The sequence below is a fragment of the Ischnura elegans genome, chromosome 12 (genome assembly GCF_921293095.1).
Source record: "Ischnura elegans chromosome 12, ioIscEleg1.1, whole genome shotgun sequence".
Lineage (NCBI taxonomy): Eukaryota > Metazoa > Arthropoda > Insecta > Odonata > Coenagrionidae > Ischnura > Ischnura elegans.
Window position 1 is genome coordinate 75,930,580 of NC_060257.1, and position 144,179 is coordinate 76,074,758.

General features: G+C 36.9%; 14 protein-coding genes across 14 annotated transcripts; all 14 read right to left on the bottom strand.

Annotated features, from left to right (window-relative positions):
- Positions 1-10,842: 10,842 nt before the first annotated feature.
- On the bottom strand, positions 10,843-16,336 carry LOC124169280 (cuticle protein 1-like). The gene is made up of 2 exons (XM_046547846.1): positions 16,261-16,336; positions 10,843-11,595 (listed from the first exon to the last, which is right to left on the bottom strand). The coding sequence occupies exons 1-2, from the start codon at positions 16,273-16,275 to the stop codon at positions 11,143-11,145; spliced, it is 468 nt and encodes a 155-aa protein (XP_046403802.1). The 5' UTR covers positions 16,276-16,336; the 3' UTR covers positions 10,843-11,142.
- An 8,508-nt stretch (positions 16,337-24,844) lies between these two features.
- On the bottom strand, positions 24,845-27,581 carry LOC124169767 (cuticle protein 1-like). Its single transcript, XM_046548488.1, has 2 exons — positions 27,508-27,581; positions 24,845-26,067 (listed from the first exon to the last, which is right to left on the bottom strand). The coding sequence occupies exons 1-2, from the start codon at positions 27,520-27,522 to the stop codon at positions 25,603-25,605; spliced, it is 480 nt and encodes a 159-aa protein (XP_046404444.1). The 5' UTR covers positions 27,523-27,581; the 3' UTR covers positions 24,845-25,602.
- Positions 27,582-32,253: 4,672 nt separating this feature from the next.
- Positions 32,254-33,835, bottom strand: LOC124169818 (cuticle protein 1-like). The gene is made up of 2 exons (XM_046548596.1): positions 33,763-33,835; positions 32,254-32,957 (listed from the first exon to the last, which is right to left on the bottom strand). The coding sequence occupies exons 1-2, from the start codon at positions 33,775-33,777 to the stop codon at positions 32,508-32,510; spliced, it is 465 nt and encodes a 154-aa protein (XP_046404552.1). The 5' UTR covers positions 33,778-33,835; the 3' UTR covers positions 32,254-32,507.
- Positions 33,836-38,391: 4,556 nt separating this feature from the next.
- LOC124168721 (cuticle protein 1-like) lies at positions 38,392-39,590 on the bottom strand. The gene is made up of 2 exons (XM_046546986.1): positions 39,576-39,590; positions 38,392-38,841 (listed from the first exon to the last, which is right to left on the bottom strand). Exons 1-2 carry the CDS (start codon positions 39,588-39,590, stop codon positions 38,392-38,394), a joined length of 465 nt encoding a protein of 154 aa, XP_046402942.1.
- A 6,194-nt stretch (positions 39,591-45,784) lies between these two features.
- Positions 45,785-47,180, bottom strand: LOC124168722 (cuticle protein 1-like). The gene is made up of 2 exons (XM_046546987.1): positions 47,166-47,180; positions 45,785-46,234 (listed from the first exon to the last, which is right to left on the bottom strand). The coding sequence occupies exons 1-2, from the start codon at positions 47,178-47,180 to the stop codon at positions 45,785-45,787; spliced, it is 465 nt and encodes a 154-aa protein (XP_046402943.1).
- Positions 47,181-56,305: 9,125 nt separating this feature from the next.
- On the bottom strand, positions 56,306-57,374 carry LOC124168645 (cuticle protein 1-like). Its single transcript, XM_046546907.1, has 2 exons — positions 57,321-57,374; positions 56,306-56,893 (listed from the first exon to the last, which is right to left on the bottom strand). Exons 1-2 carry the CDS (start codon positions 57,333-57,335, stop codon positions 56,444-56,446), a joined length of 465 nt encoding a protein of 154 aa, XP_046402863.1. The 5' UTR covers positions 57,336-57,374; the 3' UTR covers positions 56,306-56,443.
- Positions 57,375-64,106: 6,732 nt separating this feature from the next.
- Positions 64,107-68,599, bottom strand: LOC124168723. Its single transcript, XM_046546989.1, has 3 exons — positions 68,571-68,599; positions 67,308-68,410; positions 64,107-64,534 (listed from the first exon to the last, which is right to left on the bottom strand). The coding sequence occupies exons 1-3, from the start codon at positions 68,597-68,599 to the stop codon at positions 64,107-64,109; spliced, it is 1,560 nt and encodes a 519-aa protein (XP_046402945.1).
- A 6,251-nt stretch (positions 68,600-74,850) lies between these two features.
- Positions 74,851-76,194, bottom strand: LOC124168724 (cuticle protein 1-like). The gene is made up of 2 exons (XM_046546990.1): positions 76,180-76,194; positions 74,851-75,300 (listed from the first exon to the last, which is right to left on the bottom strand). Exons 1-2 carry the CDS (start codon positions 76,192-76,194, stop codon positions 74,851-74,853), a joined length of 465 nt encoding a protein of 154 aa, XP_046402946.1.
- Positions 76,195-80,549: 4,355 nt separating this feature from the next.
- LOC124168650 (cuticle protein 1-like) lies at positions 80,550-82,252 on the bottom strand. The gene is made up of 2 exons (XM_046546913.1): positions 82,186-82,252; positions 80,550-81,033 (listed from the first exon to the last, which is right to left on the bottom strand). Exons 1-2 carry the CDS (start codon positions 82,198-82,200, stop codon positions 80,584-80,586), a joined length of 465 nt encoding a protein of 154 aa, XP_046402869.1. The 5' UTR covers positions 82,201-82,252; the 3' UTR covers positions 80,550-80,583.
- A 4,774-nt stretch (positions 82,253-87,026) lies between these two features.
- On the bottom strand, positions 87,027-88,998 carry LOC124169149. Its single transcript, XM_046547656.1, has 2 exons — positions 88,921-88,998; positions 87,027-88,231 (listed from the first exon to the last, which is right to left on the bottom strand). The coding sequence occupies exons 1-2, from the start codon at positions 88,933-88,935 to the stop codon at positions 87,719-87,721; spliced, it is 528 nt and encodes a 175-aa protein (XP_046403612.1). The 5' UTR covers positions 88,936-88,998; the 3' UTR covers positions 87,027-87,718.
- Positions 88,999-92,656: 3,658 nt separating this feature from the next.
- LOC124168725 (cuticle protein 1-like) lies at positions 92,657-93,885 on the bottom strand. The gene is made up of 2 exons (XM_046546991.1): positions 93,871-93,885; positions 92,657-93,319 (listed from the first exon to the last, which is right to left on the bottom strand). Exons 1-2 carry the CDS (start codon positions 93,883-93,885, stop codon positions 92,870-92,872), a joined length of 465 nt encoding a protein of 154 aa, XP_046402947.1. The 3' UTR covers positions 92,657-92,869.
- A 3,862-nt stretch (positions 93,886-97,747) lies between these two features.
- On the bottom strand, positions 97,748-99,719 carry LOC124169484. Its single transcript, XM_046548109.1, has 2 exons — positions 99,644-99,719; positions 97,748-98,955 (listed from the first exon to the last, which is right to left on the bottom strand). The coding sequence occupies exons 1-2, from the start codon at positions 99,656-99,658 to the stop codon at positions 98,443-98,445; spliced, it is 528 nt and encodes a 175-aa protein (XP_046404065.1). The 5' UTR covers positions 99,659-99,719; the 3' UTR covers positions 97,748-98,442.
- Positions 99,720-102,744: 3,025 nt separating this feature from the next.
- On the bottom strand, positions 102,745-103,931 carry LOC124169485 (cuticle protein 1-like). Its single transcript, XM_046548110.1, has 2 exons — positions 103,853-103,931; positions 102,745-103,397 (listed from the first exon to the last, which is right to left on the bottom strand). The coding sequence occupies exons 1-2, from the start codon at positions 103,865-103,867 to the stop codon at positions 102,948-102,950; spliced, it is 465 nt and encodes a 154-aa protein (XP_046404066.1). The 5' UTR covers positions 103,868-103,931; the 3' UTR covers positions 102,745-102,947.
- A 3,601-nt stretch (positions 103,932-107,532) lies between these two features.
- On the bottom strand, positions 107,533-109,391 carry LOC124169483. Its single transcript, XM_046548108.1, has 2 exons — positions 109,284-109,391; positions 107,533-108,735 (listed from the first exon to the last, which is right to left on the bottom strand). Exons 1-2 carry the CDS (start codon positions 109,296-109,298, stop codon positions 108,223-108,225), a joined length of 528 nt encoding a protein of 175 aa, XP_046404064.1. The 5' UTR covers positions 109,299-109,391; the 3' UTR covers positions 107,533-108,222.
- Positions 109,392-144,179: the final 34,788 nt, after the last annotated feature.

Below are 144,179 nucleotides of genomic sequence, written 5' to 3' on the forward strand. Positions count from 1 at the left end.
TTTTTCCACTAATTTTCCTAAATTTAGCCAAGTACATTGCCCACATAATTTCTTCAGAGATACAGCTGTGATCATAGCTTTTAATTGTATTAATAATAATGAAAGGCTTTCTTCAATTTCAAGCGCCGTTTAATTCCTAAATATAATTATTTTTCATTTTACCTTTAAAGTCACAAATATGCTATTTATGAAATGTTATTAAAAACTTTAGCCAAAATCACGATATTCAATGTTTAAAGAGCTGAAATACTGAACTCCCTGTTGAAACACTTGCTCAGTTCTTGGGCATGAAACTTTACTCTAAATTAAATACATTCTAGGTTAAATGTCGGTGTTACATGCTTATTATGAAATTTAAACCCACGTTTGCCAAATCATGGAAAAGGTACTGAGGCGAGCGGAATTGTTACAGTTCAGATAAATTAGCTCGGAACCTTACCAATGAAGCATTCATCTTCCGTCTGTAGGCTCCCTCGAAGAGCTTTGTTTAGAGCACGGGTTGCTATTGATTCCTCCCTTTAAATGCATGCCTATATATACAGAAGCAATTTTACTCAAATTGTAACCTTTCTCAATACTCTCCCTTCTCTATCATGCCTCATCGGCTCCTTAATTAGTTATTTTAATCTTGAACCAGGAAATCATTCATCATTACCATCACATCCTCACAGTTTTTTGAGGTTCAATTTCATAACGGTCCTTTCTCCCAGATTATACGTCACCTGTGACTCAAGAAAAATTATGGCATGCTTACTTTTCTTTCTTATAGACTTTAACTTTGCCATTCGTAATTAAGAACGCATCATTTAATTACTCGGCATAATATTTGCTAATATATTCGGCACACTCGGTAAAAATTATTTTTGTGGTCAGCAAAATAAAATCAATAAAATGGATTGTTAAATTAACCAACGCATTTCACTACTTTAGGCGGACAGAGCTTCAGTTGATAGAGCTAAATAAATGAACACCGTGAATAACATTAAACTATGTGATAGATTATACTTCCGCCAAAAAGCTGCAGTGTTAGAAGATTGTTAGGGGAGATTGTCTTTCAGTATCCTTTCGACTTAGATATTATTTTTGCGTAACTCTTTAGAGACGGATTAAGGCATCAGGGTTGGCGTTCAGGCATCATTTTAGGTAGTAACTCTTTTTTAAATACTAAGCAAGCTATTCTTATTCGTCAAGGTATCACTTATGCACCGTGCTGTCAATCGGTAGTAGATAAAAGGAGGGTTTTTTGAAGCATTACCTAATTCCCTTCCCATTTGCCTATCAGCCTATTAAGTAAATACTTCAAATTTCTACATCAGCCCACGGTGTGTCTATGTCACTGTGTTTAGAATCTCTTCTTTCTCCACTTGAGGCTCCATCCACTTCATTTCCTCTAAAAGTTTTCCTTTTTCTCCCACCATATCTAGAACTTCCTAGTTACTATTTCTCTTTCTTTGTATCCTCCTGTGTATTTGCTACAGGAGGACCGTAAGGTCCCAACGATGACTTGACAGGCATAAAAATCAATAATGGTTTATATATCTTTTATCGCTCACCATTTTAAGTAAAGGAGTTAATAATTATTTGTTGGTACGCTTTATTTTTTAACTTGAAGAGTCCTTATATCTTATTCATGTTCGTGTTTAGCTATCATAAAAAATGTCTAAACAATTATTCAGTGAAATCCATCATATTCATAATAATTGAATTATTTAATTTATAAATGGCGAATGATTAGGTTGTTAGCTGCTTTTAACGCTTGGTAATGCCAATTTAAAGAGTCGGCCTCGGCGGTGGCGAGGAATTCCTTGCCTACCACACCGAAGGTCGCGGGTTCGAGTTCCTCCTGGATAGGTCTTCCAGGACATGGGTGTGAGTGATCGTCTGCTGTTGTTTTTTAAAAACTCCCGATGTAAATACCTCATTGTGCTGTTTTCGGGGGTAGTGGAAAGAAATAAATGAAAAAAATTAAATGCTATAAAAATAATCCAGGATTATAGTTGTAGTAACATCGAACAAACTTCCAATGTAAATCGGTCGCCTACAATGGGACGAGCTGAGGGATGAATTGCCATGTAAATAATTTCATCACAATCTAGTGTGTGACATAAGTTTTTTTTAAGTTAAGCATGGCAGTTTTACGCTGCATTAGGGATTAGTAATCTCATCATTGGAGCCTAATTACCGTCGCTCATCTGTGTTGGACCTCGTTGCGACTACTAAGTAGGGTAAAATGAACTGATTTTCGCGTACTTATTGTTAGTGGAACGATGAGATGTTCATGGTGAAACCAAAACCAAGTACTGTTCCACACACTTTTACTTGCTATCGACTAGTTTCGACGGCTATAGCGTCATTATCAAGACAAACAGTAAACCTAGTTAGGGGAGATTGTCTTTCAGTATCCTTTCAACTTAGAGATTATTTTTGCGTAACTCTGTAGTGAAGGATTAAGGCATCAAGTTTGGCGTTCAGGCATCACGATTATAGCGTTTGGCTTATTTAACGGCGTCTATAAATTTTGTGGAATAGTACTGGGTTTTTGTTCCACCATGAATACTAGGCAGGGTCCTGGATTAAGTGAACTGTTCTCTTCAGCAACTTGGGGGTATAATTTGCCTATTATCTTAAAAGGTTGATATATTTTATCTCTTCCAAATGTAATTCACGTTGGTGAAAAAAATAGTTTTCTCAATACTTGAATCGGAAACAATTTATTCTACTTCTGTGAGAAAATTCTATAAGCAAAAGGAAGTTGCAGATTCTCCTAAAATATAAATAAATCGAGAATTTTTATCTAACATGTAGCCAATCGAGTTAAATATAAATAATTAAAAGAATGCCATCAATATTGAAATATTTTTTTATTATTTGGAGGCCATGTTTTCCTCCTTTTTATAAGAAAACAATCTCACCCTTCGTTATCATGCGCTCAAATGATTCTCCGTTCATATGTTCGTTTTCTTCTCGTATGGATAACTTCAATTTCCAGTTGACTTTCTGATAAATTAGGACAGTTTTATGAATCTGGAGTCACTTGAGAATCTGGCATAAGGCTGAAACGAAATCTCACTCCATCAGAATTCCTAAACATCACAGTGGTCTTCCTTGCCGCTACCATTTCTATGAGTTGATAAATTTCCTTAGAACATCGTATGCCTGAAATAAAGAAAATAAAAAATCGAATGCCAAAAAGGAGTCTCATCATCTCGTGTTATTGGGACCATTGCTATATTTATTTATTATTTTTTGGAATTAAAATTTCTCATTTTTCAAGCTATCTTTAATTTTCCCAATTCAGCAGCACAGGTGCGCAATTGGCTTTTCAACCTGAGTAGCCTGCAAGCGCCACAATAAATAGGCTTAACTAAGCAGATGAAGTGGAATATGGATGCAACATCTTGGGTCGCTATGGAAAAATGTATTATATTCGCTAAATCCAATCTGGTAAATCGCATTACGGCAGTAGAGATAGCCGGGATGGGAATAATAGTCGACTGCAGCTGGTCACCATGATGGGATACCGAGAAATGTAGAATATTATTAAATATAAATAAATTTATTGTGAAAATTATACAATGTACAAACTGATCGAACCTTCGTTTCTGCTTTTATTAATAACCAAATAATTAGATTTTCAGAGTTTTAAAAATGATTTTAGTTTAACTTATCACATAGTTTTAGAGTTGAAAGGCGATATTCCTAGGCTATCATTTATTTTATTTTTTTATTCATTTCCATGCCACAAGATACAGTGGACACGAAACCCTAGGGCGGGATCGCGGGGTTACTCTCCTCGGCCGAAGTCTGAAGCAATAAGCTTATCACCTCTGCATCGCTGAAGGGGGAGGACAAGACAGGAAAAAGGAAGGAGGCGCCGCCGCGTTAGGAGCCCGACGACGCCTCCTGGGACAGGATAGGGAAGGAAAGAGGAATCCCGCACCGTCACAGAGGCGGGCGGATCCTACCACTAGCGAAACCATGATAAAAAGAAAGGTTTTTACATGAGGAAGGAATATCCTACGATTTTTCGTAGATGCCACAAGATACAGCAAATATTAGTCATTTTACATCGGGGTGTTTAACAAATTGAACAATTAAACGTACACGAACAGCCATGCCTTGGGTAGGGGCAGCCTATCCAGGCGGGACTCGAACACGTGGTCTGGTGCCTAGTATGGCCGGCGAGGGTCTCAACCTGCCGCCAACGAGGTCGTCAAAATATGCTCGGATTTTTTTGGCTATTTATTTGGCTACAATTTTTCGGCCATAAACAAAGCCCCTGAATCAATCATTAGGTATAAGGCTCATATGCAAATACAATTTTCTGAAAGGTAAAAAAAGGGTGTAGAGGCCAAGGGTTTCCTTTCAGGGGTGGCAATAGGGATAGTTGGGACATGAGTGTGTAAACCAAAAGGGTCGCGGGCACCAGTAGGTACCTGACATGAAGCTCCACATTGGTGCGAAGTATAGTGCGCCATAAAATCCAAAACACTGTGTGTCACTCTGATCCATCTGTACGCACCAGCATAATCTGGCTTGGTTATGCATAAAAGGTTTGATTTATTTGCGAAATATTTTCCTGGCATATATAATTCCACAATTATATCCTATTCCAAATGGTAGTGTAAATTTGGGGTAAAAAAGGAAAATATGATTCTTTTAATTTTATAGGCATCATTTATTATAAAAACACTTTACATATGCACAGGATCTTCCTAAGAAGCGCTGTTTGCATTCAAAAGGTATAGAAATCAATGTCATATATAGCGCTTCGTACAGCAATGCATCGACGTTTCCTTATGTATGCACAAATCAACACCCAATTTCATAACTGTAGAAAGGATTCCAGGCTAGGATTGATTATTTTCAAATTTGAATGATTGAAGTGATATATCACTATATCTAATTCAATGGTGGCAGTAGGGGTAGTTAGGGCAGGAATTTGGATCTACAGCAGCAGGGTAGCGGGTACCAGCACCTTGGTGGGTGGCTGAGACACCATGTCCCCGGATTGGTGCTGCGTATGCACCAGAAAATCCATGCCTGACCACTCCGTGTTGAACTCCGCCCACGACGTAAGGACTGGTGATTCGGTTAGAAGGAGTTGGTCCGCAGTAGGGATAATTGGGGCAGGTATGTGGGCTAACTCCAGCAGGGTACTTGGCACCAGCGCCGTGGGCAATAGCAGCTTAGTGCCCATAGATTGAGTAGACGGGTGCGGCGTATGGCGCTACTGCACCATGGTATCCCACAGCCAGGGCCGTGTTGTCGCAGTAGGGATAGTTGGGACATGCAAGGGGATCGACTCCTGCTGGGTACTTGGCGGCCGGTAATCCGGTTCCCACGGCGGCTGCCACGCAGGCTAAAAAGATTATCTGGAAAAAATCAGTAAAAAAAATTCCTGTATAGGTATATGGCTCGTGGAAATCGAGAATCAATATCATGATAAAGTCAAGACAGTTTCAACAGATTTATTTCTTAACCGACATTACACACTGTTATTATCAAGGTAATGGCAGTGTATATGTCGAAACCTAGGTCTGTTAGGAAGTAAAATCCATAGAAATAAGCCAACTGTTTTATCTCTATCGAATTCACCGCTGTTGAACTCTGTACCGTGTTTTTTTATTCTATATCCGAATAAAGAGACGTTAAAAATGCATTTTACTCCTTGATCAGCTAAATGTAGCTTTTAGCGGTAAATAATTTTTAGAAGAAGTATATGATCACATAACGAACGAAATATCAAAGTGAACAGAGGCAAAAACAACTTACCTCACTTCAAATGAAAAGAAAAATATAAAGTTGCAACAAAGAAATAGATTATGTACAAGCTTACGAAGGAACCACTTGAAGTACCGTATCAATATAACGAATTACTTGTATCCCCTGAGTATACGAGTAATTCTCATGGTTACATTCTTGCCCAGTTACGTGTGTAAGGAAAAAAATAGTGATTAAAATCATTTTCCCTTCAATTTTATTTGAATACCGAGTTATACAACTATCTGTATCTTCATGATTCAAGAACTAATTTACAACGTCATTCCCATATTCGCTGATGATAATTTGAGTCACTCACAATTGATGGAGACATACTGCTTGTATGACTTTTAACAGTGGGATATAAGCTGGCTTGATGTGCCTTCCTTGAAAACTCGTGTAGGTTCTGAATATTTTTATAATTCGCCCACTATTTATACCAAAAGTTTCCCCCACTAGTGTAAGTCTCAAATAATTTCACCCTTCCTTCCCATACAGTGCCACGTCATCGTTGATATTGATCACTTTTAAGTTTACCCTTCTCCCGCAGTGTTTCACATATACTAACGTAATGGTGTCTCTCAACCGCCAAATTCCGTTTCACCAATGACACAACAGTAATTAATTTTTACATTAAATATTTCTTTCTCAAGAAAATGGAACGACCATACTATCTACATGTTGTCTCCCTACTCTCATTCATCATCAATTAAAATAATTAAGATTTTGTGCCCAATATTTTTAATATTTTCCACAATTCATACTTCTCTCATCCGCATCTATTCACCCCTGGCCAGTACGTATTTGTTTATCCCATTGTATTTTCATTTGTTTGCGCTTACTTTATTTCTACTTTTCCCTAGCACTATGGCCGAATCAGTTAACATTGCCATTTGTGATTCTGATACCATTCTGATTCCATAGCATTTAGATCAAGTTTCCATTAGTACGGCGGAGAAATGTTTACGAGAAAAAGCGAAATATCATAGCTAATCTGGGTGAATAAGAAAAAGAAAGATCTATAAATAAATTAGAAATTTTTATAGGTTCAGTGTAATTCATGGGTACAAATCTTTTTTCGTGAGTAGTAGACTATTTGTTTTTTATTTACGATGGTTAAAAGCGTATGACGCATGATGTCCATAAGGAAAAAAGCTGTTTTTAAATCATACCCATTAATTCCCTGTAATTGCAAGAATCATCTTCATAGAGCGTGCAAGGTAAAAATCCGGGCCTAAAAATCTCATTCTGCGAAGAGATTTTCATTTTTAAATGCACGCAATTTTCTTAAATTTTCAGGGTATAAAGTGCAGACCCTTGTAAATATTTGAATGCATCATGAGGTTATATATTTGGCCTCATTACCGTCTCAGTTATACAAATTTTATTTATATGACGCAGGAAATATTAGCTGACTTCTTCTCCATATTATCTGAAAATTGCAAGTTGATAACATTAGTTTTAAATGAGAAACTCGTCGCGAAAAAAGATAAAAATACGTCCGGTCCAAATTGTGTGGATCGTCCTCATAATCAATTTCAGCATTTCTAATGCAAGGGGATCACATGAAAACCGTTAGCCTCTCCTATTTATCCATTTAAAAGATTCGAGCTTATTTGTATGGAGTGGCATATTCCGGCTTCATTCTTTTCGTGGTAGAGATGAGCATAGTTCTTTTGCGGATTCCAAGTTTAGCTAGTTTTAATAAGCGTGGGGATTTTCCTGCATGTTTCGAGAGAGACCTTATTTAAATTAAACGGAGAACTCACTCAAGTGAAGATATGTATAGCCTTTGAATTTAAATGTCTCCTTGCATTTGGTGCCTCAAATGTTTACCTAAGAATTTTGACATCATTATAATTACGTAGTCAAGCATACCTTTTTTTTTTTTTTTTTTTAATAATAATAATATTTATTGCAAAGATTAGAAATTTTACAAAAACTTATAACATTAATCAAAGATGAAATGTCATTTACAAGAAAATACAATGTGAAAAAAAAGTCTAGGTCCCGCTAAGCCTTTCAAGGCTTGTCAGCAGGTGCCTATTAGTTTTTTAAACCTATTTTATATTATCACTAGCAGGCCATCTAGTATTGCTCGGGAAAGATAGTTGTCAGAGAAGTGGGAAACTTGTAACTTGGAATTCATGGTCACATGGAATTTTAGGTAAAAGATGAGTAAACAATGGTAAAATCAATTTCCGTAGGTATAACGCGCGCGGGATCAGCTTTTACCCCACTCCAAAACATTGATCACTATAAGTGTAGACCAAAACATCTTGTGAACTTATACCCCAGCAAAGAGGTTTGGACCGAGAGCATTAATAGATAAGTGTAGCATTATTTGAGTAATATTTTCCTGTGGAGTGAGTAAAGAGGTGTGCCTACCTGGCAGGATGTCCAACCACAGAAGATGCATGACGAGACGTAACAAATGGTTATGAGAAAACGACACAATTGACGCGTCGGACGCAACCAAAAGTATCACTTCGGGGTTTGGGAGTATATAATGCACCTATGAACTAACTTTGGTTACAATCCGTGAAGCCATATGGAGACGCATAGCGGACAGACAAACAGGCATCCTCTCTTTATTATAAGTATAGATTTCCGAATCACAAAAAAGTCGAATCAAAACCACATCAAATCAAGACCCTTAATATATTAAATTAGGTAATGTAGCGAAATAAGTATTTATCTAACTTCACCACCCCGAAAACACCGCATTTAAGACTTTAAATGCGGGGGAATCTAACAAACAACAACATAGGATGATCACAGAAGCACATACCTTCGATAGGAGCAAACTATCCAGGCGGGACTCGAACCCACCACCTACGACTTAGCAATGGAGGACTTTACCCCGCCGTCTCTAAGGCCAGCAAAATTTATACCAGCAATGTAAGCATCGAGGCCGGGTTAGTATGTTTCATTCACAAATTTACGTTCATTATATCTGCTAAAATTTCGTCTTTTAATTTCATTAATGTGACAGATGTTAAAACTTAAAATTATGGAGTCTATAAGGAAATTTTAGAGAATAGTCAAATAATGTTTGCTATATACACAAATAATGTTGATAACGATATGTAATAATTCTACTGATCAATTACAAAAGGTACCTGCTGATTAGGTAAGAGTGATTTAGCAGGACCGTAATGTAAAATAGATTAAATAGTGTGCATATATTGTTAAAATACCAAATCATAAAAAATTTTGTTAGACTATAAAAAAATATTTTCAATGTTAAATACTCTGTGTTTGATTTCTGTATTAACTTTCTGCATTTTTGCATAAAAAATAATTATTATTTTAAAAATCTATAATTAAGCTTATTCCCTCTCAGTAGAAAACGTTTTTGTTCATTTGGGTATTTATGTTAGCATTTCTTGTTATTATCAGTTTTCAACAGTTTTATTTGTCTTTTTATATCCCTATCCTAAATTTTTCCCCCGGAGTTCACGATTTCTCTTTCAATATGGGGTGGAATGTTGCCAGATGTCTCGTTTTGCCGCTCCGGCTAAGATGCAATTATCAATCATCCACGTTACGGTTTGAGAGGCAGAAAAACGAAATCACCGGTTCTCTTCCGTCATACAGCTCTATTATGTTATTTAACACACCCATCTCTTCGTTCCAGATCTAACAATCACTCTATCAAGATTAAGCAATATCCTAAGAAATTGAAGTTCTATAGGAAATTTTCCTTTTATTATTCTCCACAGCACTGTTCTCGTGCAAACCACTTGCATTTATTGGGAATCGTGCAAAACCAGAAGAGGATCATCATTCAGTTTTAGAAGGTTCCGTCTTGAGGAGAAAAAAACCATTCCCTTCAGAAATACTTATTCCCCTGGATAACTGCACCCAAACTTGGTATATATCTGAGGAAACAATATTGAACACTGTAAATATATTTTTAATGCATTGCAAAACTATGAAAAGAAGACTTTATGCATTTATATTTAGTGTGGTTTATCATACACCCATATCAGCTATTGACATCAAACTGCGCTTATGAACCGCTAAATATATTAGTTCATATTTAAAAAATGGCACACTTAAATTTAATGGGAATCTAAAATATAAATTGTTTGTAAACAGTTCTTTTGAAAAATTGCTTTTCTTTTTGAATGATTAAATTCGATCTCTATAACATAATAGACTATTTATGTATTCCGAAAGCATTTCTGCCAGCAATCTTTCAGTCGGAGACAATAATCAAGAAGACTTTTTCATCGTTCGGTATAATTTTATAACTTAATTTAATACCGTAAAGCATTTGGTACTAATGCTTCAGGTAAATATTTTTCTTTTGCTTCTACACCAAAAGCTAGAGGAAACATTACTCTCCATATTCGGTCGAAATGGAGGGTATAGTTCGCGAAATCTAAAAAAAAATGTAGTAATGCCGAAATTTGAAGTTCACTAAATGAAGGATATTCATGAAGATTTTGAAGTATATCGAAGGAATGAAAGTTCAGTTTGAATCACAATAAAATTTTGTAAAAGGGTAAGAAATGATTTGAATGAATTTGAATTTATGGACAACATGAACGGGAGCATTAGATAATAAGTAAGTTTTTATTCTTTTGGCCGATTGAAGCAACCATATGTAGGTAAGTGGCACTTTGAATTCGGATGTCCTTTGGAATTAGAATGGTTTTCTTTCTAATAATGTTACTGCTTTGACAGCTAAACAGTTAAGGAACTGAAGTTTTCAAGGAACACTGACTGTTAAAGATTACCGTAATTAAATGAAATTCCATTTTAAAAGATGTCCTTAATCATTGCTCCTGTAAGAAGGTCAAGATCGGAATACGGGATATAATTGGTCACAACATGAATATTGAAAGTCTACTTACAATGAGTAAAATCATTGATGGGCAAGTAGATAGGATGAACGACCTCGTATCTGCTCGTGCTTTCATCAAGATATTAGGAATGTGCAGCATAAAAGCATGAACAAAAAACAGATAAGATTATAGAGTTGAGATCAACTTTTAAAAAATCCTAGGAATGTCAACCAATATTTATGAAACATTTCAAACTAGGTTATTTTTAAATAACATCACAATATTTTCAGGCGTAACATTTCATTTATTACGGTATGTACAAAAATATATTAGTCCGCTGTTGCGATACATCGTTCAGAACTATGGCAGGAGTTATTACATAAGAACACCAACAGAAAAATGGATAATTAAGGTGGATACACGACTACTGTGGATATCCATTTGCCCCTATAGTCTTTCCAGTCATGTCTAGCCATAGATGAGACCGAGATTGGTCAAAACCACAACTCGGTAACTATGGATGATGGAAGACGTTGTCATGGCCTGTAAGTTTCTTGATAAGTGATCTTCCACGGTGCCCTTCTTAGTGGCAGTATGGGTAGTTGGGGCAGGAATGTGGGTCAACACCCGCTGGGTAGCGGGCACCAGCACCATGATCTCCGTAGACACCATAGGCACCGTAGACCGGTGCAGCGTAGGCACCAGCGTATCCGTGAGCTCCACCGTATCCGTATCCAGCATAGCCGAAGCCACCGTGAGCAGGGGTAGGTCCGCAGTAGGGGTAGTTGGGGCAGGTATGGGGGCTAACTCCAGCGGGGTACTTGGCACCAGCTCCGACGCCAGCAGGTCCGTAGAGGCCATAAGCGCCGTAGGCGGGTGCGGCGGCGTAGGGGGCTATGGCACCATGGTGCACGGCCAGGGCACCGTTGTCGCAGTAGGGATAGTTGGGGCAAGTGTGAGGGTCGACTCCAGCGGGGTACCTAGCCCCCGGGGCACCTCCACCAATGACTGCGGCGACGCAGAGTGCGAGGACCATCTGCAAAAGAGGTGGACAACAGTAAGAATCAACATTAGCCATTAACACCAGCAGTAGCTTTAATTTAGATTAAATTGACAGCTTGCTGGCCTCGGTGGTGGCGGGGCTAAGTCCTTGCCAGCCAAACAAGAGGTCGTGGGTTCAAGTCCCGCCTGGGTAGGTTGCGCCCATCCAGGGTATGCATGTTCATGCACGTTTAATTTTCAAGGTAAAAACCCCGATTCAACCCTTTCAGTGCCAACCGATTTTCTAGGTACTATGCCTAAAGTGCCGAGACATTTTTGCTGATTTTGCAGTAGGTTAGGAAAAAATTAGGTTTCATAAACAAGTAAAGTTATGTGTTTAAAAACTTTAGGAAATCTATATTATATGTGGTTTCACCTTTTTATTATATTATTTGACGAATTTTGGTAATATGAGTTAATTTTTATCATTTGAAGAAAATAGTTAATGTTAAAATAAAATTAATATTGACAATTTTATGATTAGTTAATTATCAACATCTAAGAGTGACATTGCATGGCACTTTTCGCGAGAGATAGGAGGAGTGCGTTAGCGCTCCCCGGCACTCTAAGGGGTAAAAGGCCAATTATACTTTTTTCGGTGGTATGCGGATGTATTAAATAAAATGAATTATTAGCAGAAAGTTGAAGTAGAAATATAATTGTCTGATCTTCAAGATATTTTGTGAGAGCCTATTAATTATGGTAGAAGCGAAAACATGGATATGATAAGGGAAATAAACTGCAGAATCGACAGATTTAAGGTGCCGTTTTCCGCGTACAGTTAGGGACCATAACACTTGCGATTGTTTAGCTTTAGGATAGCTTAACATGGAATAGGTAAAATTGGGTCTGCATTAGTAGTTATTAATAAATAATTATACTTGTGAATACTAACTATCTGCATGGAATTATTGGCATGCTATAACTCATGCATGAAATCGCTTACCACGCTAACTTTTCGTTTTTCTATTGTCACCTAGAAATTTTATTTGCATGGTAGCATGCTTGTGTATATAGCACTATCCTAGTTTCTGGTCTGACCGCGTGTTGTTGTCCTGTGTGCTTGCCCTGAGTCCGGCGAATGAGCGCATTTATAATGAATGCTAGGATTAGTTCGAAATGCCTGGTGTAGAATTAGCCACACACCCTGATGGTGACTTACACGGTACCTCGCAGATGGATATGTAGATGACACTTTCCACAATGTGGCTCATGTTCGTACCCCCATCCAATCTTAGAGCCGGTAATAATATTTTAATATGTAAAGTAAGGTACCCTAACATGCTGATTCATTCACCAATCAAATCACAGCTGAAACTACTGATGACACAGCCTAAAATTTTAAGGACATATTCCTTGTATCATGCTATTGCATTGAATTTATCTATCTTTCATGAAAGTAAGTTTTTTATGATTAAGCATTTAACGTGGTGATTTTATCCCATGGTTACTAACTTTTTGACCATATCGAAATCCATTGGGTTCCCTAGAGACCCTTCTCCGTTTCCATTAATAAGTTTCTTGCACTGAAGATATTGGTTGAGAATTTGTATCAGTGCGAAGAGAAAATATTATTAATTCTATTAATGGATTTTTCAATACTCTTTGTTTCTTTGGCTATTGTTTTTTAGGTGTAAATTTATCTACTTTCTTTCTTCGCGCGTTGAAATTCAAGGGGGACCTTTCGCTAGAAGGTAGTAATACTGTTGTTTAACGAACCGTTGAAAGTATATAACATGGACCTGCCAGTAAATGAGGTTTTATGACCATGATTGCAGTAAGAAAATATCCAGACGGCGAGTACTAAAAAACGACAACGTAACGGTCGCAGTAGGTAGTTGTGAACCCCATCCCGAGCGCCGTTTGTGTATCGTGAGGGAAGTGTGAAAATAGAGAAAGTAGTCGATTCATTGGTAGCTATGCTCTTTTCGACAACGGATCTCTTTAATGGTCAAAGGGCATGTTCGGTTTAGAAAGTCGATAGCCAGCTATTGTCGGTAATCGAGGGTATTGATCTCCCTGTGATTGACTTTCCACTCCTTACTCCTATAAACAGTTGGTTCCTTGCTAAGGCATGATATTAGTCCCAGCATCAAGAATCGTTTTGTTTGGCTATGGGATTTATTTACTTCCGTGATGAAGTGTGAAAGTATAAATATGCTTTTTGTTTCTGTATTCATGGTATGCATTTAAAATATGAGTATAGCTGGATAACATTTCGAGCAAATTAAAAGATTATCCATTGCACAGGCACATTATCTCTGCAATATTCCTATTTTAGTTTTTGTCACTCTATTCTCCGCGTATTGGCCATTTAAAAATAAAATCTGTTTAATTGTATCCATCAATCTTTCATTAAAAACGGCGTTATAATGAGTCAAAAAACAAAATTTATCTACCGCGCACAAAAGTGAGCCTTAAGTAACAGAAAGATTTTCCTTTACAAAAGAGTCTAATACATTAAATAAAGATTTCAGCAAAAAAAATATGACACCCCTTACGTTGTTACACAAGTTGTCATTGCATGTATCGCAAGTGAAATTGCAATCACCAATTTCAATGACTCAATAATTCTAACAGTTTTACTGCAATATTCTAGTTGTCAGATGGTCTACAGAGTGAAAAATCTTTCAAGAATTAATTTTAACTGTTATTTTACTCATTTATGCCCATGATAGGAATGCAGATATGAATCAGGATAGATATAGTATGTACTGGTGTTGGGGGTAGAACATGGAGACCGTAAGTCGAATTCAACTGAGACCTATGGACATTGCAATGTGAAAATCTTCACTAAGCAAGAAGCCCAGAGAAAGGAGCTGGTCCTTCTATGAGAATCTTGCAAAAGTCACACCCGTAGGTCTTCGAGTGCTGTCAGCTCCTCCCTAATTGAGCGTCGAATTGAAGCTTTGGTGAATCATGGCGTTAGAACGACTTTAAAATCATACCACCGAAAGTATAGGGAGCATATCCTTTCTCATTGCAAAAATTCACTCTTTATGTTAATAGTATATTATATTATACGTCAATTAGTGGATGTGGTTTATCTTATATTCATGACATTATTTTAAACTCACCGCGTAAAAATTATTCAATTTATCAATTAAGCAGATGGACTTTAACCTTATATGAGTGGCGCGTAATATGAGAATGTGTAATCACGCAGCGATAAGGTTATCTGAATGAATATTTTTTTACTATCTATATTGATCACCCCAAAAAAGCAATGTTTGCCCTTTACATCGGAAGGCTACAACTAATACCAATGTGCGACAACAAACGACCATGTCCTGGTTAGGGCGAACCTACCCAGCCGTGACTCGAACCCGCAACCTTCAGACTGGCAGATGAGGACGGTACTCTGACGCCACCTCGGCCGACAAAGAAGTCAGAAAAGGTGATTTTTTATAAATAGGATACCAATTATAACGGATCGATTTTCGAAAAATGTTATCGAAGAGTCTTATTCGAATTATAACGCATGTCGTTGGGGAAACTTAGACGCTGAGGAAAGAGGATGAGAAAAGATTACGAGAAGAGGGTTGAAGACGCTCAAGTGATGGAGGAGAATGGAGGTGTAATAGACGATGGTATGGTATTTGGATGAAGCGATTGACAGCTGAGGCCATTTGCGCCAGTACAGAAGGGTATGAAAGGAAGGGTGGAAAGAACCCTGCTCGGTATTAGCCTGCCGAATGGCGCCTAGGGGACCACGCCTTAACGTCCCATCCGGCGGACGGAGTGTTGCTCTGAAAAATGTCCCCACAAAATTCAAGTAGGAATAGCGCAGTTTTTGAAAAATCTCTGCCTTCGCCGGTATTTGAACCAACATTCTAGTCACTACATAAACCCAATCCCAACTATCGCCGGAGAACAGATGGGAGGGAAGAAAAGCTAGGAATGATTCTGAAGAGGATTACATAGGACAGGTTAAGTATAAAAGATATTAAAGAGAAATAATATGTCGCTACGAAAAGGCTAGTGAATGGGAGAGTGGAACAGAGAGATGCGTAAAACCAATTCTAAGATACGTTGTGGAATGCAACACTCTCGCCTCCACAACAACCCGAACACCGCGTAGTAGACGAAGATGAAAGGAAACGAGGAAGTGATAGGCATGGTAGGCAAAGTGAGCAAGCCTTTAGAGGAGATACGGAGGGGTCATAGTGTTTTAATGGAAGGCGTAATTAGTGGGTGGCTGTTAAAACCCACGTTTAAGAGAAGAATTTCCAATAAATGGGGAAAGAGGAGGGAGAACATAGAATTTATCTCTATTTAAATGAAAATAAATAGACTTTACCATGAATTGAAGGGGGAATGTTTACTATTGATAGGGAATTAGACCGGGCTGATCCGTATGATGCACCGTATAATAATATAAGTAAATAATTTACTCCCAAAATTTTGATTATACAAATGGGTAATAGCAGAGGAGGGGGAGCTTTTGGTGGTTTCCATAGCCAGGAGAACAGAATTAAGCCACCAGCAAATAGCAAAAATATATCCTACAAAAATAAACGCAGTAAACATTGCAAAAGTAATACTACAATGAAATAACATCGAAATAAATGCCCAATGGTATAACGCGTTTCACCCCCGTGCTATTGATAAATACGCGAAGCCCAAAATCGTCAATCGTTGGTGGAACAAATTTACTCACCAAACGAGCTGCCATTTTTCCTGGTCGTGTAGATCCTGCTAAGGGTAGTCAAGCTGCTGTGGAGACCACTTGTTGTTTGTTGCCTATGCCTCGGACCGGAGCCGTCTTATATACCCCCCTAACAGCTTCCCCCATATGCGAACCATTTCCAAAACATCTGCCCCACCCCCCTAGTCCCACGCCTCTATTACTCACTGGCTTATTACCTCACTTTCAGCCACGCACCCTGCAAGGGACTTTCCCTCCCCGACACTGCGATCGCAACCTTCACCGTTGGTCACCATTGGTCGACCCCCTTTTGTCCGAATTCCTTGTGACCACTGACTCTAACGATTCGCCACGATGAATTCCAACCTATTGCGAGGACGAGAAATATATGTGTGAGACTATTAAGAAGCTAGGATTCGTGAAGCGTGGTGTTGGATGGTTTTCTGATGAACAGTGAATTTTGTCGAAAAGTTCACCCTCTTGGTGCCCCAAGCCGATGCATCGAATTATGCTTCTCAGCCTAAAGTGCCGCGAGCCAAAATATCGGTTTTGAGGGAGTTAGTTGTTCAAATTAATAATATTGAAGCAACAAAAAACCTGAATAAAAAATCAGGATTAATTATACAATTGAAAGTCAAGACAAAAAGAGTGATCGTAAAAAAAGACCATTTGATATTGCAAAAAATGACAAAACAATTTTTTTTTCTCGAAGATAGACCTCAATGTGGGTTATTTAGGTGCCTGAGTTTAGTTCAGCTTAACAAAATTATATATAATACATCTATTAAAAAGGTAGATTTTGCAGGGGAAAGTGGATTCCTATAACTTTCCCTACGGTAAGCTATCTAAATTATCGAACGAATTAACGAATATTCAAATAAAATACTTTTGGCATTTCTCCCAAGTACCGCTCCAAATTGGTGGCACGAGGAGGTTAATTGTTGCACCTAGAATACACGGCAAGCATATGGCATTAGGCGCTGAAAGATTCAACCCATTAGCTAAATAAAATCCGAAGGGAAGTAACGCGGTTCATCAAAATATGCTGCGAGAGAACAGGTAGTGTAACACAGATATCGTATGTTGAACAGGGAGCCGCTGGAGACCCAGAGGCTACGTACGAGAGATGGGTTGCTTGAGCAATTAATAACAGATATCTTTCAGAGCGACACGCAGGAAATCATCTTAGAACCTAACCACATTTCTAAGTCCGACAGCAACGACACATCACATATACTTTAGATAATTTATGAAACGGATAGTGATAGGAATCCGTTTTCCTCCTAACAATCTAACACGTTAAAAGATAGTTAATAATTTTGCTTAGTCTAACTAAACTCAGGCACTAAAATCACCCACGTTGAGCTCCTATTTTTTACACGCTTTTTCTTAGCTTGCTTCTTTTGTTGGTATTGTCTCATCGATTTATTCTTGAGATTGATTATTATCTAACTACCCACTGCCTGATAGGCTCAAAAATTTTCACATTTACTTGCTTCTGATGACAATGAAATATTCAATAGCCAGGCGTTTGAAATTTTGTTCTATTGTGTTCTAATTAACTAATTTTCCATATTGATAAAACTTTAAATACTCTCGTAGAAATTTATTTGACAGCTCTGCTTTAATCGATTACATGATACACAACGAAAAATAAAAATAAAATAAAAACTATTTAAAATAATGCATTTTTGCCAAAAATAGTATAAAATGTACAAAGTAAGACTTTCGTCACTCGGAGAATAAACCGTGGGTGCTGATTATATTCAGATAATAATATTTTGTGCCAATACTTATTCCCTACCCGATATCTACACTCATTTTCAATGATCCCAAACAGCATCCACGCTTCTTCGAGAGCTGCAAATTTAAAAAAATATTTTAGAGCATTTTAGAAAAGGTATTTTTCATCTGTTTACTGCTATTTCATCTATTTTCTTCTTTTTATTGTGCTCTCACATAGGTAAATGGGTGGTGACCTAATACCTACCACCAAGCGCCTATTTAGGTGGCTTAAAGAGAGGTCTGCTGACGTAACAAATTCTCCACGCTACAAAAAAGACATTCTCCGAAGCCATAACGTTCTTCGCCACCCATCTGGACACGATTTTGGCTCGGTTACTCACTTGCCCGTGAGTCGTAGGGACCGGTGCACACGATGCCGTATCACGGCCATAAAACCCATCGCTCGTCCGTGAATAATCGTTCATTGAAACGCTCAGGTGCACATTATTAAGAGGAAATCGTTTATTTTCTGTATTCGCCGCGTATCTAGAGGAAATATTGGCTGCGAGTGATCTTATCTAATACTTTTCATTTTCTTCCAAAGCCTGAATTATACGATGACTTTTCATGCAAGTAAACATCCTCATGTTATCATGTTAGCCGAGGATGCATCACACCAGTATATTTTTATATAAGTTTTGTATTCTTTTGATAAAAAATTGCCTGATTTTAACTTATGCAATCATCACGAGTTTTTCAGGGTGTGTATTAAAGATCCTATTAAATATTTTCTGTGTATAAAACATGAAAAATTTACTCCTTAGAAAGTAATAAGGTAGAACTTTAGAATTTGAGGCTCGGGAAAATATTGACGAGGGCCTAGTATATATTCCTAGAATCGCTCATGACAATAGCTGAAGTTTTAAACAAGTAATACGCCACAAACAAAAACTGGCCGAGGGATCGAAACATGCTTTTAATAGATTTTTAACGGGGGTGTAAGGATACAAGCTGCTGAGATTGCGTGATTTAGGAGAATTTTGAGAAAGTTTTGGACTGAATGACTGTCTATTGTATCTTTGCTTTATGTCCATGGATTGGCAATTCCATAACTCGGTGGATTTGATCAGATAGGGGTGATATCAAGTATTTGGTGGTTTCACGGCTGGGGCAATATTAGTCAGTGCAATAAATATAATCATGCTATTTTTAAGCTTTTTTAATGTAGTAATACGTTTAGGTTAGTACAAAAAATATAATTATGTGATTCGTTCATTTTTACGCACCAATAATGAAATACCAGCAACAATAACAATTGCTAAGCAGCAAAATTATCCAAAATATGCAATTAATTAATCATATTATTGTGTTTAGGACTAATTTTAATGAATTGATAACAAATTGAATACATTTGGATGAAAATTCTTACATAATTCAAAATGCGCCGAACACCTAATATGTTCAAAAAATGGATAATTGAGCTAACAGGCTCACAAAAATGGCATTTATACGTATTTGATATTTATATGATTTCGGTTATAAAAATTCGCAAGGGAACGATAGGTACCTTACGTGCAGAAAAATTATTTTTTATTACTAGATGTCGATTTACATGCAGTACCCAGTTGCGAAACATCATTCGAAAAAAAATCCAATATGCGATTATTGATAGGTGTACTTTTCATTACGAGCATTTCATCGATTATAATTATTCACTCCTTGCCAGAGATTCAGCTTAAAATGATTTCACCCGTGACTAAGCTGCAAGTGTGCAAGTTCCTCATACTCAATATTTATATCTGAATACCGTAGAGGACAAGTAGTTTTTACCGTAGACAAAGTCTCTTTTTTTGCGTTTGGTCACCAAGCTGCTCCATTAGTATATGTGCCAACCTTTTCAGCTGAAACATGAAGCTCATAGAAATTCCCCTAGATTCCCCCTAATGTAGACAGATTATCATAATAATAAAAATAATCAATATTAATAAATAAAATAATAATAGAGTAAAAAATACTCATCTGTCTACATTAGTTCTACTCACTGTTTTATCACCCCAAAACTAACTATTTTTAATGGTAACCTCCATGAACAAATTACAAAACTGGACATAAATATATTTCAATAAATATATATTCAGTGAAACGAGTTTTATTTTTTTAAATTAGCATTTGGTCAATACATTTTCATGTTAAGAATTTTATTATTTCCTTAAAAGGCTTGATTGAAGCTTCCACAGCGCATGGTGCACCACGGTAATTAATAACGGATGTTGTTAGTAGCCCTCATACATAAATATTTTTTTTAAACTTCTTTGCAACTGACTTGAAATTGTGGTTTTATATCTGGACATTGGCTACTGTTGCGTTGAATTCATTTTTTTATAATCAAGTGACTGACTTAATTTTTTTCAATATATTAATAATAAATCTTTTTATATCTTCCATATAATACATTTTCCACTAGTGACTTATATATTTGATTTATAACATTTATTTAGTTTCAGTGTCTTGGAGCTACAATAAATCCCTTTTACTAACTTGAAAAGCATATTTTATATCTATTAACTCTAATTGTAATTAAGAACTAACAAAGCCTATGTTCGAATCATGTTTTAATTTCAAGTATATTTGCAGTAAAGCTTCATTACTGCTTCGGTTCTGTTACAAGATGTGTATATATAAAGTAAATAACATAGATGTGTGTAAAATACACTAGAGAAGTTCATAATATATGTTTTATGGCAGTAAAAACCTGTAGGGGTATTTCGCACATCTAATTATTCCAGGTTATTGCAGTACTATCGTCCTTGAAGGTCAAGATGGAAAATTAACAGGAGAATACTTTTCGAAATCGAAATGAAAGAGAAATTACTTGCATTCTGCAAAGAGCACAGGCTATTGGTTGCTAACGCATTTTTCAAAAATTCGATACGGAGAACATATATGCAAGTGTAAAATGCTAGGATGCCCAACAATATTCTAAATCGATTGGATTCTATTAAAACAAAGAATCATGAACTAGGTGAAGGAGTGCAAAAGCTACCCCGGGGCAAATATACAAATTACAACTCATCCATGTAATCAATGAAGGATTATCACCGTGACCGGGGGTACCAGAGAAAATTATTAATGAAAACAGCCTACCTTTTTCTATTTTTTCACTGTAACTATCAGTGAAATGAATGATAATTAAACTACTATTCATTTCACGCATTTTTGGATACTCTGTCATGAGTGGCATACCGCGAAGTACTTGAAAAGAAAACCCATAATCTGATAGTTACATTGAGAAGTACACAAATACAATGTTATTTACTCCTAGAAAATTATTATTTGGGAATTTAATAATTCTCCATAAGGCTAAGGATCGTGTAAAATATTTAGGCAAGGAAGGATTTATGAAGTAGGTGAGTCTTCTAAGGATATCCACCGGTTTAAATCGTCGGATATCAACAAATTTTAAACGGACGACTCGTCCATTGTCGTCAGGGTGAATGAATAATTTTGGCTGAACAAACTGAGATGTAACTTAATGACCTAAAAGGATATGTTGATACTTTTGTGATATTCAATGAATTTCATTGTTGTTATCCTCTTCAGTTCCAGCGTAACACATATGATAAATCTATTTGTTTTTACTCATTTTCTGATATATGACTGTGTCTAAGTGTGATCGCCTCTTGTATTCTTTGCACGCTGCGCTTGAACATACTCAGCTGTTTTCCATCTCTCTCTTCAATCTGGCGTGGAAAAGGCGTGGTTAATGAGGAAAGGTTATAGGTTTGGTGTTATTCTACAATAAGTGGCATTAAGAAAGGTGAAAACCATTTAATGATAGCTATTTTAATTGATTCCAATGATATGACCTTAGATAGCATCAGTACTATGCATGTATGCATTTGTTTTATTTTTGCATAAATCCTTTTTGTTATGAATGTTGCATTTTTACGTAAAATAGTTGATATGAAAATCATACCAATTAATTTTTCTGAAAAGAATTAGCAATTTTTTGGCGGATTAATATTTTTCATTCTATTTCTGTAGAGGCCAACGAAAATTGTCTGTGTAAAATACACTCTCTGGTCTGAAGAAATTAATGAAGTACCTAATTTTTCGACCTTTCGATTGCTTATCTAATCATTAGGACTAATGAGTATTTTGACATACGTAGCATTTAAATCGCTACGTAAGCAGTTTAAAATTACCTTCTCTTTTCTAGCATCATAAATTCGTGCCCCTCCGAAAGTTTTGTAATTCTTGAAAATTCTCCTACGCTTCTTTGTTGCGTGAACATTTCCTGCGACCACTAAAGTTCCCGCAAGGATACTCAAGCGTAACCCCATCATCGCGCCAGCCAAGTCTTCTTTTTTTTTCGTTAAAGCTTATGAAGGCGGGGTTTGTGGGAATGGAGCCAGTGGACCCATGGGGGCACTCAGACGAGAATTAGTCTCGCTAGCCTCACAGCAAACGCCTGTGGGTGAAAGTGATGTTGGCGCCTCCGGAATTAAGTCACTTGAAGTCGTTGCCTGCATAATATGGAATTAAATGGATGCATATCCAGAAAATTTTAGTTATTGATATGATCCGATTGCTTACCAAGTTGACATTAAAAAGTAACCTTTCAGGATTGTGTGCGATGGAATCAGCAGAAATCGAGGAAAAATAAAACTTAAATACTCAAAAGGAACGCCCAATGTAGCTCAAATTCTATGAGGAGTGCAAAAATTCTAGTATTGGCAAAATATTAGCAAGAACCTCTAACCCAAATTATAATTACTCTATTATATTTATAAATTATTATAAGAATATGTATGCTTCAAGTTGGGTTTGCATTTTAGGATATAACAATAACTTATGACTTAAACTATAAACAATTAATGGTGTGAAAATGATTTATTTAGATTTTTTAATGCACGATTTTCATCCTTGAGGATTTTGTCTGCGACGAGAAGTAGATGAATAGAGTAGTTTTTATATGTGAGAGTTAATGCCAAGTCTCAAAAGAAGTCAAAATATATAGATATTTCCGACACTCATGAAAATTCTGGAAAAAGAAGCTAAAATAATAGTTTAAATGAGTCATAACATTGGCGACAATGCAAACCTCAATTGGAAATATATATGGTAGCATTACAGTAGTCAGAATAGTTAATAAGCTCTTATAAAAATTTTTTTTTTTTTAACCAGCCTTTATATTTAGATTACAGGGGATGAGCAACGTTTATATATGACACAAAGCAAAAAAACTCAGTGACCCCGAAAAACCAAAAGTGACGTATTAAAAAGGTCACTATATTTATTAAATTTTCAGTGAATGGTAAGCCCCCTATGTTTCAAAATGCCACCCCTATGCTTTTAAATGCCTACTATGTGGATATGCCTAAAGTGGATAACTTTTACTGTGGTCGCAAAACACGAAAATCGACCATTTGGAACTTCTCAGATCAAAAACATGTTTTGGGGGGCTATAGGTTGACTGGGGGGTGGTTAAAGGGGGGTTGGAGAGAAAAAGTTATATTTTCATGTATTGTCATCGGAAATGAAGAAGTGTGCAAAATTTCAGCGTTTTTGCTTCACAGGAAGTGAGTCAAATTTGAGTTACAAGATTTGTACCAGACAAACAGACAAACAAACAGACAGGTTGGTGAGTTGATATAAAGGCTGGAAAAAGAGAAAAAGATTAACCGCAACACACACTGAGCTAATCAACGATATCAATCACTGTGATATGAAATGCGGCACGAACAAATGAACTTGCAGAATTAAATTTAAAAGTTATCAATCGATAAAATAAGGGGAATATTCAGATTCGAGCAATCTAAAATCATAAAGCATAAAGCCTTGATGATCAATAAAATAGGGTACCTTTTAAATAAGTCAGGATGAAATGTTTTCATCATTAGTTATATAAAACATTGCAACATTCCCACTGAATTTATTCGCGCGACTCTTTTTTTCAACGGCATAAAATTTTAACATTTCCATCGGTAACCAGTAAACTAGTTTCAACATTTTCGTTTTTGTGACACCATAAAGCAAAAAGCGTCATGTGGAAATAAATTCAGAGTTAAAATTAACATTTATTATTTGAATATATTAATAACTTCAACCGCATCGTGCCATATATCGCAAAATTTTAATAGTTTCAAGTTGAATGGTTGGTCCGCAAAATCTGTCCAAGGAAAGGAATGTTAAAATCGTATCATGCATTATATATGAGGGGGTGAGAAGCCAAGGGGTGCAAGTGATTTTTTTCTGAACAGAGTTAGGTGCAGAAATTGATAAAAGAAATGTAAGTACATCAATTTGGTGGCCGAGGGATGAGAGTGAATCTCTGCACTGCGCTGTTATCGAGTGGAAAATCAAATACACTTCTAAGTATTGAGGTCTTCTCGTTTTTTTTTCTTTGCCTAATTTCTGTACCTAACTGTGTTTAGTAAAGAAAATCAACTGTACCCCTTGGCTTCGAACCCGCTTCATTTAATATAAAGACTATTTGGCACGTGCATATTATGGCTAAACGCCAACCAAAGTTACAACATGAGTATGCGTTAGTGAAACCGATAGCGCGGTAGTAAAATAAATCCAGGGTGAACACTAACTCAGGGTTATTGCACAAGACTCATCTGGAAATAATTCCAATACCAAGGGAATCATTCTCTATTGATTAAAAAAAGTAATATCTTACATTTTCTTGCTATAAAATACACTAGCAACATATTTATTAATTTGGAGAAGGAATTTGAAGATCTGAATGGTAGACTCTCAATTTCAGCAATAATATATTTATTCATCATTGGTACAGAAAAGAACAACACAGTAAGTCTATTTACAGTCAAGCGTTTTTTCATAAATATAACATAGCGGATAGTAGCATTACATACATTATGTATTGGTAAAATATGAAGCATAAAATGCTAAAAAAACAATGGCGAATTTAAATTAAGGCCTTGGAATGAAAATAATACCGTTTTCAAGCAATTTTTACTTGGTTTCCTATTATTTGGAGGAAATTAAAATGGCATAAGTTCTGGCATCAGTAAATATTAGGTGGCTATAAATAAATATATTACAAGAGCAATCAGGATGAAATTACAAATGGAGTTATAGAAGGTAGAGCGATTTCCATCTTCTTCGCATGTATACATAATTCTTTTCCACGTGAGTTCTGGCAAACAGTTTAGCAGTTTAATTATCTTCATAGCATAACAGGATATTTAATAATGATGCACTTCCAAGGGCTTACTATAGCAAAATATTTGCAATAATCATCAAAATTTTAATTTTTCTTCCACAACTATTATCTTACCAATAGCAAATAACTCTTACTTCCTCTGAGTTATTCTTGCTCTGCTTTTCATTGCCTCTCCCGAAACAAAATACTACTGCGAAAACTGACACAGGAAAAAGTACTGGCCCACAAAATTTGAGATATTCACACGCTATTTGCCAAGTGTGAGGTGATCTCTATCTCCGCCTATATTTATCAACCGTTCGGTTTCAGTTCTGGGTGAGAAAATGTTGAAATAAATAAGGGTAAATTGTTCCAATGCCATGATATGCATTTTCTCGCTCTGCCAATAGCTCTATGAAATGGTAGGATGGATTAATTCCTGAGTTCTACTTTACTCAGTGACAGTAGGGGTAGTTGGGACAAGCATGAGGGCTGACACCAGCGGGATATCGAGCCGGAGCTGGTCCCTGCTGACCACCATAAGCACCAGCGTGACCCCAGACGGGTGCGGCATGGCTGCCGGCCCAACCATGTCCACCACCGTAGGCGGGAGCGGCTCCTGACCACTTCTTTGCCGGCGTTGGTCCACAGTAGGGGTAGTTGGGACAGGTGTGTGGGGTAACACCGGCTGGGTACGCGGCTGCGGCTCCGTGGACCCCGGCACCGTGGTGTCCGTACGCGGCGTAGGCGGGTGCAGCGTAGGGTGCAACAGCGCCGTGGTGTCCGCTTGCGTATGCGGCGAGGGCAGCGTTGTTGCAGTAGGGGTAGTTGGGGCAGGCGTGGGGGTTGACGCCAGCCGGGTATCTGGCGCCGGGAGCACCTCCTCCCATTGCTACGGCCACACAGAGGGCAAGGACGATCTGTAGGAGTAACCATAAAGAATGCTTAAAAATCATCGTGAAATTTTAACAGAATTCCACTGGAGTATCGAAAGTAACATGGAAACAGGCGAGTGTATCGCTATTCAGCCTTTTTTGTACTGTTTTTTACATTTACATAATTATAAAAATATTTTCTAGGAAGTTTTTAATATTTATAGGATATATAGAGAAAATTATATTTATCTTATACTTATTTCAGTCATTTTCATATACATTACCCATAGAATTAATAACTATTGGATCCTTGATTCTCCGAGTTATTGGTAAAAAAGCAGTGTAGAACATTTTGTGCAAACATTGTGTATAGAAAATATTGGTAAGGACATTATTTAACATAAAAGCAGCTAACACTTAATTGAAATCCAAGTATTTGTTCTATCTAAAACAAATCAGGTAAATAGGCGCAAAACCTAAACCATTTGAAAGAGTGTACACTATATTATTACATTTTGCAGTGAGCATGACTTGTTCCAGGTAAAAACCAGCTTTATTAACCTGTGGTTCAGTTTATATTTGCATACACGTAAATATAAACTTAATCATACCGTTTTACCCTTCAATTATACGGTTCAGTGAACAATAATTGCATTAATTAAAATTAAATACTTTGAAATTGCGATAAATAAATCATTTTAATCTGAGAAAGAAATGCGCAAAGAGGCGTGGCTACAAACTCTTAAATGGTTATTGTATTCCATTAGTTTAATTCATTAACTGGTAGAAATTTATTTCTGATTGTATATCCCTAGGACTCTTGTGTTGCAATTTGGTTTTGTTTGTTATGAAGAGCTGGTAGTAAATTAATTTTAAGTTATGAATGTCAATTAGAGACTAAAAAAATATATTGAGCATTATTTGCAAGAAAATCAGAATATTTTTGTGCGAGTGGTTTCAATTCCACCCTAGTTAAGTAGACACACAGTATGTCAGCATGGTAGATGATAAATATTACCAAATAAGGGAGCCGTGGAGCTAAATATAACTTGGTTTTGCAGTGATTTTTTGTGATAGGTTAAATAGCGAATTTTCGAACCCGTGGACTCGGATATCAAACATTGGTGGTGCAAAAATTTTACTTTAAACTTTTTAAATTATTTTAATTTTTCGAACCTGTGGACTCGGATATCAAACTTTGGTGGTGCAAAAATTTTACAGAGGAATTTAAACCACTATTCCAGTGCTTTAGAGGGATAGGGAAAGTTAAGTTCATATTCCGCCATTCTCTTTGGATCCTATAGTCAGTGTTCAAGTTACATATTCCGCCATTGTCCCTTTATATCCTAAAGTTAGTATTACTCTAACCGGGTTTCTCTACACCCTTTTTACTGTTCCCACTTAGGCACAAATGACCTTACCTCTCATTCATCTCCTCCAGGTAACCAGCTATTCCAAAGGGACTAGAAGTGATATTACTCTTACCAGTTTAACGGCCATTTTCTTGGTTTCCTTGAAGCTTTGGGGGTCCAGTGAGATAGTTGTGCTTCTGTAGAGACCTCGAGGTGATCCTGACAGCTCTGTGGCCTGCACGATGTTATATACCTCAAAGTTTGCGTCAGTGATACTCCTCAAGACCCTCCCCTTAAAATTTTCCCTGTGCCCAATCATCCATGTCAATCTGTCTCAGGCTCAGTGCCTTTTGGGTAGCATTCTCCCTACCAAATATTTTAATTTCGTCTTCAAATCTTCACAGTTCATCACCAAACGTTATAAACTCTTCTCAAGGACGCTTTTCTAATAGTTTTATAAAATTCAGTTAATGATCAATGTTTATATATTGTTTTTTATGGCATTGGAACAATGTGAGTTTTTAAGATCATTTTACCCCTTAAAAATGTTCGGGGATCACCGGGTAGGTGTCCCAATAGTCGATAGCGGTCTGTCGATTCCTTTTCTTCACCACTTTCACCATCGTTACCAAACAGGGCGTCGCTCAGCGATGAAACGTCTCTGTCGCCATGAAACCACGCAATTTTTTGGAGCGTATTGCAATATTTTGCAGCACTCATAACCGAATGGTATAGGTTTATTTTGCTTCCGTAAATGTTGTCACACGCTGTGTGCATTACCTAAACTTAAAAAAATCCACGCGTAACTATCTCAATATCTTTTTCCTTTTCCAGGCCTCTATATTTAATACGTTGGAGTGTCTTTACAAGATATACATTCCAAGATTCAAATTTAATATCTCAAAATTATAATGAATAATACCCATTAATAATTATCAAGAGTGTGCTGGAGAAATATTATAATTTGAGGGTAAATAGTACAGATAAACGTTATCACTTACATAATTTACCAGCAAGGCGCCTATTTTAAAGCAAATTTATATCCCATGGCAATTTCAATAATACTGTCGTAAGTTCAAGTTTCCTCATTTCCGGGTTATCTGGTTTCCAGCGCAAGCAAACAAAATACTGTTGCACTTACTTCTAAGAATATTTGATGAAAAATATCTCAATTTATCCATTTCACATACTATGTTCATTCAATTTTCTGTTCTCTTTCAATATTTTAAATGTCATAATTTCGTTTCCTAAATGGCATGCGAGCTTTCTAAAACCTCTAATAAATTCAGTGACATTCTAAACGATGATATTGTATTTAATTAAAAGTGAATACGTACTTAGCCTTTTTCCATCGGTGTGTCTTAATGTATTATTTATTACCTCTGTTTAATAAGACATTGAGATAACTCGCCGTAGAGGAGTATTTTTGTACAAGTATTTTTTCAAACAACTTTTGTGAAGGGTCTTCAACGCCTATAACTTGTTTCGATATTTTAACTGTGGTATACCACGTATCTAAGTTAGGATTCGTTAAAAGATTTTACTAACACATGATTATAAACTTTGTGCTTACGTTTACGATGGTTTTAAAACATTTATTCATGCAAGTGATATGCTTAATAGCACACCTGGACATTATGCATGGGCTTCGAACGGTAGGTGTTTGGATCTTATCCATTACGAGAGAAACGCATTCCAAAAATACAATAGGAGAAAGAAAGGGTGATGTGTGAAGATTGTGGCAGCGAATAATTTCTCCTTGGATATGTTCTTGGCTAGGCAGACTAAATTCTTGGACCTTTCACTTTTTGAATTTATCCAAGTAAATTTCTCGATGGAGCAATTTGTTGCCCGACGTGTCAAAACGAATTTACTGCACCCATTCTTACAGTGATATTAGCATTACGTATTCTAATTTGAAGTTTCAAAATTTCTTGGGCGTAGCGTTTGAGGAAATGGTATTCTCCTCTACTTTCTCTAGTGCTGTTCAAATTCATTTGCGGCGAATGAGAAATGCTTAAAACATGATCAACGCAGCCCTTAATGACAGGAGTACCCTTTCAGATTGATTAGATGAATGTCTCTATTATGAATCATACGAGTATTCTTGTTATATTAATCCTTCACTGTAGAAGAATACACGTCATATGGATTCTCGGAGTATGATTCCGTTTGCCACATTGAATTTTTTTCTTTGACCTTAGTTTTTAACGTTGATTAGTTTCTTGGAGTCTAGGTCTCTATGAATTAAATGCATTTTTTGACAAAGTTTTAGTATATTTTCATACCTTCATCAGAGCCTTTTTTGCAATAACATAAACAAATCATATGCAAAAAAACACTGTTAGAGGTATAAAAATGTACCAAAACGTTGGCAAAAAATTTGCATTATATTCCTAAAAATCTACACTCCAAGACAGAGTTCAACATGAAATATACAGGAAAAAATTACTTAATTGTTAAATTTGGTGATGATCTCCTATAAATATTATCGATATTATATTTAGAAACAGTTTTTTTCTCATATGAATTTAATGCAATAACTTAATCATAATTTAATTGCAATAATCATGCAATTTAATAATAATAATGATAATTTAATCTCATAATATCTCGTATGAACATTTTTTCCAACATAACATTGTGATAATATGAAACATTGAGTTTCTCATTGAACCTAAATACCCACATCGTATTACTGATCATGTATTAGTTCTTGTAGTGTAAGTATTTGTGCAGTAATCTTCCGTTGGACCTAATTCTATATCAGCTGCCTACTCGAATGTTTACAAGAGTAACACTTTTCCCGGATCTTACTTGGACCTAATTAAAATATCCGCCAGAGGTTGCTAACCAATCGCTTCTGTGATTTTTTTCAAAAATTTTTGACTCCGTTTTTCCGCTTCCTCTCTAAAATTTTGAAATTTCGGAAATAAAAACTTATTCATATCCCTTATTCCGTTGAAGTTAAACTCGAACAAAAGAGAGGGATAACATTTATTGATGAAATGGAAATTTTCACACAAATTGTATTTTACATCCATTTTTCATCAAGTAGATGGCCTTATGCGTCGTTTCTTTGCTATCGCTCACCTTGCGAGATGGTGCTTAGAGTGACGCATGACACGAAATGTGTCGCAGTTTCCTCTTTTGCTGAATTTGCTCACGGTTGTCGCTTTTTGCGGCAAATAATGAAAATTTCTCAAAGAGAGCATTTATGCAGTCGGTACTAAAATAATTATTTCAAAAAGTGTGAAGTCAGCGAAATAAGATGGTTTCTTTCTAATATCTGGACATATGGAACTCAGCACATGCTATGCTATAACTTAGTAGCTTCTTCATCACTTTGTTTTTACAGCTTTAATTAAGACTTTTATGGTATAGTATGGATTTAATTGCCTTTATTGGGCCATTTACTGCAGAAATGACAAAAAGCAAACATTTGGTGCGGGTTGCCTATTGCATACAAGTTTAGCATCATTATTGAAACACCACCAGTGTAATCCAAAAAGAGGGGGTAGGATTCCTTACACTTCCCGTTTCATTGTCACCATTACAACATATTAAATCCCCAAAGATATATAATATAGTTATCTTTATCGTCATAAATTAAGGTATTTATTTATTGTTGTTTATTTATTTTACTTAACACAGTTAGCTCATACGTTCAAAGAAAGAACGTCCATTCCCTTGTAGCTCTTCCGTATGATTTGTGGCTAAAATAATGCACTAATCACACGAATATTCGTGTTTATGTGTGACCGCTGTGGAGGTGGGGATTTTTTTGGATCTGCAGCATCAGGTATCTGGGGTATCACGCACCAACATTCTAGAGCGCGTCTCGCAGTCCTTTCGTCAAAAAATTCCGGAGGGGACATATATGTAGAATTCCTTAACACTGATTGCGTTTGATTAATTTTATGTATGCGATGAACAATGCTCTTGATAAGATGACGTTCGTGCATACTGAGGTTGTAAATTTTAACAATTTACTACTGCGAACTGTTAAATACTGCGAACCCTTCAACTGCGATTCTTTTTCGAATGAATTTTTTCAACTGTAATTCCAGATGCAACCATGGTGATACTTTATGCGATGGAGAAATGTTTTTTAGTCAGGAGTGGTGAAGGCTCTTGAGGGATTAACACTGACGACCCGATAGACCGTTTCTTGCATATATCCGTGTAATAGTGGCGGTATGGGTAGCTGGGGCAGGAGTGCGGAGTAGCGGGCACGAACTAGAACGAATGGGAATAAATGCTGAAGTAGTAAGGTAAATTAGATGAGGAAATGCACGAAGTAATTAACTATAATTGATTAGACTAGGGTTTATTTCGCAAAACTCCTATCTAATTTTAGACAGAGAGAAATGCTGGCTATGTCTACTGTCCTCGCTCTCATAATTCCAAGATTAATGTTACAGTTTTTAACAAATTAAACGATGCAATTGCGCGACGCGTCCTCTTAACAATTCATGACAAATATCCATTACGAGAATTTAAACTGAAATATTAGATTCAATAACATAACAATTTATCTGAAATATTAAAATCGGAATGATTTTAATAAAGCTTATTGGCAAATATATTTCACAATGGATAAAAACTTTATAACACTTGATGGCTCAGTTTTTTCCCTGACGAAGCAACAGAAACCGCGATTGGTGGAAAATTTGATCGCAAGAAATTTATTATATCCCTACATTAATCCTCAAGCGCAGCGTTTCTTCAGGTTATGAAAAAGCGTTCAATGAATGCAGTTAATGTATCCGTCTGAGAGAAATGTTTTTTTTTTAGTTAGATCTTCTCCATATCCTTGTTCAATGCTGAGGTCTTAAAGTAAATAAGGTAAGGATATGTGTGGAACATAAAAATGAGATTGATTTCAATAAATTTTATTGGCAAAAATATTTCGTAATGGATAAAAACGTGATAAAAGTCGACGAGATATTTTCTTATCAGTAGCCACAGTTGCAGGAAAAACTGATGATAAGAAATCGATAAAATTCGTATATGAATCACAGCGTTCCTTTAGGATATGAAAGAGCTTTCAATGAACACAGATGATGTATCCTTCCCAAGAATAAACGCGTTTTTCTTCCATGGTAGATCTTCTCCGGAAAATGTCCTGATTCAGTGGTGGCAGTAGGGGTAGTTGGGGCAGGAATGGGGGTCAACACCAGCGGGGTAGCGGGCACCAGCTCCATGGTGAATTCCATAAACTCCGTATCCGTAACCGTGTGCAGCGAATGGGTATCCATGGCCAGCAAAGCCGTGACCAATTCCGTGAACACCACGGGCGTCTAAGGCCGCAGTATCACAGTACGGATAGTGGGGACAGAGGTGTGGGTCCACAGCGGCCGGGTACTTGGCACCAGCACCATGGGAGACGGCACCATGGTGTCCATAAGTGGCGTAGGAGTGGGCAGCGTAAGGTGCAATAGCACCATGGCGTCTTGCAGCCAATGCGACATTGTCGCAGTAGGGGTAGTGAGGGCAGTCGTGTGGATCGATACCAGCGGGGTACCTGGCGGCAGGTATACCAGTTCCCACCACTGCAGATATGCAAATGGCCAGGACAATCTGTAGAAAAATAGCCATAATGAGTTAATTTGTGTAAAAATAAGCATAAAAAAGGACGAAATGAGCTGGAGGCTGGGAAAATGCTAACGAAGCTTGTAGAAACGTGACCTCCATATGATTTCTAATTAATTAATTTGCAAACCTCATTCTTCGTTTCAATCGCCTTCATCGATTAAACCACGTATTTTTTTGTGATTGAAGCAGCCTTTCATTAAATGGTGAGTCGGTGTTGCTGCTTGTTCATTAGTGTCAGTGAACAATGTAAACTTTCTACTGTTGAATACGCTTCCTATTACGTGCGATAAAAGTCAGAATGGTAGTGTGACATTATAAGGCAAAATATTGCTGAAATAATGATTCACTTTGAGTGCAAGCGTTTAAAAGAGGCGACAAATTAGGCCTTTTTTTCAACATTAGAAATGTAAGAATAGTGTACTCGCTAAGAAAGTATTTTAGCTCGTTTCCAATTCATTTATTAAAGGATTAATGGAAAAAATGCATTTTATCTACCTTTCAAATATTATCTGCAGCGTAACATATAGTTTTAAGTTAGACACATAATTGATTGCACATATTCGGTTAAATTTACTGTATTCCTAATGGGGAAATCGTTCATCAAACTTACTGGAAGACGGTAGGTCAGTTTTTCATTCAAGAGCACCTAAATTTAGATATTTTTAGGAATAACTCTAGATTTTAAAAGCTGGTGTGCACAGTATCATTCATAGTAGATGACCTCGCAGTTATATAAATTTTGGTTTTAAAGCAAGGAGCGCAATTAAATAAAAATTTAGTAGAAACTCACCAGATTACGAGCCATATTTCCTTGGTTTCCTTACACGGAGTTGAGAGCTGGAATTGTTTCTGCTGCTTCTTCGAATTGTTTTCTGAGAACAAAAACAGCGGTGCTTCATTATATACACACATTCCTCCCCTCAACGTACCCTTCCCCTTTGTGCTGGACATTAACACGCTTCCCCCACCCCTTAAACCTCCAAGATGGGCTCTCTCCTCTATAAGGAACTCTTTTTCACGCATTCTTCCCTCCGCGATGTTCCATTCACCACTTTCCAAATCCTTTGCCAAACGCCACTTGACCGAGGAAACAGTCGACGCTTCCTCCTAGGGTCTATATTCCCTTCATTAATGAACTGTTCATCTCCAGTATTTTTTTAACACGATGTCACATCAGTGTAAAGTTATCTCCTGCTTATCAGAACGTTGCGAGTACTAGTCCCTCGTGGAAAATATTTTCATGTTCGTTTTTGCATGAATGCTTGTAGTTGTCGTTGTTCATATATTTTCCGGCTTCAGTGGGTAAATTCAGAGAGCTTATATTACAACAAAATATTTATGGATAAAACCCTCTTCTGCTAATCTGAGTATTGCGGGTTCGAATTCCGCCTGAGTGAGTTACCTCTACTAATGGCATAGGTGTTCGTGCTTGTAAAGTTGTTAATTTTTAGAGCCCTCGATGTAAATTTCATTTTGAGATGTTTTCGACCCATGTGGAAATACATATATGTTGACTCATTTATTTTTTTTCGAAGATTTCGAATTATTCTTTGCCTTCAATATATACTTTGTCACTTGTGGGTAAACTATCTCAATGTCAGAGAATGGAGAATGCAATTTCAGGGTTTACGGATTGTATTTAAAGTACCTGCATGCCCAATGATAACAAAAACATTACCTGTTGTGTAATCTGCAGAATATTTTATTTTTAACTATTGATTTTAAAGTTTCGTCGGATGATAAGTGTAAAAATTGAAATTTTTTATCATATATATTTGATGAGATATAATGTCATTAAGCATTGAAGTCATCCATAGGCAACTCTCATCTACAATATTTCTTGCAATGGCTACCCAATTCTTACTCACAGTACTTTCCTGAGCTTAATACTATCGTTTTCAAGACCATTCAGGATATTATATAGCGTGAAAAAGATCTTCTTCTAAATTAATGATAAAGTCATCATTAAGGTGAAATACTTCCTCTAGGCAAAGCGATTAATATAAATTGACTCATCAGGTAGGAAGTCATAAGACTTAAGCTCTACTGGAGTATATCTTATTAAAAGAATTGTGAGGAAATTAAAAGCCTCTATTTCGTGTCTTCGAAATGATTGAGTCTGTAGGAGGCTGTGTAATCCCAACTTAACGAGGACGAGTTAAGAGGCACTTGAGTCCATTTATCACTTATCTTTGCTGAAGTCTGTCTCTCTCCTGAATATCTCCATCTATTTTAATTTAAGTTTTAAATTCTATTTATCCTATTTTGTACATATACTTATATTTGGCGAAATGTTTTGTACCTCGCTATTTCGGAACTATGATTATTTTCAAGTTTTATGAAAAATTTGAGTCATTTTCATCAACAACAAGTTCACTTGGAAAACGTTCCATTTTCTCTATCACGTAATGTCAAAAATATTACGATATTTTTTCGTGCAGATGTTTTTCCTTCAATTTACTTCGCTAATTAAATAAACCAGCATATTTATAAAAAAAAACTAATACAATAACACTCACCCCGTGTTTTTGGCGAAGTGTAATTCATATTTGCGAATATGTAAAATAACAACAACAATAAAGAAAATTATTATTATATTAATTTAACATCGCATGGCGAAACTTCGAGGAATTCAGTGGTTAATCATACAAATTAATATTTAAAACGACGTAAATATTCTTTATTTTTGTCATGGGCAACAATAATTCCTCTAAGCTACCTTATTGGTTTTCCATGGTGTTCCTCATACATAGTAAAAAATAGTAAAAGGCTAGTGAAAATTTAATTATACTCAAGCACATTTCTAGGGAATTCGAGGCAACGTAAGCTAATAGGTCACATTTACTCATACTCATACTCGCACAGATGATACTCTGAGCATATAAATATATAAATTTTCTTCAATTGCGTTATTTGTAATTTCAGTTTAACTGGGAATGAATATATCCAATCTTTTTGATCTATTTTTGAAGAATGGATTATGCTGATATTTATAATCGCAACATCGTAATACCACAAGTCCGTGAAATACAAAGCAATCGTAATTAGGCACGCGTTTGGAGAGATGATGTGCAGCGATTTTGAAATTCATGAGGGTGAAAATGAGGTTTACTCTCATAACGAGCGGCCATTCTCCCTTTCTATCCTCCATTGGAATACTCGTTTAATACGCGGTGATGATTATGATAAAAGTGCGAGCTCGTCATTTTATAATTCGATTTAGTATTTGTTGTAATTATTTATCTTTAATCTATTGTCCTCCGCGGCGGGATAGAGTTCTCACCTGCCAAACCGAAGGTCGCGGGTCCGAGTCCCGTCTGGCTAGGTAGCCTTTATTCAAGATATGGATATGCGTGATTATTCAGTGCTGATTTTTGCATATTTACCGCCGTAATAGGTCAAATTTGTGCTATTTTCGGGGCGAATGGATAGTAAAAATAAAATAAAAATTGCGCGTTCATCACACTCTTATCGATTACATACTTTCAATAAAATGTATTCCTCGCTGTTAATGCCAGCCATAAAACGTAGGTTCCTAAATAATTTATTTAGTATGAAGGCATGCATTTAAAGTTTTTATTTTTTTAAGTGCTGCATATCACATCAATTGATTCCATCTATTGACTAAGGGTTCTAAGCGATTGATGCTGATTTTTAGGATAGAGTACGCACCTGATATGTACCTAGTGAGTGTCCTGAAAATATTAATCCTAAAAGCATTAGCTAGCATTTTTTATTATTGCTAACCATTTTCTTGTATATTATCATAATTATGATATTTATTAATTATCCATATTGTTCTAGCGTGATCTATATGATTATTTATAGTCATTTACGCACACTTTATGGTAAGAAGACAGCTCCCTTGGCCAGAGTGTCTTTGTATTTTTAAAGTCTACATTGATGAAGGTCCAATTCTATGCGATTAATAGTATCATCACTATGTTAATTAGGGATACGCTACCTTAATACACCTGTGGGATTTATGTTAAAATTGTTATGACTGAATCGGGTGTAAAATAGTAATCATTTATCTGCAGGTAAGTAATTCAGACTGCTCATTCTACTTTTTTATTCCTGCCTAGAGGAATAAAACAGTAGAATTACCTACATGAAATTATTTTTTTAGATCTTCCCCGAAAATATTAAAATATATAAGATCAAGTGTTCATCAATCCTTGGTTGATGTCATTTTGGTTCATGAGGAAGTATTAGAAATTGGGTTATTTGGTTCAAATTTCAATTTTTAGCAATATGTTATTAGCATTAGTCTATTCAGTATCCTAAAGGTGTATGTTACATTACTTTGCCATTCTCCTATGTAAGCTTTTTATATATAGTTTTTTTTTAATTGCAATATTACCACCGGGTGATAGCCTATTTAAATCCATAATTATTAATCAAATAAACGCATTAATGCTAAAAGTACCCAGTCTAAAAAACCACACTCATAATTTGATGTAGTAAAATATTAAGAAAGTAATTGTTGTGACAACAGATGGAATAATTTCGAGGGGACCTTGCAGTCTTTCGGCAGCTAAATTACAGGTCCTTTCAGAGCTATAATTTCCAAAAGAACGTACCTAGTATATAGAAAAATATGTGGTAAAAAAGGAATTTTAATTTATGCATTGGGGAGAAAGAAGCGAATTATATTATATGAAAATAACTTTATTCTCTTCAGTGGAAAATATTTTATCAAAGTTAATGATTAACAATCATTCTAAATCTATCAGTATCAGAGCAAGTTTCTCAAATATTTTAAGTGTGTTTCTCGTATATCTCCATTTAGAGTGGTTCATATTTCTGAGGTCGTCCTCGTTCCGAATTGTAACATTGTACATATAGGTAAGGAAGCACATTATACGACTTTGTTCCGATGCATCCTTCCGAATTTACAAAGATTTCTGCACTAATAGTGGCAGTTTGGATAGTTCAGGTTGAGATTTAATAGATGCTGAAGTATTAAATTAAATAAGATTAGTAGTTTCATGAAATATTAAAATAAGTATGCTTTTAAATAATGTTTATTTACAAAAATATTTAGTAAATGATAAAAACGAAATAACCCTTATTGAGTTAGGTATTTTTCCTAACGAGACAACAGGAACCACAGTTGCTGAAATTGTGGTGGTGAAAAGGTGATATTCGTGTATCGATGCGCAAGCACAAAGTTTCTCTAGTTTCAATGATTACAGATGTTGCATTATTTCCAAGAATAAACGCCCTTTCAATGATTCAGTGGTGGCAGTAAGGATAGTTAGGACAGGATAACTTGATAACAAGAAATCAGTGATATTCCTATATCGCTGTTCAAGTGTTTCCTTGTGCTATGGAAAACCCTCCAATAAAGGATATCTTATACAAGGATAAACGCGTTTTTCTCCCGTGGCTGATCTTCTCCGGAAACTGTCCTGATTCAGTGGTGGCAGTAGGGGTAGTTGGGGCAGGAGTGCGGGTCAACACCAGCGGGGTAGCGGGCACCAGCTCCATGGTGAATTCCATACACTCCGTACCCGTAACTGTGAGCAGCGTATGGGTATCCATGTCCATCAAAGCCATATCCAATGCCGTGGACACCGCGAGCGTCTAAGGCCGCAGTATCACAGTAAGGATAGTGGGGACAGAGGTGTGGGTCCACAGCGGCCGGATACTTTGCACCAGCACCATGGGAGACGGCACCATGGTTTCCATAAGCGGCGAAGGAGTGGGCAGCGTACGGTGCTATGGCACTATGGTGTCTTGCAGCCAATGCGACATTGTCACAGTAGGGGTAGTGAGGGCAGTCGTGTGGATCGACACCAGCGGGGTACCTGGCGGCTGGTATACCAGTTCCCACCACTGCAGCTATGCAGATGGCAAGGATTATCTGTAGCAATGAAAACAGGGGAAAAATAAATCGCAGTCTCCACAACATTTATATTTTACCAAAGCAATTGAATATTATCCAAATGAAATGAAAAGGTGTAGTAAATATCGTGCGATGGTTAAAGTGGGCAATTTTCGCAAGTGATGGTTAATACACACTTAAATCCATAAAAATGCCATGCAAGCTTTGTCTATTGGAGTTCAGGCTATTTATTTTCGGTGACACCGTCAAATAATTTGACAATTAACCATAGTGTATATACCCCAATGAGTCAGAACGCTTGTGAAGCCTTTGACTGCCGATCGGTCTCCAAAAATTGAATTAACTCTATTCACTTTTTTATTAAGAATATTATTTATATATCCTGGATGTAATTAATTATCCATTTTATGGCAATCAATTCGGACAAATACATAAACCTTTGCTTTCTTATCTATGGTTGACACTGCGTTCTCCATGGGGAAAGTAGTTTTAGGTGTATGCACTGGAAAAAATTAATCCTTTTTAGTGCCATTGATGCTGCTACATAACATTAGTTATAGATGATAGTTTGACGAAACATAGGCAAATAAATTGGTTTATTTAAAAGAAAATATCAAGAATTTAAGTATTTTTAAAGCGTCATTCCTTGGATTTTAAAATGACGTGTTAAGTGGTATGGGAAGTGTAAATGAAAATTTGACCGACATATTTTATAAAATCGTGATAATCGCTGATATGAGTCCAACACTTACCAGTTTACCGGCCATTTTCCCTCGCTTCTCTCAGATGGCAAGGAGCTCTTCTAGTGAATCGGTGGAGTTTCTTGTGAATCCCGGAGTTGATCTGATACCATCTCGTAGCAATGCACGGTTTTATAGTCTTAGATTTCCCCTCAAGTGACCCTCCCTCCCTCTTCATTGAAACATTTTCTTTCCGTAATGAACCCACGAAACTCTCTCCCCTTGTCGATTCGATCCTTCGAAATATCTACGTCTTTTATCTTCCATGTTTCCGTTTTTACCTTTCTAAATACCTCATTGCTAACTACCTAAGTTTTAATTGCCTCGCAATGCAAACAGGTAATACTTAAGCATTACTTATCTTCATGAATGTGTTTCGAGCAGGTTTTTTAGTTGTTGAAATTGTAAAACCGAACGTGAAGAGCCAAAATAAATATTTTATCCAGGCCGCAGTTGTATGCGGTTGACTCAAGGAATATATTGATTTTTTTAAATTCTACAAATAATAATGATGAAAATATTAAAAAAAATTTAATTCACAGTCTTCCATCTAGACGTTTTGAATTATATATCCATTAAAATTATAATCATAATTCTTTCTCGAAGAATGTCTTTTTAATCTCCCAAAATGACGACCTATTATCGATATTTTTAATGGATTTATTACTATTTACTAACTCATGTTACCTATTCATCATACACAATATTAGTTTAAAGTCATTATCATTAATCCATAATCCGAAGATTGGTTTTACGAAGCTCTCCACTCCGTTCTCCTATATACCTACTACCCTTTTCACGTATTTATTTTACGTATTTCTTCTACGTAACATCCTTAATAACTTTTCGTATGTAATCCATATAGAGGCCGTCCATTGCCATTCTTCCCTTCAAATCATCAATCTTCCCTTATCCTCTCTAACCATAATAAAAAAACTTCAAATATGCTATTTCAACTAGTGTCAACGCAACCCCTTTTCCCCAATCCCCTCTTTTTTCACGCTCCCCTATATTTTTATGCATTTTACACCAGTTTCTTCTGAATCGCTAATAGAATTGACTAACCGGTAAAAATAAAGATATGTATTTTTTTAGCAGGGGCTTCAGCTAGTATGGTTGCTTAGGTAGGTCATCGAAGAGTCCTTAGAATTGAGAATCCTTGAGAACTTTACAAGGAGTGTCATTTCAATCTACATTAGGCTATTCATTCTAGTTATCCATACTTATAGTGTTACTGGAATCATGAAGCCGCATTTTGTTGAAAGTACATGTGCATCGATACGTCTGCCACCTTCAGTCTTTCCCTGATGATATCGCCGCTACAAGATTGCCATGCATGGGAAATACTAAAAATGTTACCAGGAAAAAATATATCACAACTGAATTTCTAGTCCCTAGGACTTTCCGTCAGCCTCGACATGGCTAATTAATTTTCTCGGCATGGATAGATACATTCGTAAAATTAGATACATTAAGACAGGTAAGTTTAATTAGAAATTGATATAACATTAGTGAGACTATCTTCACCGTCGGTTGATTATAAAGTATTTCGGGAAATATATTCGGGTTTTCCACCCAAATTGGGCAACTTTAGGGTTTTCGTTTTCAAATAAGGTAAAGTTGTTTTGACAAACTTGATCGAAATTAGTAACCAAAATGCGAATTAGAGTAGAATTACACATGCATAAATATTACGTTTTTTCAGCAAGCAATTAATACACTTTAGTTTTTTTAATCCATTATTCTTATGATAGTTAGGTTTCTGAAAGAAAGAAATATTTAAAATTTTATGCGTTTCGGAATCCAGAAATGTCAACTGCAAACAGACTCTTCATTTCTACTGATGTTGCGGCATACCTAAACTTACGTCCACGGAAGTGCCTCTCTTAGCTTCCCCTTTCATTTTTTCTTCACTAATCAATAGCCATTGAGACGTTATTTCTCGTGATGAAACTGTGGATGAATCTTTGTTGAATGCCATGCCTGGAGGCTCTTGATATCCCCAACAAGAACAGGAAATTAAACGCTGAGTCGCAGGGCGAAAGTGCTAAATACAGTTCAAATTTAAATTCTTCTGTTTACAAGTGATTTGCCAGCCTCGGCGGCGGTGGGGTAAAGTCCTCACATGCCAAACCGAAGGTCGCGGGTTTGAGACCCACCTGGGTAGGTTGTCCCTACCCAGGGAATGGCGGTGTGTGATTGTTGTTGTTACACATTATTTCCCCAAATTTGAAATACCTTAAATATTCAGTTTTCGGGGCGGGGAAGATAAGTAAAATGATAAAAAAGTAAATTTAAATGATGCGAATTCAGGGAAAGCGAGGTAGTGTCCATTAACACACGGATGGAAACCCGAGAAAACTTATATTTAGCTCCTACTATCAGCGCAAAAAAGGGATAATGCTGAACTTTAGGCGTTTGTATGAAATTCTGCCGAAACTCTACATGGTCGGGTCATATATCGTTCTATTTGCTGTTTATGCGGCTACAACAATAAATCATTAAACATCGTTTAAACGTAAACGTTTAGCTTCTACTGTCGAAAGAGTGAAGAATAACATGCAAAAACTATGAGAACGGCGAAACGGTAGTCTTCTTCATCTTCTTACGAGCAAAATCTTTGATTGGTGCATTTTATTGTATTATATTATAGATTGGACAACATCTTCGCATAATAAAGAGCTTTTAAAAATTGAATTTTACTCATTCCTTGATTTTTAAAATGGCCGAAAGGTAGATTTCAATTTCTGAGGTGTGGACGAGTAAATGAATATCGAAGTTACGTGTGCTATATGTAAAAAATATGTATAAACTTTTCATGCAAGGAAATGTTTATTTTGTTCCTCTTACTGGCGTTGAGGCGCAGGGGAAAAGTGTTAAATCCAGTTCAAATATTAATTCTTCTGTTTACACGTGATTTGCGGAAATGCTCGCTATAAAAATGGCGATTTTCGTCTTTGTGGGTTATTTAAAGGAATAGAACTGATACCAACATCTCCTTACATGAAAAGATTGGAAATATTTTTTTCATAAAGCATACGTAACTTCGATATTCATTAACTCTTCTACACCTCGTAAATTGAAATCTCCCTTTCGGCCATTTAAAAATCAAGGAATCGATAAATTTCATTTTTATAAAGCTCTTTACTATCCGAAGATGTTGTTCTCTCTATTAAAAAATACAATGAAATGCACCAATAAAATATTTTACCCGTGACAAGATGAAGATGGCGACAGTTTCACCGTTTTCATTGTTATTCGCGTGTTCTTCTTCACTATTTCGACCGTAGAAGATAAGCGTTTACGTTTAAGATTTTTTAAATGATTCATCATTGTAGTGGAATAAATAGCTAAACCCTGATGATGATGTTGAAGTTTAGCCCTGATGTTGGAACCCGACTCGTGTTCCGAAACGTCGGCAGAATGGAGGGAGACCACCCGAATGGAAGCCCGAATAGCCTTTTTCGTACGAGTGGTTAACGTTCAGCGTTCTAACTTTTTTGCAGCATTAGCAGAGTGTTTTAGTCAACATTTGCGCCAGTTTTGTTTGGGGTAAATGTGCATAATAGGCAAGATGCAGCATTTTTAGTTCCATAATTTGTCTTCATTTACTTCCCCATTTCAAATATTACTTTTTTATCACAGCCTCTTCCCCAAGTTCCTGGTTCATGAATATACATTCAGAAGCTGCATACTTAAGGATTTCATTTCGCTTTCAATGGAATTAAAAAAGGGCGGAATTTATCGGAAATGAAGTGAAAAAGCTTTTGGAGGAGGATAAACTCTCTTGAGTCAATTGGTAGGGTACGGAAGTGAATTATTTATTTCAGCCCTGTGCCCACCCCAAACGACTCCTGTTAGCTATAGTGTTTACTTTAAAAGTTTTTTTACGGTAAATACCTGAAAATCATTGCATTTAAAATGTGATATTACCTGGTTGACACGATTTGCCGGCCTCGGTGGCGGTGGGGTAAAGTCCTCGCCTGCCAAACCGTAGGTCACGGGTTCGAATCCCGCCTGGGTAGGTGATCCCTATCCAGGGCATGGATGTTTGAGTCGTGCTTTGTTAATTCCTCGGTTGTAAAGGCCTCTATGCGCTGTTTACGGGGAAGTTGGAAATAAATAAATAGATTTTTCGCCGATCGATAAATAAACTCATCTGGTGAAAACCTAGAAGCCCACTTGCTGCAGGATGTTTCCCACTCCAAATAGCATTTATTCATTATCAGCCTATTTAATTAATGCATGCACCATATTATTCCAGAAGTTCTTAAATTATCCTTTCATTTGGTTTAGCACTCGCGTGTACTGCGTTTTATAGTAGGGATCATTTCCATGAGGAAAAGTAAGATACTATGGTGTTTGTAGGAGGCGACCGACTGCTGAGGTCATTTGCGCCATGAGGGAAGGGTAGGTAAGGAAGGCTGGCGTCGGCATTAGCCTGCTCTTAGCGAAAGGCACCGAGGGGACCACGGCTAAACGTCCCATCCGACGGACGGAGTGTTGCGCTTGCAATGTCCTCCACACAACACTCAAGTAGGGATTGGGCAGTCTCTGAAAATTCTCTGCCGCTACCGGGATTTGAACCCGGGCCCACCGGGTGGGAAGCCAGCACTCTAGCCACCACACCAACCCGATCCCCAAAAGTAAGACATTTTCAATACCTTAAGTAAAAGATAATATATTGATTCTCTTCACTTAAATTTGTTAGATAGTCACTTGAGAACAACATATATATGAGCGAATGTAAAATAATTTTAATTCCATATCCTTGGTACACGACGCACTTGGTTTTTCCATCTGTTTTTGCGAATTCCAGGCTAGATCCGTGTACTGGATGGGTGGCGTCAGGGGTCACAATGTCACAATCACAGATTTATTGTGAACAGAGATGTGTATCAGTTTCAGCAGCATAAAGTAAATACGTGAGTAGTCTAGAGGATTCATCAGACCTACTCAAATGGTCGTACATACTTCCTCAGTCGCGCGTAACTACCCAGGAGAAGAAGATCATCTGGATGAGGACTCAATCCGGACGACCACAACGCGAAAGGAGACTGTGAAGGCGTGCGTGGTACCTTCACCCATCCTGGAACCTTTCTTTCCTCCCCCCCCCCCCACCCTGCTCCTCTTCCGAGACCCTATAAACGACCCTTCTCCCTCACAGGCTTCCAAATCCTCACTTCTCGTCACCCAAACCCCATTCTCCACCTTCAAGCACCAAGACATATATAAGGAGGAACTCTTTACGACTTGTCACACTTGATAATGTTGTTTGTAACGACGTAACGCGTTGTGTAATAATAATACTCAGTGGAAATATTGCAATGTCTTATTTTAACTTCCTTGGTAGGAGATGAAATACACTTACTCTAATATCTAGCTTCTCCATGTAGCGACTACATTCAGCTTTTATCTTCCTGATACTATTATTTTTGTCTCCACCTTACTTATGGCCTCGTTGCACTCCTGGAGATCATTATGCATTGCGTTCAGTGACTTTTGAAGATCATCCTACTTGCCTGCTACAGCAGCAATATCATCCGCGCTGCGGAGCGTGTTTCCTTCCTCATTGATTTTAATTCCACCAAATCCAATTTATTGCATTTCTCGGATTACCCTTTATAAGAATGTGTTGAACACACCCGCTCAACTATACTTATTTTGAGTTTTTCTGGTGGCTTCTTCCATGAATACAACTTAGGCTATCGTTTTTAAATTATTAAGGGTGGATAGAACAGATCTATTTCAAGATTCCCTTATGTCTGAAACATAAATGTTTTACATCTGAAAAATACTGATTCAAATGTTTCTAATTTGAGATAGAGAAATAAATCTGGAAATGAACACACTACTTATTCTCCTGATGTCAAGAAAACAAATTTGTTGTTAAAAGTGGAAGATGATATGTCGCGTGATAGCAAATCGTCATCTTCACGATTCCCGACAACGATTCATCGCAAGAATAAATGCTCAAGTATGTAAGTAAATAAGATAAAGAGCATAAAATATTCAAATAGGAATGAATTTTATTTACAAAAATATTCCACAATGGAGAAAAACGCGATAACATTAAATGAATTATTTTATCTCTACCAGTTTTTATGGTCAGCGTCTCCTTAGGTCATGGCTAAACGTTCAATGAATACAGATAATGTATTTTATGCAAGAATAAACGCGGTATTCTTCCATGGTAGATCTTCTTCGGAAAACGTCCTGATTCAGTGGTGGCAGTATGGGTAGTTGGGGCAGGAGTGCGGGTCAACACCAGCGGGGTAGCGGGCACCAGCACCATGGTGAATGCCATACACTCCGTATCCGTAACCGTGACCGGCGTGTGGGTACCCATTTTCAGCAAAGCCATATCCAATGCCGTGGACACCACGGGCGTCTAAGGCCGCAGTATCACAGTAAGGATAGTGGGGACAGAGGTTTGGGTCCACTGCGGCCGGATACTTGGCACCAGCACCATGGGAGACGGCACCATGATGTCCATAAGCGGCGTAGGAGTGGGCAGCGTACGGTGCTATGGCAGCATGGTGCCTCGCAGCCAGTGCCACATTGTCACAGTAGGGGTAGTGAGGGCAGTCGTGTGGATCGACACCAGCTGGGTATCTTGCGGCTGGTATACCAGTTCCTACCACTGCTGCTATGCAGATTGCGAACACAACCTATCAAAGACCGAATTAAAAGTAAAAATTAATATAGTCGTGTGTGTAATTATTTGTGCATGAATTTTCTTTAAAGCATGACTTAAGCCATGATACAATATGAAATTTTGACCATAACTAATTTCAAAATTACATACTGAAATTTACTAAATTACCTCAAAGAAGTACTGAATTAATTGTAACTCATAGAAAATGTATATCAGAGAACCGAAAGAAATAATTGATGTAAAAATATTAGCTGATAGGAGAATTGAGTGGATAGCTATGTCAAATCAATCTTAAAATTGTTGACCTGTATTGATGATAATGAATATATTTAGACCGTTCCGTAGTTCAATTTTTTAAGACATTGATATTCACAGTAATGGCTACTCTTATTTTCAAATGTTGATAATATTTCTCCATGCACAACTTCTCCTCCATTGGAATTTGAAAGAATCACCATTGCCTGTCTGAGCAACTCTCCATTATCTTCGTTAACTTTAATTCGGTTAATCTACTCGGTTAATTTTACAGAGAATTTACTCAGATTGATATTTTTAGTGGTCCTTGAAGTAATTAAGCAGGTTTGAGAATTAGGGGCAATCGAGTCTCATGAAATGTAATCAATTTGGTAAATATATTTTTCATTGTGGGCAGTCAAATTATAGGTTCAAATTAAAATAATTGTGCATTTGACCTTTTTTTGGGCCTTAATTATTTTTATGATGATATTCACATGAAGTAGATGTGATAGTCTAATACCGGCATTTTAAAATAAAGTACATTTCTCTTGGTTCCCTTTTTTAATGAGTGAGTTCTGATCGATACGATAATTCTTAGAGGTAACGCATTACCTTCAAGTAATTTTTAAATACGTTATTGGCAGAATTTCGTATGATATCGCAATTTATGTTGTGATAGAATATTTACACAACAAAACCAAACTTACCAAATTAGTGTTCATTGTTCCTAGTTTTTTTTCCGGACGGTGTCACTATTTGCGATGCAGGATCTTCTTCTGAAGCCTTCTAGTGATGATTTGATACCATCGTGCTGTTCGCCAGAGTTTTATACATGAAGATTCCCCTTCTCAATAACTTCCTCCCCTGTTGCCCGCCCCTCTTAACTTTCTCTCTTATACAATTAAAACATTTGCACACGTTCTGCATCAATGGCACTCTGTTAGGAACGGAGGTGCATGCTTTCCAAATATTAAGTAAATCATCAGTTAACTCGGTAGCCTTACCCTGTCTTCAGTAACATTCATCTTTTTACTTTTCATTCTTCATCAATTTGCTATTGGAATTCCTTTCCATATTTCTTCATTCTATCACCTTTTTCGCTCGCATTAAATTGATGAAAATTTTTGCCGTCTATAAAATCACTATCAACAGCAGGCATAGAGACTCAAAATATAAAATAGGAGAAGTGGACTATGGAAATAAATTTAAGAGTGGACATTTTTTCCTTCAAAGGAAAGTAAGCTGATGAAAACTTGAATATTTTCTCGGGGTTTTCCCTCTAGCATTCCTTTACTTATATTCTTCACGAATTCATTGCGCCGCAGGGTGTGACCAATCAATCTGATTCTCCTAATATTCTGTAAGGATATTTCTCCATCAACTCTTCTGTATACTTCTTCGTTTCTTATTTTATCCGTCAATTCTATATTCAACATCGTCCTTCAGCATTGAAATTTTTCCACAGGATTTATTGTAACACAAAGTGTTTCGTTGTTACAACATGGGCTTTGATAATATTGCAGCAACAATTTAACGCACCGTGCTAAAATAAATTCTGTGGAAATATTGTAATGTGTCATTTAACTAATAATATAAAATAAATCTAGATCAATAACCTTGTTTTCAGAAGCACTTGCTTGTGCGATATGCTCTTTTACCCATGCTAATTATGATATTTGTTTGGAATCTTCGGGTTAAAAATCTGCGGTATCTTTTAAATATATTTCCTCACAATTTTACCACTATTTTGTCTCTGTGACGCATGATATATGAGAGAAAATATTTTATTGTAATGGCATCAATTTGTCTGAAGTAGCTTGAAAAATAATGTAGGATAATTTGGCTTAAATGTATTGTTGGTTTAATGGGAATCAAAAAGGAAATTGACAACATTCTTATGTTTTATTCATGCGCACTCCATTTATAATAAAAATTAAATCCAATACATGGTTAGATAATGAAATGTTTCGTCACCTACAGGTTACGTATTTCGCAATTGGTGGTTAGCTTAAAACAAAAAATTAATCTCCTTAGAAGTATAGGGTACATACATCTAGCAGACTGTTGGGTATACAAATAAATTGATCGTAAAGTGTCTCTTTTACATGATATACGGGTGGTCTCTCAAAATTGAAGCTGATATTAATAATAGCTAAAGTAGGCGAGCTGAATATAGCAATAGGAATCTGAGATGCGGTCAAAATCGTAGTAAATATATTTACAACCTAATATTATGTAATATATGGTATTATTGTTTGGGTGTTAAAAATTTGATTTATTTTTCTCTTTAATACAGCGTGTGCCATACGACAAATTTTGTGACGTGCCATTATTCTCGTCACTTTAACATTTAAGGATTAGGCACCGACAATAATAACATGCGGTATTGAATTGGGAAAGATAACATATCCATACATGCCTGTATATATTTACAGGCAATTGTTATAGACATATTTATAGCGTTTTACTTACGCTGTGCATTTATGGACAACTCCGATTAGTGCCTTGGGCTTATTAAAAAAATTCAATCAAAACTATTTTATACTATACTAGACCCAAGCACCGTGTTTCTTCGGGCAATAAAAAGTCATCAATCACGAAAAATGTCGTAATACTTCCAAGGATTATGACATGTTCGGAGGCAGGACTTATAGAGAGTATGAATCCATTCAATGGTGAAAGTAGGGGTAGTGAGCGTCTCCCGCATAGGGGTATCCTATATTTCGGTATAATCCATCTTTCAAGGCAAGCGCAGCGAATACCAGGGCAAAGAGCAACCAGATTCGGGCATTGGATGGGTCACGCCAAGGGTCGCAGTGTGACTGTAGAGATATACTGTGGACAAGGGTGTGAATTATAGGTTTGCCTGCATAATCAATACTTGAGTATTTTAGAGGATTCATTACACCCGCTCAAATATTCGTTCATACTTCTTCAGTCATAAGTGATAGTACTGCCTCGTTAGGCGAATTAATTCCCTAGCTCTAATTTCATGTCTCTCGATTTGACTACTGCATTCAACATTCCTCTTCCACATAATAGTATTTTCATCTTCGACTTATTTATCATTATGTCATACTCTTGAAAAACATAATTCATAGCGTTCAGTGACCTTTGAAGATCATACCGGATTCCTACCGCGACAGCGATGCCGCTCGCGAGACGGAAGATATTAATTCCTCACCTATTGATTTAAATTCCATCCAGTCAAGTTTCTTGCGCTTCTCTTATTGCCTCTACCATGTATATGCTGAAAAAATTCATTCATATATTCCTATTTTTAATTATTTCTCACTTGAATATAACTAATGCAATGGTATTTAAAATTTTAGGTTTGATAGAATAGACTTTTGTCAATATTCTATTTTGTCTCAAAATAATGATTTGCATTGAAAAATACTACTTTAAATGCTTAAAGTATTAGATACAAAAAAAATTTGGCTATGTCTGCTCTACTTACTCTTATAATTTCAAGATAAAGGCTAAGATTTAAAGTGATGCGTCGTGCGATAGCGACTCTTCCTTTTCACGATTCGTGACAAGGATTTCATACGGAAATTATTAATGAAGTATCCCCGTAAATAAGATAGGAAGTGGTATAATATATTCAAATAGGAATTTTTTTTTAATTTATTAACAAAAACATTCCGCAATGGAGAAAAACGTGATAACGTTAGATGAATTAAGTTTTCCACAATGTTAATCAAGAGTTAGTGAATTCTATTAGATGAATTATTTTATCTTTACTTTTTTTTACAGCATTCAAAGCTGCAGGAAAGGTTGATAACAAGAAATCCGGTGATATTCATACATCAATGCCCCAGAACAGCGTTTCCATAAGTTATGGATGAACGTTCAATGAATACAGATTATGCATCTTATACAAGAATAAACGCGTTTTTCTCCGTTGCAAATCAAAGCTGGAAAAAGTCCTGATTCATTGGTGGCAGTACGGTTAGTTAAGTATGTCTTTTTTCCCACGATCTAAATTCCATCAAGTCCAATTTCTTGCAATTCACTGAATATCTATTCCATGTGAGTGTTGAACACACCCGCTCGCCTATCCTCAATTCGGCTTTTTCGGTGACGTCTCACTTTAATGCAACATAGGCTATCGTTATGAATTTTTAAGGGAGGATACAATAGGCCTATTTCAAGATATCCTTTTGTCTGAAACATAAATGTTTTGTACCTGAAAAATACTCATTCAAATGTTTTGAAATGCAGAAAAATTCTGGGAATGTAAAATCTACCTCCTCTCGTGATTACAAGATGAAAGCCTTCGTTTTAAAAAAGTGATACTATGCGCGATAGCCTTGCGTCTTATTCATGGTTCTTAACTAGGATCCAATACGGGAGTATGTCCTGAAGTATTCGAGTTAATAGGATAGGGAGTAAGACGTATTAATATGGGTATCATTTGGTAAAGTTTATTTACAAATATTTCCTGCGATGAATATAAACATGATAAAGTAAGATAAATGAGTTATTTTCCTTTATAGTTTTTACAGTAACCACAGATACTGAGATAGCTGATCACTATAAATCGGCGATATTCGTGCATCAATTCTCAAACACAGCGTCATCTTAGGTATGGAAAGGCGGTCATGAATACAGAAGATGTATCAGTCCCAAGATTAACCGTATGATTTTTCATGGAAGATTTTCTCTGGAAACTGTCCTGATTCAGTGTTGGCAGTAGGGGTAGTTGGGGCAGGAGTGCGGGTCAACACCAGCGGGGTAGCGGGCACCAGCACCATGGTGAATTCCATACACTCCGTATCCGTAACCATGTGCAGCGAATGGATATCCATGGCCAGCAAAGCCGTGGCCTATTCCGTGAACACCGCGAGCGTCTAAGGCCGCAGTATCACAGTACGGATAGTGGGGACAAAGGTGTGGGTCCACTGCGGCCGGATACTTGGCACCAGCACCATGGGAGACGGCACCATGGTGTCCATAAGCGGCGTAGGAGTGGGCAGCGTAAGGTGCAATAGCACCATGGTGTCTTGCAGCCAATGCGACATTGTCGCAGTAGGGGTAGTGAGGGCAATCGTGTGGATCGACACCAGCGGGGTACCTGGCGGCTGGTATAACAGTTCCCACCACTGCAGCTATGCAGACGGCTAACACTACCTATAGGAAACATAATTAAAAGTTAAATTCAATATATTAGTACGTGTAATAATTTGTGCATGAATGTCCAATAAACTATACCTTAAACCATGATGTAGCATGATATTTTGCCCATGACTAATTAAAAATTACTTAAAGTTACTGAATTACCTCCAGGAAGTACTGGGAAATTGGAACTCGCTCTTTATATCGGGGAAATAAAAAAATAATTGGAGTGAAAAGATAAGCTGAACAGAGAATTGAGTAGAGACCTGCATTAAATCAATCTTAAAATTGTTGATCAGAATTAATGATGATAAATACCTAAATGCCCTTCAATAGTTGAAATTTTTAAGACATTGATATCTACAGCTAGCTCTACTCTTTTTGTTGAATTTTGGTAATTTTTCTATTAGCAAAACTTCACTTCCACCGGATTTTGAATCAACCACCGTTGGCTATCAGAGCAACGGCTTATTATAAATTTCGTCAACTCTCTTTCAAATTTTTAGGTAAGGTTAACATAGGTAGATCGGTTTTTGATCCTTCTTTGAATTAATTTATGCTGGTTTTGATTATCTAAGATCAATCGAGTCTAATAAAATGTAATCAATTTAGTTTACATTCTTCGTTGTGGCCAGTCAAATCAAATTTTCGCATTAAAACCATCTCCCATGCCACATATTCCTTTCGGCTTTGACTGTTTTCATGTGGATATTAACATGAGGTAGAAATGATTTTTCGTCATTTAAAAAAAATATATGTATTTTGGTTCAGTGATTTCAGCTGTGAGATGTATTTGTTCCAGTAATTCTTGGAGGTGATTCAGTTCTGTTAATTTTCAAATTGGCTTTGGGTAGAATTTCATGTGATATCACGGTCAAAGTAGCGTTAGAAAATTCACAAAAAGGAGCCAAACTTACCAACTTAGCGGTCATTTTTCTTGATTATCTTCCGAACGGTGTCACTTTTTGCAATGGAGGATCTTCTTCTGAAGCCTTCTAGTGATAATTTGATACCATTGTACTGTTCGGCAGAGTTTTATACTTGATGCACCCCTTCTCGATAACTCCTTCCCCTGGTGCCCGCCCCTCATAACTCTCTCTCGTTCAGTTACAAATTTTCACACGTTCTGCATCTATGGTTCTTAGTCATGTAGTAGGCACATGCTTCCAGATCTTAAGCAAATCATCAATGAACGCGGTGGCCTTGCCCTGCCTTCAGCGACGTTGCTACACTTTCATCAGTTTACGTAGGATCCCTTTCCATATTTCTTCATTCTATTACTTTTCTCTTGCGTTAAAAAATAAGTAAAACTTTTGGCACCCATAAAATCACAGCAACAGAATGAGAGTTCCAAAGAATAAATAGCGGAAGTATAACTAATAGAAATAAATTTAGAGTACGTCTTTTTTCCTTGTTGTTGTTGAAAGTTGAAATTATAGAAAGCCTAGTATTTCTATTTATATAGGTTATACACTCACTCACTGATTCAACCTGAAGGTTGGAATGCTTAGGCTAGGGTAGGCTCTACCCCAGACTAGATCACAGGCGTGTGAACTTCACACATTCAGTATAGGGGGGCCAGTTCTTTTCAGAGACTCAAAAAATAGTATGGTAGAAGGACGAACAGTGTTAATAAAATATAGAGCGCATTGGGTCCTTTTGCTTTTGCAAAGTAAGAACTTTAAGCAAAATACCCCTAGAGTTAGGGGATACAACTATCTAAAAGGGGCATGGTATCCTACTGGTTAGAGAGCTAGGCTGCTGATCGAAGGGTCCAGGATTCAAATATAAGGTCTTAGGATACCCCAAATCAAAAAATAAAAATATAAAACTAATCATCGAACTTCGCGCACCTCTGCCTTATCCTAAAGGTGAGCTCTTCCCATCCCTAAACCAACTAGCACTCAGGTCGAATCACTGAATGATTTAATCATCCAAAGAGATATTAAGCAATAAATAAAACTCACGTGAAAACATTTGTTCTCCTTCTAATTTTTGTACCTCACAGTCTGTTCATTTTTGTAAATCATATGGCCCATTCATTCCAATTTTTTCTGACCATAGACGTAAATAGCTCCTGAATCCTTTCACTATCCCTCTTAGAAGCTTCATCTGATTTGGAACGATTTAAAAAACACATTTAAAGTGCATGAGAAATGAATTCATTTTAAATGAGGTTACACCAACGATCCATTCATTCTTACATTGGTCATGCAGTCCTGTGATCGATCGGCTGCAGCCCTCTATCACGCCGCTCCGAATGCATACATCTTCGTATTTGTTCCTTTGTACTTCTTTTCTTATCTGTCCCTGGAACTTCATCTTGGTGATTTTCTTTCTAGTTTCCCTTATATATATTCATCACAAATCCATTGTGCCTCATGGCGAGTCAAATACATTTGCTTCTTGTTTTCTCATTAGAATTCCATTAGGCTCTTCCTTCTTCTACACTTCTGTATACATCTTTGCTTAATATTTTATCCGCACTTTTATAATTCATCATCCTCCTCTAGATCCACGTTTCAAGGCTTAAAGCTTTTTTACAACGTTTTTCTTAACTCACCTACTTTCGTGTCTGTCTGTTTGTTACGGTGGAATTTTGTTACTTAATTTTAACACACCTTAATGTAACTTAATGACTAGCTAGAGCATTGAAACTTTATATCTAGGTCAGATCTTGATGACAATGCACATTTTTTCATGCTTTCTGTCATGATTCTGGCTAGATTTCAAAAACTTTTTACTAAATTCATTTTTATTGAAATGGCGCTGCAGCCACATTTCAGCGAAAATTTTATGTGACATGTTGAATTTTGTGCAACATATAAGCGCATTTTCCAGAAAAAATTTATTTAAAAATTAATATTTATTAAAACATATTTTAATAAGTCTGAAATATTTGAATTTTATTCATAATATAAAGTAAAATTGCGTAATTTGATTCAATTTAAACCGTGTCATTGCATTATTGATAGATTGAAATCATTTATAACTAAAAAGAAGAAAACAATATTATAAGTTAAAAAAATTGAAAACAACGTTTTTCTCGCCAACTAAAAAGAAGAAAATAAATGTCTCCGCCCATATCTGAGTCTCGGTATGAATTGTTACTCAATTGGTGACATACTTCATGACAACCATTACGACCAAAGCGAAACACGTTGGGCGCATGTAGAATTACATTTAGTATTTTCAATAGGTAACATTACCTACTTTTAAAAATTATTACTATACCGCGATTGCATTTAACAACCATATTCCTATCTAAAATCAACACATTAGCATAGTTGAAGTTTTTACTGATCATTGATATTAAAAACAGAATCAAAAACGCTCAGATATTAAATCTTCAAACATTGTGTGTCAGGTAATAACACATTTATGTATAATTGCTGAATAGTTAAACATTAAATGAAGATTTCTTGAATATCAATATTAATCAATCAATTCATTTTGTGCTAATTTCTAATACGTCCAGATGTTAAGTACTAAGCATTACCTCCTCATTCAACATAAATTCAATTTTAAATAACCTCAATAATAGTGAATAGTATCAATTAGTAGAAGTTGCTATCAATTTACATAGCGATGGAAAACCAAACTGTAAATGATAATTATCCAAATTCATATTTATTGCAAACACTAAATGTAACCTATATGTATGTCACTATTTGAGTAACAATTTATATCGAGACTCAGATATGGACAGAGGAATTTATTTTCTCCTTTTTAGTAAGCGAGAAAAACGTTGTTTTTAACATTTTTAATTTATAATAGGCATGTGCCATACGCATTTATTTAAAAGTATTTTTTCTCGTCCATTGTTCATTCTTCTTATAGGACAGCTGATGTATTTTCACCATGAATGCTTTTTAGATAGACTATACTTCGTTTGGAGTCCAGAGTACTTTTTCTGTCCCATGTGATAATACCACCTTGATAGGTGAATTAATTTACTCGCTCTAATGTTTGCCTTTTAATGTGATGACTTCCATTCATCCTTTCTATTCCAAATACTACAATATTAATCGTCCCCGCCTTACCGATGTTAATGTTGTACCCCAGGATAACATGATGTATTCCGTTTAGTGGCATTAGAACATCATTTCCTGCTAGAACAGAGATATTTTCTTCTAAGCATGTCTCTTTTTTCGCATGATCTAAATTCTATCAAGTCCAATTTCTTGCAATTCTATAAATACCTATTCCATGTCAGTGTTGAACACACACGCTCGCCTATCCTCAATTCGGCTTTTTCGGTGACGTCTCACTTTAATGCAACATAGGCTATCGTGCATGAATTTTTAAGGGAGGATACAATACACCTATTTCAAGATATCCTTTTGTCTGAAACATAAATGTTTTACATCTGAAAAATACTCATTCAAATGTTTTGAAATACAGAAAAATTCTGGGTATGCTAAATCTACCTCCTTTCGTGATAACAAGATGAGAGCCTTCGTTTTAAAAAGTGATACTATGCGCGATAGCCTCGCGTCTAATTCACGGTTCTTAACTAGGATTCAATGCAGGAAAAAAATGCTGAAGTATTCCCGTAAATAGGATAGGGAGTAAGAAATATTAAAATGGGAATAATTTGATAAAGTTTATTTACAAATATTTCCTGCGATGAATATAAACGTGATAAAATTAGATAAATGAGTTTTTTTTCTTTATAGTTTTTACAGTAACCACAGCTAATAGGATAGTTGATCACAAGAAATCGGTTATATTCGTGCATCAATTCTCAAACACGGCGTCCCCTTATGTATGGAAAGGCGTTCATGAATACAGAAGATGTATTATATACAAGAATAAATGCGTTCTTCTTCCATGGAAGATCTTCTCCGGAAAATCTCCTGATTCAGTGGTGGCAGTATGGGTAGTTGGGGCAGGAGTGCGGGTCAACACCAGCGGGGTAGCGGGCACCAGCACCATGGTGAATTCCATACACTCCGTATCCGTAACCATGTGCAGCGAATGGATATCCATGGCCAGCAAAGCCGTGACCAATTCCGTGGACACCACGAGCGTCTAAGGCCGCAGTATCACAGTACGGATAGTGGGGGCAAAGGTGTGGGTCCACAGCGGCCGGATACTTGGCACCAGCACCATGGGAGACGGCACCATGGTGTCCATAAGCGGCGAAGGAGTGGGCAGCGTAAGGTGCAATAGCACCATGGTGTCTCGCAGCCAGTGCGACATTGTCACAGTAGGGGTAGTGAGGGCAATCGTGTGGATCGACTCCGGCGGGATATCTGGCGGCTGGAATGCCAGCTCCCAACACTGCAGCTATGCAGATGGCGAGCACAACCTATCAGAGACAGAATAAAAAGTAAAAATTAATGTATCATTGAAATTTAAAAGCATTCAAATATTGAAATCTGTCCATTTTCAATGCCATAATGATTTCATGATGTTACGGCAATAAATTTAAACTTTACTGTTGTGGACAGTCAAATCAAAGGTTTAAATTGTATTTATCATCCATGTGAGTTTTTCTTTCGGCTGTGAGTGTTTTAATGTCGTTTAGGTTGAAATGACAGTTCGTCAACCGGCAATTAAAATAAAATATATTTATCTCGGTTCTGTGATTTAAGCGGTGAGATCCAACATATCCGATAATTCTTAGTGGTAATTCTGCACGTCCAAGTAACTTTTGAACAAGACATAAACATAATTCAATTTGATATCACGGTTTAACTTGTAATCGAAAATTCATTCATAAGAGCCAAACTTACCAACTGAGCGGTCATTTTTCCTAATTATCTTCCGAACGGTTTCACTGTTTGCGATGGAAGGTCTTCTTCTGAAGCCTTCTAGTGATGATTTAATCCTATCGTGCAGCTCGCCAGAGTTTTATACTTGATGATTCCCCCTCTCGATAACTTCTTCCCCTCTATTCCACCCCTTTAAACTGACTCTCTCATGCAATTAAAAATTTTTCACGCGTTCTGCATCTATGGCTCCCGGGTATTAGGTACATATTTCCAAATCTGGAGTAAATCAATGCACACGGTGGCCTTGCCCTGTCTTCGATAACATGGCTACACTTTCATTAGTTTACGTAGAAAACCTTTCCATGTTTCTTCATTCTATAACTTTTTTCGCTTGCATTAAATTGAGTAAAATTTTTGACACTCATAAAATCTCAATCAGTAACAGAGTAAGATACTCAAAAAATAAAATGGTTGAAGTGCTAACAGGTGAAATAAATTCTTAAGTGCATAAATTTGAGATAAATTTTAAAGTTAATTATTTGTTTGATTATACTTGATTTACCCCTTCTCGATAACTCCTTCCCTGGGTGCCCGCCCCTCACACCTCTCTCTCGTACAGTTAAAAATTTTCACACCTTCTGCATCTATGGTTCTTAGTCATGTAGGAGGTGCATGTTTCCAGATCTGAAGCAAATCATCAATGAACGCGGTGGCCTTGCCCTGCCTTCAGTGACGTTGCTACACTTTCATCAGTTTACGTAGGATCCCTTTCCACATTTCTTCATTCAATTATTTTACTCTTGGATTAAATTGAGTAAAACCTTTGGCATCCATAAAATATCAATCAGTGACAAACTAAGAGACAAAAAATAATGTAGTTGAAGTGCTAAAAGGGGAATAAATTCTCGAGTGCATAAATTTTAAAGTTAATTTTGCTCTTCCAAGGAAAGTAAGAATTTGAACATTAAGAGAAAGGAACCTCAAATTTGGGAGTTCTAGCCATCAAAATGAGGCGTGGTAGCTTATTGGGTAGATCATTTAGCTTCAGCATAAGTTCAAGTCCCGGGTGAAGGCTTCGGGTACCACATAACAAAAATCAATTAAAGAAACAAAATTCTTAAAGTGCTAGGTCGCCCAAGGAAAGGAACTGGCCCCCCTACCCTGAATTGGTGAAATTCACACGCCTGTGGCCTAATCCGGTTTGAGCTCTACCCTTCCCTAATCCAACTAACTTTCAGGTTGAACCACTGAGGGAGAGAGTGAACATTTGATGAGATAGACCCTCCCTGAAATTTACGCCATAACATTCGGTCCTTTTAATTTCTGTTCTTCATAATCCTTTCATTTTTGTAAATTATATTGCTATTTTATTCCTATTTATTCTGATCGTATCTATCTTCAAAGAATCATCTGATTGGCATAGTTTAAGAATAACATTTAAATTGTATGTCATATATTATATTTTATATTTTATTAAAAGTTAAACTCGGTCGCAACAACGATTCATTCATTCATTGGTCGTTCAATACTAAGATTGGTTGACTACAACCCTCTTTCCCACCCTGTCTAATGATATTTGGCTTACACCCTTGAATCTAATCCTTCGTACTAATGTCTTTATTTGTACCTGAACCTCCGTCTTGAGGCTTTTTCCTCTAGTTTTCCTTCAATTTTATTCTTCACTAATCTATTGTACCACAGGGCGTGGCCAATCCATTTGGTTCTTCTTTTATTTAATTTATTTTGTGTTTTATTTTTTTTTATTCTCAAACCCCCGAATACAGCCCATATTGTCCATTTTGCACCGGCGTATTCAACAATTTTTGACAAGTAAACGTACACGAACAACCATGCCCTGGACAGGTGAAACCAACCGAGGTGGAACTCGAACCCGCGATCTCTTGTTTGGCAGGCGAGGACGTTACCCCGAGGCCGGCAAGCTTACTTTCTTGTGTACTGTAAGGTTCTCTTTGCTTCTACCGTTCTGTGTACTTCTTCGTATCGTATTTTATCCGTCCATTTCATATTTAGCATCCTTCTACATCACCAGGTTTCAAAACCTTCAAGGCTTTTTTGGTCTAATTTTCCGATGGTCCATGCCTCTGATACACCACAGGGCCATGCTCCACATATACGATTTTCTGTGCCGTTTTCTAGCCCGTAGTCCAATCTCCTTTGAGACGAGCAGTTGTCTTTTCATCATAAACGCATTCTTAGCTTGGTCTCATGTGATGGTAATTCTTAGTTTGTTGTGTGGATTCTATTGCTTTAATTTCTTGCCTCTCAATGTAACGACTACATTCAGTTTTTCTCTTCCTTATCCTATTATTTTCGCCTTCGCCTTATTTTTGTTCTTCCTATACCCTAGAAAACATAATTCATAGCATTCAGTTACCCTAAATCATCATTACGGTTTCCTGCTTCGTCAGCGATATCGTCTGCGAAGCGGAGTATGTTCATCTCCGTTTTATTTCCCCATTGATCTAAATTCCATCCAGTCCGATTTCTTGCGATTATCTGATTACCTCATCCCTGTATATGTTGAACAATGCTGGTGATATGTTACACCTTTGCTTGGCTCCTGTGTTAATTTCGGCTTCCATTATTCTTTTCTTTTTCAATGTACACATCAACGATAGTCAGTTCTGCATGTGTATCCATTATGTTCTCGTTTCCCTTACTATCTTCCCTTAATTTTATTTACTTTCCTGTTAAATTTTATTTTATGGTGCCATGCAGCATAGCCATTTATGAGTCTTAGTCATCATATATACTCTTCGTCTTTTCTCTTCATCATCATCATCATCACTGGTCAACAATCCTAGGATTAGTTTGACGCAGCTCTCCACTCAGTTCTCCTATCAGCTAATCTTTTCACACCTACGTATTTCTTCTCTTTCACATCTCTCTTTACTTGTCCCATATATTTTGTTCGAGGTCTTCCTTTTCCATTCTTGCCTTCCACTTGTCCTTCGACGATTGTCTTCATCAGGCCATCATGTCTCAAGATGTGGCCTGTAAGGTTGTACCGTCTTCTTATTAAGGTTTTCATGAGGTTTCTCTTCTCTCCTACCCTTCTTAGCACTTCCTCGTTACTAACTCGGTCGATCCATTTGATTTTCATCATTCTTCGGTAGCACCACATTTCAAAGGTCTCTATCCCTGCTTTCTCCGCTGCGGTCATTGTCCATGCCTCACTTCCGTATAGGAGCATACTCCAGATGTAGGTTCTTAGAAATTGTTTCTTTACTTCCATATTTAAGTTTCCCGCTGTAAGCAGGTCTCTCTTTTGGTGGAATGCTCTCTTCGCCTGGGCTATTCTGCTGATAATTTCTTTCTTGCTTCTCCCATCACTAGTTATCTTGCTTCCCAAATAGCAGAATTCATCCACCTGTATCAGTTTTTGCCTCCCTATTTTAATGTTGGTCTTGACTTCTTCTCTTATGCTGCATACTAAGATCTTGGTTTTCTTCGTGCTTATTTTCAGTTGATATCTACTCATTACCCTACCCATATTAACCAGAATATTTTTCAAATCCTTCTCTTTTTCTGCTATAACGGCTATGTCATCGGCAAATCTTAGCATGCTAATTTTTTCTCCATGGATATTCACTCCCAATTCCTTTTCTTTGATTTTATTAATGGCTTTTTCAATGTAAACGTTGAAAATTACGGGTGACAATTTACAGCCTTGTCGCACTCCTTTCTTAATTCTTGCTTCTTCACAGCTGGGCCCTGATTTTATCACAGCTACTTGGTTTTTGTATAAACTGTAGATGATTCTTCTGTCATTATAAAGAACCCCAATTTCCTTTAGGATTCCAAGCATTGTGCTCCAATCCACGTTGTCAAATGCTTTCTCTAAGTCCACAAACGCAACGAATGTTGGCTTGATCTTTTCCATTCTCTTCTCTATGAGCAGTCTTAGGGCCAATATTGCTTCCCTTGTGCCTTTGTTTTTTTCTGAATCCAAATTGGTCCTCATTGGTACTCTTCTGCTTTTCGTTCTATTCTTCTATGGATGATCCTTGTCAGTATCTTTGACGCATGTGTAGTAAGACTTATGGTCCTAAAATCTTCGCACTTCTCCGCTCTTTTCTTCTTAGAAATAGGGATTATAATGTTCCTCTCGAAATCCTTTGGTATCTCACCTGCCGTATACATTTCACTAATAATTTTGTAGAGCTGGTTCCACGTCTTCTCTCCTGAATTTTTGATTAGTTCTGCAGGAATGTCATCAATGCCAGACGCTTTATTTATCCTGAGGTCTCTTACAGCCGCATCAAATTCCGATCTTAAAATTGGGGCTCCCATGTCATCGGCATCCACTTCCCTCTTGTTTTCGATAACATTCGTTCTGAGGCGACTTCCTTTGTACAAATCTTCCAGATATTCCTTCCATCTCTTCCCTTTTCCTTCGTTTTCAATCAATAGTTCTCCGTTTTTGTCCCTAAGGGTATTATATCTTACGCCCCTTTCCTTAAAGTGGTTCCTCACTATCCTATAAGCGGCCTCTATTTTTCCATGTTTAACATTGTTTTGCACGTCTTCGCAAATGCTTTTCATCCACGTTTCTCTAGCCTACCGCGCTTGAGAACATATTTCGTTCCTTATTCTCTTGTAACGATTCTGTCCTTCCTCTGTTTTCGCAGCCTTGTATTTTCTTCTTTCTTCAATGAGATCTAATACTTCCTGCGTGATCAATGGTTTTTTCATAACGACTCTTCTTTTACCAAGAACTTCCTCAGCTGCCACCTGCAGACCACTTCTAATGGTTTTCCAACTCTCTTTCATTGGTTTGTAGGTCGTATCCTCCCCAATTTTATTTTCTACGGCCTCTTTAAAAGCCAGTTGATGCTGAACCTCCCTCAATTTTTCAACCTGCCATATGTTTTTCACGGCTTTCTTCAACTTTTAAAATTTAAGGTGGCATTTCATCATAACTAAGTTATGGTCACTATCGATATCTGCCCCTGGATAACTTTTGCAGTCCTTCACCTGGTTGCTGAATCTTTGTTTCACTAGAATGTAGTCGATTTGGAATCGTCTACGGTCTCCTGGCATCTTCCACGTGTATCTTCTTCGCAGGGGATTTTTGAATAAAGTGTTGGCAACCACTAGCCTTTGCTCCGTGCAGAATTCAAGTAGCCTTTCTCATCTTTCATTTCGGTTACCCAACCCATATTTCCCAGTTATTATTCCGTCTTGACCTTCGCCGACGACGGCGTTCCAGTCACCTAAAATAATAAGATTTTCTTCCCCTCTTACCTGCTTGATAACTTCCGCCATATCTTGGTAGACATCTTCTACTTCTTCGTCTTCATAATCTGACGTAGGCATATAAACCTGTACCACTACAGTAGCTACGGGTTTAGTATCTATCTTCACCATTACTATCCTTTCATTAAACTGCAGGTAGCTTTTAACACGCATCCCGGCGCTCTTTCTAAGCATTATGCCTACTCCAGCATTACCATTTAGCGATCCCGTGTGCATCATTCTGTAGCTTCCACTCCAAAAGTCTCCTTCCTGGCGCCACTTCATTTCGCTGATGCCTAATACATCGAGGTTCATTCTTCGCATCTCCACCTTCAAGTTCTCTAGTTTACCGCAGGTACGAAGTGATCTGACGTTCCATGTTCCTATCCGTAACATTCTATCTCGTTTGACCGATGTACCCTCTCGAGTAGTCCCCGCCCGGAGATCCGAATGGGGGACTTGTTTACCTCCGGAATATTTTACCCGAGAGAATTCCATCATGTCATTATATAAATTGAGTGGAGTAGCTGTGACTCCTCGGGATGATAATGTGGTGGTTTCCCCTTGCCTTCCACATCGCAGTACTACAGCCGTTAAAGTAAATGTTACCACGCCCGTAGTGGAATGTGTGTCGCTGTACCGACCAGTATGGTCTCCACCTTCGCACATGTGAAGAAGAGCTGCTGCCCTCTCCCCCGGGTGATGCGAGGCATAATTATTGGCGGCCCCCAGTCGCCAAGTCACGGTATCTTCACAGGTTTTGGTATCTTTTAAATGGTCTACCTTACCCAAGGGTAGCCCAATACCCCCTCAGAATACCGCCGCTTTTTTTCCACGACTGCTTATTCGACGAGAGAACTCGCTTATCTCGCAGCTAACCTCTATATCTTAAGGTCGACCCACCATCCGCAACCCGGTGGACGCACTCGGTGGCTTTAAGCTCGGTCGCGAGACAATTTGGGCTATCGTATTTAAATTATTAAGGGAGGATAAATCGAATCTATTTCAAGATTCCCTTATGTTTGAAACATAAATGTTATGCATGTGAAAAATACTGATTCAAATGTTTCTAATTTCAAATGGAGAAACAAATGTGGAATTGTGAACACTACTTTCGTGATGTCAAGGTAAAAATTTTGTTGTTAAAAGTGGAAGATGATATGTCGCGTGAAGGCAAATCGTCATCTTCACGATTCCTGTCAAGGACTCATCGCTAGAATAGATGCTCAAGTATGTAAGTAAATAAGATAAAGGGTATAACATATTCAAATAGGAATAATTTTATTAAGTTTATTTACAAAAATATTCCACAATGGAGAAAAACGTGATAACATTAAATGAATTATTTTACCTCTACCAGTTTTTATGGTAATCACATCTGCTTGACGGGTTGATCACAAGAAAATCGGTCATATTCGTACATCAATGCCCAAGAGCATCGTCTCCTTAGGTCATGGATAAACGTTCAATGAATGCAGATGATGTATTTTACACAAGAATAAACGCGGTATTCTTCCATGGTAGATCTACTCTTGAAAATATCCCGATTCAGTGGTGGCAGTAGGGGTAGTTGGGGCAGGAGTGCGGGTCAACACCTGCGGGGTAGCGGGCACCGGCACCATGGTGAATTCCATACACTCCGTATCCGTAACCATGTGAGGAGTATGGATATCCATGTCCAGCAAACCCGAGGCCTATTCCGTGGACACCACGAGCGTCTAAGGCCGCAGTATCACAGTACGGATAGTGGGGACAGAGGTGTGGGTCCACTGCGGCCGGATACTTGGCACCAGCACCATGGGAGACGGCACCATGGTGTCCATAAGCGGCGTAGGAATGGGCAGCGTAAGGTGAAATAGCACCATGGTGTGCTGCAGCCAATGCGACATTGTCGCAGTAGGGGTAGTGAGGGCAGTCGTGTGGATCGACACCAGCGGGGTACCTGGCGGCTGGTATACCAGTTCCCACCACTGCAGCTATGCAGATTGCGGACAAAACCTATTAAAGAGAGAATTAAAAGCAAAAATGTATATATTCGTGTGTGTAATTATTTGTGTATGAATTTTCTATAAAGCATTACTTAAACCATGATAAAATATGAAATTCTACCCATAATTAATGTCAAAATTACTGGAATTTACTGAACTACCTAAAAGAAGTACTGAATAAATTGTAACTCATATGAAATGTATATCAGAAAACCGAAAGAAATAATTGATGTAAAAATATTAGCTGATGGGAGAATTTAGAGGATACCTGTGTCAAATCAAGCTTAAAATTGTTAACCAGTATTGATAATGATATTTATTCCGTTCCATAGTTCAATTTTTAAGATATTGATATTCACTCTTCTTCTATCGGCATTTTAAAATTAAGTACAATTCTCTTGGTTCTCTGATTTAATGAGTGAGATCTGATTACCCGATAATTCTTAGGGGTAACGCAGTACCTTCTAGTAATTTTTAAATACGTTATTGGCATAATTTCATATGATATCGCAGTTGAGGTGTTGATATACTATTTACACAAAGTAACCAAACTTACCAAATGTGTGTTCATTGTTCCCAGTTTTTTTTCGGACGATGTCACTATTTGCGATGTAGGATCCTTCTCTGAAGCCCAGTGATGATTTGATACCATCGTAGTGCTCGCCAGAGTTTTATACTTGAAGATTCCCCTTCTCAATAACTTCCTCCCCTGTTGCCCGCTCGCCCTTCTTAACTTTCTCTCTTATACAATTAAAACATTTTCACACATTCTGCATCAATGGCTCTCAGTTAGGAACGAAGGTACATGCTTTCCAAATAGTAAGTAAATCACCAGTTAACACGGTGGCCTTACCCTGTCTACAATGACTTTCGTCATTTTACTTTTCATTCTTCATTTAATCAGTTTACCGTTAGAATTCCTTTCCATATTTCTTCATTCTATCACTTTTCCGCTCAAATTAAATTGATAGTAAGGTTTGGCGTCCATAAAATCACAATCAGGAACAGACATAAAGACTCAAAATATAAAATTGCAGAAGTGCTAACTATGGAAATAAATTTTAGAGTGGATTTTTTTCCTTCAAAGGAAAGTAAGCTGATGAAAACTTGAACATTTTCTCGGGGTTTTTTTCCCTCTAGCATTCCTTCACTCATATTCTTCACGAATTTATTGCGCCTTAGGGTATGACCAATCCATCTGGTTCTTCTAGTATTCTGTGAGGATCTTTCTCCATCGACTCTTCTATATATACTACTATACTTCTTCGTTTCTTATTTTATCCGTCGATTCTACATCAATTGTATATTCAACATCGTCCTTATGCATTTAAATATTTCCACAGGCTTTATTTTAACACAAAGTGTTTCGCTGTTACAACACGGGCTTTGATAATATTGTAGCCGCAATTGAACGCTTCGTGCTAAAATGAATTTTGAGAAAATATTTTAATGTCTCATTTAACTAATAATCTATATATATAAAAGAAAGTCGAAAATCGTGTTAGTTAGAACACTCATAACTCGAGAACGGCTGCACCGATTTCAATGAGATTTGGTTCTTTGGATTCGTCTCAGGCGGGGTTAACATATAGGCTATTAAAAAAGGATAATTTCACAAAAAAAATTCATCTCTTTCCTATGGACATGCTTTTAGGAGTTATAGTAACACAACAATTGATAAGTCGGTCAAAACTACAAATTAAATAATTTGTTTTGTTTTTACCACTTTAATAACTGAATTTAGTAACAATATAACATTTTAATTACTAAATATATTCAAAATATTAGTTAAATTGAAATTACATTTTTTAAATTTAATTCGAGCTGATTGTAAGCCCAGCCGTGGCCCAGCTCGAGTTGACACTTCACTACCGTGATCTCTGCATTTCTCCAGGGTTTTCTTCCGCGTCAGGTTGTTGGTTGATTGACAACAGTTTCGCTGGCTGTCCTGCCAGCGTCTTCAGGTCGTAGGTGTCGGCTGTTGGTTTCTGCCTCGCTTATATACTGTAGGCTGGATGGGAGCTGCACTGTGATTGGCTGTCTGACTGGGTGCTTCTCTCTGATTGGCTCTCTCTTTGATGACTCTTTTCCATGCGCTGTGAAGGAAGTATCCGTCTTCTCTATTGAAATTCAAAGGTGTTTTTTGAATTTCTATCGCTTCCCTGATTTGTCTAGGGAAGTATCGGCACTCCTTAACTAAAAGTTTCTTCTCCTCAAATTTTATGTCGTGGCCAGGTCCCGACCATGCATGTTCGGCGATGGCAGAGAGCTGAAACTGCTTGTTATTGGTCGCCCTTTGATGTTCTTTAATCCTCACATGCATGGAGCGGCAAGTTTCCCCTATGTAGGATTTTCCGCAGGAGCAGGGCACCTTGTAGACCCCCTCATACAGTTCTTGGGGAATGATATCCTTGGGCCCGGGGAGGAAGTCTCTTATCTTGGTCACACAGTTGTATCTGGTGACCACGTCATGCTTTTTTTAATATTCTGGCGATCCTCTCTGACGTTCCAGCAATGAAAGGGATAGTGACGTATAGCTTCCTTGACGATTCTTCTTCTCGAACGTCATCACTTTGGTTTTCAATGGTGGCCTTGCGTCGCTTTTCCTCTTCCTTCGTGGTCCTTTTAAGGACCAATTCTCTCCTATAGCCATTTCTCTGCAGTGCCGTAGTGAGGTGCTTTATCTCCGTGGAGAGGGAGATATCATCGGAGATATTATACGCTCTGTTAATTAATGTAGCCACTAGTGAGGCCTTCTGACTGGGATGATGGTGAGATGCTGCATTTAGGTATCGGTCGGTGTGCGTAAGCTTTCTGTAGACAGCATGGCCGAGTCTCCCGTTGTCTTTTTTGGTCACGAGGACATCAAGAAAATTTAATGACTGCTCCTTCTCCATGTCCATAGTAAATTGGATTCCATGATGTTGTGAGTTCAGGTGTCGAAGGAACCCTTGTAATTCTTGTACACCATGGGGCCAGATGACGAACGTGTCGTCCACATATCTCAGCCACAACTTCGGCTTCTTTTCGCAGGATTCGAGAGCCTCCTTTTCGAATTTCTCCATGAAGAGATTGGCTACTACTGGTGATAGTGGTGAACCCATCGCCGTGCCCTCCGTTTGTTCGTAGTGGCAACCGTTCCATAGAAAAAACGAGTTCCTTAGGCAGTGCTCGACCAGTTCCGGGAAGTCCTTTGGAATGCAATCGGATGTGAGCGATCTTACAACTTCAACTGCATCTGGAATCGGAATGTTGGTGAAAAGCGACACCACGTCGAAGCTCACTAAAATATCGCTTTCTTTGATGGAGACATTTTTTATAATGTCAATGAAGTGAGCTGAGTTCTTCACATAAGACGAAGTTTTTCCAGCATGTGGCTGTAGGGATTGAGCCAGGTATTTCGCAAGATGATATGTCGGCGCGTAAATTTGGCTGACTATAGGTCTGAGCGGCACTCCTTGCTTGTGTATCTTGGGGAGTCCGTATAACCTCGGTGGCTTGGAGGCACGCGGCAAAAGTCCTCGTTGTTCTTCAGTTGGAATGGAAGACTTCTTTATAATGGCCTTGGTGCTGCGTTCCGTTTTGGCCGTCGGATCGGTCTTCAGTTTTTTGTAGGTGGTATCTTTGAGAATGTCACATATCTTCTGCTCGTACTCCTCTTTTGTAATCAGGACTGTGGCGTTGCCTTTGTCCGCCGGTAAAATGAGAATATTCTTATTTTCACGTAGCCTCTTTAAGGCTTTCCTCTCCTCGGCAGTGGTGTTCGGCTTCGGTGGCTTGGCGGCGCGAAGGACGCGAGCAACGTCTTCTCTGATCTCGTCTGCGTCCGTTTTTGGAAGCCTCCGGACGACCGACTCAATTTCACTGATGAATTACAAGGGTTCCTTCGACACCTGAACTCACAACATCATGGAATCCAATTTACTATGGACATGGAGAAGGAGCAGTCATTAAATTTTCTGGATGTCCTCGTGACCAAAAAAGACCACGGGAGACTCGGCCATGCTGTCTACAGAAAGCTTACGCACACCGACCGATACCTAAATGCAGCATCTCACCATCATCCCAGTCAGAAGGCCTCACTAGTGGCTACATTAATTAACAGAGCGTATAATATCTCCGATGATATCTCCCTCTCCACGGAAATAAAGCACCTCACTACGGCACTGCAGAGAAATGGCTATAGGAGAGAATTGGTCCTTAAAAGGACCACGAAGGAAGAGGAAAAGCGACGCAAGGCCACCATTGAAAACCAAAGTGATGACGTTGGAGAAGAAGAATCGTCAAGGAAGCTATACGTCACTATCCCTTTCATTGCTGGAACGTCAGAGAGGATCGCCAGAATATTACAAAAAACATGACGTGGTCACCAGATACAACTGTGTGACCAAGATAAGAGACTTCCTCCCCGGGCCCAAGGATATCATTCCCCAAGAACTGTATGAGGGGGTCTACAAGGTGCCCTGCTCCTGCGGAAAATCCTACATAGGGGAAACTTGCCGCTCCATGCATGTGAGGATTAAAGAACATCAAAGGGCGACCAATAACAAGCAGTTTCAGCTCTCTGCCATCGCCGAACATGCATGGTCGGGACCTGGCCACGACATAAAATTTGAGGAGAAGAAACTTTTAGTTAAGGAGTGCCGATACTTCCCTAGACAAATCAGGGAAGCGATAGAAATTCAAAAAACACCTTTGAATTTCAATAGAGAAGACGGATACTTCCTTCACAGCGCATGGAAAAGAGTCATCAAAGAGAGAGCCAATCAGAGAGAAGCACCCAGTCAGACAGCCAATCACAGTGCAGCTCCCATCCAGCCTACAGTATATAAGCGAGGCAGAAACCAACAGCCGACACCTTCGACCTGAAGACGCTGGCAGGACAGCCAGCGAAACTGTTGTCAATCAACCAACAACCTGACGCGGAAGAAAACCCTGGAGAAATGCAGAGATCAGACCATCGCCGCGGAAAACTACGCTCTAACACTTCACTACCGTGTTTGTAAACAAATCTCCAAGCAATTGTTGACAAACGGTAATGTCCGTGTTCCTGTCGAGGAATCGAGTAGTTTTAACTCATTTCCTTGGAATGATTGCATATTAGTTTCAGTGAGCTCATCAACAAAGAGTTCCAGAATATGATTGATCACCAAAAGAATCAAAGTTGGTTGATTTAGCGAGCAAGAACGAAGATGTGGATGACTAAAACGAGGTAAATTCAAATAGTTCGTACTCTGCATGGATTCGAATCTTTTAAATGTGTAACAAACGAAGACGAAATCACCAACTATCTATCTGAATATTTTAAGTCCTTGGACGTACCTGGCTTACCAAGGCACGATTTACAGAAAAATGTAGTTTCTGTGCTCATGATCTTTCGAAGCCTAAACCAACCATAACTATCCAATGGAACGTGTTTGATCTTTAAAAAAATTGGTGATGAATGTGATTCACGCAACTTTACTCAAAGGAAAATTCAAAGGTTAGGAAGTCCTCATTCCGTAGATTCCATGATCTCAACTCATATGCCCATTTGAGCTGAAACGTATTCAATTTACAATTCGTGTTGCATTCATGATAACGATTAAAAAATCGCATGGTCATTCTTTCAGTTTTTGTGTTGTTTGTGCTCATAAGCTAATGAAAACCCATGATTTTCTCATGGTCAATTTAGCGTGCTATGTTCACGAGTCGATAAACCATCCTCTGTATTTCTTCCTTCGCTTCAAGTGCGTAGCTAGGATAGGGGGTTTTGGGCGCAGCTATACCACGGGTCTGTAGGGTATAGAAAACTCGCTAAGGTAAGCGGGAAGTGTGGGGGCACTTCCCCCAGACATTTTTTAAGATAAATGGTTCAAAATAGTGGGTTTTGTGGCTGTGTGAATAATTAAATATGTTTCGTTTGTTAGTCATCCGTCCCCCAAATATTTATAACCAAATCTTTCATAAAAAAAATTCTCTAAGCTCTTGGGGGGGGGGGGGGTTTATCCCTCAAAACCTCCCCTCGCTGCGTCACTGCTTTGCTTCGCTATATTTATTTAGCTTCATCGGCTTCATCTTGCGCCTGATAACAAAACAAAAACTGTTGTTTCTCAGAAGGTGCTTGACGCAAGACATTAAACCGGAATGTGTAGGGCTCACCGTGGTGCGTTTACCCATGCAGTACGTTTACGCAGTGCATTTTTTTCCAAACAGAGATACTAAAACTGGCGCGCCTTAAGTCATTTAATGCGAATGGTACTTCATAGGGGCTTTTCTTGCACTATCTTGAGCATCAGTCAAGCGTCGGTCTGGGGTCGTGTCAACCTGCCCCATGAATGGGCCAAGTGTATGCAACAGACTTGGACCTAAAAACATTTTTTTTACAGCTAATAACGCAAATAGCCAACAACTGAATGCGTATAATTTTTATTTCATGAACTGCTTTATTAAACCACAATGCCCAAAATTTCTTAAGCTAAAACGTAAGAAAATTTGTTGAAAAAAATCCGCGTAAACGTGCTCCGATTTACCCTATGTAGATTCAATAAAGAAAATGTCTTTCTGACAAGCAATTTTGGTACTCATTTACGTAGTTTTATTGAATTTGTATCCTTATTTTATTATAATAAATTAAACATGATTAAAAACGATACAGTCGCTCTTGATTTATAAATGGTGTAAATAAACTGTGAGTTCATTGATTGTTAGGCGGTACGAAGTTCGCCGGGTCAGCTAGTATAAAATAATTCTTAATAAATAATTTCTTAATAATAAAATATTTCGTAAAGCACTCGTTTTCTGAAGCACTTGCTTGTGCGATATACTCTTTTACTCATGCTAATTATGATATTTACTTGGAATCTTCGGGGTAAAAATCTGCGGTATCTTTTAAATTTATTTCGTCACAATTTTACCACTATTTGTCTCTGTGACGCGTGATATATGACAGAAAATATTTTATTGTAAAGACATCAATTTGTCTGAAGTAGCTTGAAAAATAATGCAAGATAATTTGGTTTAAATGAATTGTTGGTTTAATCGGAAATCTAGAAGGAAATTGACAACATTCTTATGTTTTATTCATGCGCACTCCAAAAAAGGTCATTTATAATAAAAATTAAATCCGATACATGGCCAGATAATGAAATGTTTCGTCAACTACAGGTTACGTATTTCGCAATTGGTGGTTACCTTAAAACAAAAAATTAATCTCCTTAGAAGTATAGGGTACATACATCTAGCAGACTGTTGGGTATACAAATAAATTGATCGTAAAGTCTCTCTTTTACATGATATACGGGTGGTCTCTCAAAATTGAAGCTGATATTAATAATAGCTAAAGTAGACGAGCTGAATATAGCAATAGGAGGCTGAGATACGATCAAAATCATAATAAATATATTTACAACCTAGTATTATGCAATATATGGTAACCTTTTTTGGGTGTTAAAAATTTGATTTATTTTTCTCTTTAATACAGCGTATGCCATGCTGCGAATTTTTTGACGTGTCATTATTCTCGTCACTTTAACATGTAAGGATTAGGCACCGATAATAATAACATGTGGTATTGAAATGGGAAAGATAAAATATCCATACATGCCTGTATATTTTTACAGGCAATTATTATAAACATATTTATAGTGTTTTACTTAAGCTGTGCATTTATGGATAACCCTGATTAGTCCCTTAGGCTTATTAAAAAAATTCAATCAAAACTTTTTTGACCCAAGCACCGTGTTTCTTCAGGCAATAAAAAGGCATCAATATTGCAATACTTCCAAGGATTATGACATATTCGGAGGCAGGCCTTATAGAGAGTATGACTCCATTCAATGGTGAAAGTAGGGGTAGTGAGGGTATCCCGCAAAGCGGTATCCTATATTTCGGTATAATCCATCTTCCAAGGCAAGTGCAGGGAATACCAGGAAAAAGAGCAACCAGATTCGGACACTGAATGGATCGCGTCAATGGTCGCAATGTGACAGTAGAGATATTCTGTGGACAAGGGTGTGAATTATAGGTTTGCCTGCATAATCAATACTCGAGTATTTTAGAGGATTTATTACCCCCGCTCAAATATTCGTACATGCTTCTTCAGTCATAAGTGATGGTACTTCCTCGATAGGCGAATTAATTCCCTAGCTCTAACTTCATGTCTCTCGATTTGATTACTGCATTCAACATTCCTCTTCCACATAATATTATTTTCATCTTCGAATTATTAATCATTATGTCCTACTCTTGAAAAACATGATTCATAGCGTTCAGTGACCTTTGAAGATCATACCGGATTCCTACCACGACAGCGATACCGTTCGCGAGACGGAAGATATTAATTCCTCACCTATTGATTTAAATTCCATCCAGCCAAGTTTCTTGCGCTTCTCTGATTGCTCATACCATGTATATATTGAAAAAATTCACTCATTTATTCCTATTTTTAATTATTTCTCACTTGAATATAACTTATGCAATGGTGTTAAAATTTTTAGGTTTGATAGAATAGACTTTTGTCAATATTCGATTGTGTCTCAAAATAATGATTTACATTGAAAAATACTACTTTAAGTGCTTAAAATTTAAGATACAAAATTATTTTGGCTATGTCAGCTCTACTTACCCTCATAATTTCAAGATAAAGGCTTAGATTTGAAGTGATACGTCGTGCGATAGCGACGCATCCTTTTCACGATTCGTGACATTTCACGATTTCATACGGAATTCGATTTTATACGATTTCATGACATTTCACCATTTCATCACGATTTCATACGGAAATAATTAATGAAGTATTCCCGTAAATAAGAAAAGAAGTGGTATATTATGTTCAAATAGGAATTATTTAAAAAAAATTATTTACAAAATATTCGCAATGGAGAAAAACGTGATAACATTAGATGAATTGAGTTTTCCACAATGTTAATCAAGAGTTAGTGAATTTTATTAGATGAATTATTTTATCTTTACTAGTTTTTGCAGCACTCACAGCTGCTGGAAAGGTTAATCACAAGAAATCCGGTGATATTCGAACATAAATGCCCCAGAAAAGCGTTTCCGTAAGTCATGGATAAACGTTCAATGAATACAGATAATGCATCTTATACAAGAATGAATGATTTTTATGAAGTATGTCACTATTTGAGTAACAATTTGTATCAAGACTCAGATATGGACAGAAGAATTTATTTTCTTCTTTTTAGTAAGCGAGAAAAACGTTGTTTTTTAAATGTTTAATTTATAATACAGATGTGCCATACGCATTTGTTTTAAAGTATTTTTTCTCGTTCATAGTTCATTCTTCTTATAGGACAGCTGATGTATTTTCATCATGAATGCTTTTTAGATAGGCTATACTTCGTTTGGAGTCCAGAGTACTTTTTCTGTCCCATGTGATAATACTACCTTGATAGGTGAATTAATTTACTCGCTCTAATGTTTGCCTTTTAATGTGGTGACTTCCATTCATCCTTTCTATTCCAAATACTACAATAATAATCGTCCCCGCCTTACTGATGTTAATGTTGTACCCCAGGAGAACATGATGTATTCCGTTTAGTGGCATAAGAACATCATTTCCTGCTAGAACAGAGATATTTTCTTCTAAGCATGTCTCTTTTTTCCCATGATCTAAATTCTATCAAGTCCAATTCCTTGCAATTCCTTTAATACCTATTCCATGTAAGTGTTGAACACACCCACTCACCTATTCTAAATTTGGTTTTTTCAGTGACGTCTCACTTTAATGCAGCTTAGGCTATCGTGTTTGAATTTTTAAGGGAGGATACAATAGGCCTATTTCAAGATTTTCTTGTGTGTGAAACATAAATGTTTTACATCTGAAAAATACTCATTCAAATGTTTTGAAATACAGAAAAATTCTGGGTTTGCTAAATCTACCTCCTTTCGTGATAACAAGATGAAAGCCTTCGTTTTAAAAAAGTGATAGGTACTATGCGCGGTTCACGGTTCTTAACTAGGATTCAATATAGGAAAAAATGCTGAAGTATTCCCGTAAATAGGATAGAGAGTAAGAAATATTAAAATGGGAATAATTTGATAAAGTTTATTCACAAATATTTCCTGCGATGAATATAAACGTGATAACATTAGATAAATGAGTTTTTACCTATATAGTTTTTATGGTAACCACAGATAATAGGATAGTTGATCACAAGAAATCTGTGATATTCGTGCATCAATTCTCAAACACGGCGTCTCCTTATGTATGGAAAGGCGTTCATGAATACAGATGATGTATTATATGCAACAATAAATGCGTTCTTCTTCCACGGAAGATCTTCTCCGGAAAATGTCCTGATTCAGTGGTGGCAGTATGGGTAGTTGGGGCAGGAGTGCGGGTCAACACCTGCGGGGTAGCGGGCACCAGCACCATGGTGAATACCATACACTCCGTATCCGTAACCATGTGAGGAGTATGGATATCCATGTCCAGCAAACCCGTGGCCTATTCCGTGGACACCACGGGCGTCTAAGGCCGCAGTATCACAGTACGGATAGTGGGGACAGAGGTGTGGGTCCACTGCGGCCGGATACTTGGCACCAGCACCATGGGAGACGGCACCATGGTGTCCATAAGCGGCGAAGGAGTGGGCAGCGTAAGGTGCAATAGCACCATGGTGTCTTGCAGCCAATGCGACATTGTCGCAGTAGGGGTAGTGAGGGCAGTCGTGTGGATCGACACCAGCGGGGTACCTGGCGGCTGGTATACCAGTTCCCACCACTGCTGCTATGCAGACTGCTAGCACAACCTATCGGAATCATAATTAAAAGTAAAATTCAATATATTAATACGTGTAATAATTTATCTATGAATGTCCAACACACCATAGCTTAAACCATAATGTAGTATGACACTCTGCCCATGACTAATTAAAAATTTACAGAAATTTACTGAAATACCTCCAGGAAGTACTGGGAAATTGGATCTCACTCTTTATAAATTGGAGTGAAAAGACAAGCTGAATAGAGAATATAATGGATATCTGCGTTAAATCGATCTTAAAATCGTTGATCAATATTGATGATGATAAATACCATAATGCCCTTTAATAGCTGAAATTTTTAAGACATTGATATCCATAGCTATCTTTGCTCTTGTAGTTAAATTTTCGTAATTTTTCGGTTAGTTGAACGTAACTTCCATCGGAATTTGAAGCAACCAACATTGGCTATCAGAGCAACCGTATTTTTGTTTAATTTCATTCAAATTTACCGGAAAGTTAACATAGGTCGATCGGTTTTGGAGCCTTCTTTGAATGAATTTATGCTGGTTTGGGAATCTAAGATCAATCGAGTCTAATAAAATGTAATCAATTCGATTAAACATTCTTCTTTGTGGCCAGTCAAATCAAAGGTTACAATTAAAATCATCACCAATGAAACATATTCCTTTCGTCGAAAACTGTTTCCTTGTCGATATGAACATGAAGTAAAAATGATATTTCTTCGTTTTGAATTATTTACCTGTATTTTGGTTCAGTGATTTCAGCAGTGAGATGCAATTTTTTCCAGTAATTCTTAGAAGTGATTCAGTTCTGTTAAGTTTTAAATTAGTAATGGGTAGAATTTCATGAGATATCACGGTCTAACTTTGCGATAGAAAATCCACAAAAAGGAGCCAAACTTACCAAATGAGCAGTCATTTTTTGCTGTTATTGTCCGAACGGTGTCACTATTAGCGATAGAGGATCTTCTTCTGAAGCCTTCTACCTGATTTAATACCATCGTGCAGCTCGCCAGAGTTTTATACTTGCTGTTTCCCCCTCTCGATAACTTCTTCCCCTCTATTTCACCCCTTTAAACTGACTCTCTCATGCAATTAAAAAATTTTCACGCGTTCTGCATCTATGGCTCCCAGGTATTAGGTACATGTTTCCAATTCTGGAGTAAATCAATGTACACGGCGGCCTTGCCCTGTCTTCAATAACATGGCTACACTCTCATCAGTGTACGTGGAAAACCTCTCCATGGTTCTTCATTCTATCACTTTTCTTTAAATTGAGTAAAATTTTTGACACTCATAAAATCTCAATCAGTAACAGAGTGAGAGACTCAAAAAATAAAATGGTTGAAGTGCTAACAGGTGAAATAAATTCTTAAGTGCATAAATTTTAGATAAATTTTAAAGTTAATTATTTGTTTAATTATACTTGATGAACCCCTTCTCGATAACTCCCTCCCCTGTTGCCCATCCCTCATAACTCTCTCTCGCAGAGTTAAAAATTTTCACACGTTCTGCATCTATGGTTCTTAGTCATGTAGGAGGTAGGTACATGCTTCCAGATCTGAAGCAAATCATCAATGAGCGCGGTGGCCTTGCCCTGCCTTCACGGACGTTGCTACACTTTCATCAGTTTACGTAGGATCCCTTTCCATATTTCTTCATTCTATTACTTTTCTTTTGCGTTAAAAAATAAGTAAAACTTATGGCACCCATAAAATCATAGCAACGGAATGAGAGTTCCAAAGAATAAACAGGGGAAGTATAACTAATAGAAATAAATTTTGGAGTACGTCTTTTGTCCTTGTTGCTGTTGAAAGTTGAAATTATAGAAAGCCTAGTATTTCTCTTTATATAGTTCATACACTCACTCACTGATTCAACCTGAAGGTTGGTATGCTTAGGCTAGGGTAGGCCCTACCCCAGACTAGATCACAGGCGTGTGAACTTCACACATTCAGTATAGGGGGCCAGTTCTTTTCAGAGACTCAAAAAATAATATGGTAGAAGGACGAACAGTGTTAATAAATTATAGAGTGCATTGGGTCCTTTTGCTTTTGCAAAGTAAGAACTTTAAGCAAAATACCCCTAGAGTTATGGGATACAACTATCTAAGAGGGGGCATGGTATCCTACTGGTTAGAGAGCTAGGCTGCTGATCGAAGGGTCCAGGATTCAAATATAAGGTCTTCGGATACCCCAAATTAAAAAATTAAAATATAAAACTAATCATCGAATTTCTCGCGCCTCTGCCTTATTATGGGGTGAGCTCTTCCCATCCCTAAACCAACTAGCAGTCAGGTCGAATCACTGAATGATTTAATCATCCAAAGAGATATTAGGCGCTAAATAAAATTTACGTGAAAACATTTGTTCTCCTTCTAATTTCTAATCCGCGCAGTCTGTTCATTTTTCTAAATCATACAGCCCATTCATTCCAATTTTTTCTGACCATAGACGCAAATAGCTCCTGAATCCTTTCACTATCTCTCTTCGAAGCTTCATCTGATTTGGAACGATTTAAAAAACACATTTAAATAGCATGAGAAATTAATTCATTTTAAATGAGGTTACATCAACGATCCATTCATTCTTACATTGGTCATGCAGTCCTGTGATCGATCGGCTGCAGCCCTCTATCACGCCGCTCCGAATGCATACATCCTCGTATTTGTTCCTTTGTACTTTTTTTCTTTATCTGTCCCTGGAACTTCATCTTGGGGATTTTATTTCTAGTTTCCATTATATATATATTCATCACAAATCCATTGTGCCTCATGGTGAGACAAATACATTTGCTTCTTGTTTTCTCAGTAGAATTCCATTAGGCTCTTTCTTCTTCTACTCTTCTGTATACATCTTTGCTTAATATTTTATCCGTACATTTGAAATCCAGCATCCTTCTCTAGCACCATGTCCAAGGCTTCAGGCCTTTTTACAATGTTTTTCTTAACTTACTTTCGTGTCTGTCTGTTTGTTACGATGGAATTTTGTAACTCAATTTTAACACACTTAACGACTAGATAGAGCATTTAAACTTTATATCTTGATAACAGAAGCATATCATACCTCAGATCTTGATTACAATGCATATTTATATGCTTTCTATCACGATTCTGGCAAGATTTAAAAAACTGTTTACAAAATTAATTATGTATGAATAATTAATTTCACATTTCGCCAAAGGTGGCGCCGCGTTCACATTTTGGCGAAACTTTTGTGTGACATGTTGAATGTTTTGAAACGTGTAAGCGCATTTTTCAGAAAAAAATAAAAATTTATTAAAACTAATATTTAAAATAGTCTGAAATTTTTATTCATGAAATAAAATGCATTTGCGTATATTGATTCAATTAAAACCATGTTATTGTATTATTGATATATTTAAATCATTTATAACTAAAAAGAAGAAAATAGTAATATAAATTAAAAAATTTGAAAACAACATTTTTCTCGCCAACTAAAAGAAGAAAATGAAAATTCTCTATCCATATCTGAGTCTTGATATGAATTATTACTCAAATGGTGACATACTTCATGACAATCATTACGACCAAAACGAAAAGCGTTGGGCGCATATAGAATTACATTTAGTATTTTCAATAGTTAACATTACCTACTTTTTAAAATTCTTACTAAACTGCAATTGGATTTACCAACCATATTCTTATCTAAAATCAACGCATTCGCATAGTTGAAGACTTTAGGTACTGATCATTGAGAATAAAAACAGGATCAAAAACGCTCAGATATTAAATCTTCAAACATTGTGTGTCAGACATCTTCAGACAGACCGACAGACTTCAAACATTTATGTATAATTGCTGAATAGTCAAACATTAAATGACGACTTCTTGAATATTAACATTAATCAATCAATTCATTTTGTGCTAATTTCTAATACGTCCTGATGTTAGGTACTTAGCACTACCGCCTCATTCAACATAAATTGAATTTTAAATAGCCTTAATAATAGTGAATAGTATCTATTAGTAGAAGATACTATCAATTTACATAACGATAGAAAACCCAACTGTAAATGATAATAATCCAAATTCATATTTATTGCAAACACTAAATGTAACGTTACATGTGCCAAGTGTTTTTCGATTGGGTAGTCATGATTTTTATGAAGTATGTCACTATTTGAGTAGCAATTTATATCGAGACTCAGATATGGACAGAAGAATTTATTTTCTTATTTTTAATAAGCGAGAAAAACGTTGTTTTTAACATTTTTAATTTATAATTGACATGTGCCATACGCATTTGTTTAAAAGTATTTTTTCTCGTCCATAGTTCATTCTTCTTATAGGACAGCTGATGTATTTTCATCATGAATGCTTTTTAGATAGGCTATACTTCGTTTGGAGTCCAGAGTACTTTTTATGTCCCATGTGATAATACCACATTGATAGGTGAATTAATTTACTCGCTCTAATGTTTGCCTTTTAATGTGATGACTTCCATTCGTCCTTTCTATTCCAAATACTACAATTATAATCGTCCCCACCTTACTGATGTTAATGTTGTACCCCAGGAGAACATGATGCATTCCGTTTAGTGGCATTAGAACATCATTTCCTGCTAGAACAGAGATATTTTCTTCCAAGCATGTCTCTTTTTTCCCATGATCTAAATTCTATCAAGTCCGATTTCTTGCAATTCTATAAATACCTATTCCATGTAAGTGTTGAACACACCCGCTCACCTATTCTCAATTTGGTTTTTTCAGTGACATCTCACTGTAATGCAACTTAGGCTATCGTGTTTGAATTTTTAAGGGAGGATACAATAGGCCTATTTCAAGATTTCCTTGTGTCTGAAACATAAATGTTTTACATCTGAAAAATATTCATTCAAATGTTTTGAAATATAGAAAAATTCTGGGTATGCTAAATCTACCTCCTTTCGTGATAACAAGATGAAAGCCTTCGTTTTAAAAAAGTGATACTATGCGAGATAGCCTCGCGTCTAATTCACGGTTCTTAACTAGGATGCAATGCAGGAAAAAATGCTAAAGTATTCCCGTATATAGGATAGGGAGTAAGAAATATTAAAATTTGAATAATTTCATAAAGTTTATTTACAAATATTTCCTGCGATGAATATAAACGTGATAACATTAGATAAATGAGTTTTTACCTACATAGTTTTTGCAGAAACCACAGATAATAGGATAGCTGATCACTAGAAATCGGTGATATTCGTACATCAATTCTCAAACACGGCGTCCCCTTATGTATGGAAAGGCGCTCATGAATAAATGCGTTCTTCTTCCATGGAAGATCTTCTCCGGAAAATGTCCTGATTCAGTGGTGGCAGTATGGGTAGTTGGGGCAGGAGTGCGGGTCAACACCAGCGGGGTAGCGGGCACCAGCACCATGGTGAATTCCATACACTCCGTATCCGTAACCATGTGCAGCGAATGGATATCCATGGCCAGCAAAGCCGTGACCAATTCCGTGGACACCACGAGCGTCTAAGGCCGCAGTATCACAGTACGGATAGTGGGGGCAAAGGTGTGGGTCCACAGCGGCCGGATACTTGGCACCAGCACCATGGGAGACGGCACCATGGTGTCCATAAGCGGCGAAGGAGTGGGCAGCGTAAGGTGCAATAGCACCATGGTGTCTCGCAGCCAGTGCGACATTGTCACAGTAGGGGTAGTGAGGGCAATCGTGTGGATCGACTCCGGCGGGATATCTGGCGGCTGGAATGCCAGCTCCCAACACTGCAGCTATGCAGATGGCGAGCACAACCTGTCAGAGACAGAATAAAAAGTAAAAATTAATGTATCATTGAAATTTAAAAATAATAATGTAAATAATGTTGTAGTAATTGGCTGATTTCAATCCAATGCTTTGGAGATGGAAATTCGATCCACCGAAATCGATCCGAAAGGTTCTTCGATATCAGTCGGATCGAATGGATATAAATTGATCCCATCCGATTGATTTTGTCGTAATATACGATGTGAATATTGCATGTAATTAGTTATTAAATTTTAGGGACCATGAACACCATTCACATTTTCAGTAGCCTATCTCACACTTTAATATTTATTAAAGAAAAATTGTGAAATTCGGTGAATTTTCTCTTTGCAGACTTCCATTTTGTAGCACCCAGTATCTCAAAACTGAACAGAACTAACAATAAGTAAAAACAACAAAATAATTTATTTAGCGTGAAATGTTTCCATTAAGAGCTTCAACATGAAAGTAAATGTAACTATACGAGATATCGATTACAAAAGCCTACCAAATCCAATACAATATATCAAAAAATGTTGAATTGACATTTCCGTAACCTATTCGTTACGCACCTCAATATTTCAATTATTTGAGGGATTGATATCAACAGCTATTTCTAATATCATTTTTGAATGTAGTTAATTTTTCTGTGTCTACAACTTTTCTTCCACCGAGGCAATCAAACAACCGTCATTGCCTTCCACAGCTACTGCTTATAACATTCTATAATTTTATCGAAAATGTTTCACGGATAATTTACATAGGTTGCTAGGGTTTTATCGTTCCTTTAATGAACTATGGCTACTTCGAGAAACTAAAACAATCAATCCCGATCGAATCTAATCCATTTGATTTAACATACTTTGTTGTGGGAAGTCAAATCAAAGGTTTAAATTGTTACTATCAACCATGTGAATTTTTCTTTCGGCTGTGATTGTTTTAATGTCGTATAGGTTGAAATGACAGTTCGTCAACCGGCAATTAAAATAAAATATATTTATCTCGGTTCTGTGATTTAAGCGGTGAGATCCAACATATCCGATAATTCTTAGTGGTAATTCAGCACGTCCAAGTAACTTTTGAACAAGACATAAACAGCATTTAATTTGATATCACGGTTTAACTTGTAATCGAAAATTCATTCATAAGAGCCAAACTTACCAACTGAGCGGTCATTTTTCCTAATTATCTTCCGAACGGTTTCACTGTTTGCGATGGAGGGTCTTCTTCTGAAGCCTTCTAGTGATGATTTAATACCATCGTGCAGCTCGCCAGAGTTTTATACTTGATGATTCCCCCTCTCGATAACTTCTTCCCCTCTATTCCACCCCTTTAAACTGACTCTCTCATGCAATTAAAATTTTTTCACGCGTTCTGCATCTATGGCTCCCGGGTATTAGGTACATATTTCCAAATCTGGAGTAAATCAATGCACACGGTGGCCTTGCCCTGTCTTCGATAACATGGCTACACTTTCATTAGTTTACGTAGAAAACCTTTCCATGTTTCTTCATTCTATAACTTTTTTCGCTTGCATTAAATTGAGTAAAAGTTTTGACACTCATAAAATCTCAATCAGTAACAGAGTAAGAGACTCAAAAAATAAAATGGTTGAAGTGCTAACAGGTGAAATAAATTCTTAAGTGCATAAATTTGAGATAAATTTTAAAGTTAATTATTTGTTTGATTATACTTGATTTACCCCTTCTCGATAACTCCTTCCCCGGGTGCCCGCCCCTCATACCTCTCTCTCGTACAGTTAAAAATTTTCACACCTTCTGCATCTATGGTTCTTAGTCATGTAGGAGGTGCATGTTTCCAGATCTGAAGCAAATCATCAATGAACGCGGTGGCCTTGCCCTGCCTTCAGTGACGTTGCTACACTTTCATCAGTTTACGTAGGATCCCTTTCCACATTTCTTCATTCAATTATTTTACTCTTGGATTAAATTGAGTAAAACTTTTGGCATCCATAAAATATCAATCAGTGACAAACTAAGAGACAAAAAATAATGTAGTTGAACTGCTAAAAGGGGAATAAGTTCTCGAGAGCATAAATTTTAAAGTTAATTTTGTTCTTCCGAGGAAAGTAAGAATTTGAACATTAAGAGAAAGGAACCTCAAATTTGGGGGTTCTAGCCATCAAAATGAGGCATGGTAGCTTATTAGGTAGATCATTTAGCTTCAGCATAAGTTCAAGTCCTGGGTGAAGGCTTCGGACACCACATAACAAAAATCAATTAGAAAAAACAAAATTATTCAAGTGCTAGGTTGCCCAAGGAAAGGAACTGGCCCCCCTACCCTGAATTGGTGACATTCACACGCCTGTGGCCTAATCCGGCTTGAGCTCTACCCTTCCCTAATCCAACTAACCTTCAGGTTGAACCACTGAGGGAGAGAGTGAACATTTGATGAGATAGACCCTCCCTGAAATTTACGCCATAACGTTCGGTCCTTTTAATTTCTGTTCTTCATAATCCCTTCATTTTTGTAAATTCTATTGCTATTTTATTCCTATTTATTCTGATCACATCTTTCTTCAAAGAATCATCTGATTGGCAAAGTTTAGGAATAGCATTTAAATTGCATGTCATATATTATATGTTATATTTTATTAAAAATTTAACTCGGTCGCAACAACGATTCATTCATTCATTGGTCGTTCAATACCAAGATTGGTTGACTACAACCCTCTTTCCCACCCTGTCTAATGATATTTGGCTTACACCCTCGAATCTTATCCTTCGTACTAATGTCTTTATTTGTACCTGAACCTCCGTCTTGAGGCTTTTTCCTCTAGTTTTCCTTCAATTTTATTCTTCACTAATCTATTGTACCACAGGGCGTGGCCAATCCATTTGGTTCTTCTTTTATTTAATTTATTTTGTGTTTTATTTTTTTATATTTTTTATTCTCAAACCCCCGAATACAGCCCATATTGTCCATTTTGCACCGGCGTATTCAACAATTTTTGACAAGTAAACGTACACGAACAACCATGCCCTGGACAGGTGAAACCAACCGAGGTGGAACTCGAACCCGCGATCTCTTGTTTGGCAGGCGAGGACGTTACCCCGAGGCCGGCAAGCTTGCTTTCTTGTGTACTGTAATGTTCTTTTTGCTTCTACTCTTCTGTGTACTTCTTCGTATCGTATTTTATCCGTCCATTTCATATATAGCATCCTTCTACATCACCAGGTTTCAAAAGTTTCATGGCTTTTTTGGTCTAATTATCCGATGGTCTATGCCTCTCATACACCACAGTGCCATGCTCCACATATACGATTTTCTGTGCCGTTTTCTAGCCCGTAGTCCAATCTCCTTTGAGACGAGCAGTTGTCTTTTCATCATAAACGCATTCTTAGCCTGGTCTCATGTGATGGTAATTCTTAGTTAGTTGTGTGGATTCTAATGCTTTAATTTCTTGCCTCTCAATGTGACGACTACATTCAGTTTTTCTCTTCCTCATCCTAGTATTTTCGCCTTCGCCTTATTTATGTTCTTCCTATACCCTAGATAACATAATGACCCATTCATTGACCCTAAATCATCATTACGATTTCATACTTCGTCAGCGATATCGTCTGCGAAGCGGAATATGTTTATCTCCGTTTTATTTCCCCATTGATCTAAATTCCATCCAGTCCGATTTCTTGCGATTATCTGATTACCTCATCCCTGTATATGTTGAACAATGCTGGTGATATGTTACACCTTTTTCTGGCTCCTGTGTTGATTTTGGCTTCCATTATTCTTTTCTTTTTCAATCTACACATCAACGATAGTCAGTTCTGCATGAGTATCCATTATGTTCTCGTTTCCCTATCCTATCTTCCCTTAATTTTATTTACTTTCCTGTTAAATTTTATTTTATGGTGCCATGCAGCATAGTCATTTATGAGTCTTAATCATCATACATACTCGTTCGTCTTTTCTCTTTAATCCAGTATATGATATATCATTTGAAGATACAGAAAATTTTAAATGATAAAATTATCATAAGCTTTCATTAATTACCCCATGCATACTTAAAGTTGCTTTACTTCCATTTCGAAAACCTCTAAAAATTTTCTTTGCTTAATGGTAAAATCATCACTGGAAATGATCTCAACGTTTTCCAAAGGGTTTAAACTCTAACCGATCTGACGATGCCAGGCGAGTGGAGCCGTATGACTCCTTTTTCCTGAGTTCCAAATTAAAGAACATCATAATAACTAAATGAGTCATCAAATCCATCATCTAGCAATTATGGCCTTTTAATAACGACGAAGGTGAGATTCTGTTTAAATTAGTTTTCCATGACTAGAGAACTTATATTTAAGTTTTTTATACATACTGTTCATGTATGTATCATGTTTACGCCTTTTTTGTTATATTTGAACGAATAATGTTATGTAGTATTCAACTTTCGTTAAATAACTTACCATTTTTTCCTATACCCTGAATAGACTTAGGATATAAGTAGCTCTCGAAGTTCTAGCCACTCATCCAAGGTTGTAGATCCAATTTAGTTGAAGATCTTCGTTTTTATTTGACTATACACATGACTATTTAACATTATCTATGGTAAAACTTGCCCTTATCCTAAGGTAGTTTGAGCGCCTCGGTAAAAGTAATAAGAATTTGATAAAAATTTGTCAAATATTCTGTGAAAGCCGCACTTCCATGTGCCATATTTGAAATATTTGTCGGTAAAATTAGGATAATTTAACACGGGCTCTCATGGAGAGATACTGTTTTTTCGAGCTAGCGAAGCTGTTCAGATCAAGATGTTGTTGAGACGGCAATCATTAAAAGCAAAATATTTTTGAAAAATCTTAATATGTACGGGAAAGTATGACTTCATGATAAAATAATAAATACATTTGCGGAAAACTGCAGGAAGCTGGCAAGATGGCCACCGGGATCTCTGGTATCAACATAGCAAAACGGAAACCAATTCACCCACTTCGCATAAATTACGCGAATATTTTCGGTTTCCCGGCTTTTATATGCGTCTTCCATATACTTTGTTTATAAATAAATATAATTATTTAGGATTAACCACTTAGTTTGTGAATATTTAATCAAGGCGTGTCGTCAACGGTTTAGTGTGCAAAGGTTCAAAGCAGTGTTAAAACTAGTCAACTTAACGCCTTTTAAAAAATCATTTTTACATTTACATTTGGCTGAGGTGCAAAATTGCACTCATATTTCACTCCTAATTATGTTTTCGGTTGTTTAATTTTTTAAGAGACTAATTGGAGGATTTCTTTTGCGTAAATAAAAGATAGCCTGAGTAGCAAATCACTTAATATCAGCCGATGCCGCACAAAATTCCTTAATGTCATGGATATATTTCCTGGATATTTTCAATTTTAAGCCTTCAAAGATTATTTGTTTATGTGCTTATGAATTTGAAAAATTACCCTCATTGTGCTTTGGGTAAGTTTTTGAGTAAGCGAGTAGTAAGGTAGAGTAATGAGATATTTTCGATTAGAAACCATATCTAAAATTTCTTATTCGCCTTTTTTGGAGTCGTGATTTTTAAAGTCCATTATCTAATGGGATTAAAATATTAATATACCCTATGAGTACAACTTTTATATTTTACTTTATTTGCTACTGTGTCAGAGCTTTTTTATCTTTTCAGTAGTTGAGCAGTTTTTTTATTACTTACGTGAGTAAAATGTGGCATACCGCATTTGGGGAGATTTTTTAACCTAAGAGTAGAGCACAGGGTTCATCTTAAATAAAGGGTATATCTTTAATCCATACAAGTAATTTCACAGCATAATATGTCACTTGAAAGTATGTAGATCTACAAATAAACTATTCTTTGAAAGGCCGGTGGATCCTGACAACACTAATATTATAACTGCTTAATGCATTTCTTACCGCTGAAAGTTTCGATAACTTGATTTATTTCTAATATGAGATAAGTCTTGAATTACGGTGAAATTTAAACCAAAATCTGAAAGTATAAGTTGGGAAAGGAGTTCTTGTTCAATGAATATTCAAAGTACTTTTGAAGAATATTTTTATTTTTTACAAAACAGGTGTTTACCTCAATGGTTCATGTACAAGATAGTGAAAATGCAAGAAAAGTCATTGAACTACATTGAGAATAGATTGGTCACGCGTGACTGATGCATCTTCGCAAGACTTAGCGACATGAACAGTCATCGCGTCTGCCAGGATCTTTCTGATGTGAGAGATACTATTAATTGATGAATCGGTGCAAATCCGCATCACCACTTGATCTCATCAGAAGCACGAAGCGTCATCGAGCATCTCCACCAAGATAGTTCTGCAGGAACAAAAACACTTCCGTCTTGTACATGTAAAAGAATATGTGTTGAACTGGTCTCAATCTTGCTGCGAAACAATGATGTAATGCCTTTCGCAGTTTCGAAACAAGCTGGAATTATATTTGCTGAACACGTTCTGTAGCAATTAACCGAGCTGAATTTCACTGTAAACATTGCAATAATCTCCAAATATTGGTCTTGTGGGTACTGCCTTGCAGCAGAATGTTTTTTCAACTTTATCGTTCGTTTAAACTCACTTGTAAAGTGGTTTCAAGCGTGATTAGACCGGAATTGTACCTGAGTTTTTGCAGAGACCGCGTTGGGGCATGTTACAACATTGATCACTGATAGTTACGAGGCAATTTCAACACAATTTCTTCCGCCTGTAAAGTCAGTCAGTATTTTTAATGGCAGTAAGGGTAGTTGGGGCAGGTGTGAGGGTCAACACCAGCGGGATAGTGGGCACCAGCACCGTGGTGAGCGGCTACGGCGCCATGTGCCCAAACGGGTGCGGCGTAGGCTCCAGCCCATCCGTGACCGGCAAGACCATGGGCGGCTCCGGCCCAACCGTGGGCGGCGACCAGGCCGTGGTGAGCGGCACCAGCCCAGCCATGAGCGCCGTGAGCGGCAAGTGCCACGTTGTCGCAGTATGGGTAGTTGGGGCAGGTGTGTGGGTCCACTCCGGCTGGGTACTTGGCTGCGGCACCGTGTGCGACGGCGCCGTGGTGTCCGTAAGCGGCGTATGCGGGTGCGGCATAGGGTGCAAGGGCAACGTGGTGTCCGGCAGAGTGGGCAGCCAGGGCGACATTGTCACAGTATGGGTAGTTGGGGCAGGCGTGGGGGTTGACTCCGGCTGGGTATTTGGCGGCTGGGACGCCTCCTCCGACCACAGCGGCTACGCAGAGGGCGAGAACGATCTGTAAAGAAAACAATGGCTCGATCAATACTGATGAAACTAGGACATCTGCACTGAGAATAGAATTCGATGACGGAGGTTTCTGAGGTTAATTTTTCAGTGGCACCGTTGCACAGTATAGTAGAAATCAAATTCACTTGCGACTGAAAATGAATTTGAATAATACTACTGCTTGATGCAACTCATTCTATAGTAAGCATTTCTGAAAAAGAAAAAGTTAATTATGCATGAAAACTCTATGCTCACAATAAGTTATCTAAAGAGTTAAAATATGCGACCTAAGAAACTGTGATGCAATTATAAAAAATATGCGATACTAATTACAGTTATATTTCACGAGTAACTTCATTTTACTATAAATTTTCAAAATCTAAGAGGGAAAATTATTATCACCGTGCTTTTTACTCTCTAGGATGAATGGAATAGATAAGTCTGCGGAAAAAATCTAAATATAAGTAATGACAATAAAGGAAATATTTGAAAGTTATCATTAGTATTTCACGAATGTGAATTAGGAATTTTTAACGTGCACCCGTCCTTACACTGTAAATTTTGAAAATCTTGGATGTGGCATTATTTTTACTACTCTTTGTCTCTCGACGATGAATGGACTGGTGAAGTATGCGGTAATCTTTTTCATAAGATCAAGGAAATTCAATTTGCTTGAACTGGTAAAATATTTTTACTCACCAAACGAGCGGCCATTTTTCCTGTTTTCTTTCTTGGTATAGACGAAGAACTGAGAGCTATTCGAGCTTCTGTGGAGACCTCGAGGTGATGCTGACTACCACATGCACTAGTACAGCCTTTTATACCTCTAGAATTCCCCTCCACTATCTTTAACCCCTCTCCTTGTTAAGTGGCTAGCCCCACCTTCAATTTATTCGGGTTCCGAACATGCAATCCCCAAGAAGCACCCGCAACCTCTCCCAACGAAAACGCCCCAATAGCAAACCCTTCACTTGGATGCTTCCAGGGTCGTCCCTTCTCCAAAAGCCACTGGGCTACGCCGAGTCTCAATGGTGAGAAATAGCCTTTCTCCTTTTGAATGGAAGCTATGCTTTTCCTCCTCGATAGCATTAACTTCTTCCGATTCCCTATATAAAAACATATAGCCTTCAAAACCTTCTTTCTCTGCTCGTCATAACATATTCCTCGCCATAAATTGACCTTGAAAACTACCATCCAAATTTAACGGAAGACACACAAGCTTCAAGTCAAAGTACCTTAGTTACATGGATGATTTCATTAAAATTGTTTTTCTGTGGATTTTATAAAATTTCAAGGTCATTTGTAATACAGAGATGCGCGATGCATGATAGGTACAACGTTTCACCACGAACCAAATAGTTCCGGATTTATGCTGGATGTAGATTATTGACACCCTAATAATTAAACCCTCACGGTAAGATATGTATCAGTATATCCTAAGGAAAAAAATGGTCTTCGTAACCTAAATACTTGGCATTCGTATAATTTTGGCTAAGTCTGAGATGAGTTATACCCAAATCTAACCATTCAAAAGTTTTCGAATCGAAACACTCAGAGTGACTTTTTATCTATCTATTGATTTTTTAAGTATTCGAACTATCTCATTTTCTTTTTATAATTGATTGAGCAAAACATTTTTTTAATTCAAGTAAGATTATCCCCAATGATTTTATTGTTATTATTAGTAAAATTATAGATAAAATGAATGAATTATTTTAAAATACAACTTAAAATCAGGTACAAGAGACTAGATACGTGCGTTTGATAAGGTTTTCTGATGGAAGAATTTAATAGAGAATGTGTCAATCAAATGTTGGGTATTTTGACCACCACTGCATGCTGCGATAATTTATGTAAATTTTATAAAAAATGCCGCACAGTAAAATCTTTTCTATTTATTCTCGGGGTCATATTCAAAAAGTCATCTAAAACAATTCGTAACCGCGCATGTGTTTCTGTATTTTTTCTTTCTTGAAATTTTAATGAGTTCTTATAACTAGTAAACATTTTAGTATAAAGCAATTCAGCTCACAATCAGATAGTTTTCATTGGTACATTTCTCGTCCATGCATACGTAAAAGTATTCAGATATTTACTGTACCAAAGCCGTATTTTCAGAGATAATGGCCATGGAATCCGTTCTGGTAAGTATGAGTATGGTAGCATATGGCACAAAAAAAATTACAGTTATTTTCAATGCAATAAAATCCATGTCAGTTATTTTTGGTATATTTCTCGACGATCAATACGTGTTCTATACAGATATTGTTTTAAAGCCGAATTACAAGGTAGAGTGATCATAGAATCTGCTCTGGAGAGAAATTTGGAGGGAATAAAATATGGCAACAAAAATTAATTAACGTTTTTTTGATGCAAAAAAATCAGTTCATTTCGTCTTTATTGGCATATTTCTCTTCCATGGATAGATAAACTATACAGATATATGTTGTAACAAAGCCGAACCAACAGGGATTCGGCTATGTTACAATACACGTGACAAGAGACACTCTGGGGCGTTGGAGATAGTTAAAATATGGGAAAAAAATAATTAAAGATTTTTTTATGCAATACAATTCAGACATATTTAGTTTTTATCGGTATACATCTCGACCATGGATACGTAAATTATTCAGTTGTGTATTGTTTCAAAGCCGAAGTACCTCGGATAGTGGTCATAGAATCCGTTCTAGGAAGTATGACCAAATTAAAATATGGCAAAAAAATTAATTAAATATTTTTAATGCAATACATTTCTACTCAGTTTGTTTATATCGGTACTTTATAAACTATAAAAATATGTATTTAAACCCTTTGTAGATGCATATGAAGCCTTTTTTGTCCTAATTTTCCCATGGTCCATGTTTCTGATCCATAGAGTGCCATACTACAAATAGGTGGTATAAGCACTGCTGTCTCCTCCGTAGTCCAATCTTCTCTGAGCACAGCATCTTCCTTTTTATTGTGGATGATTTCATAGCTTGGGCCATTCTTTGCATGATGTTCAGAGTGCACCTTCGATCCCACATGATGATACTTCCCACAAAGGGGTATGAATCCAATAGGGTAGTTTCCTTCATCAAAGAAACCGAAAGGCATTGATTGCAATTTGTTACCCACAATTACTGTATTCATAATATACAAATTATTTCGTTTTAGAAATACCGGTTTAGACGAATGGCAATGGTCCATTTTTATCCTCATTTGAACAGGGCCAGATTGGCGCCCATGCGATGCCACTCCACGTGACGTCACAGGGACCTAGTTTCTATAGGAGAAGATAGGAGTTATACATCGTCTGAGATTACCAATGCATGCATGAGGCGCAGAGCTCAGGGAAACATGTCTTAATAATCACCTATTAAAACCGGCTAAGGTCGGAAAGTTTTCTTCGTTTGATAAGGTATTAATAAACCTTTTTTAAGCCAAGCGCTACCAGACAGCAAGGTACTCAGCTACCCTCTAGCATCCTGCGTCCTATCAGCGTTCAGAGCCTCGATCAAGGTCACCTCACAAGGCGGGAGGGGGAACCAGAAATACGTCACACGGAGAGATTTCCTTACCCGTCGCGTTTTCGCGCGCTTGAAAAATTTTCACTTTTCATTTAATCGCGAAAAATAGATATCGTCATTTAAAAATCTAAAAGCGTGAAATACGTACTCCAGGAGTAATAATCTTCCGATATAGGCAATAAAAAAATAATAGGAAACCACCCTATTGCTCTTATTTCTGGCCTCTAAATGCGAAGACTACATTCTGCTTTTCTCTTTCATTTATTAATTCTACTTATTTATACTCATTTTTTATTCCCGAGAACATGATTCATTGCGTTTAGTAACCTTTGTAGATCATCCTGGTATGTAAGGTTTCCTGCTAAGGCAGCGATATGGTCTATGAATCGAAGCGGGAAGCGAGCGTGTTCATTTTTCCCCATTGATCTTAATACCGTCTAGTCCGACTTTTTGCGCTACTCTGATTGCCTCTTCCTAGTATATGCTGATAATACCCACTAACCATTACTTACATTTACTTTTATTGGTGACGTCTCATTTAATACAGCATATGCTATCGTGTTTAGAGTTTTGGGGCTGATCACTTTCTTTAAGATATTCATGTGTCCACAACATAGATGTTTTACATCTGCGAAAAATACCGATTTCAATGGTTAAAATTTGGGATAAAGAGTAATGCTGGCTATGTCTTATCTACATACCCTCGTAATTTCTATATGAAAGCTTTTAGTTTAAAAACTTAATCCGCCGTGCGATAGTGAAGAGTCCACTTCACGTTTCTTAACTGGGATTCGATTAGGGGATAAATTCGGAAGTATTAAGATACCTAAATAAGATAAGGAGTTGTACAAAGTATTCCAGTAGGAATGAGTTTAATACATTTTATTAACAAAAAATATTCTGTTATGAATATAAACGTGATAACATTGGATGAATTCGTTTTTATAAAAATTTATTACAGTAACCTCATATGCTGGAAAAATTTATCACAAGAAATCGGTGATACTCGTGCATCAATGCCCAAGAGCAGCGTCTCCTAAGATCATGGATAAACGTTCAATCAATATAAATGATTTATATTTTACAAGAATAAACCCGTTGTTCTTCCGGGGCATATCTTCTTTGGAAAACGTCGTGATTCAGTGGTGGCAGTATGGGTAGTTGGGGCAGGAGTGCGGGTCAACACCAGCGGGGTAGCGGGCACCAGCACCATGGTGAATGCCATACACTCCGTATCCGTAACCGTGAGCGGCATATGGGTACCCATGTCCAGCAAAGCCATATCCAATGCCGTGGACACCACGAGCGTCTAAGGCCGCAGTATCACAGTACGGATAGTGGGGACAGAGGTGTGGGTCCACATCGGCCGGATACTTGGCACCAGCACCATGTGAGATGGCACCATGGTGTCCATAAGCGGCGTAGGAGTGGGCAGCGTACGGTGCTATGGCACCATGGTGCCCTACTGCCAATGGTACATTGTCGCAGTAGGGGTAGTTGGGGCAGGTGTGAGGATCGACACCAGCAGGGTACCTGGCTGCTGGAACGCCGGATCCCACCACTGCTGCTATGCAGATTGCGAGCACAACCTATCGGGGACATAATAAAAAGCAAAAATGAATATAATTGTGAGTGTAATAATTTGTGTATGAATTTTCTATAGACCTTAGCTTAAACCATGACATAACATGACATTCTACCCATGAACAATTATAAATTACTTAAATGTGCTGAATTATCTCAAGGAAGTACTGGAAAAATTGTATCATACCTCTTATATTAAGGAACCTAAAGAAATAATAGGTGTGAAATGATTAGCTGATAGGAGAATAGAGTGGCGATATGCGACAAATCAATCTTAGAATTGATTACCTGTGATGATTTTGATGATAAATACATTTATGCCAAACAACATTTCAAGTTTTTAAGACATCGATATCTATTGCTATGTTTACTTTTATTGTAAAATAATTTACTCATCTTGATCTGTGATTGAAGGGGTGGTATCTGATTTATCAAATAATTTTTAGACGTAATTTAGTGCATTCTTTTAATTTTTAGAAATCGTTAACGGCAGAATTTCATATGTTATCACGATTTAAGTTTTAATGTAAAATTCGTGCATAGGAGCCAAACTTACCAAATGAGCTGTCATTTCTCCTTAGTTATTTCCGGACGTTGTCACTGTTTTAATCAAGGATCTTCTTCTGAAGTCCAGTGATTATTTGATACCATCCTACAGTTTGCTAGAGTTTAATACCTGAAGATTCCCCTTCTCGATAACAATTCCCCTGTAACCCCCCCCCCCTCTAGACTCTCTCAAATGCAATTAAAATATTTTCACGCGTTCTGCATCAATGAATCCGAGTCAAGAAGTATGTTCTTATTTCCAAATATGAAGTCAATGAACACGGTGGCCTTGCCCTGTCTTCAATAACGTTGCTACACTTTCATCAGCTTGCGTCGGATACCATTCCGTATTTCTTCATTCTATCACATTTTTCTTTTAATTAATTTGAGCAAAAATTATGGCATTCATATAATCACCATCACCGGCAGGCAGAGACTGAAAAATAAAATATAAGGGCTAGCAATCGAAGCATATTTTTAGTTCCCTTCAAAGAAAGTATTTACTTATATGTAGAATATAAAGCAAAAGAAACCTAAAATTGTCTTAAATACATTCAGGTTTTCTCTTAAATACATATTTTCATCAGCGCCCTACGGATGCTCCTGTTATACTCCTGGAGAACATGATGCATTTCGCTTAGTGAATTTTTACGATCATTTCTGTTTCCCGATAGGATAACGATATCGTCTGGGAATAGTAGCATATTCATTTCCTCCATATTTATCTTAGTTACAACCAGTCCAATTTCTTGTGCTTGTCTCTTCTATGTATATTTTGAACAGTATAGGTGAGAGGCTAAATCCTTTGCGGACTCTTTTGTTGATTTTGGCTCCTATTTTCCTTCCGTCTTTTATTTTGCACCCCCCAAAAACAATCAGCACTGTATTAGGGTCCACCAGGCTCTCGTTTCCTTTCTCTATCTTTCCTTGATAGCAATTACCTTCCAGTTAAATTTTATTTATTGATGGAAGTCAAAATATGAGTCATCATTATCATACATCATCCTTTATCGTTTCTTTTTAATCCATTGCATGAGGTATCATTCGAAGATGCAGCCACTTTTGAATGACCAAATTTTAAAATTCTCATAAGATTTCACTTATGTTCCATTACATGTTTAAAATTGCCTCAGTGGCATTTTGGAAACTCTTTTTAAAAAATTCTGATAATTAGTTAATTTTTCAGCTAAAATGATCATAGCGTTTACCAAACGATCTGAATCTCAAACGGATCTGACGATTCAAGGTGACTTGAGCCACATGGTAAGGGAACCAGCACACATCCCCTAATTCATGAGCACGGACAATTCATATCGAGACAAATGTTCCAATTCAGGCAACACCTGAAAACCTTTCACACAACTTTGTTTTCTGTAAATCCCTGCGCCCTTTTATGCATGATTCATGTTTAAGAACCCAAATTTGTCTTCTAAATGATTTCGTGGTGCTCCTGGCATTCACACTAAATTGTATCTGAGGTTTATTTTTTTAAGCTAACTTGTTAACAAAATTCAAGTGCTGAGCCCAACACCTCTAATTTGCATCAATGAGGTTGCAGGTGATATTAAGGGGATTAAACCATCTATATTTTCGAACTCCCGCATGAATTCAGGGAAATCAGGGTGTGTGGCAGGAGGTGATTCCTCCCACGACATGCAGCGCTCATCCTAGCCTTATTCAGAAACGCGCTCGCTTGCTGGAGACAGGCAAAACACACGGGACAACGACACGCGGTCAGACCATAAACTAGGAGAGTGCCAAGGACAGAATCAAACCACCACACCAAAAAAAAACTACTAAGTAGTCATATAAAGAACATGATGTTAGCGTAATAACTGATTCATGTATGAGTTATAAGATGCGAAGGAATTCAGGCAGATAGCTAGTAATAACAATTACATTTAGTTATAACCCCGGCACGCAAAGACTATTTTCCTATTTGTAATCCAGGCATCCTAGAGCTAAGCTATCGCATGTATTACGTCTCAAAAACTACATCTTTAATCAATCGGTTCTTCAGTCTATTTCCTGCATGAAATGAACACCTGATAATATTTTTGATGACGACCTAGCTTTCCGGATTTTTATGAAGTCATAGACTGACTGAGAACCTGCAGCCGATTTCTCCAGTGAGTCGTATTTAACATGCCGAACTACCCTGGTCAGCATAGTTTAGCGAGGACTCATAGATCCCGCTCTGTGTGTTATATTTTTTATTATATAAGATTTAGCAGTTTCCCGGCGAACAACTTTTGAAAACTCTTCTCGGGATACCACGCGGGTAAGATTATATGAGAGCGCCGATGTTTCGGGTACCGACTTGCTACCCGAAAATAAGAATAGCCGTGAGAATGGGTAGCGAGTCGGTACCCGAAACGTCGGCGATCTCATATAATCTTACCCGCGCGGTATTTTTTTATTATTTCGTGACGCAATATTTGTTTGAAACTCACGCTATCATCTTTAAATATTAGGCTAAACACTTGCCATCACATATCTGCGTCTCTATATTTTAAAAAATACATCAAAAGAGTTAGGTAAATGTTTTATGCTTTAGAAATTGAAAATAACTACATGTTCCATCAAATTCATAATCAGATGGTGCCAGGAAATTATATCCTATAAATAACGATGAAGGAGAAATTCAGCTGTATCAAGTTAACCATTGCTACATGGCTACAACCAAACATGAAACAAGAGTAAAACAAAATTTTTTAAGTTTTTATTCAAATATTCCTCATGCAAATCTCATTTTTGCTTCTTTCATGTTCTTGAATGAATAATAGAATACAGTGTACAACTTTGGTAAAATATTTTATGATGTTTGAACCACTTCGTTTGAGGATACATCTAGCCGTGGAAGTTCTAGCCGCTCTCCACGATTTTAGATCTAATTTATTTTCGTATTTCTGTTTTTATTTATGCCTATTATTTAGACTAGTGTGTCGTAACAGTTTTAATTGGCTATTTCAAATTTTAAACCTTATCATTTTATGCTTAAATGTAATTTTATACCTTAAACCTGAATATTTTTTGTTTGGAGTACATACTTATGAAGATGGAAAGTTAACTCTAGTGCTAAGTTAGTATTATGTGATATTTATATAAATAAAAACAATGTGCGAAATATTCTTTCTCCCATTTGTCCTTCTTTTGAGTCACGATATTGAAAGTTCATTCTCAAGAGGGATTAAAATACCTACATATTGTAGATACTGTGAGTAAGAACTTTTATATATTAAGAAGGTTGCCTGGGTGACAGATTTTTTATCGTTTCAGTAGTGGTGCCGTTTTATACCTTCGTTGAATGAGTAAAATGTCGCATTAAAGAAGATTCTTTTCCTAATAAAGCGCTTTTTTGAGTCGCGGTATTTAAAATTTATTTGCTGGAGAGTTAAAAATACTAATACATATATCCTGCCAGGAAAAATTAAATATTTTACGCAAGTTGTAAATGCTTCAGATTTTTTATTTTTTCATTCAAAGGTTAAGTTGTTAATTTTGTATGAGAGCATGAGTAAAATGCGGCAGACCGTAGTTGAGACAATTTTTTCCGAAGAATTCTTCTACATTTTTTCCTAGAGCATAAACTTGAATAGTATATCTTTCATCCCCGCAAGTATATTTTCAAGGTAATATTTCACTTGCATGTAATTAGATCTGAATACATTAGATCTCTTTAAATTAATTAATCTCGAAATACTGGTGGTTTCTGAACAAGTTATTGTATTGAATGCCGCTGAACGTATTTATTAATGATGAAACAGCCAATTACCGGAGTAATATTATATTCATTGTGAGATAAGTCTGGAACTTCAGTGAAATTGGAATATTTTGAATTTTTTAAGGACGAAAAGATATTCTTATTTAATAAAAATTCGAAGTAGTTAGAAGTTAGTAAATATTTTTATTTTTTTACAAAACATGTGTTTACCTCAATGGTTTATGTACAAGAGAGAGAAAATGAAAGAAAAGTTATTTAACGAAAGTGAGAATATATTGGTTACGCATGACTGATGCATCTTCGCAAGACTTAGCGACATGCACAGTCATCGCGTCTGCCGAGATCTTTCTGATGTGAGAGATACTATTAATTGATGAAACGGTGCAAATCCGCATCACCACTTGATCTCATCAGAAGCACGAAGCGTCATCGAGCATCTCCACCAAGATAGTTCTGCAGGAACAAAAACACTTCCGTCTTGTACATGTAAAAGAATATGTGTTGAACTGGTCTCAATCTTGCTGAGAAACAATGATGAAATGCCTTTCGCAGTTTCGAAACAAGCTGGAATTATATTTGCTGAACACATTCTGTAGCAATTAGCCGAGCTGAAATTCACTGTAAACATTGCAAACATCTCCAAATATTGGTCTTGTGGGTACTGCCTTGCAGCAGAATGTTTTTTCAACTTTATCGTTCGTTTAAACTCACTTGTAAAGTGGTTTCAAGCGTGATTAGACCGGAATTGTACCTGAGTTTTAGCAGAGACCGCGTTGGGGCATGTTACAACATTGATCACTGATAGTTACGAGGCAATTTCAACACAATTTCTTCCGCCTGTAAAGTCAGTCAGTATTTTTAATGGCAGTAAGGGTAGTTGGGGCAGGTGTGAGGGTCAACACCAGCGGGATAGTGGGCACCAGCACCGTGGTGAGCGGCTACGGCGCCATGTGCCCAAACGGGTGCGGCGTAGGCTCCAGCCCATCCGTGACCGGCAAGACCATGGGCGGCTCCGGCCCAACCGTGGGCGGCGACCAGGCCGTGGTGAGCGGCACCAGCCCAGCCATGAGCGCCGTGAGCGGCAAGTGCCACGTTGTCGCAGTATGGGTAGTTGGGGCAGGTGTGTGGGTCCACTCCGGCTGGGTACTTGGCTGCGGCACCGTGTGCGACGGCGCCGTGGTGTCCGTAAGCGGCGTATGCGGGTGCGGCATAGGGTGCAAGGGCAACGTGGTGTCCGGCAGAGTGGGCAGCCAGGGCGACATTGTCACAGTATGGGTAGTTGGGGCAGGCGTGGGGGTTGACTCCGGCTGGGTATTTGGCGGCTGGGACGCCTCCTCCGACCACAGCGGCTACGCAGAGGGCGAGAACGATCTGTAAAGAAAACAATGGCTCGATCAATACTGATGAAACTAGGACATCTGCACTGAGAATAGAATTCGATGACGGAGGTTTCTGAGGTTAATTTTTCAGTGGCACCGTTGCACAGTATAGTAGAAATCAAATTCACTTGCGACTGAAAATGAATTTGAATAATACTACTGCTTGATGCAACTCATTCTATAGTAAGCATTTCTGAAAATAAAAAGTTAATTATGCATGAAAACTCTATGCTCACAATAAGTTATCTAAAGAGTTAAAATATCCGACCTAAAAAACTGTGATGCAATTATAAAAAATATGCGATACTAATTACAGTTATATTTCACGAGTAACTTCATTTTACTATAAATTTTCAAAATCTAAGTGGGAAAATTATTATCACCGTGCTTTGTACTCTCTAGGATGAATGGAATAGATAAGTCTGCAGCAAAAATCTAAAGATAAGTGATGACAATATAGGAAATATTTGAAAGTTATTACTAGTATATCACGAATGTGAATTAGGAATTTTTAACGTGCACCTGTCCTTACACTGTAAATTTTCAAAATCTAGGATGTGGCATTATTTTTACTACTCTTTATCTCTTGACGATGAATGGACTGGTGAATTATGCGGTAATCTTTTTCATAAGATCAAGGAAATTCAATTTGCTTGAACTGGTAAAATATTTTTACTCACCAAACGAGCGGCCATTTTTCCTGTTTTCTTTCTTGGTATAGAGGAAGAACTGAGAGCTATTCGAGCTTCTGTGGAGACCTCGTGGTGATGCTGACTACCACATGCACCAGTACAGCCTTTTATACCTCTAGAAATTCCCTCCACTATCTTTAACCCCTCTCCTTGTTAAGTGGCTATCCCCACCTTCAATTTATTCGGGTTCCGAACATGCAATCCCCAAGAAGCACCCACAGCCTCTCCCAACGAAAACGCCCCAATAGCAAACCCTTCACTTGGATGCTTCCAGGGTCGTCCCTTCTCCAAAAGCCACTGGGCTACGCCGAGTCTAAATGGTGAGAAATAGCCTTTCTCCTTTTGAAGGGAAGCTATGCTTTTCCTCCTCGATAGCATTAACTTCTTCCGATTCCCTATATAAAAACATATAGCCTTCAAAACCTTCTTTCTCTGCTCGTCATAACATATTCCTCGCCATAAATTGACCTTGAAAACTACCATCCAAATTTAATGGAAGACACGCAAGCTTCAAGTCAAAGTACCTTAGTTACATGGATGATTTCATTAAAATTGTTTTTCTGTGGATTTTATAAAATTTCAAGGTCATTTATAATACAGAGATGCGCGATGCATGCATAGGTACAACGTTTGACCACGAACCAAAGAGTTCCGGATTTATGCTGGATGTTGATTATTGACACCCTAATAATTAAACCCTCACGGTAAGATATGTATCAGTATATCCTAAGAAAAAAAATGGTCTTCGTATCCTAAATACTTGGCATTCGTATAATTTTGGCTAAGTCTGAGATGAGTTATACCCAAATCTAACCATTCAAAAGTTTTCGAATTGAAACACTCAGAGTGACTTTTTATCTATCTATTGATTTTTTTAAGTATTCGAACTATCTCCTTCTCTTTTTATAATTGATTGAGCAAAACATTTTTTTAATTCAAGTAAGATTATCCCCAATGATTTTATTGTTATTATTAGTAAAATTATAGATAAAATGAATGAATTATTTTTAAATACTACTTAAAATCAGGTACAAGAGACTAGATACGTGCGTTTGATAAGGTTTTCTGATGGAAGAATTTAATAGAGAATGTGTCAATCAAATGTTGGGTATTTTGACCACCACTGCATGCTGCGATAATTTATGTAAATTTTATAAAAAATGCCGCACAGTACAATCTTTTCTATTTATTCTCGGGGTCATATTCAAAAAGTCATCTAAAACAATTCGTAACCGCGCATGTGTTTCCGTATTTTTTCTTTCTTGAAATTTTAATGAGTTCTTATAACTGGTAAACATTTAAGTATAAAGCAATTCAGCTCACAATCAGATAGTTTTCATTGGTACATTTCTCGTCCATGCATACGTAAAAGTATTCAGATATTTACTGTACCAAAGCCGTATTTTCAGAGATAATGGCCATGGAATCCGTTCTGGTATGTATGGGTGTGGTAACATATGGCACAAAAATAATTACAGTTATTTTCAATGCAATAAAATCCATGTCAGTTATTTTTGGTATATTTCTCGACGATCAATACGTGTTCTATACAGATATTGTTTTAAAGCCGAATTACAAGGTATAGTGATCATAGAATCTGCTCTGGAGAGAAAGTTGGAGGGAATAAAATATGGCAACAAAAATTAATTAACGTATTTTTGATGCAAAAAAATCAGTTCAGTTCGTCTTTATTGGCATATTTCTCTTCCATGGATAGGTAAACTTTACATATATATGTTGTAACAAAGCCGAACCAACAGGGATTCGGCTATGTTACAATACACGTGACCAGAGAATCCACTCTGTGGCGTTGGAGATAGTTAAAATATGGAAAAAAAATAATTAAAGATTTTTTTATGCAATACAATTCAGACTTATTTAGTTTTTATCGGTATACATCTCGACCATGGATACGTAAACTATTCAGTTGTGTATTGTTGCAAAGCCGAATTACCACGGATAGTGGTCATAGAATCCGTTCTAGGAAGTATGACTAAATAAAAATATATGGCACAAGAAAATATTTTAATATTTTTAATGCAATACAATTTAGCTCAGTTAGTTTATATCGGTATTTTATAAACTATACAAATATATATTTAAACCCTTTGTAGATGCATATGAAGACCTTTTTTGTCCTACTTTTCCCATGGTCCATGTTTCTGATCCATAGAGTGCCATACTACAAATAGGTGGTATAAGCACTGATGTCTCCTCCGTAGTCCAATCTTCTCTGAGCACAGCATCTTCCTTTTTAACATTGATGATTTCTTAGCTTGGGCCATTCTTTGCATGATGATCAGAGTGCACCTTCGATCACACATGATAGTACTTCCTACAAAGGGGTATGAATCCAATTGCTCTTATTTCTGGCCTCTCGATGTGACGACTAAATTTTGCTTTCCTCTTTCATTTATTACTTCTACTTTTTTGTATTCATTTTGTACTCCGGGAGAACATGATTCATCGCGTTTAGTAACCTTTGTAGATCATCCCGGTATGTAAGGTTTCCTGCTACGGTAGCGATATGGTCTGTGAATCGAAGCGGGAAGTGAGCGTGTTCATTTTTCCCCATTGATCTTAATACCGTCTAGTCCGACTTTTTGCGCTACTCTGATTGCCTCTTCCTAGTATATGCCGATAATACCCACTAACCATTACTAACATTTACTTTTTTTGGTGATGTCTCATTTAATACAGCATATGATATCGTATTTAGAGTTTTGGGGCTGATCGCTTTCTTTAAGATATTCATGTGTCCCAACACAGATGTTTTACATCTGCGAAAAATACCGATTTCAATGGTTAAAATTTGGGATAAAGAATAATGTTGGCTATGTCTTATCTACATACCCTCGTAATTTCTAAATGAAAGCTTTTAGTTTAAAAATTTAATACGCCGTGCGATAGCGAAGAGTCCACTTCACGTTTCTTAACTGGGATTCGGTAAGGGGATAAATTCTGATATATTTAGGTACCTAAATAAGATAAGGAGTTGTACAAAGTATTCCAGTAGGAATGAGTTTAATACATTTTATTAACAAAAAGTATTCTGTTATGAATATAAACGTGATAACATTGGATGAATTCGTTTTTTTTTTATATTTTTTACAGTAACCTCATATGCTGGAAAATTTTATCACAAGAAATCGGTGATACTCGTGCATCAATGCCCAAGAGCAGAGTCTCCTTTGGTCATGGATAAACGTTCAATCAATAAAAATGATTTATATTTTACAAGAATAAACCCGTTGTTCTTCCGGGGCAGATCTTCTTCGGAAAACGTCCTTATTCAGTGGTGGCAGTATGGGTAGTTGGGGCAGGAGTGCGAGTCAACACCAGCGGGGTAGCGGGCAGCAGCACCATGGTGAATGCCATGCACTCCGTATCCGTAACCGTGAGCGGCGTATGGGTACCCATGTCCAGCAAAGCCATATCCAATGCCGTGGACACCACGAGCGTCTAAGGCCGCAGTATCACAGTACGGATAGTGGGGACAGAGGTGTGGGTCCACATCGGCCGGATACTTGGCACCAGCACCATGTGAGATGGCACCATGGTGTCCATAAGCGGCGTAGGAGTGGGCAGCGTACGGTGCTATGGCACCATGGTGTCCTACTGCCAATGCTACATTGTCGTAGTAGGGGTAGTTGGGGCAGGTGTGAGGATTGACACCAGCAGGGTACCTGGCTGCTGGAACGCCGGATCCCACTACTACTGCTATGCAGATTGCGAGCACAACCTATCGGGGACATAATAAATAGCAAAAATGAATATAATTGTGAGTATAATAATTTGTGTAAAAAAGACCTTAGCTTAAACCATGACATAACATGACATTCTGCCCATGAACAATTATAAATTACTTAAATGTACTGAATTACCTTAAGGAAGTACTGGAAAAATTTTATCATACCTCTTATATTTAGGAACCTAAAGAAATAATAGGTGTGAAATGATTAGCTGATAGGAGAATAGAGTGGCGATATACGTCAAATCAATCTTAGAATCGATTACCAGTGATGATTTTGATGATAATTTACTCATCTTGATCTGTGATTGAAGGGGTGGTATCAAATACATTTTAGAGGTAATTTAGTACATTCTTTTAATTTTTAGATTATTTAAGGGCAGAATTTCATATGTTATCACGATATAAGTTTTAATGTAAAATTCGTGCATAGGAGCCAAACTTACCAAATGAGCTGTCATTTCTTCTTAGTTATTTCCGGACTTCGTCACTGTTTGAGATCCAGGATCTTCTTCTGAAGTCCAGTGAATATTTGATACCAGTGTACAGTTCGCTAGAGTTTTATACTTGAAGACTCCCCTTCTCGATGGCAATTCCCCTGTAACCCCTCCCTCTAGACTCTCTCAAATGCAATTAAAATATTTCCACGCGTTCTGCATCTGTGGATCCGAGTCAAGCAGTAGGTACTTATTTCCAAATCTGTAGTAAATCGTCAATGAACACATTAGCCTTGCCCTGTCTTCAACAACGTTGCTACACTTTCATCAGCTTGCGTCGGATACCTTTCTATATTTCTTCATTCTATCACATTTTTCTTTTAATTAATTTGAGCAAAAATTATGGCATTCATAAAATCACCATCATCGGCAGACAGAGATACAAAAAATACAAGGGCTAGCAATCGAAATAAATTTTTTGTGCACTTCAAGGAAAGTATGTAATTGAACAAAAAGCAAAAGAAACCTGAATTTGCCAAAAATACATTCAGGTTTTCTCTTATATACACTAGTATTTTCGTCATCGCCCTACGGATGTTCATGTTGTACTCTTGGAGAACAAGATGCATTGCGCTTAGTGACTTTTGACGATCATCCCGGTTTCCTGACAGGATAACGATATCGTCTGGGAATAGTAGCATATTCATTTCTTCCATATTTATCTTAGTTACAACCAGTTCAACTTCTTGTGCTTGCCTCTTATATGTATATTTTGAACAAAGTAGGTGAGAGGTTAAATCCTTTACGGACTCCTTTGTTGATTTTGGCTTCTATTTTCCTTCCGTCTTTCATTTTGCACCCCCCAAAAACAATCAGCACTATATTAGGGTCCATCAGGTTCTCGTTTCCTTTCTCTATCTTTCCTTGATAACAATTTACATTCCAGTTAAATTTTATTTATTGGTTGGAGTCAAAATATGAGTCATTAAATGAGTCATCATTATCAAACATCATTGTTTATCTTTACATTTTAATCCATTTCATGAGGTGTAATTTTAAGATGCGGCCAATTTTGAATGATCAAATTTTACAACTCTCATGAATTTTTGCTTATGTTCCATTACATGTCAAAAATTGCTTCTGTGCCTTTTTGGAAACTCCTTAAAATATTTTCCTGATAATTAGTTAATTTTTCAGCTATAATGATCTTAGCGTCTACCAAACGATCTGAAACTAAAACAGATCTGAGGATTCAAGGTGAACTGAGCCACATGGTAAGGGAACCAGCACAAATCATCTAATTCATGAGCACGGACGATTCATATCGAGACAAATGCTCCAATTCAAGCAATACCTGAAGACCTTTCACACAACTTTGTTTTTCGTAAATCCTTGCACTCTTTTATACATGATTCATGTTTTAGAACCAAAATTTGTCTTCTTAATGATTTCGTGGAGGTCCTGGTATTTACACTAAAGTGCGTTTGAGTTTTATTTTTTTAAGTTAATTTGTGAAAACAAAACTAGTGCAGAGCGCCGCACCTCTAATTTACAGCAATGATGTTGCAAGCGATGTTAAGGGGATCAAACCATTTAAATGCTCGAACTCCCGCATGAATTCTACATCTATGAGGTACCGTTGAAGCCACCACCCGGGTATGCGGCACGGGCTGATACCTCCCACGACATGCAGCGCTCATCCTAGCCTAATTCAGAAACGCGCTCTCTTGCCGGAGACAGGCGAAGCAGACAGGACGACACGCGGTCAGGCCATAAACTAGGAAATTGCTAAGGACAGAATCAAAGCACCACACAAAAAAACTACTAGGTAGTAATAGAAGGAACATAAAGTTATCGTAATAACTGACTCATGCATGAGTTATAAAATGCAAATAAATTCAAATAGATAGCTATTAATAACAATTACATTTAGTTATAACCCCGGCACGCAAAGACTATTTTTTCTAGTTTGAATCCAGGCATCCTAGAGCTCAGCTATCGCATGCATTGCGTGTCAAAAACTATATTATTAATCTGTCGATTCTTTAGTCTATTTCCAGCATGAAATGAACATCTGAAAATATTATTGACGACGGTCTTGCTTTCCGGATTGATATGAAGTCACAGACTGACTGAGAACCAGCAGCCGATATCTCCAGTGCGTGGTATTTATCATGCCGAACTACCCAGGTCAACATTGTTTAGCGAGGACTGATAGCTCCAGCTCAGAGTGTTATATTTTTTTTTCGTGACGAAATATTTGTTTGAAACTCACGCTATCATCTTGAAATTTTAGGCTAAGCACTCACCATCACATATCTGCACCTCTATATTTTAAAAAATACTACATCAAAAGAGTTAGGTAAACTTTTTATGCTTTAGAAATTGAAAATAACTACCAATCCGATGTGCCATCCAATTCATAATCATATGGTGCCAGAAAATTATGGGCTATTAAAAACGATGAAGGATAAAGTCAGTTATATTATGTTAGCCATTGCTAACGAAGAGTAAAACAGAAAAAGTATAAGTATTTTCTTCAAATATTCTTCATGCATTTCGCATTTTTACTTCTTTCATGTTTTTGAATGAATAATAGAATGCAGTGTACAACTTTGGTAAAATACTTTACGATGTTTTAATTGCGTCGTTTAAGGATTCATGTATCCGTCGAAGTTCTAGCCCCTCTCCACGATTTTACATCAAATTTATTTTCATATTTTCGTTTTTATTTATGCCTATTATTTACACTAGTGTGTCGTTATAATTTTAATTGGCAATTACTAATTTCAAACCTTATTATTTTATACCTAAATATAATTTTATACCTTAAACCTTAATATTTTTTGTTTGGAGTACATACTTATGAAGATGGGAAATTAACGCTAGTGCTACGTTAGTACCTGTTATGTGATATTTTTAAATAAAAGCAATGTGTAAAATTTCCTTTCTCTCATTTGTCCTTTTTTTCGTCACGATATTGAAATTTCATTTGCAAGAGGGATTAAAATACATATTGTATATACTGTGAGTAAGAACTTTTATATTTTACGAAAGTTACCTGTGTGTCAGATTTTTTATCGTGTCAGTAGTGGTGGAGTATTACACCTTAGTTGAATGAGTAAAATGTCGCGTTAGTGAAGAATTTTTCCTGGTAAAGCGTTTTTTGAGTCGTGGTATTTAAATTTTATTTGCTGGAGAGTAAAAATATAAATATATCCTGTCAGGAAAACTTAAATATTTTACGCAAGCTAATAGTGTTTCAGATTTTTTTTCCTTTCATTGTTTTTGGTTTTGTATGAGTACATGAGTAAAATGTGGCATACCGCAGTTGAAACTATTTTTTTCCGAAGAATTCTTCTAGATTTTTTCCTAGAGCATAAACTTTAACAGTATATCTTTCATCCCCGCAAGTATATTTTCAAGATAATATTTCACTTGCATGTAATTACATCTGACTAGATTAGATCTCTTTAAATTAATTAACCTCGAAATACTGGTGATTTCTGACTACGTTATTGTATTAAAGCTGCTGAACGTATTTCTTATTGATGAAACAGCCAATTACCGGATTATTAATAAATATTAATATTATATTTATAGTGAGATAAGCCTGGAACTTTGGTGAAATTTGAATAATATGTATTTTTAGGGAAGAAAGGAAATTCTTGTCTAACAAAAATTCAAAGTACTTTCGTCGAATATTTTTATTTTTTTACAAAACATGTGTTTACCTCAATGGTTTATGTACAAGAGAGTGAAAATATTAGGGAAGTTAGTGAACTACCTAGAGAATAGATTGGCCACGCGTGACTGATGCATCTTCGCAAGATTTATCGACATGCACAGTCATCGCGTCTGCCGAGATCTTTCTGATGTGAGAGATACTATTTATTGATGAAACGGTGCAAATCCGCATCACCACTTGATCTCATCAGAAGCTGGAAGCGTCTTCGAGTATCTCCACCAAGAGGGGACTGCTGGAACAAACACACTGCCGTCTTGTACACCAAAAAGAGTGCTGAAACGAACTCAATCTTGCTGCGAAACAATGTTTGAAATGCCTTTCGCAGTCTCCAAACAAGCTGTAATTTTGTTTGCTGAAACATTCTGCAGCAATTGACCGAGTTTAAATTCATTTTAAACATTGCGAACAACTCCGAATATTAGTCTCGTTGGTACTGCCTTCCATCGCAGTGGCTTTGTTGTTTGTTAAATCTCATTTGCAAACGTGATTCGACCGAAGGTGCTACTGAAATTTTAGCAGGAACTGCGTCGGAGCATGCTACAACATTGATCACACTTCAAAGATCATTTGAATTTACAAGATGAGGATATTTCAACACAATTTCTCCCGCCTGTACAATCAGTCAGCATTTTTAATGGCAGTAAGGGTAGTTGGGGCAGGTGTGAGGGTCAACACCAGCGGGATAGTGGGCACCAGCACCGTGGTGAGCGGCTACGGCGCCATGTGCCCAGACGGGTGCGGCGTAGGCTCCAGCCCATCCGTGACCGGCAAGACCATGGGCGGCTCCGGCCCAACCGTGGGCGGCGACCAGGCCGTGGTGAGCGGCACCAGCCCAGCCATGAGCACCGTGAGCGGCGAGTGCCACGTTGTCGCAGTATGGGTAGTTGGGGCAGGTGTGTGGGTCCACTCCGGCTGGGTACTTGGCGGCGGCACCGTGTGCGACGGCGCCGTGGTGTCCGTAAGCGGCGTATGCAGGTGCGGCATAGGGAGCAAGGGCAACGTGGTGTCCGGCAGAGTGGGCAGCCAGGGCGACATTGTCACAGTATGGGTAGTTGGGGCAGGCGTGGGGGTTGACTCCGGCTGGGTATTTGGCGGCTGGGATGCCTCCTCCGACCACAGCGGCTACGCAGAGGGCGAGAACGATCTGTAAAGAAAACACAAGAGAACTTCATCAATCCTGATTAAACTAGGATCTCTGCACTGAGAATAGAATTCGATGACAGAGGTTTCTGAGGTTAATTTTTAAAGTGCGCCGTGCACCGTTGCGCAGTCTAGTAGAAATCTAATTCACTTGCGACTGAAAATGAATTAGAATAATACTACTGCTTGATGCAACTCATTCTATAGTAAGCATTTCTGAAAATAAAAAGTTAATTAAGCATGAAAACTCTATGCTCACAATAAGTTATCTAAAGAGTTAAAATATGCGGCCTAAAAAATTGTGATGCAATTATAAAAAATATGCAATACTAATTACAGTTATATTTCACGAGTAACTTCATTTTACTGTAAATTTTCAAAATCTAAGAAGGGTAATTATTATCACTGTGGTTTTTACTCTCCAGGATGAATTGACTAGATATGTCTGCGGCAATCTTTCTCAAAAGATGGAATGGTGAAGTAATTGGTAATAATTCTCAGAAGATCATAGCAAATTCAGTTTGCTGGAACTGGTAAAAGATTTTTACTCACCAAACGAGCGGCCATTTTTCCTGCTTTCTTTCTTGGTATAGAGGAAGAACTGAGAGCTGTTCGAGCTTCTGTGTAGACCTCGAGGTGATGCTGACTACCACATGCACCAGTACAGCCTTTTATACCTCTAGAAATCCCCTCCACTATCTTTAACCCCTCTCCTTGTTAAGTGGCTAGCCCCACCTTCAATTTATTCGGGTTCCGGACATGCAATCTCCAAGAAGCACCCGCAAACTCTCCCAAAGAAAACGCCCCAATAGCAAACCCTTCACTTGGATGCTTCCAGGGTCGTCCCTTCTCCAAAAGCCACTGGGCTACGCTGAGTCTCAGTGGTGGGAAATATCCTTTCTCCTTTTGAATGGAAGCTTTCCTCTGCGATAGAATTAACTTCCTCCTATTCCCTGTATATAAAAACCTTTGGCCTTCAAAACCTTCTTTTTCTACTCATCATAACATATTCCTTGCCATAAACCTATCTTGAGAATTGCTATTATAATTAAATGATAGGAATACAAATATTAAGTCGAAAAAGTTTTGTTATGTGTATAAATTCATTAAAAATAATTTTATAAGTTACTACGAAATTTTATAAGAATTTTCACGATTATTTGTAATATAAGTATGCGTGTTTCCTTGTAAGTACAGATTTTGGCCACAAACCATTGGTTTTCTGGTTTAGTGCCAGATTTATATTTTGTACGCCCTATTAATCAAATCCTCACACAGGGAGCCTAAGGAAAGAAAATAGCCCTCCTATCCTAGATGGATGGCATTCGTATATCTTTGGATAAGTCTGGTATGAGCTTCACTCTATTCTTTTCATTACAACCTTTTCGGATTTAATCATTTATCGAGTTACTTTTTATGCACTCTTTGAATTTTTAAACTAGTCGTTGTACCTTTCTTCTCCTTTTCCTATTAATTAAGGCAATATATGCTTCGCAGCCAAGTAATGTTATCCTGTTTATTGTTGTTACGATATGAAAATAGAGGTTAAATGAGTTAATGATACGTAAAAGATGCTTAAAATGTTCCATAGGGAATAGCTACGAGTGTTAACAAGGTTTTCTGGCGGTAAAATGTAATGAAAACTGTGTCAAATGAATTTTGGGTATGTTAACCATCCCTTAATTTGGCGATAGTTAACGTAAATTTTATAAAAAATACCGCAAAGTATAATCTAGGGCAAAAATACCGGGGGTGGAATTAAAAAAGTCAACTAAAAGGATTCCTAACCGTACTTGTGTTTTTGCGAATTTTTTCCATGCTTAAATTATAATGGGCTCTTTCAACTGATTAGAATTTTTTTAATGTAGCGCAACTCATCTCAGTAGATTTTTCAGGAGCATTTCTCGTCCATGAATACGTAATATATTTAGAAATGACGTGAAAAGCGAAGGGGTATATGTGATTTTTTTCAAAACAGTGTTAGTTGCAGACATTAATGGAAAAGGTATGCAAAAATTTGGTGGCCAAGGCATACGATTGAGTTTCTGTAATGTCATGTCATCGAGTTGAAAATAAAATACACTACTAAATATCAATTTGTCCTCGTTTGTTCTCTTTACCTTATTTCTGTACTTAACTCTCGTTAGGAAAAAATCACTTATAATTCTTGGCTTCTCACCCCCTCAAATGTATTTCTTCAAAGCCGCAGTAGATAGATAGATTTATTGCTTACAACTATTACAAATTGAAATAAGATATACATGTCATGATTGCAAGGTAGACTGCTTCGAAAGAATACCAGTATTGAGGCAACCTTCATATGATGTATACAACGCTAACGTTGATGTATGGAACATAATAATTTGCATAATAATACATTGTAAACATAGAAAATTATAATAAAAATTAGATAGAAATTAATACATAATACAGTAAAGACGATGCCGAATAAATAATATAATCATAATAGAAATTAGACGTAGGAATTAATAACGGATTAAAGGCATAGAGTAAGTATATACTCACTATATAGCACATGTGACGCCAAATAGATAATATCACAAATCCAAGGTAGATTTTTAAAAACTCTAGCAATATTTTCATCAGCCAATATCCAATTTTTCGATAGGTGTAAGAATACTTTACTTTTATCTTAATCTTTTTAAAATCAGGTAGCGTGTTGTACACCAGGGATAGCGATCATAGGTTCCGTTTCTAGGAAGTATGAGGAAGCTTAAATATGTCACAAAAAAATTAATGGCACTATGGAGCAAAAAATCTAAATTTCGGCCCACGGCGGATTATTGTCCAATTTTCAAGTTCAACCCTTCCCCCCCGTGAAGGTTGCGGCAAAGTGTGATTGTTTGGAAAGGAGGAAGTCTGTGTAGGAATTCTGCGATTTTGAAGTCGGCTGTAGAACGGACTTGCCACGGTTGCGTGCAGTTATTTGCCCTTCCAGAAGGTCTCCTTGAGGCTAAAGAAAAGCATGGAGACAAGTAATCATATTTATGTTTGCGCAATGACAGCAATTAATTCACTGACTAGTTATCCGGGTCAAAATGTTCCGGCTCCGATTGTCATCAGGACTCCTAGTCTCTCTCTTGTCGCATGAACTTATAATGAAAGAGTGGTTGTGAAGAGAATGATCTTGACGAAGTTCAAGGTTATTAACGCTTTAAAAGATCTCATTGCGATAAGTGAGGAAAAATTGCAATATTATTTCAAGTACAGCTATCCTTGAGGATAATTCGAAAGATCTCTTTTTGAAGCACGAAATAGCTTATAAAACCATTTTGAATGGTCAAAAACAAAATTAAACTGATCAAATTTTGTAGTGCTGTGAAAATTATTGCACATTTATTCGTTACCAGCGCCGAATTATGTAAAAATCCTTGATTACATTTTTGACTTCTACGCCAAAATGGTTAACCTAACTTTCCTACAGAATAAGGTTTTCCTGGGTTTACAGCCGGGTGAAAGTGAAATAAAAATAATTACACGTTCTTATTCATGCAATCGATTTTCGTTTTTCACGTGATTTATGGAGGAATTTGAAAAAACATTCATAAAATGGCTGAAAAGGTTTAGCAGGTTAAGATGGTGAAAAGTGCCCCCAGATAGTTTGAAAAATAAAAAATATACACTTAAAGTGCATCCAAAATTATGTTTCCCCAAAGTACCAGGCCTTAACAATGGATAATAACACCAAAAAAATTAAAACACGATTTTTAGTTTTTTAACCATATATCCAGTTTTTAATTTTGTAGAATCGTTTTCTTGATTTTAAAATGTATTTACATAACATTCTAATATCCTGATTTTTTTTCAAAAATTTTTACCGAAAACTAAACTTTTACTCAAGTTTGAAAATTTCAAAATAAAATTTAAAAAAATAGGAAACAATAGACACACCGAAAAAAATATGTTGTTACCCCTACTCTAGAGTATATTCTTAATTTTTTCAGATTTTTAAAATTGGTGGAACACTGTAAATAACAAGAATAACTGCTTTGCGCCATTTGCATCTATGTATTCCAGGAGAATATTTGATTTGATTGTTGAGAGCAACTATTGTTGATCTATTTCCAATTTTTTTGATTAAGAATGTGTTTCAATTTTTTTGGGATTATTATCCATTGTTAAGGCCTGAATATTTGGGGAAACACATAATTTTGGATGCACTTTAAGTGTATATTTTTATTTTCCAAAATTTCTGGGGGCACTTTTCTCCATCTTAACCTACTAGATTCTTCTAGCTTTTCGGCTTACTGTCCCCTTGACGACCGTCAATATTGTTAATGTAGTTTGACATCTCTTTCTAAGTTAAGTCACAAAATAAATCCTTTTTATAAGACGAATGAATTTTCGTTAAAAAATTCATTCGTCATTTTATATTCACAAAAGTGGGCGAAAACATTTTTCACTTCCTTTAGGCAATTTTCATCATTAACCGTTAATCATTTATGTTAAGTCAGTTAAAAAAATATAATTTACTGCTAAGTGCGGGAGAATTTTCTTTTCCTTAATGATTTACAATTTCAAGAATAATTCAACCAAACGTGCTAACTATACTAATGACCAGCAAGAGACAGATAATAATAATAATAGTCGTATAGGTATAGCAGAATTGCGTAATATGGCGACTAAAAATGAAACGCATAGGCTTAAGTCAGCCTATGTCAGTGACATTTGACGGAAATGCTTGTTAGTCAGAATTTAACGTGTTCGAGAACATCAAACACAACAACAGCGAGCTCGGCACTATGAAACCAATCGATGCCGCAGATGCAGTGCTCCTGTGATCCTGGAACGAGTAATATCAACTACGATCGGGTAGTTGCTTATTGTGCCGACAAATAAGCAACAGTTGGGATATGACAATAGTATATCAATAATGTAAGGCGTTATAATACAGCGGTGAATGTGCTGGATTAAGTTGTGCCGGTGGAAAAGTAATATTTCCACAATTGGCGCCACCACAAGATCTATTACGGTCATTAGTTTCTGGAATGGGAAATAATTCTAAAGACCTTTTGTCCAAAATTCAAAAATACAATAGTTGATTTCAAATGAATGCGTTATCTTTGTATTTATATACGGCGCAAAAAAATTAAAAAATATTGTTTATCAGAAACCTTTACGAAACATTTATGAACTGAAGCTGAAGAAAGCTGAAAGCTGAACCAGCCAGCCAAATTTATATAAACCTGCCAGCCATATTTCTATAAGCCAGCTTTATCAGCTGAAAGAAACATTTATGATCTGTATTGTGACTGCGTTGTTGTTAATGTAGATGAAGATATTATATTCATTTGAATTGAAAGGAATTTTCATTTAATAATCACATTTAATAGTAATAGGGCTTAAATGATACTGACCGAAAATATTGTAGGTAGTTATTTACAAGTTGACATAATTAACTGTATTTCAATGATTAGATAATCCATGATGTGGTTGAAAGACGGAATATCAAATGTTTGGGCTTAGTCAAATATTTTATAATCAAAATTAACCAAATCGTATTAGGCATGTAAGAGTTTTCTTTCTATAAGAACTAACTGCAATAGATTATGGAAGTTGTAGATAGTTACGGAGATGATACGAAGTTCACCGGGTCATTTAGTAATATATATATTAATATATAGGTAATACATGTATAAAAGATACAACTAAAAGTATATATTTTGGTGAGTACTTGGTATACACATCTGTTCCATACCTTAATAAATTTCAAAGAGTGACCGAATTTCATCTTTATTGTCTTTGTAATATCAAAAAATCAAATTAAACTCTCAAAATGATAATGATGAGAAAATGGTAGTTTTATTGCAATGCCAACAGTACAGTCAGTCCTGAAAAAATACATGAAAGTCACCTACCTTTGTTGTGAATCCTATTATGCGATTTGCATTAGGTTCACAGAATGAAAGGTCAAAAGGCTTCGTGGTACAGGTTCATTCCTTTTAATTGAGAGGTTGAAATGAGCGATTCGTATTAAATAAGATTAAATTGAGGAACTTAATTCACCAGTCACTAGAAAAAGTGTTTTTATTTTTGGCAGTGTATTGTGGCTAAACTTTGGCATGCTATGATTTTTCTAGCTTTGATTTCCTACACAAGTTTCAGTGTATGTGACATGTATGTCTTATTTCACATTAAGTGCAAAATGCCTCGTGTGGCTTTACTGCATTCGTTAAAATGTGTAGGCCTTAGGAAAGGTATTGAAAACAATAAAGTATAATAAGGTATATATTTTTATATAATTAATATATATTATTTTGATAAACTTTTTGACGAGTTTACATCGACATGGCTTCAAATTAACTTGCATATAACATTGAGATATAACAAGAAATTTAGGTTTATGACAAATGTTTTACAGAAATTTAGAGTATTAAAAAATTATATTGTAAATTTAGAAAAAGGATACTAGAATTTTGACCAATACCTTTCCTGCAGTGTGTTTATGGTTAACTAGCTAATACTTTGTATGTTTACCTATCAATTTTGATATTTTTGATGATTTTTATGATTTCCCTGCTTTTATTTAAAAAAGTACAGGTCTTTCAAGTGATATTGTCAGCAGCATTGATAATGCAACTAATTAACAGATACTACACTTTCAGTAAGTAAAAGTAATTAACCCATCAAGTTTTATTATTATGAATTAACATCTTTTACAAATAAAAATATATGATGAAAAACCTTTTTGAAGAGTTTCGAAATATTCTTTGAAAGAGAGAATAATAGTGGAGAGAAAGTGTATTTTTAATTACGATATACATTACTAAATACTTTTAAGTGCTTGAGAAAGTGGATAAGCTAAATGGAATCAAGTTGCACCTCTTTGGATTTTTCATTCTTTAAATCTTTATGCCCCATCTAAGAATGAGGTCGTATTTTCTCCTTACCTCTGTCTCAACTCAATTCCATTAAATAATGTTTGCATAGTGGAAGATTGGAAATGAATGCTCATTAAAAGCTTTTCAAAGTATAAAAATTTCACCAATCTATAAGGTAAAGTTTATCAGAATTTTTTTTTAGTCTTACTCTTCAGGTTCGATAAGATTTTATTTAAAAATAGGTAAGCTTGTGTGAAGCTTATCAAATGTTACCAAACCTAAGGACAAATCCATTCGTTGACGTTTTGCCTCAGTTCAGATGGATGCCTACCACTTGGGGCAGGATTTTTGGATCTAATCACAGAGATGATGTCAGAAAGCTAAGCTACAACGGATGAAAAGGAATGGTATTCCCCACTGGGATAGCCAGTACTTTGTTCGGGGAGAACCAAAACCAGGGTTGAAAATTTGTGAAAAACAGGTTACTAAGTAGAGGGTTTTAAACTTATTTTAACACTTTTCATAATCGGAAAAACTTCATTTTTCAAATAAATGGGTATATTGTAGTTTCAAGATTTTTCAATATTTTGTCATATTTTCTGATGCAAAATGGTTATGTTTTTATTCTACGGGGGTCCGGTCTTTCCGACCTCCCCACTAGCTACGCCACAGGCATTCCCTGAATTTAGAGGCATGCATGCTTCGGGGTAGGAGAGCTGTGCCCGTTTCAAGATGAAATAAATTATTCACTCACGGATTAAACCCTAAGGTTGGATTAAATTGGTGAGGGTAGAGTTCACCCAATATTTAGCCACAAACTTGTCAATAAAGCGTGAATTACTCTTATTCCGTTCCTCAGAGTGATAGCAGTAAGAGACTCCAGCAGTAAGTTTTCAGGAACAAAAAGAGTGATCGGCCCATCATTTTCTGAATCACACAGTCATTCTCACCGTCCCTTATGCATCGCTTATTCCGTCTCTTTCTGTATTTACAACTTTCATTCAATTAAAAGACAAGCTTGGTGTTATAATCGCTGTTAGTGGCCTTGCGTTCTGATTTGCTAAAAGATGGTGCCAGCGATGGTTTCAGCGGAGGAAAAAGGGACGTACCGAGTGAAGGAAAAAAGATGGGATTTCCATCCCCGGAGCCATCGCGGAAGATTAGTGAGTGAAACGGTAGTTTTTCCGCCATCACTGCAGCGATCATTAGAGCTGTCCCTCGGAAGGGATGGGGAAAAAATGACCAGACGAGTCAGGCCTAACCCACATCAGTGGTAGGGTAGCCAGTGCTTTTCCCTAGGCTGTCTCACAATTTGGGATCATTTTTGGGAACTCCCAAACCTTTGCGCGGAATATGAATCAATGATCCTTAAATCGCATGCCAAGCGCTCTAACCAGCAGGCTACCACCGTCCTCTTGTCGAAAACCTTCTACTTAAAGTTTCAGCGATTATATTTACGTTCACAGTGGCCATTCCTGGATATTCTCTTAAGTTAACTTCACTAGTTGCTTTGTTATGAATCTGGGAATTCCTCTGGTCCAAAAAAGGAACCACACAAAAATTAGAAAGAAAAATATCATAAGCATTCTACTAGCCATCATGCTTCAAGAGATTTAGTATTTTATTTGCAATTTGACCCGTTATAATCCGAATGTATAAGCAAATTAATCAAAGGAAATGACGCATGTTGAAAACTATCTAGGGCGTTGGGGGGGGGGGGGGGCTCGCTCATTTTGACTACGACACGTGGTCAGACCAGAAACTAGGAGAGTGCTAAGGACACGGACATGCTACTACCAAGCACTAAACTATCACATGTATAATTGCAAAAAAACGACATCTTAAATTTATCGGTTCTGCAGCCTATTTTCCTTATCTTATCCCAGTGGTCCTTTCTATCATCATAATTAGGCTCTCTAGAAATATCTTAAAGATCAGGAAAAATGCGTTTGTGTGAGATTTTTCATGTTTTTTTTCATTCGTCGTGGCTTTTTTTGCACCAGTTTTATTTTCCAGACGAGGCAGCGGCTAAAAGTTTAATTGTGGAAGTGAAGGGAAATTTTTCGTTAAATTTGACGATAATCCTGTGTTTTTGTGCGCCAGGATGGATAATACCATGTTAGTTGAAGAAGTTTTTTCTTTGGGGATAAGTTGATATGCTTTGAGGGTTATTAAATTGCTATTGGATAGGTTTCTTCTTGCAATTAATATGTGTTCACCTGAAGATCACTCGTTGATTTTCTCCACCTGCAGCATTTTGCTTTCATCGTATCGTATCCCTTAACCACGCTTATCGGAAATGAGTGTTGACTTTTAAAACCCGATGTGCTACAGGTTAGGTTTGAAATATCGGATTCTTTCGCTTTTCGAAATATATATTAGATTATATACTTTGTGGCATTCGATGAAAGGAATTTACAAGCAACAATCTGCCGATTTCGACAAAAATGATTCAAAAAATATTTTTAAAATGCGTGTTTCAATGTTCAGTTCTACCTACGTTGTATGTTTTAAAAGCTTTCGACATCAAGGAGTAATGTGAGTTATCCTTGTAATACTAAAAACGCTTTTGATTGAAAATCTTCCTGTTACAATTTATTATCCATGATGCACATCAGTTGCCAAGAAGTTCGACCCTATGTAAATAAATATTTAGTGGTCCGCGGCCATTAACAATGTCATAGGTACATGCTCCTCTACTCAAGTAGTGCCAAATGTGACACATACCGTAAGTATCTTTTCTAAATCTTTCTTTTTTTCGCGAATTCTTCTTCGCGAAAATTTCTTCGCCAATACTTCTCGATTTTTTACAGCATAAAGATCATGATGATATTTACTTTTGTCCCAATACAAGAGGAATGCGTAAACCACGTTATTGTCAATAAGAAGGCTGGAACAGCGAATTAAACATATCGGAAGAGGAGAGGAAATGTTGGCCCAAAGTAACTCAGTTACCTTGTAGCGGGGACATATGCACTTACCTCTGATAATGCATATGTCCCCGTCAATTTTGCTAAGTCCATACCTAGCCCTATTTCATTATGCATATTATATATTCGTATTAATGCTTACGTATTTCTATACTAATCCCACAGAAAATAGTCATATGTTACTGAGACAGTTTTTCCTTTAATATGTTGAGGTAATTGTTCACATATAGCATTTCTGACTATTTATAGTGGCGCAGTAAGAAGCATGAAATATAAATGTAAAAAATCAATCAAAACAAAGATCACAAGGTAAAAATAGTAAAGAAAACAAATAAAAGACAAGTGGAAAGGGAGGTAGAGAAAGAGGTTTATTTATTCTTGGGGGAATGGGACATGACGAGATTGGTAAATGGCAGAAAAACGGATCAAAATTATCCGACATTGAATTCAGAAGGGCGGTGGCAGAGTGAGCGCTGGACGAGGGATAGTCAAGTTACATACTGAATGGAAAGAACGGCTGGGGAAGATGATGCAGTTGTAATAAAAATCGGGGTGAAGGCATTAAAATTTCCGAAAAAAAAGTAAGACCATTTTCTCACACCGACAACGGTATCACGCATACTTGAACACACTTTTGTAACCTGTTTGATAAATTTCCTACGACTGCTCTGAGAGCTGAAAATGAATTTCATGAAATTCAGCTCTTATTTCTTCAATTGTAGACCTCGGGCCTTCAATTGATTCTTTTAACTTTTACTCAACATACCTGATAAAACAAAGCCTTGACATAAAATTTAGAGAATGAATGCTTGGAAAAATGTTTCGCTTTTAGGATAATCCCGGTGAATACTTAATTTTGAATGAATTTGTATAACTTCATTCAAAATTTAAACTAGCATTTTTAATCAGTGAAATACATTCGATGGAATAATTAGAATTTATTATTTTAATTTCTTTACTTGAGAGTCAAATTTAATATTCAAGTTCCAGCAAGCAAAATGACTAGCTATATCGCAGGTATCCCTTTTTGGAAAAGTGTACATGATCATATTATGATAAAGGGAGACCTCTGGTGAAGCTATTTTTATATTCGTTTTCAAACTCAACACAGAGTATTATTAAGACAAGTCTGGTTGCGCATGTAACCTAATTACCAGAGTAATAAATACAGTATAATAAAAAATTCAAAATCAAAAATTTTTCTTTAATCTTTTAAAGAATTCTTGGAGAAATGTTTCTTTGGCACAATAAATGTCAGGGCGTTTCCATCCAGTAAGATATGCTTTAAAACATATGTTTCCCATCGTGTACTTCGTTGCGTCAAAGGCATGTCGTAAAAGCATTTGTCTTCGAGGTAAAATAAGAATACACTCTGTCCCCGAATAATATGTCGTGCTGGCTGAGAGAACAGAGCTTGATCCGAGAAAATGTACTAATGTTATCCAACCGACAAGTATTAAATCAGCCAAGGTTACCTCAGATTTCTGGGCACGCTTCATGAACTAAGTTGTATCTTAGCAGGTAAGTTTTTACTGGATCACTGTCATTGAAAAAAAATTAGTTTTGGTGCCAGGCAGATAGATAACTTATAGCCGTGCAGGCTTTCGGTAGCCAGTGAAATACACTAAGCAGTTGGGAGCGGACATTCGAACACGCATTACGCAAAACCCAGAGTCCGACCGACTGTTATGCGACACGGGTCGCCGACCACGTATTTACCGTATTCTGATGGTCGAGTGATTTATTTTGCGCTGAGGAAGAGGACAAGAATGGAACGGTTTACAATCCAACTGCTCATTGAGAGTGAAAGATATGCATCAAATCCAAGGGTGCCACCATGACTGTCTTGATTTCCGAAATGGAAATTGTGTATCTGGTTGCCAACACATCACACGAATACCTCGCCACTGGCGTTACGAAATCGTCACGACTTGAGATAGAAAAAAGATCGATCATAAGAATCACATTTGCAGAATTAACCCGACCATGACTTTACGATTACGTGTGTAGGTATGCCAAATGCGTGACCAGTGATAGAAACATCCTCTTATAAGGTAATATGAGGTAAATTAGTTAGGAGTTTCGAATTAAAAAGTAGAAGAGTTGTCCAGACTTCAAATTCATTCCACATTGCTATGTAACGTGCAACGTCTCCAGAAATTCAATGACATTGTCTATTTTATTGTTATAGTTTACCATATAACAGCCATAAATGTCATAAATCTCCTGCGCTACGGTATTTATTCAATTATTATAGTTCATAGGAACCCCGGCTCTTTCATCTTACTTTATAAAGGAAATAAAATGAGGATCAAAGCAAATGGCCCTGACTTACTAGTGATTTCATGTAAAAAAAAAAAAACATTTTAATTGCGCATGCGTTACTGGTAACAATCAGTATTGTGTCATTTTTAAAGGTTTTGCAAAATATCACTGCTGTTAACAGCAGAAGTATATAACTATAGGAATAATTACCTTAAAAGATGGGAAATTTACACAGACCGTTTTATAAGCCTGACCGCAGTGGTTACCTGCCACTTTTCGAATTCAATTATTTCATCTTTTTAAGGTAACATTCAATGTCCACGTTAAACTGATAGCAATACTTCATCTTTTATGAACGCGAACAATCCCTTTAATCAGCACGAGCTACACTGCTCTCATTGACACTAAAGAACAAGCAGGATAACTTTAGATGATGGTAACAGAAAAAATTCTCATGATAAGAACATTTATTAAATGTAAGCCATCAATTATATGTTTTAGTATCGTCCTTTATATGTCCTTAAGATCAAATTATATAAATTTTACAAGTATATCCTTTTAATCCTATTCTTAATATGTTTCAAACGCACTGTGAACGTAACGACCTAATACATCACGTTGCATGAGTGATTACATGTGAAATAAATCACGAAAAATCATCTTCTATGGAAAAATTGTTTGGTAGCCATGATGAATCAATAGAGCTCCGCACCGAGGCAAGGGCACTGACAGTAGAAGATTTTGAAATTATCGACGACCAGATAGTGATAACGTTTTAATGTTGAATAAACAGGAAACACCAAAGAAATACAAAGCGAGCTTCTTCCAAGAAATATAACTGACTACCGAACACATGGTGAGAATCGCACACCAATATCGATAATCTTGTTTCGCTATTGATTGACATATCGATGTAGTTAGTCTGCTTTTCAATCGAAGAAAACCCAAAAATGAGATTCATAAAATTTAGTCATATATTTTTTGAAAGGTGAAGAAATCTTCACTATCATTAACATTATTCTAAGTGTAGTTCGAGCTTCTCAATGCAAATTACGTCTTTTTTGTTGCGTTACTGTTTTTAAAAAAATTCCTAGCCTCAACGCAAAGGGTTTATTAAGCAGTGCACCTACGCTCCTTCCTTGAACTTAATGGGTGGAATGGGCTACATGCTGGGGGAAGTGCAAGTGACCGCACTTGAATCACGTTTCCCGCACCTTAATGGGAGACAACAGAGAAGCGGGAACAATGAGAGAAAACACGAAATATGCAAACTACCTGGCATAGATCGGAATTCTGAAAGCTGGAGAGGTTATATTACCCATTGTAATGTGAAAACATGAGTGAAACATTCGCGAAATATATTTTTGCTCTCAATGCAAAATTTTACACCTCGTGAATATTTATGTCTTAGCTTTAAATTAAGACAAAATCATGGATCACGGGCAATTTTGTGGGGAGATATAAGGAATTTCATGATTCAAGGCCCCCATTTTTTTCGAAAAAATTTTTATATTTTTATTTATTTACGATGAATTGAAAAAAAAATTATAATGTTCGTTAACCGCACCGTGGCTTTTTGTAAAGTAATTAGTTTAAGATGCATAAATGCCCATACAGAAGTTTAATCTACATGAGCCAACCGAAAGGCTAAACTTTTATGAATCGAGGTGGATTGATCCATATATTTTATGCGATTAATCCAGTAAACGAATGCGCCATGTGTAAATATAATATCTAAGATATGAATTCAAATGAAAACAGATCTAATCAATAAAATGAATGGGTATAGACCTGAAACCAAACCCCCTTTCAAATTTTTATAAGCAGTTCGCTAAAATATTCCACGAATATAAAATAAACTTATTCAAATTTCACAAGCGCCATTGCTTACATTTTTTGGAATGATTTACTGATTCATTTTTATAAGTAGAAAGCCCAGGAGCCCTTGATGGACAAAGAAAGATACAGGTACATAGCAGAGTAGCCTAGGCCAAGACAACATTCAACAAAAAGGATTTGCTTATGGCTTTGTGTACAAATACAGAGGAGACGAAAAAATTATAGACCGCATAGCTTTATTTCATTTAGCAGTATAGTATGGCCATTGATAAAATCAGAGAGCGAAGAATGAAGTATTTTAAATGTATTTATGGAGAAGAATAAGGATGAGATGGATCGGCCCAGAGAGTAATGCTAATGTGGTAAAAAGATTAAGTGAACTGAAGAGAATTCAATATATGAGTTGGTGTAAGAGGTTTGATCTGTAACATTTCCGATTTTTAATCAATCTTTATCGGCAGTTTAAATTTACAGGGATGTAACAATTGGATTCAAGCCATTAAATTTAAACTACTGAGAACAAAATTCAGCAACTTTTTATGCATTGAATCTTCATCCTAGCGTTTGTCCCGCGCTATTTCAGGGTCCGCTGTTTTTTATGCATTGAATATGGCTGGTATTCAATTAAAATATGTATAGGCAGTGTACTTTGATATATATGCCTTATAGCTGCATAGAAAACATTGCAGTAGCAGAAAATGTATATTTTGTCGTGGATGGAAATTGCGTAATACTTTTGAACGGGCGGCGGTAGAGAAGTACGCCTTTTCTACCTAAATTGTCAGTTCTCTCTCCTGTATAATATTTTCGTGCATCGAGAAAGAAGGGCTAAGGTCTACCATGCGATAAGATCATTCAATGACTGAAAATTCTCGTTTTGTTTACCATCTGGCACCGATGTAGTTTCGGGCCGCGAGACTTTTTCACCTGTGCCAAGTTTCATGATCTACCTCCTGTGAAATAGCTATGTACTGGTCTGCTTGAACTAAAAATATATTCTTGGCTCTAGATTACAGCACGCATAGCACGTAACCTATGACTTTGACTTCAATTTTTCTTTTTTCTGGGCGATAATTAGTCATATTCACGTGAACTGGTGGCCATTAAGATCGTTCCGGTACAACGGTCTAGCTTTCCCATCGTCGGAAATGGCATTACAGCTAGTTGAGATTAATATCATTGTTTCGATTGCTGAATAAGGGGAGAGAATGTGTAATTTTCTCATTCTAATTCGGATTCTATATTCTCAGTATTTTCGTATCAATGGAGTGACTTTTACGACCGCTCACATTTCTGGACTAATGCGCTGTTCGCAACAGGCCCACAATTGCTCAAAAGGTATATTTCGCTTCGATTGTGGACATATTTTTAACGCCTGATGAGAGTGTTCAATGTGAGTGCTTAACAATGTTTATCCAATGTGGGTCAGAGTCATAGATGCTCATCAATCAATAGGAGAAATCATTGATAGTATTCGAGAATAAAGTTTTTACGCAGGGTACACGGACCCACTTATGAACAAGAGGGGTGGAGAAGAAATTTAATAAGGAAATCAGGGAACTCAACAGGAGAAATGATATTAATGGTGAAATTAGGGATAGTTTGGCCATTGGTGAGAAAAGAAGACGGAAGTAAGATGAAAGAAGATCTAAAATCAAACCCAGATGGACGCTGACCTAGAGAAAGATAAAGAAAGAAATGATGTGACCAACTAAAATCTGATTTGGAGAAGGCTGGAGCTTCAGAACAGGAGGCAACGGACAGAAAGAGATGGAGTGAAATTGTTGGTGCGGTTAAATGTCAACTAGGGCATAAATGACTCTATGAGTGAATGAGTGAGGTTAATTCAATGACGGAGCAAGATAATTAATACCCCAACCCAACCTTAAGGATTTGTGACTGAAATGGACGAATTTTATTGTACAATGAATGTGCATGGGTATGAATCAACTTGGCTAATCAAATAAAAATAGCTACAAACACTAAGATCGTTATGCGTGGAGCAATTGCTGCCCCACCTGTAAATTAATTACTACCTAGGTCTCATAAATAAAAACATTTTATGGCCTAGAATATATGACTAAACGTTTAAGGCTATTTCACGAACGGAACGACCAAGCAAAGGTATAGGTCCATCAATCATGTTTTTACTTGAGCAATAGTAGAAAACAGTATGACCTACGAACTTTTGTCGCACTTATCGAATGTGAGCATTCTTTCAGGGTTCATTTCCTGAATATATCGGCAATAATGTGAGTTTTTTTATAATTAAGAAAGATTTGGTGCATTGAATTAATTTAATTTCTTAAGAGAAAAATGATTTTTCTGACTTGCTGCATACACATGAAAGTTAGATGTCTTTCCTGCTCTTCCTTATAATCTACTTACAATGATATTGCAAATACCCACTAAACCGAACCCCGTAGACTGTAGATAAATTAGTCTGTAATAAACAAGTCTTTGATCCCATCAAGGGTGTTCAAATCGAATGTGCTGCTACTTTAAAAGATAAATTTTTCCTCGTTGTTTCATAGGCATGTTATAATCACAAGCGTATTTATAGTTACCTTTTTTATTGTTACCTTAGGGAAAATTTTGCGTTTATCTTGGCAAATGACGTTTTCTGAGGAGTCTTGAAGAGTAAAGCCTCCATATGCTATAAAAGTTGATGAAAAAAATATGCTTGCAAGGATCGGAATTACTGAGTTGTAGGGTATTCTCGTTTTGTGGTACACTTATGAAAATTACCCTTACATAGAGTCGCATCCATTATCTGAGGCATTATCAAGGATCCAGACGATTTGGCTTAAAATCTACGCGGAAAGTCGGTTACTGAAGGTCCGTGCGTGGCAGATTATGATTCCAGCCGACTGTCAATCAAAAATTTAGGCTCTCAATATTATTGATCTTGGAGTTTCTGCGAAAAAAGAAAATAAAGATTATAAATTGAAAGTGAATCCTATTTTAACAAACATAATAATGGTAAAACTTATGCAATTCGCCATTCGCCATAAATCTGAATCCAAACCCAGTTATTACCTGATAGGGCGGTATATTTGATTCAAACTGACCAAAAATAAGTAAAATAATAACAAGTAAATCTGAATCCTGTCGCATCTAAACTTATCTGCATCCTAATTGTGAAAAATTTTGTAAAGAAAATATTAAGAAAATGAATTAATTTATAAAATGATTGGTTCTTAGATAGCCATTTCATTTATCAATCAATTTAACGCATTGACAACGATTTATTGGCTACCAATATTGTCATTATTAGTTTGAGAACGCTTCATTGTGGTAGTGGGAAATTCCAGCAGCAGAAACATCAAGGGCAGAAGCATTCGAAATGTTGCATGAATGCATTTTGATGGAAACCTAATATATCAATCGTATGAGTGATGTGAAAGGCTTGAGAAAAATTGGAGAAAAATTAGTGATTTGAAAAACCTAATAAGGAGACGAAACAACTTCGGTCAAATAGTTATTCGTGATAGTGTGCTGGACACAATCTTTAAATGAATTGTGGAAAAAAATGAACTGCATAGGAATCCCTGCAATGAGATGTACGGTGTAGAAGATGCAGGATGTAAAATAAAGTAAATACGTAGAAGTCAACAAGCAAATATTCATCGATGCAGAATATTGTTATTGATTTCATCAAACCGCGCATAGTATTTTTCGTCAATTTTAACACCCAATGATGTCACCTATGAATCCAACATAAAGGCGACAGATAAAATCAAATACCTGGGCGTTACGATAGCTTCAAACCTAGCGTGAGTTACATTTGTATGAGATATTTGAAGAAGAGCGGTAAAGAAGCTGAAATTCTCCAAGAAATTCGTTGAAGGAAGCTTCTAGGGCAAAAAATGGAAAGAAAGGAGTTACTTGCACAAGTGATTAAACACTTCTTGAGTAAGCGGCAGCTACGTGTAATGGGAGGCATCAAGTTTAAATCTATGAATGGAACAAATTTTGGATGCCAGAAACTGCCAATACCGAGCAGAGAGCATTAAAAATTACCTGCTAAAGCGGGATGGGGATAGTCATCTTAGAACTTCAATATATTTCCAGGCCCGACAGAAACAATAAATTGAGTGAGATATTTCACCAAGGGCATAGATTTAGGAATTCATTTTTCCCTCGAACAATAAAGGGCATCAAATAATTTTTGGCCATAGTCAAATCATTCCATCAAGGAATACATTAAGGTTTAGCAAATGGACCTTCGCATGAAGGCTGGTGTCGAAAATCCACCACCTTATACGAATTAAGGCGTCCAAACCCCAAGCCTTTAGGTACCTTTATACAAAACAACATACGCGGTGATTTCAGAAAATAACGGGAACTAAATTTTTGAATTTCTCGCGATTTTTGAGAGTCTGGTCGTCAAAATTTTTAATAATTTTGGTATGCATACCCCTGAATTATGTTACAAAAAATTGAGCTGTATTAATGGCTTACTCTGACTGTGACAGCCGCTAAGGTGTTCTCATGAGTTCGGCGATTTTCGGCTCACTCTTCAATGCTTTTTCTTGAATTTTTGGCCAAAGACTATGGAAACAAAAAAATAACAATGCCAATTCATCAATAATCGGAAATCAATCTGGAATTCAATTTTTACAAAACAAGGCCTCAGCCTCCATATTCGCCAGACTCAGGCTTTGTGTCACCTTTTCCTATTTCCAAAAATAAAGTGAATCTTAAAGGGCTGTCGTTTTACTAGCATGAATGAAACTAGAATAAATCGCTGACAGAGCTAAAGATTATCCCAAAGATGGAGTTTGAGAAGTATTTCAAGGATTGGGAAAAGCACTGGCACGAGGCCATAATATCTAATGGGGTTTCATTTAAGGGTTACAACATTAATATGGACGAATAAATAAATATTAAAAAAAATAAAATTCTAGTACTTTCTGAACACACCTCGAAATAAGTAAATGCCCTAATAAGGTGGGAATATCATGACAACAATAATTCACTTTGTTTTATGCATCATGAGATCAGATTGCACAGTTAATTAGCAGAAATGTAGTCAATTAGGTTTGTAATTTAACTTTTAAATGCTGTAATTCACCTCCTCACGAAAAATATAGATTATGTGTAATCACAATTTTTTATTTTTACAAAAAATTTAAAAATAATATTTTTTCATTCTCTAAGCCTCACTTCAAAGGTTGAGGATAATCACGCTCGATGAACTCATTTTCTGATGAAGCAACGTTGTTATGCTCACAGTAATTAACACGCTACGCCGGCCATCCGCGTGAGTAATTATTCATCCCTTCACTCTCGCTTTCTGCTCAACAGTAACGCGACTATGCATCCGCTGCAATTTTCACGCCAGGCGGAAATACATGTAGCGGCAATTCTATCACATTCGTCTCCCTGGCCAAAGCGAATATAGGTCAATATATATACAAACAGTATAACGCCAACACTAATATAAAAGATGTTTCAAGAGCGATCTGCAATTCTACAGGAGGCGGTAGGGGATACAATTTTCACAATAGTAATGTTGATACCTGCTCAAAACTCTAATTTAATTAAGCTCAAAGGCTGGTCGTTCACTGAGGGAGCGTTTTCAAGCTGCTCCTCGCTCACGCGTTCTCGTGATGCAAGAATCGGCAACAAGATGAGCAGCTACAAGCGTCCATTGCAAGCAAACTTGTGCTGCCAGTGGACGTGTGTATTCGTTACCAAGGAGGCTGTAAAAAACTGGAGGCGCTGTATTCGAGTTTTAAGCGGGGTCAGAAATCCGCCATCTTTGTTTGACAATTTTCAGACTTAGTCTCGAACAGTGTACGTGCATAATCTAGTATTCTATTCATTATATCGCATCTGATTTATAAAATGAGAATGCAACAATTACTTCTTGAGTGTCGTCCGAGTTTTCCGATCGTTCGTCGTACTACTACTATGTATATTAAACTATTCATATAGTCATATCGTGGTGATAATATATCGTCGTGAACATACTTTCGTACTATTATTGCAACCGGTCTGCTATCGTAATATTTCCACTGGCTGCAATCTTATTAATTACCAGTAGAAGTGTAGGTGAATGTATATTTTACACTTGTAAAATGTTATTTTTGGCTAACCTAGTAGCACAGCGGAACCGTGGTGATTGACAATAATTTTTCCTTGGGGAGAGATATTCGAGGCATATTTACACGATGCCTTCCCACAATGATAGAAAAAAGGTTTACTGTATTCGTTTGCGATAGTTTATTTTAACGTAACAATGATCATGACCGAATATTTCACCAAATACTTAGCATTGTCTCTAATGGGATTATTAATGTTTTGGTCAAAGTAGGCGTGGCTTTCCTACCCAAGCACCCCCATTCATTATACACTATGCTCAACGCTCGGAACCTGTGGTGCCCCCTCCAGTATATTTACAACCTCCTTGATTCGTTACAGGCTGACGTGAATTTTGAGATGTAAAAAAGCGCAGCCCATGCCATATTTTTAAACAACGTTGACATGACGAGAGAAGAAAGGATAAGGAGGGAGAAGATATACGCTGGACGTAATACAGTAATTATTTATTGCTCCGACTACTCAACCGGGAAATAATAAATAAAAACGTAAGAACAAATACCGCTGTAATAAATTCTTAGCGCAAGAAAACAAAATTACATCAAATAAAACACACATATCGATGGCTACGTTCTAACAATACGTATCTCAAAAATAGAAACTTTTCAGGAGAGCCAAAAAAACGAATACTTTCTTTTACTTTCACACTGAAATTAAAAACCAAAATGTCATAAAACTAAAAAGAAGCATTCATTTTCAAATAAAGAGTTGTTCTTGGCTTGTGGTTTATTTTTAATGCTATTACACTTTGTTTAAGATACCTGTCTCAAACCGGCCGAATTTGAGATACGTGTTGTTAGAGCTTGGCCATTGATATACTGCTATCTATACTATAAGGTTTTTTCTCTCAGAAAATATGGTTTGGAATTCAATGGAAAGCCAACTTAATGACTTACGAGTGAAAGTAAAAACTCGATTTTTGCACAAATTCCTATTTGAATTTTTTTCTCATTTTTAACGGCTTCTGATGATTTTATGGATAAACCAAATAATTTAATAATTATAGTTCTGTAATCCTCAGACCTTATATTCAGACTGTAACATTTTTTATTTCCGAAAAAATAGGTTAAATTTAGTGTTTCGTGAAGTTTTTTCCGCCCACTGTGCAGCGGCTCACAGACAAATTTGTTATTATTTCCATGTAACTCTTTCCGAACGCCCGAAGCAGTTTTTGACGAATCGCGCAGCTTTCCTTTGTATCTTATTGAATTCACGGATTTCTTCCTGCCTCGGATCCCATATGCTCGCTGCATCCTCAAGATGTGGCCGAAGGAGTGCAAAATCTCACAGTGGGCTCGTAACGTTGGCTAAGCACGTTCGCCAATGGGGTGGTTTCCTATTATTTTTTTATTGCCTAAATCAAAAGATTATTATTACGTACTTCACGCTTTTAGATTTTAAATGACGACATCTATTTTCCGCGATTAAATGAAAAGTGAAAATTTTCAAGCGGGCGAAAACGCGACGGCGAAGTATGAATGCTGGGAAAAGCCCGTTTGACGTCATTCTGGTTCCGGCTGGCGCCATGTGAGACCACCTTGGTGCGAGGTTATGAGCGCCGCTACAATGCAGGCAGCTGGCAGGTAGGAAAATACCCTGCTAGCCGGTAGTGCTTGGCTTAAATACCCTACTTGGCTTATTGCTACCCTATCAAACGAAGGAAATTTTCCGACCTTAGGCAATTTTAATAGGTTATTATAGAGAGATGTTTTCCTGAGCTCTGTGTCTCATGCATGCATTAGTAATCTCAGACGATGTAAAACTCCCATTTACGTGTAGCATCTGGGCCCCTGTAACGTCAGGTGGAGTGGTATCGCATGGCCGCCAAACTACCATTTTCAATCGTCTAAACTTGGATTTCTAAAACCAAAGAATTTGCTTATTATGAATACACTAATGGTGGGTAACGAATCGCAATCAATGACTTTCGTTTTCTTTGATGAAGGAAACTACCCTATTTTCTTCGATTGTCGATCGATACAGGTCAAGGTTATTTGGTCAGTTGTGATGCGTCCTCTTAGGCTTTTACACAAAACAAATCACAAGAGTGCGGACTTCGGTCAAGTATTTTTTCTTTTCCATTTTCATCTCAAATACCCACGAGAAAAACCACTAAAGCACCAGGGTCATCGTCAAGGGCCGTTTCCGTTGAATTTAAGCCGCTTAAATTGACTCGTATATTTCGTGTGGTTGTGTCTCAAGTTACAGCCTGATCCCAGTAGCGGTCCATTAGGTGCTATCGACAAGTCATTTCGTGACTCGAACAAATCTCCTGAGATTTTGTGCATTTATCACATTGGTAATGCAATGCCTTGGGTTTGCATTCGTTACACGCCAGGGCCAACAGCTTGATTTTATTTATTGCCGAGTGAGAGGTAAAAAATGAGGTTAATAGCTCCATTTAAAGTGCAATGCGAGGATTACGATAATTTTTACGAGGGAAAGGCGATGATGATCTCATTTCCGGTCCGAGACCAGCGGTATTTTACATCGAAGCGCAGGTCTTATGATCAAATTTTTTGGCATTGAAAATTGAATATTCTGGTTTTCAGGACCTGGGTTTTGCTAGTCAGGATCAGAATTTCATATAAATATAACTTAAATATTTTGTACAATAATACCGTTAGCCAAAATATCATTGGATAAGGTGCTATTTTCAGTTACTCCCTTTACACCATCTTTAGGTTTAAAAAAGTTGATATTTTTTTGTATCTTAAAAGATGCAATTCACTTGTAGATCTTGTAGACAACTAAATATCTACAAATATGTATATTTTGCTCAAGCCGAATTTGACTTTGCTTAAACGCTCATTTATCTTTGTAGGGACAATAGTATTCCCTAAATAGTTACATTGTAAAAGAGGTTGTAATACTTGCAATACGAAAAGAGTAAAAAATGGTTATTTAGCGCATAGAATCAGATGCTTTTTTTGTTAATAGTACAAGTAATAGTAAACTTATTTTTGTTTGCACGGTAAGTTTAGACAGTAAAACAAATCATTATCTTTCATATATTTATTTATGGATCATATCACTGTCTCTGTTGGCTTAATTTTTAAAATTCATATCGTAATTAATTTTGAGCTATCCGAATGCAAGCAATGCCTAACAGGTATTTCTAATTAATCCCTTCATATTTAAATTCTAAAACAAATACTTCTATTTTAATTGCACGCATTTTTATTGTATTTATATTACTATTTAAGGCAGATTACAGAGTAGCCAGAAGTATCTCTCCACGCCCTCTAATAAATTATGCGAAAAAAGCTTGGAAACAATTACAAAATGCAATACGAATAATACAATAGTAAATTATTATTAAACAAAACTATAATTGAACAAAATTTATAGAAAAATAGAAGAGCATCAGCAATAAACATAGGCAAGAAACCTTTGTCTTGATGGAAATCTAGTAATTGATTCATATAGAAATTCAACCTACCTATTTGTGAATAAACAGCCAGCCTCTCAATTTATTAATATCGTAAATGCGGTCAGGTCATGATGATAGCATGATATGCAGAAACCCGGGTCGTACTATTTAAAATAAAGTGTGGAATAGAACAAAGCATTTTTATCTTATGATGAAGCAGTTCCACAAAGTAACGCCGGAGACCGTGTCTTATATTAATCGTAAATGCGGCTTCAATATTACAATAATGTAATTGTTTCCTTAGTTTACCGCTAAATTTTGGTGCTTAACACTATAAAAGTGTTCATATGCTTCAATTTTTGGTTTCCGATTAAAGTAAATTTCGTCTCCTCTTGAATTATTAGTTGCTGTACAGAAATTTTACTTGCTGTAAAATATTTATGCTGACTAAAAATGAAATTCCACAGCTATTCCCTTACATGGAGCCGTGAAAAAACCTTCAAAACAATTTTTTTCCAATATTCTCGAATTTTCACGTTCAAATTATACTTTACCCTCAATAATGTCCCCATCCCCTTCGTGGTCACCCAGCCCTCGCCACATTATCGCCAACGCATTCCAATCCTCCCCATTCCTCTTGACCTTCGACGAGGCAAAAATGCTCCATTCCTCTTGCTTTCAGATCACCTGCCATTTAATCCAAAAAAAATACTGCGCAGCGTGGGAGGAAATACTTTGCGCCCTTTGTCCACATCACATATTTCTTGAAGAGGGGCGTAACCCTTAAAATATTGGCTTGATTCACCGCTTGTGGGAATGGTATTTTCCCACGCCTGGGGTCCTTCCAAGTAAGTATGTTGTACAATTATAGTTCTATACAAGATCTGGAATATACATCTAAGATGAATTTCGCCGTGAAAAATACTAGGCTTAGTCGAGTTTCGAACCCAGATTTCCCGATTTACACCTTTCGTCTCGCAAAATGAACTGTTGTAATGCGAAAAAATATAATACTTTTTTGTGCACTGTATATAATTGCATAAAAGAATTAGCCGAAGAGAAAATGGATTATTCTTATAAATATTGTTATATTTATGTATATTTTTGTATTATTATGCTATTTGTATGCTTTTTCTGCTAAAATATATAGCCAGGTATGAAGTAAAAGAAATTTCATTCCATTCAATCAGCAAAAATGTAAGAAAGGTCTCCTGTTATAGAAATAGCGATGGGACTAGGATACACGTAAGGAGCGCAGTGATTCAATTATTGAGTTTAAGCACGGAATCCTATTTCATTTTCAACGAAGTATTTTTTTAGTTTATCCAACTCTATCTTGGGTTATATACGCCGAATAAGAAATTCGTCGTGAACAACTATTAGAATTATCTGGTATTCAAATCCGCTCACGTTTGCTAACATTTACACCACCTGCAGCGGTGTATTAACCCCAATTGCCGCCCTACGCTAGTCAATGTCTGCCGCCCCTGGGAGATATGTCACCTTGATCCGTTCTTGTCGAAATAGATTCGTTTCTTCCGACGTTCACTACTTCTTCGATGGAATCTGCATTTACTGAAAAGCTCTTTTTTTTAACCCAAGAATCTAATTTTACAATTGTTTCGAGAACTTTCTTCTGAGCATGTTCTTTCGCTTCGTGTGCCTTCTTATGTTGAGCTCCACTCAGTCTCTCACGTCGATAAGCCATAGTCACAAAATCAAGCACACAAATCTTGACACCCTCACAAAGACACACAATTCAAATCTTTCCTCAATTCAGAGCCTTTGTTTAAATAATGCGAAAAAAATTGCAAATACTGAAGAAAGAAAAATTCTGGGACTTGTGCCACCCAGTGAAAGCTGCCGCCCTACGTCATGGCATAGTTGGCGTACTGGTAATTACGCCCCTGTCCACCTGACAATCTTCTTCAAAGACGAATCTCAGATTGTTTTTCACAGAACAAGGTATTGTCCAACAAGGTACACTTTCCATCGAGGTTGTGTTTTTATTACGGATGCATTTTTTTGCTACACTGGTGACAAAGGTGGTTATTCTAACGCTATAGTTTTTGGAATCACTGTACCACATTGTTGAAAAAAACCCTACTACTTTGATGATTGCCGCCGTGGTCATAGAGTTATTTTTCCGTTCAATTGAATGCTCGGGTTAATAAATTCTTTTTCTTATACCAACTGGTTTTTTTCGTCCCTGTCCTCGAAAATTAAATTCTGTCTCGCCAGAAACCATCATGTCTGAAAGAGAAAATCCTTTTACTGAGAACGCCCTCGGTTTTATGGGGCAAGTCCCTAAAGGTCCGGAAGGGAAAAGAAAATTGCAGCGGAGTCTTAAGAAAATAAATGAGTCAGAGGCAATATTTTCGGCAAGAACCAATTGCTGCCTCATACTGCTCCAGTATGTGCACATTCTCCCTCTGGCCTTTGATCTGCCCGGAAAGATAACTCATAATTTGCACCGTGAGGATACTCGAACTTATAAAAATTTTCCTGCTTCGTTCTTCTGCATTAAGTTTCATGACCTTGGCCTTCGTGAGGCCAGTCGTGAGGCTATGTCACACTTTCAATTGAATGGAATTTTTCGCCTTATCGCTGGCAGAAACTCTTCTTGGGGAGTAAAAAATTATCTTTAAAAATTCAAGATCATTTGGGTGAGATCATTCCTGTGGGCGGGTGAGAATTAATATAAATTCAAATTGAGATATTCAGTAATTGGTAATTGGGTAATCTAGTTGTAAGCAAAATAAATTTATATATTTGAAACTCATTCTGTGGGGGATAAACTTTTGATCTTCCAAGGAAGAATTTAGGTCATGAACATAAACTGCCACAGTAATGTGTTTTTAGAATTTTATCCAATTTATATCATGCCTGAAAGAATAAAAACGATACATCATAAATTGAAAGTGATACATAGGGCATTACTCGTTCATAACCTCAAAAAAATGGATTGCTAGAATTAATGAGGTTAAAGCTCTCCAATACTTAACCGAATACAACCAGAGAAGGAGGCAAAACCATTCCGAAGAGCTGTTTTTGTTTGGGAATGAAAGGCATCACCAGGAAATGAACCCGGTACACCTGGAACCGCAGCCTAATGCTCAACATACGAGGTCCCCACTAGTGATGGAAAAATATCCGTCCAAATCGCTTTCTCGAGCAAATGATTTTTATTCAAAATCAAAATTCGACTTTTCATCAAAAATTGAACTTTGAATCAATATAGATCAATTAATAGAAAAAATAGATCTTTTTCATATTTGTACAAAGACAAGTGTTCATTCGAATAACTCTAAAAAAAACGCATTTGAGTAGTATCATAGAGTAAGTATATACTTACTCTATGGTAATATGAATGAAGTACTCAGAATACATGTTTGAATAATTCGTAGTAAAAACTTACAAATGCAAGCACATTAAAGTTTTTTAATCACCGCTTGGAACCATTCGATTTCACTTAAATTTTTAAGAATGATTTATTGATTGAGATATATTTCTTGATTTCCGAGGGTGTGCCTTTCTAATTTACCAGCCCTAGAGAAAATTCTTTCACATGGGACTTATGACGTTGTCATAGGCCGGAAAGGACGTTGTTGAGATAAAACAAAATGATTCATTTCGAAGCTTGGAAATTGAATATGGTTCTAAACTCGGAAATTATGGCTCTATATCGATTTCTTCCATCTTTGAGCATTGAAGTTCGATTTTCGATTTTGATCCAAATTGATTTTTCTATCACTTCTCATCTACATCTACATAAAACCCCGCAAGCCGCCTAAAAGGCGTGTGGCAGGGGGTGTTAGGACACCGGCCGTTTACTCATAAAAAATGAAGTGCTCTAACGAAGTTGGGACAAGCGTTTATTAAAGTCCTTTATAGTTCGGGGGAAAAACGAATTCCCATATATATCCGTTCGGCAAAACATCTCTCTTAATTTGTCGCTTCTATCGGACCTGGAAATATAGTGTGGGTCTAATATTATGTTCTCTGCGTCGTTCTTAGAGTTATCCATTCTCAATTGTTCAAGCAATCTAAGCCTAGCGCGCAGCCTCCGAGTCTCCAGCGGCTCCCAGCATAATTCGCTTTACATCTGAGTAATGCTGTCTGTACGCCCGTAGCGGGTTTTGACGAACCTCGCAGCCTTCCTTTGTTTTTTGTTCAGTTCGCGAATTAAGTCTTTCTGCACCGGATCCCATGTGGTGGATGTATCATAATGTAGAAAACACCGACATCATCCTTGTATCAATCTGGATTCATTCGCATTGCAAGAGAGAAACCATACCCTGCCACTCACCGATAAGGTCAAATATGTGATATACCTGAGATATCAATGCAGGCGTTGAATAATTTCATGATTTATGCTCCTTGCCCATTAATAGCCACGAGGACAGCATGGCACTGGAAAGGAATTCTTTAACATTCTTTTTTTTTCGTAACTGCCGAGTGGTTTATTCGTTTATGCACCAATATGAGAACCTTTAAGTAGACAGCCACACCCGATGGCCGCACCCAACCTTCTCTGACTTTTAACTCCCACTCCCATTCAACTTCAATGCCAAAGTCGCAATGCTGCACGCAAGTATCCAGCAATTACGGTACTGAGATAATAAAATGCCAATCATGCCCATTCCGAACAATAGAAAAAAAATATGTTTCCATAAATACATTTGTTCAAGTTCTCCTTAAATATATTCATTCTTGTGTCCTTGATATATTTTCCCACATCGGCCATTAAGAGATAGACGTTAAAGTAAATATCTTGGATTTACGATTTTTTACACGATGTTTTCTTCTACTTAGGACCTTATGATGTCGTAAAAAGTTTTGCGCTGTTTATATTCGAAGTTAAAGAATAATTGTGAAAAAAACGGAGATAAAATGCTAATTTTTCCCTACAAGCATTGTTGCAGTAAAATAATAAAGTTCGCATATTTTATGACAATTTGATGCAATAATGACGCATAAAATATTTTTTCTTTGAAATAGATCATTATCTTTACTTCATTTCTTTTCATCTTTTCCTCGCGAGTCACTATGTCCTTAATTATATCTTTTTCCTAAGCCGCTTAAGTTCTGAATTTTGTATCACTAATTACTTGAACCTAATCCGTTATTAAATGTAACCGTCACATGGTCAATTCAAAGGAGACTTAGTTTCCGTTAAATTATTGTAATAAGATGGTTCATTGTGGAAATATAAATTTTCAGTTTACTGGTATAAATTCTATATATAATAATATTTCTAATTGCTCTTCTTGAATCAAACGCATGCCCAAAAGTTATCAGGCCATTTGGTAGTTGCTGTAATAAAAATTACGTTTTCAGAGAATTCGAAAATGCTTATTTTTTCGAAGGGAGTAAATCTTTCCTCCTTGTCATCGCTTTTTAAATAAAAATAGGGAGTGCACGTTAAATGTGTGAAGTACTGTTTACCAAAAATATTATTTAATTAAATGTAATGACACTGATTTTTTTAAGTCCCATGTTAATTCACTTTTCCAGAATTAATTGTTTTCTGAAATTTACACTCCTAATATGTGCTAACCTTTTCCTAGAACAATTTCTATTCATCACGACATCTTGTAAGGTTTTTTCGGTGTTGCGTTAATTTTGTTCAATTATTTTCCTTCTATCCTCTCCTTGTTTGTTTAAGCATCTCCTTTGATAGATTATTTGGTTCTCTCAATTCAATTACACACCTGGGTACTATACTTCCATATCCCCGGCATCGTACCTATTGAACTTTCGGAATACAGGGTAAAACTTAATGCCAAGCCGTATTCATTACTTTCCACTAGAGTAATTTCGTTTTATTATGAATCTACAAGTGCATAATGAAAGGAGTAATAAAATAAAACTACTTTGCAAATCAAACATTGCGTATGAACTGCCCATAGTCTAAATTGATTGCGTTGATCTGAGGAACAAAAAAAGTGGATTGAGCTATCTCCTCCAAACCAATAAATCTGGGTAGGATTTTCGCAGTTTCTTGCAATTAACTGGTAACTAAGCTAGTTTTTTTGGAGAGGATGTATGGTATGAGACCATATTGCAAACAAAATGTAGTACCTAACAAGATTTTCCCAACTATTTATTTTCCTGTTTCGGAAAAATGATGAGTCACTTACTTTTGTCTCACTTCAAGGTTTCTGGAGTCATAAAGAGTACGTACCTCTCTGAAAAGAAAATTGAATGAAAGAAGGTTGAGGAATAGAAGGTCATGAGTTTAGTGGGTACGAATTTAATATGACTGATTTGAATTCGAAATAAAACATCGTTACGCGGCACTGACGTGCCACTTCCACGGTCGCAATTACCCCTTGTGATTATTGCGTATTCTCTCCTCAAAAATTCTCGAATAAGCAGTGAGTTGTGAAAAAGAGGTACGATGTATGATCTCATGTAATATCCACTAATTGATTTTATTATCTTATGGGCACATTAATAAAGCTACTTTTCGTGGCCGTCTCATAACTTGTTGGTAGTATTGAACTTGTGCCCTTATGGTACGGAGTACGTGTTATAATTTAATTTTCGCTATCTTTAATCAAACCTCGCATAGCATTTTGATAAATCAGCTGGATTATGTCAATTATTCCACAGCATTATTTACCTAAGGACGATTTAAGACAATGACATATGTCAGCATGTATTGTAGCAGGACTAAATCATGTATTTATTAATGCACATAATGCATACTGTGTTCAAACTCGTAGATTAGTTTATATAAGTGAGGTTGGAAATTATATTTGACTGCGCCAATCCCAAGTGACATTAATCATCTAGGAAAGGAGTGACTTTTACCTCCCCTATTTTTTAATTTTTCTCGGTTTTTTTAAGGTTTAAGCCCTTCCGATTCGAACCCGCGACCATTTGATCTGTTTCTCTAACCACTTCTTGTTCTTTCATAGTGCTACAATCCAAGAGCTGTTAAAATATAGCCATCCATTTCTCTCTTTTCAAGTTATTTATTTCCGTTCCCTAAAATTCTCCTTCCTGATGTTCATTTAACAAAAGCACTTGTTTTTTGGCCTCCCTTGGAACACTTTTCTTTCAATATCCCCTAATTATATTCACCATGTACTTGCTATGTCTCACCATGTAGCTCAACCATGGGATCCATCTCTAACGCATGCTACTCCATAAGTCCCCTTCCGTCTGGTATTCCACTAAATCAAACTGAATTTTAACACGCAGTGGTATTATTTGCGGTGATATTACGGCAGATGTTTCATGTATCTTACGTGCGCTATCTATCATCAAAAGACCACTACTGTAATTGTAAGTAAATATACTTGGACGGATCGGCTAACATACGAGAGATGGTAAATTGAAGTTCTGGAGGTGTATTCACTATCTAGTATGAGCTATGCAATCAATTTGGTATTAAAAATTGCACATTTCCCGTACAGATTTCCCTTTAATGATGTAGTAATAAAAATATCGCGGGAGATGGGAATTTTTTTCATATTTCCCTCCTGCTGGTATGACAGAAAATACCGAAACTCCATTTCCTAACTGCGGCGAAAATGGCGCCGCTAAATTCATTGCAATACTTGTCGATTCGACTATACATGGTTGCGATAGAACCATTTTGTGAACAAAATTTAGTGCCTACCAAGATTTTACCCAATGGGAATGCATATAGAAGGCCCAATTTCATCCCATAGAAGGCCGATTTCTGTTGCCACTTCGGTCGCATTTTAATCGGTTTTCAAAAATGTCCGCAGCGCGGTGAAAAGTGCAATGCGATCCACTTTTTTCAATATTTTGCAGTAAAATGTTTACAATCGCAAGGATTAGCATTTAAAAGTTATGAATTTGATAAATTACATCATCATGTATCTAAATGTCTGTCAACATCTCTAAATATCAGGGGTGGCAATCGGGGATGCCGACTTACAAAAAATATTGGGGGGGGGCCCGAACCGGGGATCTTGCCCGAGGAAATTTTACAAGTAGTGAGTTTTAAGTTTTTTAAGCATTTAAGAAGAGTCATATGATCAACATTAGAACCCTGATAGCTCGAATCTCGATATCTGGACACTTCGGGGAAAATCGACAAGCCTGACACATTTTTCCTCACACCCATAACAAATTTTTGAGGGTCTCGGGCTCCCTCAGGACCCATGGAGGCGGCGCCACTGGTGGCAATAGAAACTGAACGAAAGTCAAAACCAGTAAAATTTCAATAGTTTCGCTCCCGGGAGCGAAATGTAGAAACGAAACGAAATGGATTTAAACCCGGGAGATAAACTCAGGCTCGAAACGAAATCGGAGTCAAAACTACTTCGGGCCAAAACTAAACTCCTTGGTGATTTTAATTTCGTGCGGGAACGAAACTAAACCCAGGCCTCGTATTTACGTTTCCCTCCGGGTGGAAACGAAAGATTTTCGTTTCATTTCACTGAACATCCCTGCTACATATAACTTATTTTCCCGTGAAACTCGGATCAATTTGTCCATCAGCGACACGACTTGCGACTTTAGTAAATTTAAATTTGCAGTGGTTGGAAACACATATAGAGGCAGACTTGGGGATCCTCTTTTGTAATATTCGTGATTTTTCCATATTAGTATCTTCCTCGTTCGGAATAAACGATGAGTCACTTTTGCCCCACTTCAAGGTTTCTGTAGCCACACTGATTATTGTACCTCTCTTGAAAGAAGATTGAATCGTGGAACGAGTAGGAATGGAAGGTCATGAGTTTAGTGGGTATGGAACCGGAGCAAGAGGACGGAGAAAATAAGCCGCCTGGCGGTCGGGATTACGAATGGAAGGCCATACCAAAGCTCGCGAAAGGAACAAGGTGCTAGCTTGCCACCTCCATACGTAGCCTCAAGGAAAGGTGCACATCTACCCAAGATGTTAATGCGCTTACTCAAATCCCTCAGAGTTTGTCATTCACGTTCGTGACCTCTCGGGTTCACGCTGTAAACTATCACTATGGCAAGGTATTTAGGGTGTGGAGGCATATATTTTCTTGAAAAAGACGGCGCCAAACCTCAGAGTGAATGTAAACAAGAGCAGCCAATGTGGCTGAGAGATAAACTGAAGCCGAGGCCAACATTCAAAACACATGGTCTGCATTATTATGAGAAATTAATTTTTATAAATTTGCAATTATTCGGTGCATGTTCGATTGTAAATGTCCTTCTTTGTCTATTGTTGATTCCCCGTTTTAAAGGCCATAAATTTGCTGTTTACGGGGAGATGAAAATAACAAGAAAATGAAATTTAAAAAACGGAACAGGATATGTTATACTTGTTTTATTGTAGATTTTATTTTATTAATTTTATTTCTCCATCTTAGTGAGCATTGAAATTAGCAATGGAAATAAACAAAATTTAATCAAAATTCGAATTAATCAAATATAAATCCCGAATCATGCTATTAAATGAGAAAATTTAAATCTTATGTTACATATAACTGAAACTATGCTCTGCACATTTCATAAAAACAAAATGCAATGATCATTTAAATTTTCCGCTCTGAAGCTCAGGCGAGATGGTCACTCTACATAACTGACTAAATATTTCGAAGCAGGGGAAACTGAAACTAATTCTTGAAGCAGTGCACATAACTGGTATCTCTTCTTCAAGAGAGGAGCAATTTATCTGTTATATTAATAATGGATTGAAATGATTGCTAAAAACATCGGCTGCAATAGAATTTTTACTCCGCCATAGAAATCAAATAGGATTAAGTGGGCCAAAAATCGACAGTCAGTTCAACAGTATATGATTACACAACAAAAAATTTGTCAACCTAATTTTCAAATTTCTCTTTTGTATTAGATACCAAAATTTTTATTACGCAATCAAACACAAGATCGAGTTATGACTTCGCTCTATTCTAGTGAAAAATACGTAAAATATGTTCTATGTAACTCACACTTCTGAATTAACAAATTTTGCAAACGCAATGCATATACCACATTCCAAGAGCGAAGTCCTTTGATGATCTAGGGCTCAGTTTCTCTGCTATTAAGTTGAGCATAATCTCCTTGCTTTATTTCAATAGGATAACATGTCCGCCGCATATAAATGCAGTACGAGTTACCAGAGGAGTCGTTATGATATGTTTTTTTCCTTTTTACTTCATTACGGAGCAAACCCATAAATTTACTCGCGAAAGTGAAAGTAAGTGATGCGTGCTTAAGGGATGACTGCATAGGCGTGATCATGGAGGGTATATGGAACAGCAAGAATGACCCTCAACGCGTGGTGAACACGTTCAAAATTAAAAAATTACCGTAACAAGCACTGCAGAAATAGCTTAAATAGAGTGCAATACATCTAAAGAGAGATTCTCGCCCGTAATTTAAGGTATTATTTCCTTTGCCTCTCTCGGTAAGGTCTGTGCTGAGATAAGGCAAGAGTTCAAGTAACATATTCCTCTCCAATTGATACTCACCACAAAGAAATTTATGACCCAATGGTACAAGAATTTCCATCTAAATAGCATGGGAAAACTATGTGCAAATACCTTATAATCTACTTAGCAGCACTCATTACATAAAACCTTTCATACAGTCAGTGAGGTAGAAATATTTCCGTCTATGGATAGTAAGAATCGCTAAAATTTTAAATTTCAATCGTACTAATTGAAAAAATAAGTATTATTCATATTTTTACCGTTTTAAATATTTTATTCCTTTTGCATTTCACGTAGTCTAGTGCATTGATGATATTTGATTACATACCCTCTTATTTCACGAAATTACTTGTGTTTTCGGTACTGATGAAGCTACTTTAAAGTAATTCTCAGCCGACTTTGGAATTTATCTATAAAAAGAATTAGTGTTTCTATGAAAAATAAATCTGAATATGTTGCAATTCTCAAATTCAAAAGCCATCAAAAATTTAATATCCAATTGAGGTCATGCTGTTTTTTCCCAATTCTTTGTGTCCATGCGGTCTTTTAGGGTATAAGTATTGATAAACACAATGGTTGAATTTGGGGAAATTAATCAAAAAATGAATTCATCAAATGAATGTACCATATGTTAGGGAAAAGAGGAATTTCAATAAATTTCTTAATCGGTCAAAGAACTATCGGAGGTAAGATGACCATCCCAACAGGAAACCGGGCATAGTGAGGATTGGAATTAAGCTGAACACTAGAATCTGGAAGCAAATCAATATTGCAGTGCTAATACAGAACTGATAAGCAATTTTTATATCATTGAAAAATGGATATTCAATCATCTTAATAATCCAATAATATCAAGGAATATAATCTTTAGGTTAAAAAGAATTTTGATGTAATATGAGGCATTTTTCCTGCATGCTAGCAAGACACGGATGTTAAGTTCTGAAGAAAAGTATTGTTTAGTATCTGTTGCGATTTAATAGGTAATGATATTAAAAACCTCTAGTATGTATCGCATTACTGATAAAGAGACTGGAAATACCATAAGATTACAGATTTTCAATGAAACCTCAAAAAAAAAAACGAGATAAAACTCATAAAACTAATTTGTAGGGACCTAAGATACACTGCTCTCGAAATAAGAGTTTAAGGATTTTAAAAGACTAGTGAAAGACAAGTTAAGCATTAAACATCACCTTCATTTCATTTTTCAGCGATGATAATGGAGTGGATGATATAATACGACTCTGTGAAAGAATTTTTAGACTGGATGAGATTGACTGAGAAAAGGTTGAAGTTAAAAGGTGAATGAGACGTAATTTAAGGTTGATGACCTGCGATTATAAAGATGAAAATCTTTGCTAACATTTTCCTTGAGTTGATGCCGCTTCATCACTTTCACGAATTGCTCTTACTTTTGGTGTACGAGCTTTCTTGTTTGTCTAATTTTTCACGCTGCGTCCTTCAGCCTTTGATCAACACGTAAATTTATTACGAGACAATTGTCCATTGTTTTTCGATCTATGCACCTGACTTGTGACAATAGTATAACCTCATTTTTGATGAAATGATGAATTAAACATGAGTGGACCATATATTTGTCTCCATATCAGTTGATTCCTTATAGTTCTTTGTGGTTGGTCGCAGTACGAGCTATTTAGAAACAGGTATCATACACTCTACCTACAAATTACATCGTT

Excerpts from the sequence above, each read along its gene's own strand:
- LOC124168723 (XM_046546989.1), bottom strand. The coding sequence starts at position 68,599 with ATGCTGCATTTAGGTATCGGTCGGTGTGC. Across the intron at positions 68,411-68,570 it reads TTAGGTATCGGTCGGTGTGC|TGAAATTGAGTCGGTCGTCC; the intron begins GTAAGCTTTCTG and ends GTAATTCATCAG. Across the intron at positions 64,535-67,307 it reads AGCATCTCACCATCATCCCA|CTGCAGTGGTGGGAACTGGT; the intron begins GTCAGAAGGCCT and ends CAATCTGCATAG.